Source organism: Papaver somniferum, chromosome 6 (genome assembly GCF_003573695.1).
Source record: "Papaver somniferum cultivar HN1 chromosome 6, ASM357369v1, whole genome shotgun sequence".
NCBI classification, from domain to species: domain Eukaryota; kingdom Viridiplantae; phylum Streptophyta; class Magnoliopsida; order Ranunculales; family Papaveraceae; genus Papaver; species Papaver somniferum.
The window spans coordinates 104,928,140-105,054,127 of record NC_039363.1 but is presented as its reverse complement, the minus strand read 5'-3'; the positions used below and the strand labels follow the sequence as shown (position 1 = coordinate 105,054,127).

At 38.6% G+C, this 125,988-nt stretch overlaps 6 protein-coding genes and 1 long non-coding RNA gene across 8 annotated transcripts; 3 read left to right on the top strand and 4 right to left on the bottom strand.

The window, feature by feature from the left end:
• Positions 1-50,573: 50,573 nt before the first annotated feature.
• Positions 50,574-51,556, bottom strand: LOC113288703. Of its 2 annotated transcripts, none has more exons than XM_026537822.1 (2): positions 51,313-51,556; positions 50,574-51,225 (listed from the first exon to the last, which is right to left on the bottom strand). In XM_026537822.1, exons 1-2 carry the CDS (start codon positions 51,405-51,407, stop codon positions 51,006-51,008), a joined length of 315 nt encoding a protein of 104 aa, XP_026393607.1. In that variant the 5' UTR covers positions 51,408-51,556; the 3' UTR covers positions 50,574-51,005. The 2 variants fall into 2 exon arrangements, with proteins under 2 accessions (XP_026393607.1, XP_026393606.1); XM_026537821.1 differs by having other exon boundaries at positions 50,595-51,228; positions 51,313-51,543.
• Positions 51,557-52,167: 611 nt separating this feature from the next.
• Positions 52,168-53,759, bottom strand: LOC113288702 (peroxidase 72-like). Its single transcript, XM_026537820.1, has 4 exons — positions 53,443-53,759; positions 53,138-53,329; positions 52,877-53,042; positions 52,168-52,773 (listed from the first exon to the last, which is right to left on the bottom strand). Exons 1-4 carry the CDS (start codon positions 53,674-53,676, stop codon positions 52,358-52,360), a joined length of 1,008 nt encoding a protein of 335 aa, XP_026393605.1. The 5' UTR covers positions 53,677-53,759; the 3' UTR covers positions 52,168-52,357.
• Positions 53,760-84,421: 30,662 nt separating this feature from the next.
• On the top strand, positions 84,422-86,636 carry LOC113288701 (60S ribosomal protein L18a-2-like). Its single transcript, XM_026537819.1, has 4 exons — positions 84,422-84,561; positions 84,663-84,778; positions 84,866-84,929; positions 85,987-86,636. Exons 1-4 carry the CDS (start codon positions 84,550-84,552, stop codon positions 86,326-86,328), a joined length of 534 nt encoding a protein of 177 aa, XP_026393604.1. The 5' UTR covers positions 84,422-84,549; the 3' UTR covers positions 86,329-86,636.
• Positions 86,637-103,859: 17,223 nt separating this feature from the next.
• LOC113288700 (60S ribosomal protein L18a-2-like) lies at positions 103,860-106,384 on the top strand. Its single transcript, XM_026537818.1, has 4 exons — positions 103,860-103,979; positions 104,064-104,179; positions 104,273-104,336; positions 105,772-106,384. The coding sequence occupies exons 1-4, from the start codon at positions 103,968-103,970 to the stop codon at positions 106,111-106,113; spliced, it is 534 nt and encodes a 177-aa protein (XP_026393603.1). The 5' UTR covers positions 103,860-103,967; the 3' UTR covers positions 106,114-106,384.
• Positions 106,385-106,486: 102 nt separating this feature from the next.
• On the top strand, positions 106,487-109,761 carry LOC113288698. The gene is made up of 7 exons (XM_026537817.1): positions 106,487-107,110; positions 107,332-107,474; positions 107,572-107,843; positions 107,950-108,104; positions 108,213-108,475; positions 108,854-108,916; positions 109,242-109,761. Exons 1-7 carry the CDS (start codon positions 106,849-106,851, stop codon positions 109,497-109,499), a joined length of 1,416 nt encoding a protein of 471 aa, XP_026393602.1. The 5' UTR covers positions 106,487-106,848; the 3' UTR covers positions 109,500-109,761.
• Positions 109,762-109,797: 36 nt separating this feature from the next.
• Positions 109,798-110,320, bottom strand: LOC113285999. Its single transcript, XR_003329051.1, has 2 exons — positions 110,235-110,320; positions 109,798-110,136 (listed from the first exon to the last, which is right to left on the bottom strand). It is a non-coding gene; the product is annotated as an uncharacterized LOC113285999 (long non-coding RNA).
• Positions 110,321-124,055: 13,735 nt separating this feature from the next.
• LOC113291242 lies at positions 124,056-124,627 on the bottom strand. The gene is made up of 2 exons (XM_026540799.1): positions 124,492-124,627; positions 124,056-124,408 (listed from the first exon to the last, which is right to left on the bottom strand). The coding sequence occupies exons 1-2, from the start codon at positions 124,625-124,627 to the stop codon at positions 124,056-124,058; spliced, it is 489 nt and encodes a 162-aa protein (XP_026396584.1).
• Positions 124,628-125,988: the final 1,361 nt, after the last annotated feature.

Here is a 125,988-nt window from a genome sequence, read left to right as displayed (position 1 = left end):
TGTTTCCTTCAACTCCTCCATTAATAGCTAAGATTTTGTAATATCCGATGGATACTTCCTTGATGATCACATAAGGTCCTTCCCATTTCTGAGAGAACTTGGGAGCGGACATGTCTCGTTGGATATGATTTGCTGTTTTCAAAACCAAATCTCCTACTTGAAATATTCGAGGTCTTACCAGTTTGTTGTAGGCCTTGGAAACCCTTTTTTTGTAGGTTTCTACATATTTTTCCACCTTGGATCTTCTTGAATCGAGCATGTCCAATTCAACAATTCTTGAATCTGAGACTTATGCTTCATCCCATTGTACTCCACTAGATGTTGCGATTCTTGCAGAGGGAACCTTGATTTCGGCTGGGAGAATGGCATCGGTGCCATAAACGAGAGAGTATGGTGAAGTCCCAATTGAGCTTCTTGGTGCGGTTCGGTAAGCCCACAAATCCATGGGAAATTCCTCATGCCACGTCTGTGGATTATCATGAACTGTTCGACTGAGAATCCGGATCAAGGTTTTGTTGGTACTCTACGCCTGTCCGTTTCCTTGGGGATAGTATGGTGTGGAGAAAATCTGTTTGATTCCGTATTCTTCGAGCAATTCTGCAACATATTTGTTGGCGAAAGGAGTTCCATTATCCGTGATGATATGTTTAGGAATTTCGAATCTGCATATGATGAACTCTTTGATGAAAGATGCAATTGTGACTCCAGTGGTGCTTCGAAGAGGAATATCCTCGACCCATTTGGTGAAATACTCTGTTGCTGTGATGATGTATTCATGCTGCTTTGAAAATGCCGGATTGATCTTTCCTATGATATCCAGTCCCCATCTATACAAGGGCCACGGACTGCTCATAGAATGTAATGGAAGACAAGAGGTGTGGATGAGGTTACCATGAACTTGGCATTGATGACATCTCCGAACGTAGGCAGCTGCGTCATCTTCCATGGTTGGCCAGTAATATTTCTCATGGATTTCGAGAAACAATTTCTTCTTCCCTTGGTGTTCACCTTCATGCATTTGTTTCAAAATTATGGCAATTTCATGCTCGGCCAAGCATCTCAGGAGATTCCCACTGAAGCTTTTGCGATACAAAATACCTTCCAAGTAGACAAAACGTTTGGCTCTCTGAATGAGTTTGATTGCACCTCTCTTCTCTGACGGAAGATCGTTGTCACGAAGATATTTTATGTAAGGTTCTCTCCAATCTCCAGTGTGATGAAGTGTTAGAACCTCCAAATGATGAGGTGGTGTCTGACAATTGGGACATAATCCTTACAACATCCTCGACTGGGCTTCCATGGAAGGCCAATAGTATCCGAGCCTTTGAAGCCTTCTGTAAAGTGTGACCACTAGAGTTTGCCCACATACTTCTTCATGTATACGTTTTAGTTCTTCACCGGCTTCTTCATCTCCGAGGCATCGAGACAGGGATCCATCAGGATTGCGATAATATAACGCTCCGTGCAGCAGGAAAAAGTTTTTCAACTCCTTGAGGCTAATTTTCCCCTCCGTAAGAGAATTGATCAATTTATGAATAATGGGCACTCGCCAGTCGCTTGAGTGAGCATATTAGACTTGAGTAAGCTAGGTGGATGATACAGCACGTCTTTGCACAGTGATGGATTTCTCAGACCCCTCAAATTGCAGTTTGGATGCTAGGGTCGCTAGACAAACAACATGTTTATTGTTGGTGCGTCCGGTATGGACAATTGTTGCATCGGAAAAATGAGCTAATAGTTGTTGTGGCTCAGTCCTGAATGGAGCAAGTGTTATTTCTTTGAAAGAGTATACGCCATTCATTTGATTGACCAGCAACTTTGAGTCTCCCCTGATCTTTAGATGTTTCGTTGCTGCTTTCTTGTCCAAAGATAGCCCTAGCATAAAAGCTTCATATTCTGCTGAATTGTTGGTGCAATGGAAATCCATCTTGAATGAATGTGAGAAGAATTCACTAGATGGAGATACCAGCACAATACCCTCTCCACCGGTATCATTGCTCGGAGTGGCGGACCCATCAAAATATAATAACCACGTTTCTTCCTGAATGATTGAAATTTCTCGAAACTCACCGGGCACTTCTTCATGAAACATCGTGATATATTCTCCAGGGAAAGTGACAAGTAAGTCTATAACTGCTTGTCCTTTGATTTCTTTTGGAGGGACACACGCTATGCCAAATTCTGACATTTGAAGTATCCATTTCACCGGTCTTCCGATCAGAGCAGGTTTCGACAGTAAGAACTTTATAGGATCAGCTTTGGCCATCAGCACGACCCTGTTTGATAGTAGACAATGTCTGAACCTCTGAAATTGCGCGAACTAACGCCAGACACGCTCTTTTAACCTTTGGGTACCGGAGTTGAGCATCCCTCATTGTGCGACTGAAGTAATAGATTGGGTGTTCGATACCTTCTTCATCCTCTTGAGCGAGGAGTGCTCCAATAGCTACGTCACTGGAACCTCTGTAAAGTATCAGAGGTCGTCCTTGCACTGGTGATTTCATGACAGCGGGCGATAATAATATCTGCTGTATTTTCTGGAATGCTTCTTGTTGAACGGTTGTCCATGCAAAATTTGCTCTTTTCTTCAACAGATGAGTGAATGAAGCAATGAGTTGAGCGAGTCCAGGAATGAAACGCCGGATGTAATTGACTTTGCCTATGAAACTCTGGAGCTCTTTCATAGTTCGTGGAGGCAGCATGGTAGTAATGGCTTTTGTTTTGTCTGGGTCGACCTTGATTCCTTCTGCAGTGACCAAGAATCCAAGAAACTTTCCGGAAGAAACACCAAAAACACATTTCAGGGGATTCATCTTCAGTTTGTATTCTCTGCATCTTTCGAAGACTTGTCTAAACCATCATAAATAATCTTTACGAGTTTCATCTTAGCAAATCCATGGTGAGGACACTGGAATAGGAGATCATTGAATCTCTCTAAAAACCTATAAAGAGACTCCCACTCCCTCTTGTTGCACACTAGCACTAATTTTCTGCCTAACAGATGCAGTTTTATGCTTAGGGTAGAATTTCATATAGAAAGCAGCAATAAGTTCCTGCCATGTTTCAATGGATTCAGATGGTAGGTTGTTCAGCCAGGTCTTGGATTTATCTCTTAAGGAAAAGGGAAACATCTTAAGTTTCAAGACTTCATCAGTAAGATCTTTTATTCTAATTTTCCCACAAATTTCCTCAAAGTCCCTAATATGAAAATAAGGGTTCTCATCATCTTTTCCTAAGAATATAGGGATCATCTGAAGAATACTAGGTTTTATCTTGAAATTATCCGTAGTGGCTGGCAATTTAATGCACGAAGCTCGGGTGGACCTAGTTGGGAACATGTAATCTTTCAAAGTTGTCATCGCTGGCACAGCTGAAGTACTAGGGGTATTTATCTCACGAATAGACAGATTCTCAAAACTGAAGTTTCCAAAAACAGGGATCTCAAAAGAAGAGTCTTCGAGCTCCCCGCCTTCACAGTGTTATCACTACTAGGCTTATCACTAATCAAACGACCTAGAGTGTTTCTTTTCCATGCCCGCTCTTTATTAACCTTGGGAATACACTAGAAAAACAAAAGAAAAAGAAAGAAATCCTAAAAGGAAGGGAAGTTCTATGAAAACACAAACAAGACTGACTCCACCACAACAAACCTACTGATTTCTAGCAAGCAAAAAGCATGATGGCTCCACTTAGATTGTTTCTAGACCAGCTTCTAATCCTTCGAAAGGAAATTCGTTGCAATTTAATCAAACCCATCTGGAATCAATCCTAGTTTAAGTAAGTTGAATCGAGACGAGGGAAGCTCAATGGAGCTTTGATACCCAAGGCCTCACCGGCGTTACAAGGCGGCGTATTCAACTCACCGAAACCATCATGAACTTTGAAGCATGCTTAAAAGAGTAACCAATATTTTTTCGAATGACTTTCCTATTAAGGTCGTTACCCTATAGGTCTCGTTCTAGTCAAACTTTAGTCTTAGGTTCGCGTTTGGTTTCGTTTTCCTAAGGCGGGCAAGAAGGGAATGGTGATGAAATCCGAACCCTTATCTTCTATGGCCAGTCCTTGCCCTTTACTAGGAAATTAAAGCAACCGTTTTCAAATCCTCAGCATATATGCAAACGAAGGAATACAGTAATTCGCTGACAGGATATTCGCGAGTATTTCGACAAACTTACCTCACGTACCAGACGGGGGATGAACCGTTGAAGTCGACTCGGGCCACGACTCCTATGTGATGTACGAACCGAGGGGCCGAGGTGATATCGTAATCGACGTCCTTCTCTGCAAACAATTGATATTTAAACTACCCTTCCGTAGATTTTTTTTTAAAAAAAAGTCTCAAAGTCCACAGTCCAAAGTCCAAAAATAAAGTGCAAAAGAAAAAGATAAACTACAAGAAATTCTAAAAAAATTGTCTCTCTCTCTTTTTTTTTAATTAGTTTTTATTCTCCTTTTTTCTTTAGCTCCTTTCGTTTTGCTTTTACTCTAAATCTTTAAGTATTCACCAAAAGCTTTGGCAAGTTTTTCTTTCGCTCCAAATTCCAAAATCTGTAAGGAAAAGACAAAAACCCAGAAACGTAAAGAAGAACAAATAAAATAAAAATGAAAAACAAATAAAAACCTTAAAAAAAAAAATTCTAAGAACTCTAGCCTAAAGACAAGTCCGCGTCGGCGGCGCCAAAAATTGATGTGATTTCAAATTGAGTTGTAGTAAAAAGTTTGTTGAGACTTGTGAAAGCAAAGATTTTAGATTTAATCAAATTTAAAAAGAAAAAAAAACTTAATTCAAGATTATTAGGAATAACCAAGACATTGATTCCACTATCACACATGAATAAATTATGGAAAATAATCCAAAACTCTAATTATCTTTTAAGTCCCTTATTTCTTAATTCACAATTAATCAAACATATTCTCAAATATTAATTGTATTCCCCAAGCATAGACTATCAATTGATTAAACAAAGTATAATCTATCAAATTGAATCATAAGTAATTAAGAAAATTATGTAAACATTTAAAAACTATGCAAGAGCAGTGATTGAGTGAATTATAATTAAAAATTAGAGACAATGACATAGTTACCCATTATTCATGCGTGAATAGCTTCCTCATTGCCTTGGTTGTGGGAGAATTAGCTCATCATCATGTTGGAAACACACTCAAAATTCATTTTTTATTGCTCAAAGGGTGTTTACAAAGATGAAATGGATAAAAACTATTAAAAACCGGGTTGCAACAGTTATAAGTGTTACAAACTGAAAAGAACGATAGAACAGTACTGTCGCTGATTCTCGACCCTCGCATGTGTGTCGTTTCCACTGTTGAGAAACGACTGCTGTTGCGCGCCTAATGTTCTTAGTGTTCTTCACAGCAGCAGAAATGGTGATTCTTCTGCAACTCGACTTTCACAGCTCTGTAATCTCCCCGAAACTCTCCATAACCCCTCTACTGACCCTCAACGACTTATATAACCTCACTAAGCCCAAATCTCCCATCATAACTGCATACAATCTTCCATTACTTGGCTTTGAAGAAAAATATTCTCGGGAATATTTTCTTCCCAGATTTAACTCCACATGTTGTTTTCTCGTGACATAAGACATCCAACACGTTGAGTCATTATCCATAAGTGGTATAGCATGGAGCAGGCACAATAAAATCTCTCGATCACACACACAGAACTCGAAATGGACTGACTAAAACCCTTGACACTCTGTTTATCAAACAAAATTCAACCGAACCAAAGGCCTTTGCCAAGCCTGATAAACCCAATCAAGTCTTCCCCTGTAGACCCAGCCATTGAGTCTCGCTAAATCATCCCAAAACTCGAACCAGAAATTTGTTCTTCTGCTGGCCATTATTTCCCGCAATTTTTCGAATTCAAATGAAGAAGAAGGGTGGCACCCTAACCAGAGTGGGGGTGCCGATAGAAAATGGGTGATGTGGATGAATTTGGGCTACACATAGCCATGGGTTCTCCTTAGACAAATCTGGGGTCCGTATAGCAAATGTCCTCCGGGGTGCCTCGAGCAACTTTTCGAGCCGCATTTTCCAAAAATGTTTATTTCCAAAAAATACCTACAAATACAAAAAACACCATAATAAGTACGAAATCGAGTACCAAGAATACAGAAAATTGAGGACAACTTAGACACAAAAAAATGTCTATCAACCAGAAAATTTTAGTCTCCCCTGATCTCTAGATGTTTCTCTCATGCTTTCTTGGCCAAAGATAGCTCTAGGAGAAAAGCTTCATATTCTGCTGAATTTTTGGTGCAATGGAAATCCAGATTGAATGAATGTGAGAAGACTTCACCGGATGGAGATACCAGCACAATACCCTCCCCACCGGTATCATTGCTCGGAGTGGCGGACCCATCAAAATATAATAGCCACGTTTCTTCCTGAATGATTGAAATTTCTGGAAACTCACCAGGCACTTCTTCATGCAACATCGTGATGTCTTCTCCAGGGAAAGCGGCAAGTAAGTTTGCAACTGCTTGTCCTTTATTTGCTTTTGTAGGGACACACGCTATGTCAAATTCTGACATTTGAAGTAGCCATTTTGCCGGTCTTCCGATCAGAGCAGGTTTCGACAGTAAGAACTTTATAGTATCAGCTTTGGCCATCAGCACGACCCTGTTTGATAGTAGATAATGTCTGAACCTCTGAATTGCGTGAACCAACGCCATACATGCTCTTTCATCCTTTGAGTACCGGAGTTGAGCATCCCTCATTGTGCGACCGAAGTAATAGATTGGGTGTTCGATACCTTCTTCATCCTCTTGAGAGAGGAGTTCTCCAATAGCTACGTCACTGGAAGCTGTTTAAAGTATCAGAGGCGGTCCTTGGACTGGAGATTTCATGACAGCAGGCGATAATAATATCTGTTGTATTTTCTGGAATGCTTCTTGTTGAACGGTTGTCCATGCAAAATTTGCTCCTTTCTTCAACAGAGGAGTGAATGAAGTAATGATTTGAGCAAGTCCAGGAATGAAACACCGGATGTAATTGACTTTTCCCAAGAAACTCTGGAGCTCTTTCACAGTTCGTGGAGGCGGCATGGTATTAATAGCTTTTGTTTTGTCTGGGTCGACCTTGATTCCTTCTGCAGTGACCAAGAATCCAAGAAACTTTCCGGAAGAAACACCAAAAGCACATTTCAGGGGATTAATCTTCAGTTTGTATTCTCTGCATCTTTCGAAGACTTGTCTCAGAATGTCTAAGTGGGACGCCCGGGTCTTTGATTTCACCACCACATCATCGACATAGTCTTCTACTTTCTTGTGCATCATATCATGAAATATTGCAGTCATGGCCCGCTGATAAGTGGCTCATGCATTCTTCAAGCCGAAAGGCATCACCGTATAGTGGAAGTTTCCAATGGGGGTTCTGAATGCAGTCTTCTTAGCATCATGTTCGTACATCTTGATTTGGTTATATCCACTGTGACCATCCATGAACGAGAACATGTCATGGCCACTGGTTGCATCGACGAGCATATCAATGTTTGGCAATGGAAAGTCATCCTTTGGGAAGCACTTTTTCAGGTTCTTGAAATCTACATAGCACCGGATCTGTCCATTTTTCTTCCTGACTAGGACAATGTTCGCCAGCCATGTTGGATATTGAATGGGTTTGATGAACCATGCTGTTAGTAGTTTCTGGATCTCCACCTTGATTAGTTCCTCAACTTCGTGTCTGAATTGCATGGGCGGTTGTTTGACGGGTTTGGAACCGGGAGTGATGTGCAGATGATGAGTAACCAATTTTTTGTCTAGGCCAGGCATCTCCTCGTACGTCCAGGCGAAGATATCTTGATACTCTTTCAACAGGTGTATCAATCCTTGTCGTTCCTCAGCTGAGAGAGCGGAACTGATTAGAATTGGCTTCATCCGTTCCAGTGTTGATAGTCTCGAGGCCGTCGGTTGTGGAATCTGTGTCATCTTGCAGTTGTCATGGTGCATCTCGAATTTCTTCATCGGGCGATTGCTCACTCTGGCATGATTCTTCAGGGCGGGGAGACTTTTCATCGACCTCCCATGTTAATTGCTAATCCTTACGACGGAGATAAATGACTCTCCTCTCCTCTCTGCATCATAATCAGTAATAAAATTGGACTTTTTCTGAGTCGTACCTTGACCTTGACGACGCTTGAGTGGTTTGTCGACTTTCTCAATAGATTTCCAACTTGGGAGTGGAATATTGCATATCTTTCTTGGAGGTTCGTGGATGCTCTTTGGATGTTCCAGGAACTCAGCATCGTAAACCGGAGCATAAGGAGACACTGAGGCTGGGATATGGACAATTATTTTTTTTTGAACAAAGCTTTCATACATTGATGGTACGTCGAAGGAACAACTTTATTGTCATGAAGCCATGGCCTTCCGAGTATCATGTGATAGTCAGGGTCTTTCTCGATCACGTGAAATTTGACAGTGGATTGAATCGTCCCTACTTTCAGATCCACATAGACATACCCGTATTTGTGACTCTAGCTTCCTTCAAACCCGTCATTAATATGGGATGATGAACGATCTTTCTTTGTGGAACTTTGGCCTCCTTGAGAGTCTTCATAGTGATAAGATTCGTGGAAGCACCTGTATCGATGAGAACTCTCTTGAATTCAGAGTCCTTAATGGAAGCAGTAACGAACAAGGCTCGGTTATGCCCTTCCTCCACCATTCGGTCTTCCTCAGTGAAGGTGATGTTGTTGATTGAGAGTTCAGATACCATGGACACTTGTTCAACCACCGGAGATGATAGAACTATTCGCACATCGGATGATATTTTGTTGAGAGCGACAAACGTGTTTGTGCGCTGATCTCTGGAGAAATACAGAAGTTCACATATATTCTCGATTAGATGTGTGACCTCTTGTTCCACCGGATTTTCATAAGTGGTGAAGTTGTTGGCTTGAGGGTTAGCGTCAGTGGTGTCAAGAGATGAGCGTTCCACAACTTGAGCTCCTAATATTCTTGTCAGGTCAATCATGCAGCTAAACAAATTATCAATTGCTATTTTCAATCGATTTATGTTCCTTTCCAAAATCTCTTGCTTTCGTGCCAGTTCAGTTAGTGACGGAATTTCTCCATCAAATGCACCAACAGATGAAAAGGGAGTACTAAAGTACGGATGATGAATGTTACCAGAATCATTCGGGTGAGTTAGAGAAGCGTCACCATTTGAAAGACTATGACTGGAGTTTTGAGAAACTGAATTAGATCTAAGACCAACCATCTTGCGAAAATGAAAGATTGCAACCGAGAGATTAATCTCCCACTGTGGTCGCCAATCTGTAGATGGGGAAAACGAGCCGCCGGTTTTTTGAGAAAGTGGAGAGTCGAGCATGCTGTTGAGACTCCTCAGTCGGGTAAAATGTTAATCCTCACACAGATGCACCGCTGCAAAGGGGGTGCTTAGATTCGGGAAATCAATCTGTATGACTCCGGCCTAAACCAAGACAATGGCCGTTCCAGAGTAAATTCAGTGGTAAAGAGGGAGATGGGTTGATCTGTAGGAGGGAAGTTAAGAATTGTGTGGGATTAGTGATGATCAAGGATTGTGGGTGTGTTGAAGGTTTCTGCAATATTGTTGAACTGCTGAAGTTGAGTTCTGTGAATAAGTTTATATCGAGTTGTTGACGTATAATGATGATAATCGATGATTGATGATATTCGATTGATCCTCTCTGATGTCCTCGATTTTGACTTATTTATATGACAAGAATGATGTACTACCGATCCCTGTAAGTGTGACGGTTTCTTGAGTGAAAGAGTGGGAAAGTGGGAGATCGTGGTAAGGTCAGTTCCATGTTGTGCGGAGACTTGACTGATCGTGCACCCACTACTTTGCTAACTCCTTCCACCGTTTATACGACTTACGCACATTTCTCATTGTGGATGAATCCACGTGTCGTAGACCGCCAGACCAAAACCCTGAGTGACATCCCCCCATTTGTGACGTGATTGAGATTTCACGAATCGTGGAGTCTACAAGGCAGACGTGTATTAGTTGGTCAGTTGTTGACTGATTTAGACTGTGAGTCTAATTTTGTTGAATCGAGCATAAGTGGTGAATGCTCGGCGATTCATGGATTGAACATTTAGTTCTTTGAGATGTCAATTAATTACTGACTAGAGACTGAGCAAGTATTTCTCAACTCAACGAATTGCCGAATATTGAGAGTTTGTCGAGCAACTGAGCAAGTATTGCTCAATTCGACGAATTTGATAATTTTGGTGTGCAACTGAGCAAGTGTTGCTCAATTCACCAAAACACTGAACATTGATAATTTGACGTGCAATTGAGCAAGTGTTTCTCAATTCGAAAAACTACTGATGGTCAAGTCTCCTGGTTGTTTCTCATCTGTTGGACACTATTAACTCCTGGATTCAGCAATTGAGCAAGGTTTCATCATTTATTTAAATATTGCTGGATTCAGCGTTAGGTGACAAACCTAGGTATAGGAGATGAGGACCGACCAAGAGAGCATGGGACCGGCTCTTGGTGGTCACGGGACCAGTTGTTGGTCATTTGAAGGGTTCTCCAGTTCGTTGGATAGAGTTCGGGCCCAGTATGAGCAATTGAACAAATTAGGTCAGAATTATGAAAACATGTGGGACCGGATTTGTGCAGGCCCTAGGAATGAATCTGGTCGGTCATGGAGGCATGCACGTGTTGTCTTGGTGTCCGTGTTTCATACTGAGAGTTTCAGTATTTTCTGATGCGCGTTCGAGCAACAAAGTGAATTTTCAGAAGAGTTTCATCTTGACTGAGAATTCTCGATTTTTTGTTGGAATGAGCATGTTTGCTCAATTCATCAATATTTTGAAAATATTAAAATAAAAGTGTTTTAATATTTAAAATTGTCGTGAGAGGATAGCCAGTCGTGCGACTATGTTGCCTTTTGGTTTTCGTTATTTGAGCAATATTTGAGAAAATATGGAGAAATCATGAATTTTACTCAAACCCAGGAGTTTCATGAATTGAGGAAAATAATAATTATGCAAGATTAGGGATTGCAAGGTGTGGGACCGACCATGGCTAGGGCATGGCCGGCCGGTTAGGTTTCCTGGTCCCGCACACCTTTCCCTATTTTATTATTTTTCATGAATCCTTTAAGTTATGGAGAATCCACGAGTTTTTGTTGAAACGGAGGAGTTTCATGAGATTAGGGAATAATAATTATAAAAGGCTAAGGATTGTGAGGTGTGGGACCGTCCACGGCTTAGGCATGGCCGGCCGGTTAGGTTGCCCGGTCCCGTACACCTCTCCTTACTTTATAATAATATTATTTCGTGAATCCACCAAGTTATGGAGAATTCACGAGTTTTGCAAACACAAGGAAAGTTGCTAAAACCAAGGAGTTTTCGTGAGTTCACGAAATAACAAAAAATAACGAAAATAATGGGAGAGGCACGGGCCGACCATGGCTAGGGAACGGCCGACCGACCGGATGGTGGGCTCGGCCTTGGGTGCCTCTTATTATTTTATTAATATTCATTGTTTTCTCTTGTTTTGGGAAGGATTCCTCATTATTTCATTTTTTTTGGACACTCGTTCGTGCATCCGGGTGCTCAGTCGTGCATTTTTGTCGAGTACGCTCGCACCATTTTTGTTGGGCTTACTCAGTGATGGTCCAGATGCCCGGTTGTTGGGTATTTATTACTGATTTATGAAATTCAGTGGAGAATAATTCATGAAACTGAGTAATAAGATGAGTAGTTATTTTATTATCAATCCATAAAATCAGCAACGGATTGGACTATGGATTCAGAATAATAAAATGATAATTTCATCACCATCTCATGGAATCACAGATTTTACCATGAAATCAGAGTAATAAAATAAGTGGTGATATTACCATTTCATGAGATCAGCCGTGGATTCGACCATGAAATCGGAGTAACATCTATTACCATTTCATGAGATCAGCCGTGGATTCGATCATGAAATAGGAGTAATGAAATAAGATAGATTATCTTCTAGGAATTCAGTGGTGAATATGACCTAGAATTTAATCTCTTGCGTATAGTCAGTAAATCAGCGAGTGTTGCTAATGTCCCGAAGACGTTTTTCCCTCTCAACATTTCATGTATGGAGGACCGCCTGAGTATATACACGGGTCTCTCTACATAGTTAGAAACAGTGAGTATCACCGTCCTGAAGACGTTATTGCTCTCAATCTTACGGAGAACCGCCCAATTGTTATTCTAGGTAGAGGCAAATTCCTCTATGTAGTCAGGGAACAATGAGTGTCACCGGTATCCTGAAGGCATTAAGCTCTCAATCTTATGGAGAACCGCCCAATTACGTTATTCTACATAGAGGCCTTTCGAGCGACATATGCATCATACTTCCTAAAACACGAATCGTCTCATGGATATCTGAAGCCGTGTCAGAAACACGAAGTATCATGATTTTACGGTTTTGACCTTTGTTGAAAATCCACCATCTACAATGAGCACACAGAAAATTCCTGTCAAAAAAGCGGTACCAAGGAAAAGACCAAGGTGTGACATTAGTGACTCTTCTACATCAACTAATCCTACTGAGCAGTCTGATTACCTAAAGAAATTGATTGCTAACAGTTCATCAATTGTTTCTTCTATTGAGTCAATGCGTGCTCTAATTTCGAAAGAGAAAGAAGACCGAAAAATTGAAAAGGAAATGCGCAGACTTGATAAGGATAAGAAAGATAACGAAGTATGGGATCTTTTTTATGGTATGAATGAAATTTCTTTGGAAGATAAGATGATAATAATTGAAATGCTGGACAACAATCACAAGATATGTTTCTATTGAAGAAATGCTTGGTACATTTTTACTCGTTGTTGGCCAAAGTTAACGATATTGCAGAATACGTGACACATTTGGTCGCTCTCGGTGGACAGTTAGTAAAAACTTCAACAAGATGTTGCGATCTTTAAATGCTATAGTCCCGAAGATGATGGATAAGCCAACAAGTGCAACTCCAACTAAAATTTGAGAGTACACGATTTTACCCTTACTTTAAGGATTGCATTGGAGCTATGGACGGTACACATATTCCAGTAATGGTGAAGAAAAGAGATGCAACTGTTTATCGGAATCGACATTGAATTACATCTCAAAATGTGTTAGCGGTTTGCAACTTCGACTTGGAGTTCATATACGTGCTCAGTGGATGGGAAGGGTCTGCTCATGATTCGAAAATACTTAACGACGCAATGACAAAAAGAAATGGACTGAAAATACCACAAGGTAATTTTACTTTTATCTAATGTGAAGTTTTTTGGTTAAGTTATATTTGGGTTCTACTTGACGAAGTTTTCTTTTTGTGTTTTAGTCAGGTAAATATTACTTGGAGGATGGTGGGTTTGCAAACCGGCGATATTGTTTAACACCATTTCGTGGCCAACGTTATCATTTGAAAGAATTTTTTGGTACGGGTAATCATGCGAAAAAGGCTGAAGAATTATTTAACCTGCGTCATGCTTCTTTGAGGACTGTAGTTGAAAGATTGTTTGGTGTTTTGAAGTCTCGTTTCTTGATCTTTAAGTCTCAACCTCCATTTTCGTATCAAGTGCAAGCGGAGATAGTGACAGCTTGTGCAGGCTTACATAACTTCTTGCGAAAAGAATGCCGTTCAGATGAGTTTCCAGTCGAGGAAGAGGAAGATATCCATCCATCAACGCTTGTAAATGATGACGAAGTTTTGACACAACAAACTCAAGAACAACAACGTCAAGAAGCTAATGCATGGAGAAAGAGTATAGCGGATGATATGTGGAAAAATGTTTGTGAACAAAGGGAGTTAGAATTGTATGGAGACCGTTAAAATGAAGGGAAAAAAAATTATCTCGTTGCACAACAATAACATACTATTAATACAGAGATATGATCATTTTTATTTATTTTTTTTCTTTTGATTAAAGATCATTTTTATTTGCAAATGAGGGTTTATTGTTTCTTAAAAGAGAAAGAGTTAGAAGTGAATTCCCCCAAACTCCTTCTAATAAACTCCCTCAAACTCCTCCCCTCCCCAAACTCCCTGAACTCAAAAACACCAAACTCTCTCTAACTCCCTACACTCTCTCAAATTCTCTCAAAATCCCCAAGATTTAAAATAAACTCAACTCCCCCAACTCATTCGAGGACTAACCCCCTGTCTGTCTCACACTCGTGCACTGAGGATTTTTCTCTCGAGGATGTTAAAGACCGAAAGAGAAGTGGTGCGGCTGGTGCCCACGGTAACGGGATGGAAACATTAAACACTTTCGGTACACTTGTTAGATGAGGGTGATGGACACGTTTTTGTGTCTAATTTGTCTTCAATGTTCCGTATTTTTAGTACTCGATTTCGCACTTATTATGGTGTTTTGTGTGTTTGTAGGTATTTTTTCGGAAATAAATATTGTTGGAAAAATCGGCTCGAAAAGTTTCTCAGAGCACCCCCGGAGGACAATTGTTATTCGGACTATCACTATTGGTTAAGGGGAACCTCAGTTGGACACCTGCTATTCGCACCCCAGTTCAGGATAGGGGGACACCCCTTCTTCTTCAGTTGAAAACGTGTTGTGGCGGGAAATATTGGCAGTGAAGAACATAATTTTGATTCGATTTCTGGACATCTTAGGAAGAGATTCAATGGTTGTTATTCATGGGGATGACTTTATGGAGCGTAACAGACATGGTATGATTGATATTTTCGGTTAAAATTGGCTACAATCTCGTGTGGAAGAAAACAGAGGAGTGAACAAAACACGGTTTTTCTGGTGGATGTGGCGTGAAGATATCATCCCTGCACGGGTATACAGCCTTGTAAACATATTTTAGAGCGTGTAAGGAGTGCGTTTGGATCAAATCAAGGCTCGGAAGTAAAAAAAAAAAAAGTAAGAAAATATTCCCGAGAATATTTTCTTAATGCCGAGTAATGAAGAATCATTCGCAGCTATGAAGGAGATTTATTGTGCATGACAGGATATAAAAGGTGTAGAGGATCAGTAGATCGGGAAAAGGGGAGTTTTGGAGAGTTTAGAGTAACAAGAGAGGAGATTGATCGTGTTGCAGAGAAAACTTTTCTGCTGCTGCACCAAGAACACGAAGAACATAAGACGCACACAGAGCAGTCTTATATGTTACAGTGACAACGATATCAGACGAGGGTCGCAGAGATACAACAACAACAGTTCTTTTTTATCGTTCTTTGTAACAGTGTTTTGCAACAATTATAAACGTTGCAAACACCCGATTTTCATTATTTTCTCTCCATTTCATCTTTGTAAACAAATTTTGAGCATGAATCAATATTTTGAGCAAGTTTACACTATGATGAGCTAAACCCATCCTCTGGGGCGACGGAGGAAGCTATTTCGCCAATGAAATGTGATAATCTCTATTTTATTTAATTTATGTCATTATTATATGATTATTTGCCTTGATAAATAAATAGATAAAATGGTTTTTGTTAAACAATTGTTATTTCAATTGATGGAGCATGCTAGCCTAGGGTTTTGATGCCCCATACTTTCGATTTACAATTGTTATTTCTAAAAAATCAACCTTTGCAATATTAAGAATCAATTTGAATGAAGGATTTGCATAATTATAATTAGAGAATATAAATCACTTTGATATTGGTAATTAGTGGAATCCATAGCCCCAGTCTTTTCCATATTTTTCATATCACTTTTATTTAAGTTTCCTATATTTTTTATTTAAAATTAAGTCTAAAATCTGCTTTCACAAGTCTTGAACGAACTTTTTTACTATAACAACATTGAAAATCACATCAATTTTTGGCGCCGCTGCCGGGGACTTGTCTTTAGGCTAGAGTTTTTATATTTTTCTTTTTTTTTTAGGTTTTTATTTTATTTGTTCTTCTTTACGTTTTTGGGTTTTTGTCTTTTCCTTTCAGATTTCGGAATTTGGAGCGAAAGAAAATTTTGCCAAAGCTTTTGGTGAAGACTTAAAGACTTGGAGTAAAAGGCAAAGCGAAAGGAGCGAAAGAAGAAGATTTTTTTTTTATTTTCAAAAAAAAAAAAGAGAGAAAATAAAAAAAAAAAGACATTTTTATTTTTGTAGATTTTTATTTTTTTTAGACTTTCTTTTTCTTTTGCACTTTATATTTTTGGACTTTGGACTTTAAATTTTGGGACATTATTTTTAAACCCTACGGAAGGGTAGTTTAAATATAAACTGTTTGCAGAGAAGGACGGTGATTACGATATCACCTCGGCCCCTCGGGTTCGTACATGACATAGGAGTCGTGGCCCGAGTCGACTACAAAGGTTCATCCCCCGTCTGGTACGGGAGGTAAGTTTGTCGAAACACTCGCGAATCCCTGTCAGCGAGTTACTGTCTTCCTTCGTATGCATATATGTTGAGGACTTGAAAACGGCTGCCTTAATTTCCTAGTAAAGGGCAAGGACTGGCCATACAAGATAAGGGTTCGGATTTCATCACCGTTCTCTTCTTGCCCGCCTTAGGAAAACGACACCAAACGCGAACCTAAGCCTAAAATTTTGACTAGAACGAGACCGATAGGGTAACGAGCTTAACAGGAAAGTCATTCGAAAAATATTGGTTACTCTTTTAAGCATACTTCGAAGTTCTTGACGGTTTCTGTAAGTTGAATGCGTGACTGCGCCGCCTTGTAATACCGGTGAGGCCTTGGGTATCAAAGCTCCACCGAGCTTCCCTCGCCTCTATTCAACTTACTTTAACTCGGATTGATTCCAGAGGGGTTTGCTTAAATTGTAACGAATTCCCGTTCGAAGGATTAGAAGCTGGTCTAGAAACAATCTAAGTGGAGCCATCATGCTTTTTGTTTGCTAGAAATCAGTAGGTTTGCTGTGGTGGAGTCAGCCTTGTTTGTGTTTGCATAGAACATCCCTTCCTTTTTAGGACTTTTCTTTTTGATTTTTTTTTCTAGTGTATGCCCGAAGTTTTTAAACGGGCTTGGAAAAGAAACACTCTAGGTCGTTTGATTAGTGACAAACCTAGTAGTTCTTCTTGTGAAGGCGGGGAGCTCGAAGACTCTTCTTTTGAGAGCCCGTTTTTGGAAACTTCAGTTTTGAGAATCTGTCTCTTCGTGAGGAAAGTACCCCTAGTACTCCTAGTCCTTTGGTAGTGCCAGAAATGGCAACTTTGAAAGCTTTGCTAAACCCAACTAGGACCTCTCGTCCGTCTTGTATCAAGTTAGCTGAAACCGAGGCAAATTATGAACTGAAACCTGGGACTTTACAGATGCTCCCAATGTTTTTAGGGAAGGAGAATGAGAACCCCTATTTTCATGTTAGGGAATTTGAGGAAGTTTGTAGTACTCTGAAAATTAAAAACCTAAGTGATGATGCGTTGAAACTTAGGTTATTCCCCTTTTCCTTAAAAGATAAAGCCAAATCTTGGCTGTATAGTTTGGACTCTGAGTCAATTGAAACCTATGACCAACTTACTTCTGCCTTTATACATAAGTTTTTCCCAAGGCATAAAACATCGTCTATTAGGACACAAATATGTACTTTTGCCCAACAAGAGGGAGAATTTATATAGGTACTTAGAAAGGTTCAATGACTTGATATCTCAATGTCCTCATCATGGTTTGGAGAAGGTTAGGTTAGTTCAGATCCTCTACGAGGGTTTAGATTATTCAACAACAACCATGGTTGAGTCCTTATGCACAGGTGGGTTTGAGAATAAAACTGTTGATGAAGCGATGACATTTTTGAATGAAATCGCCGATAAGACCCAACAATGGGAAAATAGTAGGGAACCCCAGAAAACAATTCTTCTAAGTAGAGGAAATGTTAATAGGGTAGAAGGATCTATGAGTCAGATGCCAAAATAGCAGCTATAGCCAAAAGGTTAGAAGCCTTAGAATTAGGTCATTCTAGTGGTAGTAGTGGAAGAAATGAGCCTTTTTGGGAAGGCCATGCTGTTGAAGAGCAAGCCAATGCTCTTTATAACAACACTAGGTTTGATAACCGACAGAAGTTTGACCCATATTCAGAAACCTATAACCCTGGCTGGAGAAACCATCCAAACCTTTCTTGGTCCAAGGGCCAGAATCAAGGTCAGTCTAGTAATGCTCAGGTTCCCCCAGGTTTTGGCTATACTAAGAATCCTTCAGCTGGCACAGTTTCAGAACCCTTCGGATAAGAAGATTATGAGTTTAGAAGAGTCTCTTGCTTTGTAACTCGTAACACTGTGCAGTTTCAGCAATCTGTTGCTCAAGGTTTAGAAGAAAATAAGAGAATAGGTCAGGCTAACTCTCAGGCTATTTCCGAGTTGAAAACCCAGGTTAGTCAGATAAATGAGTCTTTAAGAGAAAGAGGTAAGTTTCCTAGTCAGACTCAACCCAACCCTAGAGGAATTAATGAAATAGGTGAAAGACCATCTGATCATGTGAATGCTATTAAAACCCTTAGGAGTGGTAGAGTGATAGACAACAAGGTTTCCATGCCTGATAGTGAACATGTTGTAGTTCACCCTTCTGAACCAGAAACTGAGGAGACTGATAGAGTCTCTAAAGAGACCAATGAGGGTCATATTGAGCCCGCTTTGTCCCTAGACCCCATTCCCACAGCTGCTAGTTCCAACTAAGAGGGAGTCCAATTTTAATGATATATTGGAGGTTTTTAAGCAGGTAACTATCAACCTTCCACTACTAGATGCAATTAAGCAGATTCCCTCTTATGCCAAGTTTCTCAAGGATATGTGTACGCGAAAGCGAAAGCTTAATGTCCAAAGAAAGCCTTTCTAGCTAGTCAGGTGAGTTTTTATTCAGAATACCACTACTCCTAAGTATAAAGACCCAGGGTCCCTACCATTTCTTGCACAATAGGTAAATACCGTGTTGAGAAAGCGTTGCTTGACTTAGGAGCTAGTGTGAACTTACTACCATATCATGTGTACCTTAAGCTAGGACTTGGTGAGATGAAACCTACCCAGATGACACTTCAGTTAGCTGATAGGTCCGTTAAAATTCCTCGTGGTGTGATCGAGGATGTTCTCATAGAGGTTGACAAGTTTATTTATCCAGTGGATTTTGTTATCCTAGATACCCAACCTGTCCCTGACCCAGAGAACCAGATACCGGTAATTTTAGGTCGCCCGTTTTTAGCTACATCCAATGCGATCATTAACTGTCGAAATGGTATTATGAAATTGTCTTTTGGTAATATGACTATTGAGCTGAACATTTTTAATATTAGTAAGCTACCCTCTGAACTAGATGACTCGAACATAGAAGAGGTGAACATGATAGGAACATTAGTCGAGGAGTCATTACCAAACACTTTGTTAGAAGATCCATTAGAGAAATGCCTAGCTCACTTTGGGATTGATTTTGATGATGATAATGTGATTAATGAGGTGAATGCTTTGTTAGATTCAACCCCTTTGTTAGATACTAGTAATGGATGGAAACCTAAGTCGAACCACTACCAGTTTCTAAGTCTACCCTAGTTCCTTCATTAGAAGAGCCTCCTAAGTTGGACCTAAAACCATTGCCAGATTCCCTGAAATATAGTTTTTAGGCCCGTCTGAGACTTTACCTGTGATTATTTCTTCCGTCTTGGATAGTGACCAGGAAAGTAGGCTAGTAACCGTCCTTCAAAACAACAAGGAAGCTTTAGGGTGGACCATAGCTGACATTAAGGGTATAAGTCCCACTGTTTGTATGCATCAGATCTATTTAGAGAGTGATACCAAACCTTCTAGGGAGATGCAACGTCGACTAAACCCTAATATGAAAGAGGTAGTTCGAAACGAGGTCCTTAAGTTGTTAGATGCAGGCATTATCTACCCCATTTCAGACAGTAAGTGGGTCAGCCCCGTTCAGGTTGTACCCAAGAAATCCGGTATTACTGTAGTCCAGAATGATAACAATGAGTTAATCCCGACCCGAGTGACCACGGGTTGGCGTGTTTGTATTGACTATAGGAAATTGAACAAGGTCACTAGGAAGGACCACTTTCCCCTTCCCTTCATCGACCAGATGCTAGAGAGATTAGCTGGACATAGTCACTACTGCTTTTTAGATGGCTACTCTGGATATAATCAGATCGTTATTGCCCCAGAAGACCAGGAGAAAACCACTTTTACCTGTCCCTTTGGTACCTTTGCGTATAGACGCATGCCTTTCGGGCTTTGTAATGCCCCTGCGACTTTTCAGCGTTGCATGATGAGCATATTTTCTGACATGGTAGAACGGTTCTTAGAGGTCTTTATGGATGATTTTTCAGTGTTTGGTTCGTCTTTCGATGAGTGCTTGCATCATTTGTCACTAGTGTTGACTAGGTGTAAGGAAAAAAATTTAGTGCTTAATTGGGAGAAATGTCACTTCATGGTTCGTTCAGGAATTGTTTTAGGGCATATCGTATCTTCTAAGGGTATAGAGGTAGATAAAGCCAAAGTTGACCTTATTAAGACTTTACAGGTCCCAAAAACCGTAAGAGATATTAGGTCATTCTTAGGGCATGCAGGTTTTTATCGTCGATTCATTAAGGATTTTAGCCTAATTTCTAGACCTCTTTGCAATTTGCTTGCAAAAGATGTTAAGTTTGTCTTTGATGATGCTTGTTTAGAGGCTTTTGAGAAGCTTAAGAATTTACTCACTACCGCCCCCATAGTCCAGGCACCCAACTGGAATACCCTTTGAGATCATGTGTGATGCTTCAGATTATGCTATTGGTGTTGTGCTAGGTCAGCGAGAAAACAAATTACTTCATGTGATTTACTATGCTAGCAAAACTCTGAATGATGCCCAGTTGAACTATACCACTACCGAGAAGGAACTGTTAGCCATTGTGTTTGCCTTAGACAAGTTTAGACCCTATCTCTTAGGTTCTAAGATCATCATATATACTGATCATGCTGCTTTGAAATATCTTTTGTCTAAGAAGGATACAAAACCTAGATTGATTAGGTGGATCCTTTTGTTGCAAGAGTTTTCTCCAGACATTAGAGACAAAAAGGGTGCCGAAAATGTTGTAGCAGACCACTTGTCTAGGCTAGTTGTTAGTTCCCCTGATGATTCCCTTCCTATAAGGGATAGCTTTCCTGATGAACAATTGTTCTTTGTTACCCAATTACCTTGGTATGCGAATATAGTGAACTATCTTGTTACTGGTCGAATGCCCCAACATTGGGGTAAACAAGATCGTTCTAGGTTTTTAGCTGAGGTTAAGCACTTCTTTTGGGATGATCCTTATTTGTTTAAGTATTGTCCAGACCAGATTATTAGGAGATGTATACCTGAGAGTGACCAGTCCAGTATTATTTCCTTTTGTCATGATCATGCTTGTGGGGGTCACTTTAGTGCTAAGAAACTGCTGCTAAGATATTGCAGTGTGGATTCTATTGGCCTTCGTTGTTTAAAGACTCCCACAGTTACTGTGTGACTTGTGAACGTTGCCAGAAATTAGGAACCATTTCCCGTAGGAACATGATGCCCTTGAACCCTATTTTAGTTGTGGAGGTCTTTGACGTGTGGGGTATTGACTTTATGGGTCCGTTTCCTAATTCTTTTGGTAACTTATACATCCTTGTCGCTGTAGACTATGTCTCTAAGTGGATTGAGGCGGCTGCGTGTAAAACCAATGACCATAGGGTTGTGATTGAGTTCTTGAAAAATAATATACTTACACGTTTTGGTACACCGCGAGCTATAATTAGTGATGGAGGGTCGCACTTTTGTAATGGACCTTTTAGGCTTTTGATGAAAAATATGGTATTACACATAAGGTAGCTACCCCGTATCATCCACATACGAGTGGTCAGGTAGAAGTTTCCAATAGGGAGATAAAACGTATATTAGATAAAACAGTTAATCCTAATCGGAAAGACTGGTCGTCTAAGCTTACTGATTCCTTATGGACTTAACGTACTGCGTTTAAGACCCTCATTGGAATGTCGCCTTATCGGCTTGTTTATGGCAAGGCATGTCACTTACCTATTGAGTTAGAACATAGAGATTATTGGGCTGTTAAGCAGCTAAATTTTTCACTCGACTAGGCAGGAGCCCATAGGAAACTCCAGCTCAATGAGTTGGAAGAGATTCGTAGAGATGCATACGATAGTGCTAAGGAGTATAAGAACAAAATGGAACTTGTGCATGATAGAAATATCTTAAGAAAGTCATTTTTCTCCAGGTCAAAAAGTTCTTCTGTATGATACCCGCTTGCATCTTTTCCCTGAGAAGTTACGTTCTCGTTGGACGGGTCCTTTTATTGTTCGCACTGTCTTTCCTCATGGAGCTGTTGAAATCGAGACACCGGATGGTAGTAGTTCTTCGAAGGTTAACAGTCAGAGATTGAAACCCTTTTTAGAGCCCTTTCCTACAGGTGATATTGAGGAGGTCCCTCTGGAGGACCCTGTTTACCCTTGATTGATCAGCCAGGCAATTGTATGTTGTATATTAGTTTTTGATTTCTCTATTCACCCAGGTACTATCTTTCCGACTTCTCTCATGTTACTTTACTGTTTGGTATTGCTCTTTCATTAGAAACATTGAGGACAATGTTAGATTTAAGTTTGGGGGTGGGGAAGAAACTTTTTGTTAGCTTTAGTTGCAATAAATAAACTCCAGAGCCTAGAAATTTATGCTTATTAAGGTTGGCACTAACCAATCTAAGTGGATGGGAACATCTTGGTTGTAGGAGTTGAGGAACCAATCTGATTAGATGGAAACATCTAAAGAGTCTATTCATAAAAGCACAGAGCTCAGGTGTTAGAATTAAAAAAAAAACATGGGAGTTTCGCCATATCTCGTTGAATCCTAATCCTTCTGTTTTTATTTTTTAAGTGATTTGGTGGGGCACACGATTCAAGTTGTTACCTTTGCTAGGGCGGAATAGAGTGATTGAGATACCAAAAAAAAAAAAAAGAGACCAGACCATTAGACCAACCGGAATAAATTCAATAAAGTCGACCACAGGTGCCCTTGTATATGCCAGTTGTGTTGACCTAGAGTTAGGTTTATCGACCACTGGTCCCCTTGTATATGCCAGTTGTGTTGATATTAGTCAGACCGGTATCTCAGTTCATTAGGATAGGTTCACCTTGGCAGAGGCCTTCAGACAGATACGGGAAACACCGTTCACTTTTAACCATCTCTTTATCCATCCTCTTAATCTTTCCATGTGATTGGTTGACTCCGGTTATGATGTACAGAAACTATCTGAGTAGAGCTCTGTCACTTGTATATGAATTTTAGAATGTTGAGTGCAAACTCGTGTACAGCAATTGGAATTTCGCATCAGGGTACTTCCTCCTGTAGTCAATGAGAGTATGCCAACCAAGGAGATTCTTTAGTTCTTTCCAAGGTTCTGCGTAGATAGCTAGGGTCTGGAGTAAAGATTTTGTGGGTACACCTCTGGTAAACCCTCCGGAGACAACATTCCGCCACTAGGGCCACCTAGTGGTTTAACGGCTTGTTGCACGTGATAAGTGTAGTCATTTTTATTTTCTAGATTAGATTTGCTCGAGGACTAGCAAATAATAAGTTTGGGGGTATTTGATGGAAAGGTTTTTGTGTCTAATTTGTCTTCAATGTTCTGTATTTTTAGTACTCGATTTCGCACTTATTATGGTGTTTTGTGTGTTTGTAGGTATTTTTTCAGAAATAAATATTGTTGGAAAATTCGGCTCGAAAAGTTGCTCAGAGCACCCCCGGAGGACAATTGTTATTCGGACTCTCACTATTGGTTAAGGGGCACATCAGTTGGACACCTGCTATTCGCACCCCAGTTCAGGATAGGGGGACACCCCTTCTTCTTCAGTTGAAAACGTGTTGTGGCGGGAAATATTGGTAGTGAAGAACATAATTTTGATTCGATTTCTAGACATCTTAGGAAGAGATTCAATAGCTGTTATTCATGGGGATGACTTTATGGAGCGTAACAGGCGTGGCATGATTGATATTTTTGGTTAACATTGGCTACAATCTCGCGTAGAAGAAAACAGAGGAGTGGAAAAAACACGGTTTTTCTGGTGGATGTGGCGTGAAGATATCAGCCCTACACGGGTATACAGCCTTGTAAACATATTTTGGAGCGTGTAAGGAGTGCGTTTGGATCAAATCAAGGCTCGGAAGTAAAAAAAAAAAGTAAAAAAATATTCCCGAGAATATTTTCCTTAATGCCGAGTAATGAAGAATCATTCGCAGTTATGAAGGAGATTTCTTGTGCATGACAGGCTATAAAAGGTGTAGAGGATCAGTAGAGCGGAAAAATGGGAGTTTTTGAGAGTTTAGAGTAACAAGAGAGGAGATTGATCGTGTTGCAGAGAAAAATTTTCTGCTGCTGCACCAAGAACAGGAAGAACATAAGACGTGCACAGAGCAGTCTTATATGCCACAGTGACAACGATATCAGACGAGGGTCGCAGAGATACAACAACAACAGTTCTTTTTTATCGTTCTTTGTAACAGTGTTTTCCAACAATTATAAATGTTGCAAACACCCTATTTTCATTATTTTCTCTCCATTTCATCTTTGTAAACAAATTTTGAGCATGAATCAATATTTTGAGCAAGTTTACACAATGATGAGATAAACCCATTTTCTGGGGCGACAGAGGAAGCTATTTCGCCAATGAAATGTGGTAATCTCTATTTTATTTTATCTATGTAATTATTATATGATTATTTGCCTTGATAAATAAATAGATAAAATGGTTTTTGTTAAACAATTGTTATTTCAATTGATGGAGCATGCTAGCCTAGGGTTTTGATGTCCCATACTTTCGATTTACAATTGTTATTTCTAAAAAATCAACTTTTGCAATATTAAGAATCAATTTGAATGAAGGATTTGCATAATTATAATTAGAGAATATAAATCACTTTGATATTGGTAATTAGTGGAATACATAGCCCCAGTCTTTTCCATATTTTTCATATCACTTTTATTTAAGTTTCCTATATTTTTTATTTAAAATTAAGTCTAAAATCTGCTTTCACAAGTCTTGAACGAACTTTTTACTACAACAACATTGAAAATCACATCAGGGGGACTAATTATTCTTGAGCAAAGAGCTTTTAAGTGATTTTTATTTGACCATTAAAGGTTTCTCTAGGGCCTCGGCGGGGATATGTCTCCAATGTCAACTCAAATCACCCGCTTTATAAGAAATACGTAGGCAATAAGGTTGAAAATTTAGAAAAAACTAGGACTCGCTTTTGTTACCTCGTTAAAAACCTTGTCAAGGAAAAATCATTGTGCTAAACCCTTGTCTAAGGAAAAGAGTGCAACGCCGAAAGTCCATAAAGCTACAACAAGATTACCTAAAAATAAAAAATTACATTTGTAATTCCTCAAATTCATTGAATTTTTTTGTTCTCGATGGGTACCCAATAAGATGTCTTCTAATGTTGGTTGTATGTATGTCACCACAAGCAAGTTGTGGAAGATGAGCGTTTTCACTCGTGATAAAACTATCCATGTATGGTCCTGAGCGATTCTATCAATAGCAAGACTAATAGAAGTGTCACGATGGCTTGTACAGGATAAAGTATTCGTCTTCTTGGCGATTGGAGATACCATTTTAGGCTTTTCTGTAATCAATAACTTATAAAATGAGAAATGTATCTCCGAAGAAATATAAGTAGAACAGTCACGGTTTATAAAACCGAACCAAAACATTACATAACCAACATTGATTGCAACATCATGTTTTTGTTGGAGAAAATACTAATAATGTAACATAGGTGAGTCCATTAAGAGTGTCCTGCCACACTCCGCTTTAAGCAAAGCCATGGAACTCATTAAGATCTTGACAGATCATCCTAAAACATGCAGGCAGCATTATCATACGGTTACACCATAGGGAGGGACAAAGATAGTGCTTTCTCTCGACATCACCAAAAATTAGGTATCTCATTGAACCTTGATCTTGGAGCTCCATTCACAAGGTTGAGTGTCCTTCATGGCGATTTATTCTATGAGCTTGAGTCCCATCCCCTTCGATGTGGATCTAACTACCTCTCTAGATAACCCTTTCGTCAAAGGATCTGCAATATTCTCTTTAGACCTTACAAAGTCTATAGAGATGATGCCAGTAGAGAGTAGTTGTTTCACTGTCTTGTGTCTTCTTCGAAGATGTATAGACTTTCCGTTGTATACACTATTCTTTGCGCATCCAATAGCAGCTTGACTGTCACAGTGGATTGCGATCGAAGACACAGGCTTGGGCCAGAGTGGAATTCCACCCAGGAAACCTCGAATCCATTCAGCTTCCTCTCCAGCTTTCTCCAAGGCTATAAAATCAGACTCCATGGTGGATCGGGCTATACATGTCTGTTTGGTAGACTTCCATGACACAGACGCACCACCAAGTGTGAAGATGTACCCACTAGTGGATTTGCACTCATATGAGTCTGATATCCAGTTAGCATCACAATACCCTTCTAGCACAGCAGGATACTTCCCAAAACTTAGGAAATAGTTTGAAGTTCCTCTCAGGTACCGTAGAACTCTGTAGAGAGCATTCTAGTGATCCTGCCCAGGGTTACAAGTGTACCTGCTTAATCTACTCACAGTATAGGCAATATCAGGTCTTGTACAGTTCATTAAATACATAAGACTGCCAATAACACGAGAATACTCAAGTTGATAAATACCCTCACCCTTGTTCTTTTTCAATTTGCAATTGGGATCATAAGGAGTAGTTGCAGGTTTAGCATTTTCATGATTAAATCTCTTAAGCACAGTTTCAACATAATGAGATTGACTAAGACTATATCCATCAGACATCTTTCTGATTTTCATCCCTAAGATTACATCAGCAGGGCCTAAGTCTTTCATGTCAAAGTTTTCGTTAAGCATGCTTTTAGTGGTATTGATACTATCAAGGTTACTACCTAATATGAGCATATCATCAACATATAGGCACACAATAACATGAGAATCATCCACAGATTTAATGTAAACACATTTATCAGATTCATTAACCTTGAAGCCATTAGATATCATTACACGATTAATTTTTCATGCTACTGTTTAGGTGCTTGTTTTAAACCATACAAAGATTTTTTCAGTTTGCATACTTTATCTTCAAAACCTTTCACAACAAAACCTTCAGGTTGGTCCATATAAATTTCTTCATTCAATTCACCATATAAAAAAGCAGTTTTAACATCCATCTGATGTATATGCAAATCATAAATAGAAGCAATAGCAATCAGCATCCGGATAAAAGTGATTCTAGTGACCGGTGAATAGGTATCAAAGAAATCTAATCCTTCCTGTTGTCTGTACCCTTAGCTACCAACCTAGCTTTGTGTTTTTCTATAGTTCCATCTGTTCTAAGTTTCCTTTTGAAGACCCACTTGCAACCTATGGTTTTACTAACAGGAGGTAAGTCTACAAGCTCCCAAGTTTCATTTTGTTGAATGGAATCCCACTCATTATTTGAAGCTTCTTCCCAGAAGAGAGCTTCCGGAGAAGTCATAGCTTCCTTATAGGTTTGGGGTTCAGACTCTACCATAAGAGTCACAAAATCTGGACCGAAACCTTTCTCGGTTCTGACCCTCTTACTTCTTCTAGGTTGGGTTTCAGCATCTAGAGACGGGGGTTGACTAGTCGAAGGAACATCTGAGAGATCATCGCGGACCCTTTTATGAGGTCCAGACCCTAAAGGGAAAATGTGTTCGAAAAACACTGCATCTCTGGATTCCATTATGGTGTTCTCACCAATTACCATGAACCTATAAGCACTAGTGTGCTCAGGATATCCTAGGAAAACACAATCTACAGTTTTAGGTCCTATTTTGGTTTTCTTGGAACGAGGAGTGGCCACCTTGGCCAAACACCCCCACACTTTAAAGTATGCATAGGACGGTTGTCTTCCTTTCCATAACTCATATGGAGTTTTGTCGGATTTCTTAAATGGAACTCGGTTCAAGATATAGCAAGCAGAGAGAATTGCTTCCCCCCACAGGTTCGAAGGTAGCCCTGAACTAGCTAACATAGCGTTCACCATATCTATGAGTATTCGGTTTTTCCTTTCAGCTACTCCATTCGACTCAGGTGAAGAAGGTGCAGTAGTTTCATGAATGATGCCATTAAGTTTGCAGAATTCTCCTATAGGTATCACATACTCACCGCCTCGGTCCGACCTAAGAGTTTTAATAGTAACACCTCTTTGGTTTTCTACTTCAAGTTTATATAATTTGAAAGCGTCTAAGGCTTCATCTTTACTTCTAAGAAGATAAACCTGACAGTATCTTGAGTGATCATCTATAAAAGTGATGTACCATTTTTTCCCACCTCTAGTTGGTGTTGATTTCAAATCTCCCAAATCGGAGTGGATTAGTTCTAGGGGAGTTGTACTACGTTCAACCTTTTTGTTAAAGGGTTTTCTAGCATATTTAGATTCAACACAAATTTCACATTTATGACCTTTGTCAAAGTTTATTTTAGGAATGCAGCCTAATTTAGCAAGTCTTTCAATAGATTTGAAATTAACATGTCCTAGTCTATCATGCCAAACATGTGAGGAGTCACAAACATAAGCAGAAGAAGATGCATTATCATTCAAGTTCAAAGAAAGTACACTAAGATTAATCATGTTATCAGTGACATATCCTTTTCCTACGAAATCACCACCTTTAGAGATTACAACCTTGTTAGACTCAGCTACAAATTTAAAACCTTTCCCAAGTAAGATGGTTTCTGAGATAAGATTCTTGCATATGTCCGGGACGTGATACACGTCATTCAATGCGAGATTTTTTCCTGAAGTGAGTTTTAATTCAACCTTGCCTTTTCCCACCACTTTAGAGGTAGACGAGTTTCCCATAAACAATTTCTCATCGTCTCCTACTTTGTTATAGGAGGAGAAAGCATTTCTGAACTTACAAACATGCCTAGTGGCTCCAGAATCAAGCCACCAGTCTCTCACATTGGTCACATTAGAGACAAGGTTGACTTCAGACACCATGCCAGTAAAATATCCAGAATCATCTACTACGTTTGCCTTATTTTTCTGTTTAGGATCATTTTTGGTCTTTTTAGGTGCCCTGCAATCTTTGGCCATATGACCAGTTTTCCCACAGTTATAGCAGTCGCCTTTGATGGTGTTTTTGGAGACACCACCCTTTGGCTTAAGATGGTTACCTTTGGAGTTACGTTGTTTGTTACGTTTACCATTTTTGCTGGATTCTCCGTGCCTTTTCTTTGACGCAGCATTATCGTCCAGGACATGAGCTTTGTTTGACATGTCTTTGCTCAGCATCAGGCTCTTTTCCTTGCAGCATAGAAGTTCCTCCACCTGGATCTTTTTCCCCAGCTCCACCATGGTGATTTCACGATTCTTTTGTCGCAGCCTCCTCTTGTACTCGTTCCATGAGGGTCGTAGCTTTTCAATCACTGCAGATACTTGTAGAGATTCATCAATATGCATGCCTTCAGCAGGAATTTCGTTGATGAGTAGCTGGAGTTCGACGAATTGTTCTACAACAGGCTTTTCATCAGTCATCTTATATTCCAGGAACCTAGCCACCAAGAACTTCTTGCTTCCAGCAGCTTCAGCAAGATATTTTTCTTCTAGGGCTTCCCATAAATCAAAAGAAGTAAAATTCTGTTTTGCATTATAAAAGTCGTACAAGGAGTCATCCAGACAGTTAAGAATATGCTTTTTGCACATTGAATTTTTCCTAGTCCACCTATCCAGTCTATCTTCATAACCACGGTCATGAAGCCTTCTTGAGGGTCTTTCTAAGGCAACTTCATCTAGCCTTTGGTCTTTTAAGAAGAATAACATTTTGGACTGCCATCGTTTAAAGTCTTTGCCACTAAACTTTGGGGGTTTGTCTACAGTTTTCTTTCCCATGTTGTTACAAAATATAGTAAAGAGGCTATTGCCTTTAGATTGTTGGAGAAAATACTAATAATGTAACTGAGAAGAAGATACTTAGCTCAAAATAATGTTGCTGATGTTGTTGCACAGAAAATGTAGAGGAACGTAAACTACGCTGTCCTAAAGGCAATATCGCCTGCCACTCCTCTGAGATGCTACAGCAGTTGGCGATTCACCTCAAGGATACAACTACAGTTAGTACCCCTCAATGTAGCATACAATGAGGGTACCCTTAGAGCTTGGCAGAACTTAAAACAGTAGAAGAAATGTTTACAGAAAAACAGAGGGAGAGTAGAAGGGATGTTTCTCCGTGGTGTGTCAAATGAGCTCAAGACTCCTCCCTTATATAGTGTTTAAGACGTTACAAACGAGAGGAAAAATGCATGCAACCAAACCATGCGTATGACAGAAATACTGGTAATGTTGGGTTAAAAACAGTGTTGCTTTTGTCAGGCTTAGAGAAGTGTGTTGTCAAGAAGCCAAGCCAAACATGTACGGACAAGAAACCCAAAACATGTGCAGACAAGGAAAGCAAGACAAACACGTACAGACAAGAAATCCAAGACAAACATGTGCAGACAAAGAAGAAGATTCTTCTACATGTGTGTAAAACACGTACCAAAAGTTTCAGCAAAAAGTTAGGATCTAATGAACCCACACCCACACCCACACCCGAACCCGAGCCCGACCGACCGACCGACCGGACGGACGGACGGCGGCGGCGTGCGTGCTTCTGTGCGAAGCACCGCGCGTACGGGAAAATCAACCTTGCCCTAATCTAAGCCTTCCCTCCAAGCACAAAAGTCTAATGACCCAAGGGCCATGCCCTTATAGCCAATTCTATGGTATTTATGTCTAAAACTCTTTAGATTTTAGTCAATGTGGGACTATTGTTTTATCTATTCAAAAGAAAAAACAATTAATGGGCAATAGGTCTAGGGATCAAAACATAGTCCATGGAAAATTGGTAATTTTAAAGCGTTTTTTCTAACAATCCCCCACATGAATGATAAAACATATCGACGAAATACGAGAAAACATAATACATCAATATTAGGCTAAGGTGTCCCAGAGATTTAACCTTAACATAGTGAGAGGTACCGGAACTGCTTGTTGTTTCGGTGAACACAATGTCTTGAACCGTCAAGAGTGAGTGCAATTCAGAAATAACAACCACACTCTGATGTCTTAATGAAAAAGAAAGCTGCCAAGCTCTTGTCGTTGTGCCCGTTTTGGCCGTGGGCTAAATCCCGGACTTAATGAATGTCTCTAGAGAAAAATCTCAAATTCTCATAGGAAGCGGCCCCACTTCCAACATCCACATAGGTGAGTCCATTAAGAGTGTCCTTCCACACTCCGCTTTAAGCAAAGCCATGGAACTCATTAAGATCTTGACAGATCATCCTAAAACATGCAGGCAGCATTATCATACGGTTACACCATAGAGAGGGACAAAGATAGTGCTTTCTCTCGACATCACCAAAAATTAGTTATCTCATTGAACCTTGATCTTGGAGCTCCATTCACAAGGTTGAGTGTCCTTCATGGAGATTTATTCTATGAGCTTGAGTCCCATCCCCTTCGATGTGGATCTAACTACCTCTCTAGATAACCCTTTCGTCAAAGGATCTGCAATATTCTCTTTAGACCTTACAAAGTCTATAGAGATGATGCCAGCAGAGAGTAGTTGTTTCACTGTCTTGTGTCTTCTTCGAAGATGTATAGACTTTCCATTGTATACACTATTCTTTGCGCATCCAATAGCAGCTTGACTGTCACAGTGGATTGCGATCGAAGACACAGGCTTGGGCCAGAGTGGAATTCCACCCAGGAAACCTCGTATCCATTCAGCTTCCTCTCCATCTTTCTCCAAGGCTATAAACTCAGACTTCATGGTGGATCGGGCTATACATGTCTGTTTGGTAGACTTCCATGACACAGACGCACCACCAAGTGTGAAGATGTACCCACTAGTGGATTTGCACTCATCTGAGTCTGATATCCAGTTAGCATCACAATACCCTTCTAGCACAGCAGGATACTTCCCAAAACTTAGGCAATAGTTTGAAGTTCCTCTCAGGTACCGTAGAACTCTGTAGAGAGCATTCCAGTGATCCTGCCCAGGGTTGCAAGTGTACCTGCTTAATCTACTCACAGTATAGGCAATATCAGGTCTTGTACAGTTCATTAAATACATAAGACTGCCAATAACACGAGAATACTCAAGTTGATAAATACCCTCACCCTTGTTCTTTTTCAATTTGCAATTGGGATCATAAGGAGTAGTTGCAGGTTTAGCATTTTCATGATTAAATCTCTTAAGCACAGTTTCAACATAATGAGATTGACTAAGACTATATCCATCAGACATCTTTCTGATTTTCATCCCTAAGATTACATCAGCAGGGCCTAAGTCTTTCATGTCAAAGTTTTCGTTAAGCATGCTTTTAGTGGTATTAATACTATCAAGGTTACTACCTAATATGAGCATATCATCAACATATAGGCACACAATAACATGAGAATCATCCACAGATTTAATGTAAACACATTTATCAGATTCATTAACCTTGAAGCCATTAGATATCATTACATGATTAAATTTTTCATGCCACTGTTTAGGTGCTTGTTTTAAACCATACAAAGATTTTTTCAGTTTGCATACTTTATCTTCAAAACCTTTCACAACAAAACCTTCAGGTTGGTCCATATAAATTTCTTCATTCAATTCACCATATAAAAAAGCAGTTTTAACATCCATCTGATGTATATGCAAATCATAAATAGAAGCAATAGCAATCAGCATCCGGATAGAAGTGATTCTAGTGACCGGTGAATAGGTATCAAAGAAATCTAATCCTTCCTGTTGTCTGTACCCCTTAGCTACCAACCTAGCTTTGTGTTTTTCTATAGTTCCATCTGTTCTAAGTTTCCTTTTGAAGACCCACTTGCAACCTATGGTTTTACTACCAGGAGGTAAGTCTACAAGCTCCCAAGTTTCATTTTGTTGAATGGAATCCCACTCATTATTTGAAGCTTCTTCCCAGAAGGGAGCTTCCGGAGAAGTCATAGCTTCCTTATAGGTTTGGGGTTCAGACTCTACCGTAAGAGTCACAAAATCTGGACCGAAACCTTTCTCGGTTCTGACCCTCTTACTTCTTCTAGGTTCGGTTTCAGCATCTAGAGACGGGGGTTGACTAGTCGAAGGAACATCTGAGAGATCATCGCGGACCCTTTTATGAGGTCCAGACCCTAAAGGGAAAATGTGTTCGAAAAACACTGCATCTCTGGATTCCATTATGGTGTTCTCACCAATTACCATGAACCTATAAGCACTAGTGTGCTCAGGATATCCTAGGAAAACACAATCTACAGTTTTAGGTCCTAGTTTGGTTTTCTTGGAACGAGGAGTGGCCACCTTGGCCAAACACCCCCACACTTTAAAGTATGCATAGGACGGTTGTCTTCCTTTCCATAACTCATATGGAGTTTTGTCGGATTTCTTAAATGGAACTCGGTTCAAGATATAGCAAGCAGAGAGAATTGCTTCCCCCCACAGGTTCGAAGGTAGCCCTGAACTAGCTAACATAGCGTTCACCATATCTATGAGTGTTCGGTTTTTCCTTTCAGCTACTCCATTCGACTCAGGTGAAGAAGGTGCAGTAGTTTCATGAATGATGCCATTAAGTTTGCAGAATTCTCCTATAGGTATCACATACTCACCGCCTCGGTCCGACCTAAGAGTTTTAATAGTAACACCTCTTTGGTTTTCTACTTCAAGTTTATATAATTTGAAAGCGTCTAAGGCTTCATCTTTACTTCTAAGAAGATAAACCTGACAGTATCTTGAGTGATCATCTATAAAAGTGATGTACCATTTTTTACCACCTCTAGTTGGTGTTGATTTCAAATCTCCCAAATCGAGTGGATTAGTTCTAGGGGAGTTGTACTACGTTCAACCTTTTTGTTAAAGGGTTTTCTAGCATATTTAGATTCAACACAAATTTCACATTTATGACCTCTGTCAAAGTTTATTTTAGGAATGCAGCCTAATTTAGCAAGTCTTTCAATAGATTTGAAATTAACATGTCCTAGTCTATCATGCCAAACATGTGAGGAGTCACAAACATAAGCAGAAGAAGATGCATTATCATTCAAGTTCAAAGAAAGTACACTAAGCTTAATCATGTTATCAGTGACATATCCTTTTCCTACGAAATCACCACCTTTAGAGATTACAACCTTGTTAGACTCAGCTACAAATTTAAAACCTTTCCCAAGTAAGATGGTTTCTGAGATAAGATTCTTGCATATGTCCGGGACGTGATACACGTCATTCAATGCGAGAGTTTTTCCTGAAGTGAGTTTCAATTCAACCTTGCCTTTTCCACCACTTTAGAGGTAGAAGAGTTTCCCATAAACAATTTCTCATCGTCTCCTACTTTGTTATAGGAGGAGAAAGCATTTCTGAACTTACAGACATGCCTAGTGGCTCCAGAATCAAGCCACCAGTCTCTCACATTGGTCACATTAGAGACAAGGTTGACTTCAGACACCATGCCAGTAAAATATCCAGAATCATCTACTACGTTTGCCTTATTTTTCTGTTTAGGATCATTTTTGGTCTTTTTAGGTGCCCTGCAATCTTTGGCCATATGACCAGTTTTCCCACAGTTATAGCAGTCGCCTTTGATGGTGTTTTTGGAGACACCACCCTTTGGCTTAAGATGGTTACCTTTGGAGTTACGTTGTTTGTTACGTTTACCATTTTTGCTGGATTCTCCGTGCCTTTTCTTTGACGCAGCATTATCGTCCAGGACATGAGCTTTGTTTGACATGTCTTTGCTCAGCATCAGGCTCTTGTCCTTGCAGCACAGAAGTTCCTCCACCTGGATCTTTTTCCCCAGCTCCACCATGGTGATTTCACGATTCTTGTGTCGCAGCCTCCTCTTGTACTCGTTCCATGAGGGTGGTAGCTTTTCAATCACTGCAGATACTTGTAGAGATTCATCAATATGCATGCCTTCAGCAAGAATTTCGTTGATGAGTAGCTGGAGTTCGACGAATTGTTCTACAACAGGCTTTTCATCAGTCATCTTATATTCCAGGAACCTAGCCACCAAGAACTTCTTGCTTCCAGCAGCTTCAGCAAGATTTTTCTTCTAGGGCTTCCCATAAATCAAAAGCAGTAAAATTCTCTTTTGCATTATAAAAGTCGTACAAGGAGTCATCCAGACAGTTAAGAATATGGTTTTTGCACATGTAATTTTTCCTAGTCCACCTATCCAGTCTATCTTCATAACCACGGTCATGAAGCCTTCTTGAGGGTCTTTCTAAGGCAACTTCATCTAGCCTTTGGTCTTTTAAGAAGAATAACATTTTGGACTGCCATCGTTTAAAGTCTTTGCCACTAAACTTTGGGGGTTTGTCTACAGTACTCTTTCCCATGTTGTTACAAAATATAGTAAAGAGGATATTGCCTTTAGATTGTTGGAGAAATAATAATGTAACTGAGAAGAAGACTTAGCTCAAAATAATGTTGCTGATGTTGCTGCACAGAAATGTAGAGGCACGTAAACTACGCTGTCCTAAAGGCAATATCGCCTGCCACTCCTCTGAGATGCTACAGCAGTTGGCGAGTCACCTCCAGGATACAACTACAGTTAGTACCCCTCAATGTAGCATACAATGAGGGTACCCTTAGAGCTTGGCAGAACTTAAAAACAGTAGAAGAATGTTTACAGAAAAACAGAGGGAGAGTAGAAGAGATTTCTCTGTGGTGTGTCAAATGAGCTCAAGACTCCTCCCTTATATAGTGTTTAAGACGTTACAAACGAGAGGAAAAATGCATGCAACCAAACCATGCGTATGACAGAAATACTGGTAATGTTGGGTTAAAAACAGTGTTGCTTTTGTCAGGCTTAGAGCAGTGTGTTGTCAAGAAGCCAAGCCAAACATGTACGGACAAGAAACCCAACAAATACGTACAGACAAGAAAGCCAGGACAAACATGTGCAGACAAGGAAGCAAGACAAACACGTACAGACAAGAAAGCCAAGACAAACATGTGCAGACAAAGAAGAAGATTCTTCTACATGTGTGTAAAACACGTACCAAAAGTTTCAGCAAAAAGATAGGATCTAATGAACCCACACCCACACCACCCACACCCGAACCCGACCCGACCCGACCGACCCGACCGGACGGACGGCGGCGGCGTGCGTGCTTCTGTGCGAAGCACCGCGCGTACGGGAAAGGCAACCTTGCCCTAGTCTAAGCCTTCCCTCCAAGCACAAAAGTCTAATGACCCAAGGGCCATGCCCTTATAGCCAATTCTATGGTATTTATGTCTAAAACTCTTTAGATTTTAGTCAATGTGGGACTATTGTTTTATCTATTCAAAGAAAAAAAAACAATTAATGGGCAATAGGTCTAGGGATCAAAACATAGTCCATGGAAAAATTGGTAATTTTAAAGCGTTTTTTCTAACAATCCCCCACATGAATGATAAAACATATCGACGAAATACGAGAAAACATAATACATCAATATTAGGCTAAGGTGTCCCAGAGATTGAACCTTAACATAGTGAGAGGTTACCGGAACTGCTTGTTGTTTCGGTGAACACAATGTCTTGAACCGTCAACAGTGAGTGCAATTCAGAAATAACAACCACACTTTGATGTCTCAAAGAAAAAGAAAGCTGCCAAGCTCTTGCCGTTGTGCCCGTTTTGGCCGTGGGCTAAATCCCGGACTTAATGAATGTCTCTAGAGAAAAAGCTCAAATTCTCATAGGAAGCGGCCCCACTTCCAACATCCACATAGGTGAGTCCATTAAGAGTGTCCTGCCACACTCCGCTTTAAGCAAAGCCATGGAACTCATTAAGATCTTGACAGATCATCCTAAAACATGCAGGCAGCACTATCATACGGTTACACCATAGGGAGGGACAAAGATAGTGCTTTCTCTCGACATCACCAAAAATTAGTTATCTCATTGAACCTTGATCTTGGAGCTCCATTCACAAGGTTGAGTGTCCTTCATGGCGATTTATTCTATGAGCTTGAGTCCCATCCCCTTCGATGTGGATCTAACTACCTCTCTAGATAACCCTTTCGTCAAAGGATCTGCAATATTCTCTTTAGACCTTACAAAGTCTATAGAGATGATGCCAGTAGAGAGTAGTTGTTTCACTGTCTTGTGTCTTCTTCGAAGATGTATAGACTTTCCGTTGTATACACTATTCTTTGCGCATCCAATAGCAGCTTGACTGTCACAGTGGATTGCGATCGAAGACACAGGCTTGGGCCAGAGTGGAATTCCACCCAGGAAACCTCGTATCCATTCAGCTTCCTCTCCAGCTTTCTCCAAGGCTATAAACTCAGACTCCATGGTGGATCGGGCTATACATGTCTGTTTGGTAGACTTCCATGACACAGACGCACCACCAAGTGTGAAGATGTACCCACTAGTGGATTTGCACTCATCTGAGTCTGATATCCAGTTAGCATCACAATACCCTTCTAGCACAGCAGGATACTTCCCAAAACTAAGCAATAGTTTGAAGTTCCTCTCAGGTACCGTAGAACTCTGTAGAGAGCATTCCAGTGATCCTGCCCAGGGTTGCAAGTGTACCTGCTTAATCTACTCACAGTATAGGCAATATCAGGTCTTGTACAGTTCATTAAATACATAAGACTGCCAATAACACGAGAATACTCAAGTTGATAAATACCCTCACCCTTGTTCTTTTTCAATTTGCAATTGGGATCATAAGGAGTAGTTGCAGGTTTAGCATTTTCATGATTAAATCTCTTAAGCACAGTTTCAACATAATGAGATTGACTAAGACTATATCCATCAGACATCTTTCTGATTTTCATCCCTAAGATTACATCAGCAGGGCCTAAGTCTTTCATGTCAAAGTTTTCGTTAAGCATGCTTTTAGTGGTATTAATACTATCAAGGTTACTACCTAATATGAGCATATCATCAACATATAGGCACACAATAACATGAGAATCATCCACAGATTTAATGTAAACACATTTATCAGATTCATTAACCTTGAAGCCATTAGATATCATTACATGATTAAATTTTTCATGCCACTGTTTAGGTGCTTGTTTTAAACCATACAAAGATTTTTTCAGTTTGCATACTTTATCTTCAAAACCTTTCACAACAAAACCTTCAGGTTGGTCCATATAAATTTCTTCATTCAATTCACCATATAAAAAAGCAGTTTTAACATCCATCTGATGTATATGCAAATCATAAATAGAAGCAATAGCAATCAGCATCCGGATAGAAGTGATTCTAGTGACCGGTGAATAGGTATCAAAGAAATCTAATCCTTCCTGTTGTCTGTACCCCTTAGCTACCAACCTAGCTTTGTGTTTTTCTATAGTTCCATCTGTTCTAAGTTTCCTTTTGAAGACCCACTTGCAACCTATGGTTTTACTACCAGGAGGTAAGTCTACAAGCTCCCAAGTTTCATTTTGTTGAATGGAATCCCACTCATTATTTGAAGCTTCTTCCCAGAAGGGAGCTTCCGGAGAAGTCATAGCTTCCTTATAGGTTTGGGGTTCAGACTCTACCGTAAGAGTCACAAAATCTGGACCGAAACCTTTCTCGGTTCTGACCCTCTTACTTCTTCTAGGTTCGGTTTCAGCATCTAGAGACGGGGGTTGACTAGTCGAAGGAACATCTGAGAGATCATCGCGGACCCTTTTATGAGGTCCAGACCCTAAAGGGAAAATGTGTTCGAAAAACACTGCATCTCTGGATTCCATTATGGTGTTCTCACCAATTACCATGAACCTATAAGCACTAGTGTGCTCAGGATATCCTAGGAAAACACAATCTACAGTTTTAGGTCCTAGTTTGGTTTTCTTGGAACGAGGAGTGGCCACCTTGGCCAAACACCCCCACACTTTAAAGTATGCATAGGACGGTTGTCTTCCTTTCCATAACTCATATGGAGTTTTGTCGGATTTCTTAAATGGAACTCGGTTCAAGATATAGCAAGCAGAGAGAATTGCTTCCCCCCACAGGTTCGAAGGTAGCCCTGAACTAGCTAACATAGCGTTCACCATATCTATGAGTGTTCGGTTTTTCCTTTCAGCTACTCCATTCGACTCAGGTGAAGAAGGTGCAGTAGTTTCATGAATGATGCCATTAAGTTTGCAGAATTCTCCTATAGGTATCACATACTCACCGCCTCGGTCCGACCTAAGAGTTTTAATAGTAACACCTCTTTGGTTTTCTACTTCAAGTTTATATAATTTGAAAGCGTCTAAGGCTTCATCTTTACTTCTAAGAAGATAAACCTGACAGTATCTTGAGTGATCATCTATAAAAGTGATGTACCATTTTTTCCCTCCTCTAGTTGGTGTTGATTTCAAATCTCCCAAATCGAGTGGATTAGTTCTAGGGGAGTTGTACTACGTTCAACCTTTTTGTTAAAGGGTTTTCTAGCATATTTAGATTCAACACAAATTTCACATTTATGACCTCTGTCAAAGTTTATTTTAGGAATGCAGCCTAATTTAGCAAGTCTTTCAATAGATTTGAAATTAACATGTCCTAGTCTATCATGCCAAACATGTGAGGAGTCACAAACATAAGCAGAAGAAGATGCATTATCATTCAAGTTCAAAGAAAGTACACTAAGCTTAATCATGTTATCAGTGACATATCCTTTTCCTACGAATCACCACCTTTAGAGATTACAACTTGTTAGACTCAGCTACAAATTTAAAACCTTTCCCAAGTAAGATGGTTTCTGAGATAAGATTCTTGCATATGTCCGGGACGTGATACACGTCATTCAATGCGAGAGTTTTTCCTGAAGTGAGTTTCAATTCAACCTTGCCTTTTCCACCACTTTAGAGGTAGAAGAGTTTCCCATAAACAATTTCTCATCGTCTCCTACTTTGTTATAGGAGGAGAAAGCATTTCTGAACTTACAGACATGCCTAGTGGCTCCAGAATCAAGCCACCAGTCTCTCACATTGGTCACATTAGAGACAAGGTTGACTTCAGACACCATGCCAGTAAAATATCCAGAATCATCTACTACGTTTGCCTTATTTTTCTGTTTAGGATCATTTTTGGTCTTTTTAGGTGCCCTGCAATCTTTGGCCATATGACCAGTTTTCCCACAGTTATAGCAGTCGCCTTTGATGGTGTTTTTGGAGACACCACCCTTTGGCTTAAGATGGTTACCTTTGGAGTTACGTTGTTTGTTACGTTTACCATTTTTGCTGGATTCTCCGTGCCTTTTCTTTGACGCAGCATTATCGTCCAGGACATGAGCTTTGTTTGACATGTCTTTGCTCAGCATCAGGCTCTTGTCCTTGCAGCACAGAAGTTCCTCCACCTGGATCTTTTTCCCCAGCTCCACCATGGTGATTTCACGATTCTTGTGTCGCAGCCTCCTCTTGTACTCGTTCCATGAGGGTGGTAGCTTTTCAATCACTGCAGATACTTGTAGAGATTCATCAATATGCATGCCTTCAGCAAGAATTTCGTTGATGAGTAGCTGGAGTTCGACGAATTGTTCTACAACAGGCTTTTCATCAGTCATCTTATATTCCAGGAACCTAGCCACCAAGAACTTCTTGCTTCCAGCAGCTTCAGCAAGATATTTTTCTTCTAGGGCTTCCCATAAATCAAAAGCAGTAAAATTCTCTTTTGCATTATAAAAGTCGTACAAGGAGTCATCCAGACAGTTAAGAATATGGTTTTTGCACATGTAATTTTTCCTAGTCCACCTATCCAGTCTATCTTCATAACCACGGTCATGAAGCCTTCTTGAGGGTCTTTCTAAGGCAACTTCATCTAGCCTTTGGTATTTTAAGAAGAATAACATTTTGGACTGCCATCGTTTAAAGTCTTTGCCACTAAACTTTGGGGGTTTGTCTACAGTACTCTTTCCCATGCTGTTACAAAATATAGTAAAGAGGCTATTGCCTTTAGATTGTTGGAGAAAATACTAATAATGTAACTGATAAGAAGATACTTGGCTCAAAATAATGTTGCTGATGTTGTTGCACAGAAAATGTAGAGGCACGTAAACTACGATGTCCTAAAGGCAATATCGCCTGCCACTCCTCTGAGATGCTACAGCAGTTGGCGAGTCACCTCCAGGATACAACTACAGTTAGTACCCCTCAATGTAGCATACAATGAGGGTACCCTTAGAACTTGGCAGAACTTAAAACAGTAGAATAAATGTTTACAGAAAAACAGAGGGAGAGTAGAAGGGATGTTTCTCTGTGGTGTGTCAAATGAGCTCAAGACTCCTCCCTTATATAGTGTTTAAGACGTTACAAACGAGAGGAAAAATGCATGCAACCAAACCATGCGTATGACAGAAATACTGGTAATGTTGGGTTAAAAACAGTGTTGCTTTTGTCAGGCTTAGAGCAGTGTGTTGTCAAGAAGCCAAGCCAAACATGTACGGACAAGAAACCCAAAACAAATACGTACAGACAAGAAAGCCAGGACAAACATGTGCAGACAAGGAAAGCAAGACAAACACGTACAGACAAGAAAGCCAAGACAAACATGTGCAGACAAAGAAGAAGATTCTTCTACATGTGTGTAAAACACGTACCAAAAGTTTCAGCAAAAAGATAGGATCTAATGAACCCACACCCGAGCCCGTACGCCCGCCCGCCCGCCCGGACGGCAGCGTGCGTGCTTCTGTGCGAAGCACCTCGCGTACGGGAAAATCAACCTTGCCCTAGTCTAAGCCTTTCCTCCAAGCACAAAAGTCTAATGACCCAAGGGCCATGCCCTTATAGCCAATTCTATGGTATTTATGTCTAAAACTCTTTTGATTTTAGTCAATGTGGGACTATTGTTTTATCTATTCAAAAGAAAAAACAATTAATGGGCAATAGGTCTAGGGATCAAAACATAGTCCATGGAAAAATTGGTAATTTTAAAGCGTTTTTTCTAACAGTTGTTTCACAAGAACATTCATATTTTCATGAAAGGAAGAATTACCCATGTCTACACTAAGTACTGTAATACTAGAATAAGAACGGCCAACTTTAAACCACTGTACAAGAGAACAACAAAAGAAGAGAACCGAATTTTTCTAGGGTCCTAAACAGATCAAAGATCATTATACTAAACACCAACTTAAAAAATACTCCTTAGCTAGATATAAGTATGGATTCAGAGCCTATTAAATGAAATTTCTAAAACTAGTAATAAAAACAGAAATAGGCTTCGGGATACAACCAAAAAAGAGAATTAAATTCTAAGTAGAGACAAGAATCAGACTTCAAAATTATGAACAAAGATTTGAGACAAGTTTAAAGAAAACGGTCCCTAGATAGCCCAGACCAAATTCTTCCCAACACTCTTTGTCTAGTGAACTTGAATAGTCATCATCTTAACAGATTTAACCATGACTGCTCTTTTGATAACAGCCTTAGAAAAACAAACTGCTTTAGCTCTGATAACTCTTTGATCCAAGATTAAGCAAAAAAGAGATACCCAACGATTAAAAACTAGAATCAAGACAATAAGAAAAATAAATTTTAGACTAATCACAAAAACAAAAATGAGAAAGATAGAAAAAAACAAAGGTTTTTATGAGCAAAACTTTGGGGTATTTTTAGAGTCAGCGGAACAGGGTCTAAATCTGAGACTCTTTAGGCCAAGATGTGACGAAGAAAATCTAAAAAATGATTTGTCGGAAATTTTCTACCATCTATTTAAAAGACTCAGTTACCGAAGATGCGCAGATAAGAGACATTGCTGTCATGGTTAAGGCAAAAGCAAAAACATGGAATTCAGACCTATCTATCTAAGGGGATTAAGACCAAATCCAGGATACACTAACAAACACAATAACACATCATAAGCGAATCAGATGAAACTATATCTTGATATGTTGTTACAAACCAAACACTTCACTACTATTTGAAGACTTGAAAAGAGAAAGGGGGATAAGATGCAAACATGGTAAGGGACTTTCATAATTCAAATTCCAAACATAAACCACCTTTTTATCAATATGATCAGAATCGGTATCGAGATTTTAGTCAAATGACGGACCTACAGCTGGGCTAAAGGGGGCTTTAGCCCGGGTAGGCTTCCCAGTCCACAAGCCAATTTTTTTCTTTTTTGCTCGACCAAGGCTTCTAGCCCGGATTTTGAAAGGAAATTTATCTTTCTTGGGTCCGTCCCTGTTTTAGTCAAAACATTTTTAAGATTTTAAGAAACAATATTTGTATTTCAAAACAATCTTGCATCAGAAAGGGAAGAGGGGAAGAGGGGAAACATACTAAACAGTAAATGGTCTTACCCCATAACATTTTAGACAATTTAAAATCAAAACTTTTTAGACAAACAATTAATAACCAAATTCGAAACAACAATACGATCAACATCTATATTGTGACCTTAAAAGGATTCTGTTAAAACATTTTTGAAAGATTTTTATATGATGGTCCATACTAGCTAGAGCAAACCATTTTGGTTCTCCAGAAGACCCAAAGAAAAACAACATTTTAGAAGATTGAAAACCAATTAGATTTTAAAAGTCACTTTCCTTAATCTATGTCTGATACGTCAAGTTATCCCCACCCAAAACAAGATTTTCTCAAAAAAAATAGACAACTGAAGCAAGTAGAAGAATTAAAACAAAGAACAAATGTTTTTTTGAAAAATATAATTTCAAAATCAAAACAGCATATTTGAGAATCAACATAAACCTTGGTAAAATATATCATCATTATGGGAATAAAAATCAGTCTAGATCAATGATAGAAATAAAGAAACCTGATTTAGAAAGACCCCATCGCAAAAATAAGTAAAAAACTAAAGAAGATGAACCAAAACTCATATCTAGAGAAAATCTTGTGCTAGAAGAACCACATCATCTTTCCCTCTCAATCTGAAGCAGAAACACAGCAAGAACTCATCTCAAATAAAAGAGGCAACAAACGAGATCCAGAGAAGGTCCTGTGTTGTGAAAACCACAACAAATTTCTCCCAAAAACCTGAAAAGGAATCATAAACAAAATAGAAAAGGCAACAATCAGGATCCAGAGAAGGTCCCGTGTTAATGAAAACCATAGCAACCTCCTCCCTCAATCCAATCAGAAAATAAAAATTCATCACATCTAGACTAAAAAGAAGCTAAAGATCCGTTCCTTGTAGCTCATGACCCATTAATAACTCAAAGATTTTCTTAAAGATCACTCATCCATGAAGAGCTGATTGCCTTTAGATACACCTTAAAATTTCCCATTTCTAGAAGCGAGTAAAAACACCACTGTTAGGCTTAAGCTAAGCCTTGTGGGCTAGATTTTGCTTCTAGATTAAACAAAAAGCATTGCAGATTACATAAAAAGCGTTGTTTATTCTTCAATATTTCGGATTCCAACTAGTAGCTAGATAGTTGCGTTATTCTATTCAGCGAAACCAAAATTCTACTTTTCACGGAATGATTCAGCAAGACTGATTTATTTATTTTATCTGATGGTTGAGATGGTTGCGCCGTTCCGCACAGCCACGGGAAATGGTTCAGCGCATCTAGATGCTAGATTACTAAGTCTTATGGTCTTTTAATCTAGCATCTATACTGGAAGCTAGAATAACCTCCTAAGTCTTATGGAAATTCTAATGTAGTATCTAAATGCGCTAAACCATTCCATGTGGCCGCGCTGAACGGAACAGTGCAACCATCTCAGATACCGGATCAAAAAATAAACCAATCTGCGCCGAACCAAACAACGTAAAGTATCGAGATGCTGGATTCTCTCCTCTAACTCTAAAAAATAATATTTTTTCTCTGAAACTCAATTTCATATGAAATTTTTTAGATTTGAATCCAGATTTGATCTAAAATCATCAGATCTATTGACAGGTTTGGTAATAAATATTAGTATTTCTTAGTATTGAATAAAACTATCGTTATTAAGCGATCCTAAGGTTTGTATATAACGTTTTCGATTTATTTTCAATTGATCTCATCTCTGATGGCTTATGTAAGCCAATTGGATTTTTCTGATAACTGATACAGCGTTTCCATTGGATGGATCATTCATATCAATAATATCATCGACGGCGATTTACCATAAGTCGTCGAAAATTCTACATTTATGTGAAGATCAATGGCCAATAGTGGTGATTGTCATAAAGACGCACTGTGCAAACTACTCCTCTACGGGACATGTTAATCTTAACGAATAAAAAAATTCGAATAGCAGAGTATTATTTCATATGCCATCTTTCAAATATATAATTCAAATATGAAACATGACATATGTATTTTATCATTGTTTTCATCTTTGATACACATGAACAAGATGTATTCATTGTTGTTATATTCATGAAATCAGGATATTTCATTCAAAAAAGAAATAAAAAAAAACTGATGTGGCGGACAAGTGATGAACTTACTTTTGATTTTTTATTAAGAAAAATAGGAGGGAGGATCCCCTTACATGTTTATTCTCACACTATCTCACACATTATACGTCATTCTTGTTAATAAAAACCAAATAATAACATATTAGAAACTAATATTTCGGGGATATGTTCTTTCGCGAAATTCTACGTTCCTTATAAGATTTAGAAACCTATATGAATAATAGCCACAATCGCATATCATCTATAATGTAGATAATGGAAAGTGCGGGTCGAACCTACAGGGAGCAATGAAAATACTGTAATCAATATCTCTGATAAAACTAACTGTTAGAGCACTGCTCGGTCGAAATCGCAAGCGTTGCTATCTCAAGCTTGTTTATCAAGTTTAGTTGCCAAAACTATAAGTCTTTCTACTATAGCTATATGTCTAGGATTAGGATAGAATAATTAGTTGAGTTTTGGAATTCACGGCGTTCATCGATTGAAAACGAAGAACTACTAAGAGGAGCTTGTGGAACTTCATCAACAAAAGGTATGTGGAGACTTGAACTCATCTATCACTCAAAAGTCTATTTCTATCTCCTATTGAGACCAAAGTCGTATAGCTATATAGACTTTATACACATTTGATATTTCGAGCTTAGTTCTCGAAATATGTGTTGGTAAGCTTTCACTTTAACCAAGTTCATCTTTATTCTTGACGAAAGTCAAAAGATGATCATGTGAAAATCGCTTGGTAACATCTTTCATGATTTGTGTTAGATAGTCATTTGATTTAGACTCGGAATGTTTCGTATTGATCTATTGATCACTTGAAAATTGCTTTGAAGCTAATACTTGCCAAACCAAAAATCATTGTACACGGTTCCAGAACCGGTTCCAAGTGTATATTCTTATATTATATTTTCAAGACCTAAAAGTGATTACTTGGTTCTCAAGTTATCTTAGTTTAAATTCTAAGCAACCCATGGTCTTTGGAAAATACAAATAGAGGTGTTGTTTCAACTGGGAAAATCAATTCATGACACTTTATTTCCTAGTTGATTCTAGAGTCGTCCTCTATAGACCTAGGTTTCCTCTGAGAAACATAATTAGGTCTACGACTAAAAGGCTTTGGTTTTGGGACTCGTGAATCCTTATTTTGCTTTTCTGTTATCGAGGTTTTTGAAATCCATTTCAGGCAAGATAGATAGCAATTGCAAAGTTCTCTTCGTCTCAGAATTTGTGATTCCTCAAGATATGTATCTGAAAACTGATCCTAGTTGATCTTTTGAAGATTGTTCTTGAGATGTGGTTAAGAATCTAGGCTGCTACTCGGGAGTCGAAAGTTCCGGATTTGTGAGGTTCACTAGCTTTGTCTGTTGCAAATAGATTTCCTCACCATGATCTTTGATATAAACGAAAATCAAATAGGCTTATCTGTTAGAGGGAGATTGGTATCAAATGTATTTACTTAGGTTGAAGAAACTCTTAGGCTGTAAAGGACGTCAACTAAGGGAATCAATTGCATAGAGTCTTGCGAGGTTCAAAAGACATAAGGAGCGCGACCGTAACTGAATCACGTGGAGGTTGGGTTCAGTCTCAACTACACTCCAGCATGAAGTCTGATAGTAGGCTAGTGTTAGTAGCCGCTTAATACAGTTTAGTGTACAAATGTGGACGAGGTCCTGGGGTTTTCTGCAGTTGGGGTTTCCTTGTCAACAAAACTTCTGGTATTTTGTGTTTTTCCTTTCAAGGATCAAATTATTGTTGGATTTTTTCTCAAATGTTTTCCAGAAATTTCTACAGACGTGTCTCTTCCCATTAATGGGTGTCGTTTGAAAGCGTCTGTTAGAGATGAACGGACATCTCCAATAGACATGAAATCAAGTGTTTATTCTCACACTATCTCACATATTATACGTCATTCTTGTGAATAAAAACCAAATAATAACATATTAGAAACTAATATTTCGGGGATATGTTCTTTCGAGAAGCTCTACGTTCCTGATAGGATTTAGAAACCTATTGAATAATAGCCACAATCGCATAGCGTCTATAACATAGACAAAGGAAAGTGCGGGTCGAACCTACAGGGAGCAGTGAAAATACTGTAATCAATATCTCTGATGAAACTAACTGTTAGAGCATTGCTCGGTCGAACTCGCAAGCGTTGCTATCTCAAGCTTGTTTGTCAAGTTTAGTTGCCAAAACTATATGTCTTTCTACTTATAGCTACGTCTCGGATTAGGATAGAATGTGTAGTCGAGTTTTAGAATTCACGGCATTCATCGATTGAAAACGAAGAACTACTAAGGGGATCTTGTGGAACTTCATCAACGAAAGGTATGTGGAGACTTGAACTCATCTATCACTCAAAATTCTATTTCTATTCTATCTCCTATTGAGACAAAAGTCGTATAGCTATATATACTTTATACACATTTGATATTTCGAGCTGAGTTTAACTCGCTTACATATTTCTCGAAACATGTGTTGGTATGCTTTCACTTTAACCAAGTTTATCTTTATTCTTGACGAAAGTCAAAAGATTCATGTGAAAATCGCCTGGTAACATCTTATATGATTTGTGTGAGACAGTCATTTGATGTAGACTCAGAATGTTTTGTACTGATCTATTGATCACTTGAAAATTGATTTGAAGCTAATATTTGCCAAACCGAACAATCATTATACACGGTTCCAGAACCGGTTCCAAGTGTATATTCTTCTATTATATTTCAAGACCTAAAAGTGATTACTTGGTTCTCAAGCTATCTTAGTTTAAATTCTAAGCAACCCATGGTCTTTGAAAAATACAAATAGAGATGTTATTTCAACTGGGAAAATCAATCATGGTACTTTGTGTCCTGGTTGATTCTAGAGTCGTCCTCTATAGACTTAGGTTTCCTCTAAAAAACATAATTAGGTCTACGACTAAAAGACTTTTCTTTTGGGATTCGTGAATCCTTATTTTGCTTTTCTGTTATCGAGGGTTTTGTAATCCATTTCAGGAAAGATAGACAGTAATTGCAAAGGTAAAATCAATTGTTTATTCTCACACCATCTCACGCATTATACGTCATTCTTGTCAATAAAAAACAAATAATAACATATTAGAAACTAATATTTCGGGGATATGTTCTTTCTCGAAGTTCTACGTTCCTGATAGGATTTGGAAACCTATATGCATAATAGCCACAATCGCATGGCGTCTATAACGTAGACAATGTCGAGTGCGGGTCGAACCTACAGGGAGCAGTAAAAATATTGTAATCAATATCTCTAATAAAACTAACTGTTAGAGCACTGCTCGGTCGAACTCACAAGCGTTGCTATCTCAAGCTTGTTTGTCAAGTTTAGTTGCCAAAACTATAAGTCTTTCTACTTATAGCTATGTCTCGGATTAGGATAGAATGTTTAATTGAGTTTTAGAATTCTCGGCGTCCATCGATTGAAAACGAAGAACTACTAAGGGGATCTTGTATAACTTCATCAACAAAAGTTATGTGGAGACTTGAGCTCATCTATCACTCAAAATTCTATTTCTATTTTATCTCCTATTAAGACAAAAGTCGTATAACTATCTAGACTTTATACACATTTGATATTTCGAGCTGAGTTTAAATCGCTTACATATTTCTCGAAATATGTGTTGGTAATCTTTCACTTTAACCAAGTTCATCTTTATTCTTGACGAAAGTCAAAAGATGATCATGTGAAAATCGCCTGGTAACATCTTACATGATTTGTGTGAGACAGTCATTTGATGTAGACTCAGAATGTTTCGTATTGATATATTGATCACTTGAAAATTGCTTTGGAGCTAACACTTGCCAAACCGAACAATCATTATACACGGTTCCAGAACCGGTTCCTAGTGTATATTCTTCTATTATATTTTCAAGACCTAAAACTGATTACTTGGTTCTCAAGTTATCTTAGTTTAAATTCTAAGCAACCCCTGGTATTTAAAAAATACAAATAGAGGTGTTGTTTCAACTGGGAAAATCAATTCACGACACTTTGTGTCCTAGTTGATTTTAGAGTCGTCCTTTATAGACCTAGGTTTCCTCTGAGAAACATAATTAGGTCTATGAGTTAAAGGCTTTGCTTTTGGGGTTCGTGAATCCTTATTTTGCTTTTTTGTTATCGAGGTTTTTGTAATCCATTTCAAGCAAGATAGATAGTAATTGCAAAGTTCTCTTCGTCTCAGACATTATGATTCCTCAAGATATGTATCTGAAAACTGATCCTAGTTGATCTTTTGAAGATTGTTTTTGAGAGGTGGTCAAGAATCTAGGCTGCTATTCGGAGTCGCAAGTTCTGTATTTGTGAGGTTCACTAGATTTTTCTACTGCAAATAGATTTCCTCACCTTGATCTTTGATATAAAAGAAACTCAAATAGGCTTATCTGTTAGAGGAAGATTGGTATCAAATGTATTTACTTAAGTTGAAGCAACTCTTAGGATGTACAGGATGTCAACTAAGGGAATCAATTTCATAGAGTCTGCGAGGTTCAAAAGACATAAGGAGTGCGACTGTAACTGAATCACGTGGAGGTTGGGTTCGGTCCCAACTACATTCCAGTATGAAGTCTGATAGTAGGCTAGTGATTGTATCCTCTTAATACAGTTTGGTGTACAAATCTGGACGAGGTCCCGGGGTTTTTCCTGCAGTTGCGGTTTCCTTGTCAACAAAACTTCTGGTATCTTGTCTTTTTCCTTTTAAGGATCAAATTATTGTTGGATATTTTCTCAAATGTTTTCCAAAAATTTCTACAGACGCGTCTCTTCCCATTAATGGATGTCGTTTGAAAGCGTCTGTTGGAGATGAACAGACATCTCCAATAGACATGAAATCCTCTTTAATTAGCAAAGGCTTTCTCCCATTTCAGACATCAAGATTGTCTGATTTCTTTTCTCTCTAAGCATCATCAGAATTCATAAACTGTGTGTTTTTTGTTGGGTCAAGGGGTACAACTCTTGAATCCAACAAGTTGTTAAAGCTTCATTGTATTCTGAAAGCTCCATTGATCAATTATACTCGCCAATCTGTTTTGGGAAGGGTCGAAATAATTGCCGAAAAGAATCGCAAGGCCTTGAAGTCGGTGATAATTACTTCTTTTTTTCTGATCGACAAAGAATTTGGTGATAGCGAGTTTTGAACTTACGTCACTGGTATCATCACCCGATGACTTTACCACTATATTACAGTGACACCGACATAACAACATTCTTTTCTGTTCTTTGTTTTCATCCTCTGGTACCCAAATTTCGAACAATTGTAAACATTGATCCAACTACTGCTAATATCAAAATTCAAAAATCGATATGTAAACAGTGAATCATAATGCAACATCCATTGAACTTTATAATGGGGGTAAGGAAATTCAGTTGTTCCTTATTCCATTACATTGTTAACATTCTGAAAATAGTTGTCCGTTACAAATTACAATCATCCAAAACTCTCCCTCCTTACCTTTGGACAAAATTGATCATAATTAAGAAATCCAACAAAACAAAAACAAAAAGTTTATTTTAATATACAAAAGATTTCAACAAAATCCCAAAATTAATTTTAATTTGTACAAAATTTTAAAGATCCTTGTTCGGGACATTTCTCTTCTTAACATCTTTTCGATCTGCCTGGGTTTGTTTAGCTAATCAAACACCAATAGCAAGTTCAGCACAATGGTTAAAGCATGAAACTCGACAGCAAGGAATTAAAATCGAGGGAAGGAACCATTGATGCTGCGTGGGTTTGTATAGCTAATCAAATACCTATAACAAGCTGAGCACAATGGTTAGAACTCGCAACTCTTCGACAAGGAAATCGAGGAACCATTGATGCTGCTGAAGCTCCCCCTGGGTATTTCTTCCTTTTCTTTGCCTGATCAGGTGCTTGTTGTTTCTTCAAATCTTCAATACTTTGCACGTCTGATAAACATGTAAATGATTGAGATTTCCCCGAATAATACCTTGATAATCCTCTTCTGCTGAAAAATAATAATCAAAACACAAATATAAATCAATAGTTCAAACAATCTCATTCACATTAAAAAAAATAATACTGTACTTACTTTTGAGGGAGATTGGTTCTTAATTCATTCATGTTGAATGAAGTCATCATCTCATCAAATCCTTTTGTTGGACTTTTCATTACAACAGCAGCCATGATGGGTTTTTCTTAATTTTGGTTTTAAGGTTAATGGAGATTAAAGATAAGAGAAAATATTGAAATTAGTTAGAGCTGGTTGAGAAAATGAAAGTGGATAAAGAATGAGTATAAATAAGAAACAGTTGAGAATATAACGGTCGAATTTAAAGATGGATAATATTGAGAGGATAAGAACATATAGCTAGAGAGTTTCTCACACGTCATAAGAGGAAGATTAAATTAGAGTTTTTATAATATAGTAAAGAAGAAGAAACAAAGGAGAGCATGTGATGGGTTAGAATTTTTGGTCAGAAATCACTCGGTTTTGGTGGATTGGATGGATAGGAACATTTCCATGCACTTTGTTCGTTCTACCTAAAAAAACCTTGCCACCTTTTTTAACATTTCCATTATATCTTTGTTTTTTTAGAGCTCTTCTCCTTGCCATATGGTGACATTATATGTGTTTCGATTGAAAACGTAGAATATTCTTGTATTGCAGCATTGTTTATTGATGAATAGAAAAACACGTCGCCGTTTACTCGTCTCACATGCAGACGGCAGATTCCATTGGAAATTTGGACTTATCCGATGGGCATATGCTAAGGGTATATAACTTGCATCCTTGATCTTGCTGATCTCGAACTCTTTTCCAACATGTTAAACATAGTGGTCCCGGATGGAATAGCAATTCAAAGTTGCTTATTATCTAATGACACAATTGCGTCCCTTGAACACTAAACAATTTACGATTGCAAAACAGAAAGAGGGACAATCATTTTAGAAATGGATGCAACACACAAATTTCAAATTTTATAGAAGAGAATTATTGTTTACAAGCATAACCCATATACTAAAGAACTGTAATGCTAACAAGAAAGGAAAATGCAAATCACACTTATATCGTACTATATGTATGGAAACATGGCACAGCCAGCAGTAGCATAATGGAAACCTCTTATAATCACTTAAAAGTGATTAACCCTCCTGCAAACCCTTCGAATCTCTCCTCTCGAGCCGGTCAATGGAGAAATATTTCCCATCTTAACCATGGATTTAGCAAAATGATCGAAGAAGAGTCCCATATCTTCAGCGTATTGCTCCACTAACTTCTTTGAAGCTTCATTCTTTGTCCACATAACTTGGTCAGAATTCAATAACCCCTTTGAAGCTACAATGTTCTTGTAGTAATTGTTATCGAATTTTCTTGGGGTTATGATGTCCATGATGAATAAGTTTTGATCACCACCGGATCTTGGGCATCGAGTTCTCAATTCAGCAGCGTAAGATTGATCGAGTGTCGTGTCAATTCTGCCGTTACCATTTTGGCCGTATAGTCTTTGTCTAAAACTGGTGCATCTAGCATCCCCAATTGTATGACTTCCTGTAGAGTTAATATACTTTGCTTGATTAGGACAGGTAAAGAAAGACATGCATTTTCTTGTAAAAATAAAAGGTAAATCGATCAGTTTGTTTTTATTTTTTACCAGAGAGTGCAACCATGTCAACAAGGTCGAGTCCAACAACTTTGAACTTAGTCAAGATGGTTTGGAATGTGTTGTTTGGTGCAGGAATGTTGTTGTTTGAACCACTTAAACTTGCATCCCTTGAATCTCTTCTTCCCAATGGAACTTCCCAGTTTGGACCACCAGCCTGTTGATTTACGCAATAAAAAACGATTAAACATATTGATTAACTAGTGAAGGGTTTCATTTTGAGCAGAGTTCGACTAGGATTTATATATGTACCAAGACAGTAGAATCTCTAGCAGCAAGAGCTAAGATATCAGCGCAAGAGACGGTTTTTGGGCATTCATGCTCTAAAGCCTTTTTTATATCGTCGATGACTTCAAATCCTCGTGCAGATTTCCTGTTAGGGTTTGATCGCTTCTCACTGGTTATAGAACCACTGCTATCCAACAACAATGATGCATCACAACCCTGCAATAATGTGTTAAATGAGAGCTTAGTTAGTTACATGCATGTATGCAAAAGAAAATATGATATGTAAAAAATACCAACTTATAATTTACATGCATGCTTATTAAACAAACCTTAACGAAACAGTCATGGAAATGGAGCCTCAACAGCGAAGCAGCCATTCGAGCTTCTTTTGCAACAGCTCGTTCAACAACAGACTTAACAATTTCTTGAGCTCTTGGACATGAATGGTCGTAAAATTGTGGGTATAAGTTACCTTCATTATCGTCTATCTTGTGAGATAAACAGATTGGAGCTAAAGCAATGAGTGAAAGAACCATGACACACCACATTGATGAGATACCCATTTTTCTAAACTAAGTGATGATCAAAGTTTATATGAAGGATAAATTTGTAGACAGATAGATGTAGAGAGGAAGTTAAGGTATTTGTTTGTGATGAATGACAAGAGATGGGTTCATGTATTTATAGAGAAGGAAATTGAAACGAAAAAGAAAAGAAGCGGATGAAGAGTAAGGGGGATCATAGAGTAGGTAATTTTTCAACTTTTAGTTAGAGAAAAATTAGTTTAAATTCCCTTATAAGTCAATTGCTTATAAATTATGCAACCAACTTCTCTGAGATATCTCCAATCTTAATTAGTATCCGAATGTTGGTTTTTGATAATCTTAATTCATTCCTACTATGTGAATTCCATGACCCTTTTTATTGTTAATGTTGTCTTATCTTGTTTGTTTTTGAAGAAAAATCTTTTAATCTATAAACAACAACTATGTCTATCAAGTTGAAGAATGGTAGAATAGGTAAGAGTTGGAGAACTGCTCCTCTACTAGCTAATTAGTTTGAAAAACATTTCAACCTATTTTCTTAGAATACCATAAACTGATAATGAGAGAATATATTAGTTAATCTTGTCTTTTTGACTCCATGAAAATTTTCGACTGTTTTCTGATTTGATATGAAGGCATGTGACACTTGGGTTTGGAACACCAACCTCGATTAATGGTTTGGTGACGTCAAATTTTTCCTTGATTTGTATTTGAAACATTTGCAAAATCTTCTTGTACCTAAATGACTAACTAGATGACCGTTGCCATGGTGGGGAGGACCGACCGAAGGAAAAAGGAAACACTGCTATAATTGGACGGTAAAAGAAAATTTGTGTCTAAAGGGAAAGTATCATTTTTCTTGAAACGTAGAGAGTACATCGTTTTATTAGTTGCAAAGGAAAATTACATGGAGGTAGTCAAATGAGATTTCTATAGATTTTTATAGATTTTTTATTTGAGTGACTTCCAAAGGCTTTCTGAGAATCTAGAGATTTCTAGTCATTCGCAGAGAGTATTTAGAGAGTCTTCATAACTTGCGGAGACAAAAAAAATGAGATTTGTAAAGAGTCTGTGATTTATAGAGACAAAAAATGTATAATATCTAACTAAAAATAAAAAAACATCTACCAAATTTTTTATTATGCACGTTAAAATGTTAATAAAAGTACCATGAATACCTAGTAAAATAATTGTTCGTTGTCAGAAAAAATCTCAGTGTTGTCCTATGCATAAGTTTTCTGTCATCCCACATTTTGTTAATTGTTATATTCTGTCTCATCACTTATTAGCATCTTTTCGTTGTTACATCTGAGGAAATGTCCTTTGAAGTGGCAAAGAGAATCTCATTGGGTATACACGATGGAAAAGAAGAAGAAATATGAGGTGTCCAATATATTCAGATGAGGTCGGTTGTATTATTATGCAAATGGCTCGTCCCTTGGTCATCGGCTCAAACAAAAGAAGAAAAAAAAATGGTCCTACTCTTAAAAATAAATATTCCTTAAATTTCCAAGTCTCCCAAAATCTCACCTCTTGAGGAGAGATTTCTACCATGCCTATTTTCATAAAAAAAAAGTCTCCCTAAATCTCTACAAATTACAAATCAATGACTTTTAGTTCTCCTTCGAATAACAGGGGTGTTGGAGTGACTCTCATGAAATCCTAATCCAATAACATGGAGTTTCAGAGAATTTAAATGACTTGAAAAAAGTCTTTAACCAATAACAAAAGACATTAGGAGACTCTCCAAAATTCTCTATGGACTAACAGTAGATTTGGAAACTCTCCGAAAGTTATTTAAAATCTCAATTGACTACCTCCCTGTTAGTTGATGCATAAAACCAAAATATGGTTACATAAAGTATTATATATATCCTTTGTGGTAGTTTGCATAATGGGATATACATTTATTTTCAAAATTGTGCCTAAAATGATAAATACCTTCGAATTTTTCGTAAACACTCTAAATTTGATATTGTTGTTTGTACTCATTGCATAGATTTTTTTAAAACCTTTCCAACGAGATAAAATTTATAAAATTCCAAGACACGTATTTTTAGATATGTTGTATTAAAGTTTGGTTGCCAATTATATCCCTAAAGAAATAGGTTACATTAGAAATTATAATAAAACTTGGCTCTTACATCTGGTTGCCCTTCTTCTTTGATTTATTTACGAAGAAATCTAATGCCTTATTACCCTTTCTTTTTGGTTTATTTACGAAAATGTCTAATACATATTTGCCCTTCCTCTTCGGTTTATTTACGAAAATGTCTAAAGGAAAAAAAAGAAACTTTTGATTTAGAGGGGCAGTGTTGTCCTTTCATCGTTGAACCAAATCCAATCTTTTGTGTCTAATTGGAAAAAAAATTCACGTTTCACATTGACACAAAGTCACCATATATAGGATCCTCCCTCGCTTCGCTCGGTCGGCCCAAATATATGGCGCCTAGATTTTTACTCGACAAAATAATAGTGGAGAAATAATGCCTAACAAAAATGTAGCTTTTTACTCTACAAAGATTATCGGGAAGCCCAGTTTTGTAAAAGCTCGCTTGATGAGACCCCAGTCCAAAGAATCATAAGCTTTTTGTATTTTTAATGTGAGTGCCACTTTGGGTCCCTGGTTTGGTTTGAGGATTTGATGTAATGAAAAAGCTCTCCGGTGATTGTTACGTCGTCATGAAAAGATCTTTGGGGTACAAATGCATTTTGATATGGGCATATTAGGAATGGAAGAGAAGTCTTATGAGATTGACCAAGAATTTTGGGATGATTTTATATGTGACAATGCATAGTCCTATCGGTATATATTGCGATGATTTAGAAGGTTGTCTTATTTTTAAGATCAGGGTGAAGTTAGTGTGGTTCATGAGTGTTAAGTGATCTAAAAAAAATGCGCACCATAAGTTGCGGTCGGGTTGTTTCCCACAAAACTTTGAAGAACTTGCTGGTGTATCCATCAAGTCATGGTGCACGATCTGAGCCAATGGAGAAAAAACACTTGTTTGATCTCCTCAGGGGTTAACTCAACTGTAAGAAGAGTACATTCTTGTGGGGTTAGTCTTAGGTTGATGTCTACAAATAGTTTTACATCAATCGTCGTACTTGGTGTCGTATATTGATCTGTGAAGTGATCAAGCATAAGTTTGATGATATTGTCTTTATCGTTGATTCATATGCTTTGTTGATCCTGGAGTTATTATATATTGTTACAGATTCGATGGATTTTTGCTTTGGTATGAAAGAAGGTTGTATTGCGATCTCCCGATTGAAGCTATTGTATTATTAATCTTTGTTTCCAATAGGTTGTGTGGCAGTCTAACAAGATGAGATGATTTATATGGAGTTATTTTTCTTGAAGAATCCAATGGTGTAGTGCAATACCGCTTTGGGTAGCACACTGATGTTATGCCTGATTGGTTCTGGCCATCGATTTTTTTATTAGAGTGGGTAAGCGGCAAAAGTTTACCTTATTATAATCTGTCAGGGTTTCGTCGGTGGGTATGAGCTTTAGCTAGAGGTTTAGGGGAGGGCCTGAGTCATATAATCTATTTCATGATGAGTTTACCACTTGCTGTAGTTGAGAGTGAGATAGTCATAAATGCTCAAACTTGTAATTCTTACTTCCTTGCCAATCTATTATCTTTTTATCCTGCATGATCTGAGGCTATTTGCAGTAAATGTATAATTATTGCACGGGGTTGGCAGTTCTCCAATGTTGGTTTTTTATACCTCTATCGAGGCGCTCTTGGATGTTGTCTTGGACTTGATGATTGTTTGTCCAAGTGAACGGGTCTCCTCGGAAGTCGAGGTCTATGAATCTCATCTGATCAATTGAATTTAGGAAAGGTTGAGTATGTGCATAAGTGATTTATCTACCACACCCTTCTTTCTGAATGATCTAGAACTTCATTAAAATCTCCGATCAATATCTATGGAGTTGTGGTGCTAGGAAATAATGTTGGGAAATCATTTCATAGATCTTTCCTAGCGTCTGGGTATAGTGGACCATACATACCTGTGCATAGACAAGGCCAAGCTGTGGCAAGAGGGGTGACGATGGCAGTATATAACTTTGGTATTTCTTGATAATTTATAGATTTATATAGCTTTTTCACATTAGGCAAAGACCTCATTTTTCTTCCTATTTTAGGGACGGAGCGATGGTTCTGGAATTATAGTGTTTGAGCGATACGCAAACTTTGGTTGTCGTTGGCTAAGGTTTCGGATATGAATAAAATGGTTAGTTTAGACATTGAAATTAATCCTCGCATGTGTTGTATTGTTGTCGGATGGTTTATTCCCTAGCAATTCAATGCTAGGATAGACACGTCTAGAAAGGTGGTTTTGCTAAAAGGTGATAGTGGTTGTGATCCGTTTTAGAGAAGTATACTTATAGTTTGGATAACATTGGGGTGGTTGATAGGTTTCAGGGTATGGAATTATATAGAATGTGGTAGTGGGTTTTGGTTTGGTAAGTCATTGTGGTTACGGACAAGAAGTAAAAGGTTTTGTGGGAGTCTGATGCAGACTATTTTGGATTTGTAAGATTTAAAGTGGTTTGATACACAGAAAGAGAGTAACTAAAGTGCAGCAAAGCTCACAATGCAATGACCAATGAAACAATAGTAGATTAAGAAGCAAATATTCAAAGTAAGACTAAAATTCAGAGGGATAGAATCCAAAGTGGCGAATTATGTTCAAATACAGTGAACCAGAATGATGCAACACAGTTAATAATAGAAAGTTAGGGGTAAGTTGTTAAAGTAAGTATTAACGACTACTGGAAGTGCAATTCTAATAGATGTAATACAGATAGGTATAAGGATCAGATCAAGACCAGGGTTAGCGGTTGGGTATTAAGTTCTTTTGGAATAAGAACAAAGTCTTAGGATTTATGTAGTATTTAAAGAAGTAGCAGAAACTAGGAGCACTACAAACTAATGCAACTAATGGGAGCTTATAGGAGAGTATCCAGTTCCAGAGAATAGAAGATGAAAAAGACTAATTTATAAACAAAAGGCTAAACATTGTTAAAGGGATAAAAAACAAGTAGGCACCAGAAAATGAACAAAAAGCAATTACAAGAGAGATGATTATAATTTAATAAGGGGAATGAGAATGAAATTTTTAGATCACTGCTCGGTTGAACCCACCAAGCGTTGGTATGTCAAGGTTGGTTGTCATATTTTAGTATCAAAACTCATTAATCGCTTGATTAAATTACTAGAGTCAACTTCGTGAGATTAGACTAGGAAGTCTATAAATGTTGAGACAAACAAGTATTACTCTAAAGACCTGAAGAATCAGAAGACATAATCGACATCAACGAAGACATCATACTTCCACTTGAGGTTAGTAATACATGACATGACTTGTTTACATTTCTATATCGTAAGTTTTCAACTCGTTTTAGATTGAAAACATAACATGCAGAGTTATATACATGAAAATCTAGTATTAGAGACTTGATCATCTTATTTTGATCAAAGTGTCAAGGAGGAATATATCAATAATTGTGAATGCTTTATATTGGTATATTATATTATGAAGTATACGGCTTATATTTTGAACTTCTTAACTGCGACATCAACATAATATTTGTAACTCATTACTGGATTGTGGAGTGACCATGGGTTTGATTTCATGCCTACAAAACTAGGTTTACTTACATGAGTTTAAGTAAGTAGACTTACGAACTTGTTTCGTAGTTGAAAGAAATCAATGGGATTGAAGGTCTGATTTTTATTGAAGATGTAAGGTAAGACCGACCCTAAACTATATAAATAATCAAGGTAAAACCAATCATAACTTATGTTGGGAGTCGAGGTAGAACCGATCCTAACATATATCGGGAGTCAAGGTAGAACCTATCCAAATAAGCAAAACCAACTTCCTTAGTCACGTACATTTTATGGTTTATGTTGTTTGGAATTTGGGTTTGAAAAATACTAAAGTTCAAGATATTGACATAATAAGTAATTTGAACATGAGATGAAATATTATTTATTAATTGTTTAAATATATTCCTTGATACTCAAGGTGAGATCCCAAACCGAAATGTTTGAGAATCTTTTGAGATTTTCGAATGTATATGTTTTTGTTTTACCAACAACCAAAACATATCTCCAGAAAGATATATTAGTAAAGTGATAACTATATTGAGTTGTTCGAGAGGTATTTCGGTTATACAGTTGTATATGGGTTGCAACTAGACAAAACCGAATTTCAGTGCTTTATTGCATATTTTGAGAATATTTTCGGTTATGGAAATTCCTTGGTGTCTAAACAACCTTGGTATATAAATAATGAAGTTTTTTATTCTTACAAACTTATCCTGAGGCAGGAACTTGGTTTCGTAGTCACTGATGTAGACAACTAATAGTATTACTTGTAATACTATCTTAGAGTGGAAAATAACCTAATTAGGAGAAATATCTTACGACCGTTAGTTGTCGTTGTGGGAAATTAGAATCTGCATTATTATTTTAGTTTTTGATTATTGATTTGATTGACTAACAGTTGTTAACTCTTGATTACACCTAGTTTGGTTATTCTTGAGAGTCTTCTCTTGTGATATAACGTCACTCAAACTATATCAAAAGATTATCGGTAGTTCAGATCTGATTTTAGATCTAACGTTGACTTGCGATCATCCGTTGTTAACAGACTCCATTTTATGCGGGATCGATCATAAGTTGAAATCAAGTTTCTTATTGTGCAGGTACAAAAGACCATTGAAGATTTGAAGACAAAATGAATTTCTTATCCATTTCGTGTCTTTGTGATTTGTTTCGTGCAAAAACTTGATCGGCTAGGATCCGACTAGATCTGGTTTATCTTTGATAGACTTGTATCGCTAATCTTATTTAGATCAACAACTTATCATTTGGTGGTACTCTTAAGTATCCGAATCTGATAGTTTTGTTTGACTTGATATGGTTAACTTGTTAATCCAGATCTTGGATGAGCTAACCCGACAATGGAGTTTATTGATTTAAAAAAAAAAAAAAAATTCAAGATCAACAATCATATCTCTGATATACTTCTTGAGATAGAAGTGTGGTTACCAAATAGATTTGTCATTTTTACTGTTTGAAAGACGATCAAAAGGGTTGAGTGCTTGAAGTTTTCAGAGAGGCTGAAGCAACTTAAGATAGTGGACTCTATCTTAGGATTCACGTGCATTGGCCATATTGGTTGTAGGCGCAGGAATACTGAGGAAACTAGGTATCTAGGGGTAGTTTACTTGGTCTCAACTATACGAAGTTGGTAGTGGTCTTTGTATAACGACTTAATTCTGAGAGTATTTAAAACTGGACTAGGTCATGGGGTTTTTCTGCATTTGTGGTTTCATCGTTAACAAAATCTTATTGTGTACATTTACTTTAATTTCCACATTATAATTTTCTTAAGTTATTGTTAAAGTAATTGCACTTGTACTTTAATCCCAAACACTTGGGTTTATCCCTATATTATAAGGTTCGGTTTCACACTTATACTATATACCAAGTATATACCATGTGGTTTGCTATCTTCTTGACAGTTTTTGTTTATATTAGATCACGCAAGGTATCTGAAGCTTATAGGTTGTTATAAAAAAGATTGTGGTATACTTAATACCCTTGTCATTTCAAAACAACAATGCAGCAATATTTATTCAATGAATTAGTCAGTACACCAATAAGAACAAGATGAACTAGATAGTGAATTAAAAAAAACAGACAGGGAACTAATAAGGATATGACTGAAACGAGTAGTGGAAGAAGTAAAACACTCTACAGATAGCTAAGAGTAAAACTATAATCACGTAGGTCTATTATCTGGGGTCAACTAATGTGAAACTACTAAAATCAGTTATAGTTTTATCGCAAAAAAAAAAGTCAGTAGGAAACACCAAAAAGATGAGGCAAAGTAGATAAAGGAAAATGATTTTGCTGAAAAGCCAAAACAGGGAAGAGATAGAGTACAGGTGCTAAGATGCAATGGAAAAGTTAAATATACCTACGACATGAGACGACTAGGACCTTGTTTCAATGCAGAGTGCAAGATAATGTAGATGATTATAATTTATTAAGTAGACTGGAGTGTCGTAAAAATATGCAATGTGATATAACGAGTGTATGCAAATTTAGTTATCCGATACAGAGTCCAGGTTAGATGAATACGGGAGAAGGAGTATTACTACTAGCAGAGCTTAATAAACTATAAGCATAAGTTGAATACAAAATAAAACTAGTACTTAGGAAGTTCTGCAAGAGAAGAACTATGGTAATATTATATGCATACAAAATAGACTTACTACGGTGTACACGCATAAATATCACAACTATCCTATGCTAGTAACCTACCAAAAAATGTTTTATAGCTTATAACTGAATTATTATAAAATGAAAAACATCTAAAAATTCATACAAAGCTTTTGGTTGGCAACCTAGCAACAAGCTGGGCGCCAACACCTTTTTGAATAGCAATTCCTAGTGTATGAAAAATAAATCTACCAAAACCACTACTAGCGTCATTACTAATTAAACAATTCTTTAGACGTTTGAAAAAACACAAAGTATCCTCACCAAGTTCCCCTAAAGTAGAGAAAGCTAAGACCCCCAAACCATGTCCATGAGAAATACATTTGTCCAAATATTTGGTGTGTTTACGTGAAACCGCACTGAATATAACTTTTCCCGGGACAAATGAACGAACTCCTTCACCAGTAAAAGGCGAGACACCTGTGATATCCATACAAACATCCTGTCCATTTTCCCAATTGAGCAAAAGAATATCAGAAGGTTTCAAATCTTTGTCATCATCCATCAGAAAACCGAGACAAACTTCTTTACGCGCAGGCACACCAGCTTTTTAACAAATGTCAAAGACTATATCACGAACAAAATCATGAAGAAACTTAGGGCCTATATCCTTAGCAAAATGAAGCGCGTGATCCCCAAACATATCCATGGATTTGTTACAACTTGGGCAAAAACTATTCTCAACAAAAATTGGGATGCCAAGACAATAACAAAGCACAACTCTGAACTATCTGGGTCCAATGCACTAATTGAGCCCACTAATGGGAACAACCAATAAATATTCTTGAGCATGCTTAACACGGTTGCACATCCACAAGATGGAATCTCTTGTATACATAGAAAATTGGTTTGGGATTTTCTTCTTAACCACATCAAAATAAGTAACTGCCATGGAGTGCATGGAGGGGGGGGGGGCAGTATCATTGACACAGTGAGTAAAAGGCAATCCACATACCTGGATGAATCGCTGAAGTGCAAAACGATAAGCAGAACCTCTGTCCGTTGAGAATGAGTTTCCAAGGATCACCTTCTGTACCGAAGTATTCTGACTCTGAGAAGCAAAGTAACAGTGGGTGTTGGTGTCAGCCATGGTGTAAATGCCAAGTGCACCATCCTTGATAGGAAAGGCAGCTAATCCTTGATAGGAAAGGCTGCTGTAAAGGACCAAACCCCGCACCATCACCCGTGATTAGTAGTCTCAAATACTTAAGTAAATAATCATGAAAAAGGTCAGTGGCTGGTTGCAGGGCCGCATGATTGGTAGTACGCATTGCAAAATATAATCTAGACACACCGGTGCAATTGCGAAGTAATAGCATCTCACTTTGGGGGTCTTTGAGTTTCTTGATTGTAGTCATTAATTGAACAGTTTTATGCACTCTGCTCAACATCATATCACTGATAAAGTTCAAATCCAAACTCACCGATCCACTCAAAAGTTTGACGCCTTTAGAAGGTCTACCAATATCAGCCGGGAAAACACTGTCAGTTGTGCTTCTGGGATCAATAGAAGGCCAAAAAACTTCTGTTTTCTTTACATTGAGATGTAAACCTCTGCATGGTCCTTCTATTTCAATAATACTCAACGCTTTAGCAACCTCCAAAGTATCACCAATAATAGTACCATCATCCAGGTACCAGGCATGCAAATCAAGTTTGCATTGAGAAGCAATAATCTTCACCAGTGGGTGAACTATCAAAGAGAATAACAAGGGACCGGGAGGGTCACCTTGCTGAACTCCAAGGGAAGAGGACAAAATATAATGGTCGTAATGGAGTTTAGCATGCCTCGATTAACAAAATTCTACCCAGCGAGAAATACCTGGAAAATGGAGACGAACTTCCTTGATGAGTTGAGATCTGCTCACCATGTTGAAAGCATTAGAAAATTCAATGAGAAACATTGAAATTTTGTCTGAATGACCTTGCATCTCAAGTAAGCGATTTACAGCATGTAAAATACTTTCTCCACCTGCAGGCACACCAACCCCGAATTGGTAATCACCAAAGTAAGATGACATGTCCTTTCCAACAGAAACAATTAAAACTATTTAGCTTATAACTAGTTAAGTCTTAAAGCAAAAACAATTAAAACTATAATAAACCGGAAATATCGGCAAGAAACAAAATCGTTGGGGTATCCACCAGCCCCAAAATGTATAATTGTGAATTGTGTTTGGGTGTGGCATTGCGTAGGATATTAATCTTGGTTTGTAGATAAACAAAGTTCAGAATACAAGTTTTAGTGCTGAGATTGTCGTTGTTGCTGATGGTTTTGGTCTACTGATTGGTCTTGATCTGATAACGCTAAAGGAACTGAGTCTGTTACATCTTCTATTCTAAGCCACTTGTAAGGTTCAAACTGTTCAATCCATTGATCATAATCTTACTGAATTTCTTTTTTATAGTTGTTTGTTGAAGATGACGACCCTTGCTCAATGATTAGTAGGTAAAATGGTTTCTCACGGTTTTGTCTCTTCTAACCAGCTCCATTTAGTGTACTAGTAGCGCTTGACGTAACTGAATCAGAGACCATGTCAAAAGAAAATGGGACAGTTGAGATTTACTTAACAGTAAGAATATCAGCTTTTGTATCTTCATTTTCAATTACTTCCCATTATAAAATAGTTCTTTCAGAATATGATGACATGTCAGAATTAAATCCACATTGAAAATAACCTTCACCAAGTCATTGTCCATCAGTGTAGGAAACTACAGATTGTTCACGGCTAGTATTGACTGGAGGAGATTAATTAGTTTTTAGACTCCAATCACTATCAGGACCATCTATATCTATATTGAATAAAGCTTCTTGATCTTATGGTGCTTACAAACGGGAAATATGAGATGAAGGATCAAGGTGAATGAACCGATAAGATAGGCGCACTGAATAATGAAGGTTTGATTTCTATCTATAAGTAAATGGGTACCAATAGAAAACATAAAGGGAGCATCATCAATGACTTTAAATAAAGGGGTTATAGGATTTAAACTAGACATTCTCAGTAAAAAAAACATGGATTTGTCATCGTGTACTGTTCTTGAGCTAAATAAAACCGCTAGAGAGAAGCAGGTGATGAGTTGTGATAGGGAGATTGAACCATCTATTGAAACTGAATCTTCAAGGAAATGAAACGAATTTTTTTTCTTAGTGTTTGTGGGTGAAAACGGTTTCTGCTGATTTTGGTAAATTCGTGTGTGTGAATGAGAAACGAGTCTAAACCCCAAACAATGTACTGCACGGGAGTACTTTTGATTCGAGAGGTCAATCTGTAAAAATCTGGCCTAAACCAAGAAATGGACGTTCCAGACTTGCTTCGGTCACAAAGTGAAGGAGAAGGGTTGGTCTTAGGGAGGGAAGCGAAGAAAGTGTTGAGACTAGATGATGCCTGGCGTAATGTTGTTGTACCATGTGTATGCTCTTCAATTAAGTGATTTCGAAAATTCTCACAAACGGAGAACGTGATTGTATTCGTGCTCTCCCAGGGACTCCAAGAATCGAGAAACATGTTCACACGCATTACCGGTGCCGTCATACAGAGAGAATTGAGGGGAGGAGTACCCCTTTGTTAGAGGGATTCTTTGTACTTCCGGGGAACACGGGGGTTGATGCTGATGCATGTCCATGGAATATCTTTTGTCCCGGTTTCGGAGAATTCGTTCCAAATCTTCTCGCATGACAAAATTGGACGGTTGATTTCTCTCTGCTGGAGTTCCTGGGCGAGTCTCTTCGTCTACAAAGGTATACCATGTTGAAGTGTTGGCGCCAGTGGTATTGGAGGTGTTCCTCATTCGCTCTGGCTGGTGTGATTCTTGTGGTATCCGTTCTGTTAGCGTCTTGAGAAAAACAAGTACCTCCTTCTGCGTTGAGGCCATGTCCGTTTTGTGACTAGCGAGAACCTCCTGTATTTTCATCAAATCAACAATAGTAATACAGGATCGGCTTCCTCTGGCTCCTCCATTTTCTCTTCCTGACGGCGGAGTAGCTGCGGCTCTGGTGACGGTTGGAGGTGTCATACTTGACGAAACATTGGGAGCGGCGGCAGCGGCTCTGGCTCTGATGATTGGAGATGTAACACCTGAAGGAGCATTTTTCGCGGCTGAGGCTCTGACTCTGGTAATCTAAGGCGCAACGCCTGAAGGAACATTCTCCATGTTGTTGGTGTTGACAGGTGGCGTATTAACACTACTGGAAGAAACGTTAACACCGAGAATAATTTCAGCGCCAGTGTTCTCAAGGTTTGTTGCTGATCCGGACCAGAGTTCTACCATCTTGAGATCGGAGTTGAAAGATAGAATCGGGAACTGAGAAATTGATATTGCAACCGAGAGATTAATCTCCCACCGTGGTCGCCAATTGTTTGCGGGTGAAAATGGTTTCTGCTGATTTTTGTAAATTCGTGTGTGTGAATGAGAAATGAGTCTAAACCCTAAACAATGTACTGCACGGGAGTACTTTTGATTCGAGAGATCAATCTGTACAAATCTGGCCTAAACCAAGAAATGGCCGTTCCAGACTTGCTTCGGTCACAAAGTGAAGGAGAAGGGTTGGTCTTATGGAGGGAAGCGAAGAAAGTGTTGAGAACAGAATCGTCGTTCTGGAAGTGTGGGTGTTTTGTGACTTGTATCAGAAAATTGGACTGCGTAGCTGAATGAAAAAGCTATCAGGTGATTTCTGAATGTTGTATTGTTCTCCTGACCAAAAAAAGCTATCAGGTGAGACCTATTTATACAAGTAGCAACAACACGTACCCTGGTCTCGTAGGAAGTGGAAACGATTGAGTGGTGGAAGAAGGGAATAACTGATGTAGATTTTATATAACCAAATATAATGATTAAATGAAACCTAGTTTTATCTACAAGCGCACAGGTCAAGTGTAATATAGATAGAAAATGTGGTTCGTTCCCACGAGGAGTGTGAAATACTCTACCAACTAATACCAAAACTAAATAATCAACAATATGATGTTTTTGAGAGTTTTCAGAAATTCAGACAAAATGAAATAATAAATAACAAAGACGTAACCAAGAATGCGAGAGTCGGTAACCAGGGTTATATGATATTCACTACTACTTCCAATTAATTACTGAAATGAAACATAATTATGAATATATGTTTATCCTTTATTCTATTGACATCACCTATTATAAGCATAGATCGCAAATATCGCTAGTATATTAAAAGCAAAGCGCATCAAAAGAATAAACCTAAGCATGCACTATCAAATTATATTAGCGAGATAATATACGAAGCTAATTACTAGTTCACAAATATTACACGGCTATTCTAAGCATAACCCATCAAAGAATTTAACCAAAGCATGGACTATCAAATAATGAGACAAGCATATTTGTAAAGCTATCGATTACGCATAAAGGTTCTTAAACCGGCAATGCAACAACTCGTTTTTCAATCTATCAATAAACAATATTCAAGAATTAATTTATTCAAATCATAACGGTCTATTGCTTCATACTTCAATTTAATCAAAAATGGCCTAATACCCATGTAGTTTCAATCATAAAAACCCTAATTACAAAATAATTAGCAAGATATGGCTTTCTGAAAAGCCATAAATAAGTATAAGTATAAAGAACACAAGCTAATCAAAAATGACAAATGAAAACGAAAACGAAAACTTCAAACCCTAGTTTCTCTACGATGCGGCTCTGTAGCCGCACCTCCCTTTCTTCTATTCTCTGTCTGCGTTCTCTTTTATAGGTCTTCTGCCAATCGAACCAAATAATTCCAAGGCCCAGTCCAATGATCATCACCTGGCTTCCAAGACTCGTGAACCACTATGCCAATTCTCCCACTAGTTGCCTTGGTCCGTGCATTCTTCTTTACTGCGAGCAATCCCATTATCCTCATTACAAATCAATCAACAAACAGAACCCTTAACTATCTCCGGCCACAGCTTCTCTTATTTCTCCATTCGACTAAAGCAGTGACTAAGCCAACAGGCATCACCCCCTGTCGAGGCCAAGAATGGGTAAAAACCCATTGATATTGCTGTCGAAAATGCCAAGACTTTTTCCTGAAATCAAACCTGAGCACCTAACTCCATCTGTTGTCCGTCAATTGCTTCTCTTCATGTTTCAGCTCAATCCACTTTCATCTCTGCCGATTGCAATCGATATGCTTCTTCCATTCTCGTACACAGTCCAATACCGTGCAGTCGATCACCAGCACCAACTTCTTATTTTCTGTCTGCAATCACCATCTTCGCTACTGCAACATGAATCGACTACAGCCCAGCCATACCTAAGCACAACTCCCATTTCGCTCCATTGCTGCTGTTAAATCCTTGGAATCCATGTCAGTCACGTCCAAGCTATCAACCAATAATCCCTTACCATTTAACACCTTCTTTAACTCCTACGATCACAATGGCACTGCACTGATTTCATCCCTTTTCGATTGAGAATCGAAACCTCAGATCCATATCATTGTCCATTATCTCCTCAATCTCTTCTCCCTTATTTCTTTCGTTGCCAGACGGACCACCTTCCTTCACCGTCCACCAGTTACAATCAGTTCTTCTCCGGACTTCTAGAATTCGTCTTCAATTAGTTCCGTCGTTCATGCCTGCTGTCTCAAGTCTCGGCCATCACCACCGGAAGCTACTGTTTACGGCAGCTTCCTCCGTCTTTAAACTGATGTAGCTCTGAACTTTGCCAGTAATTATCAACCTCTCGGCCAAAACCCACAGCAGCATGTCCTGTTGCTGCCAATCATTCTCCATCTTCTAATTCTCCGCAGTTACAATGGCTCTTTCCGTTCAAACAGCTCATAGAAATAACCACTGCCCAAGTTAGCTGCTCCAACAACGTTGCTGCTTAAAGAAATAGAGAGACTTTCTCTCGTTTGGTAAAGAACATAAATGTTGCTGATGCTTAGACGTGAAACAGTTTACTCAGACTTTTGTGACGAGAGGCTGGTGAGGTAGCTTGACACGTCGTTCATTTATATGTTCATGACACCTAGTGGCGTTCCAAGTGTTTGTACCAAAGTAAACATAATTCTTTGTTTAACTTCGTCATTTTGTGGCTCTGACTCATGAAATTCATTTAAGCTTCGACTCGTTTCTGTTGTCATGATAATTAGACTGGTTGCTGATATATGTAAATATCAGGCCAACCCCATTTCATCATTGTGGTTGCTGATACATGGAAATACCAGATCAACCCCATTTTATCATCGTGATTGCTGTTATATGGAAATACCAGGCCAATCTCATTTTATTATTGTGGTTGCTGATACATGGAAATACCAGGACAATCTCATTTTATCATTGTGGTTGCTGATATATGGAAATACCAGGCCAATCCCATTTCATCATTGTGGTTGCTGATACATGGAAATACCAGGCCAACCAGAATATATTACATTTAGCCGTTATTTTTGCCAGACATCGAATTCACTTGTACTTTCTACAAAAGCATCAAATAGAGTTGTTAGCCAAAATATCGAGTCCTATCTGATATAAATACGGGTATAAAATGTAGCAACATGCTTATCAACACCCCCACACTTAGATTTTGCTAGTCCTCGAGCAAAACAGAGAATAGATTCGTTCAATAGCTGGTCATATTATGCAATAGAATTTTTTTTTTTTTTTTTTTTTGTTTTTTTTTAGAAAATTCCTAATAAAAGCACCACTCCCCCACACTTAAACATTACATTGTCCTCAATGTAATTGAGTCATCCAACATAGAAATTAAGATGGGAGATTTAAAAACAAAGTAAAATAAAAGATAGAGTAAAGGGAACAAATTTGATGGGTTGACTCCCATGAAGCGAAATGTATTTGTTTCCCTGCTTTCAGTAGCAAGCAATCTCAAACAAGATGAGGATGACACCAAAAGTAAACTGCCAATCATATATATACAGTCTGAAAAGTTGAGGATCAACCCAACTAATCCGGTCAGTTGAAAAGATGATCCTGTAGCAAGAACGATTAGTATCCAGAGAGCTAAAACTTGATTCAATCTCATTCAAAATATAATTCGAACCTTGAGTATGAAATAAATAAGGTTCGTAGATAATTAATAAAGATTGTTTAAAGAATTGAACAGTTGTTGTACTCCCTAAATCTGGTTCTAAGTCCGAGAAAATAATTTGCTCGACACATATTGGTTTAAATTCACTCGCTGAACAAGGGCTCAGTGGAGCAATAATATTACGACTCGTAGATCCACTATCATCTATAACAGTTTCATTATTAATATCATCAAGATGAAAAAAATTAGACAATGGCTTAAGGGTCAAGGTCGGAGCTTTCTCGACTGATGAAACTAGTCGAGACTCGGGCATAACTAGAGGTTCTAGTTTGGGCTTCCATTTATTATGTCTAACAGCGATATGGAGTCTAACAAGGCATTGACTTCACAAATAACACTATCATCATCAAAATCATACCCAAAATGAGCCAAGCAAACCTCTAATGGATTTTCCGAGTGGCTCTTGCAAAAGCCTTGCGAGTGCATACTTTCTTTTCTCCCACAACACTTCAGGTAAGGTACCTAAAAAAAATCAAATAAAACGCGTAAAAAGAACCAAAAGAAATCTAAAAGAGAAACAAAATAAAATTATGTACAAAAAGATATCGATCAGAGAGTATTTTGCAACCACTCCCCGGTAGCGGCGCCAAAAACTTGATGTAGATTTTATATAACCAAAAATAATGATTAAATGAAACCTAGTTTTATCCGCAAGCGCACCGGTCAAGTGTAATATAGATAACAAATGCGATTCGTTCCCACGAGGACTGTGAAATACTCTTCCAACTAATACCAAAACTAAATAATCAACAATATGATGTTTTTGAGAGTTTTCAGGAATTCAGACATAATGAAATAATAAATAACAAAGACGTAACCAAGAATGCGAGAGTCGGTAACCAGGGTTATATGATATTCACTACTACTTCCAATTAATTACTGAAATGAAACATAATTATGAATATATGTTTATCCTATGTTATATTGACATCACCTATTATAAGCATAGATCATAAATATCGCTAGTATACCAAAAGCAAAGCGCATCAAAAGAATAAACCTAAGCATGCACTATCAAATTATATTAGCGAAAAAATTATACGAAGCTAATTACTAGTTCACAAATACTACTCAGCTATTCTAAGCATAACCCATCAAAGAATTTAACCAAAGCATGGACTATCAAATAATGAGACAAGCATGTTTGTAAAGCTATCGATTACGCATAAAGGTTCTTAAACCGGCAATGCAACAACTCGTTTTTCAATCTATCAATAAACAATATTCATGAATTAATTTATTCAAATCATAACGGTCTATTGCTTCATACTTCAATTCAATCAAAAATGGCTTAATACCCATGTAGTTTCAATCATAAAAACCCTAGTTACAAAATAATTAGCAAGACATGGCTTTCTCAAAAGCCACGAATAAGTATAAGTATAAAGAACACAAGCTAATCAAAAATGACAAATGAAAACCAAAACTTCAAACCCTAGTTTCTCTAAGCTGCGGCTCTGTAGCCGCACCTCCCTTTCTTCTATTCTCTGTCTGCGTTCTCTTTTATAGGTCTTCTGCCAATCGAACCAAATAATTCCAAGGCCCAGTCTAATGATCATCACCTGGCTTCCAAGACTCGTGAACCACTATGCCAATTCTCCCACTAGTTGCCTTGGTCCGTGCATTCTTCTTTACTGCGAGCAATCCCATTATCCTCATTACAAATCAATCAACAAACAGAACCCTTAACTATCTCCGGCCACAGCTCCTCTTATTTCTCCATTCGACTAAAGCAGTGACTAAGCGAAAAGGCATCACCCCCTGTCGAGGCCAAGAATGGGTAAAAACCCATTGATATTGTTGTCGGAAATGCCAAGACTTTTTCCTGAAATCAAACCTGAGCACCTAACTCCATCTGTTGTCCGTCAATTGCATCTCTTCATGTTTCAGCTCAATCTACTTTCATCTCTGCCGATTGCAATCGATATGCTTCTTCCATTCTCGTACACAGTCCAATACCGTGCAGTCGATCACCGGCACCAACTTCTTATTTTCTGTCTGCAATCACCATCTTCGCTACTGCAACATGAATCGACTACAGCCCAGCCATACCTAAGCACAGCTCCCATTTCGCTACATTGCTGCTGTTAAATCCTTGGAATCCATGTCAGTCACGTCCAAGCTATCAACCAATAATCCCTGGACATTTAACACCTTCTTTAACTCCTACGATCACAATGGCACTGCACTGATTTCATCCCCTTTCTATTGAGAATCGAAACCTCATATCCATTTCATTATCCATTATCTCCTCAATCTCTGCTCCCTTAATTCTTTCGTTGCTAGACGGACCACCTTCCTTCACCGTCCACCAGCTACAATCAGTTCTTCTCTGGACTTCTAGAATTCGTCTTTCAATTAGTTCCGTCGTTCATGCCTGCTGTCTCAAGTCTCGGCCATCACCACCGGCAGCTACTGTTTGCGGAAGCTTCCTCCGTCTTCAAACTGATGTAGCTCTGAACTTTGTCAGTAATTATCAACCTCTCGGCCAAAACCCACAGCACCATGTCCTGTTGCTGCCAATTATTCTCCATCTTCTAATTCTCCGCAGTTACAATGGCTCTTCCGGTTCAAACAGCTCATAGAAATAACCACTGCCCAAGTTAGCTGCTCCAACGACGTTGCTGCTTAAAGAAACAGAGAGACTTTCTCTGGTTTGGTAAAGAACATAAATGTTGCTGATGCTTAGATATGAAACAACTTACTCAGACTTTTGTGACGAGAGGCTGGTGAGGTAGCTTGACACGTCGTTCATTTATATGTTCATAACACCTGGTGGCGTTCCAAATGTTTGTACCAAACACACAATTCTTTGTTTAACTTCGTCATTTTTTGGCTCTGACTCATGAAATTCATTTAAGCTTCGACTCGTTTCTGTTGTCATGGTAACTAGACTGGTTGCTGATATATGGAAATATCAGGCCAATCCCATTTCATCATTGTGGTTGCTGATACATGGAAATACCAGGCCAATGCCATTTTATTATTGTGATTGCTGATATATGGAAATACCAGGCCAACCCCATTTCATCATTGTGGTTGCTGATACATGGAATACCAGGCCAACCATGATATATTACATTTAGCCGTTATTTTTGCCGGACATCGAATTCACTTGTACTTTCTACAAAAACATCAAAATAGAGTTGTTAGCCAAAATATCGAGTCCTAGATGATATAAATATGGGTATAAAATGTAGCATTTACATGCTTATCAGTAACGGATAACGCCTGGAATTGATGTTCCCGTAATGAAGGATAGGTTTCACCATTACTTCTTGCCATTACTAACCGCCCTGCTTTATGACACTTTCTTGTAACGGGCGAATTGTACACCGCACGCTGTAAACCGCCATACCAATACCCTGATGAGTATCCCCCAGTTTGTGACATGTTTTGATGTCTCGAGTGTTTTCGTGGAAAGCATGTAGCACTTTGCTACATGTGGTAAGTTGAAATTGAGAGGCTTGCCACAGGTAAATAGCATGTGATGCTATTAGGCTCGTTTTGGCTGGTCGCCTAAAACTTGACACAAGATCGCCGGCTTGGTGGCGAACTTCGATGGCTGAGATCGCATCTTACGAAATAAGGGTAGCCGTTGATTGTGTTGGCGCTTGAAGATGGCGCAGTGACATTTTTGGTGCGCGCCAGTAGCAATGCGGCATGGCTGGCATGACTCTTGCATGCCAGTGGCATGGTGTTGCAAGTGGCGCTTGGCGTAGCCATGGCCATTAATTTTAGGTGGTTGGTCGCCTGAAAGTTTCCACAAGTCTGTCAGCTCGGTGGCGAACTTGGATGGCTGAGATTGCATCTCATGAGGAAGGATAGTCGTTGATTATGGCTACCTTCTGCCGGCTCTTGGCAACTTTGTCTAATTTTAGGTTTAGCATGCCGAAACCCTAATTAGCGTATATGTCATGCCGTTTAGCATGTGCGCCTGGCATGCGTGTTTTGGCAAGTTAGGCATGTCGATTGGCATGTGCGCCTGTCATGCGCGTTTAGTGAGTTTGGCATGCTGCTTGCCATCTTTGGCATGCCGATTGGCATGTACGTCTGCCATGCGCGTTTGGCGGGTTTGGCATGCTTCTTCGCATGTTTAGCATGCCGATTGGCATGTGCATCTGGCACGCGCGTTTGGCGGGTTTGGCATGCTGCTTGGCATGTGCGCCCGGCATGCGCGTTTGGCGAGTTTGGCATGATGCTTGGCATGATGCTTGGCATGTGCGTCTGGCATGCGCGTTTGGCGGGTTTGGCGTGCTGCTTGGCATGTTTGGAATGCCGATTGGCATGTGTGTCTGGCACGCGCATTCGGCGGGTTTGACATGTTGCTCGGCATATTTGGCATGCCGATTGGCATGTGCACCTGGCACGCGCGTTTGGCGTGTTTGGCATGCTGTTTGGCATGTGCGTCTGGCATGCGTGTTTGGGCACGGTTTTTGGGAAGCCAATTGGCTTTGTGACCATCTGGCGTGGTTTCCTCCTTTTTAACGCTGTGGCGAGTTTGAAGCAACCTGATTGGTTAATGTAAGAGGGTCGATCAAGCATGGGCGTGGCTATACTTCTGTGTGAGTGTGGCGGATTTAAAAGCGACCTGATTGGTCGATGGGAAGTGGGGACGGCAAGCTAGGGCGTGGCCACACTTCCAGCGTGCTGTGGCGGATTTAATCGCCTAGTTTGGATAAACATAGTTTTCCGACCAACGGGGTCTAGTGTACTGCGCGGGGCGCGAAACCCTAGTTTTGCAAATTAGTCGGGTTTATGAGTTTTTATGAGTTATCACAATAATTGGCTGGATTTTGTATGCTGCCATACAAATCCTTATCTACAGAATGCAGTGTGCTTTCCGTCTGAGCATTTCATGCAATGGCCTTAACTTTGGTACTTGGAGGTTCATGCTACTCCGTTACGAGTGAACACAAATTTGTCATTCCATACCGATATTAAGGGTTCTGCCGGGGAACATAGCACAGGAAAGTATTCAGTGAGTCTTGTATTGGCGAGGTGCCGAAATTTACAGCGTGTTTGGGATGGTTTCTACATTAGCCAGTCTGGATAAATTTCATGTAAATATATTGAATGGCTCAATAAATATGTTGGTGGCGAAGTTAGCACTCACGGCACCGTTTCCTTGCAGAGTGACGTCAGGTTCAAGGTTTTACGATTTTAACCCTAAGATAAAAACCACCATCAACATTAAGTCCCCTGTTTATCACGTAAAAATGGCATTGTTGCGGGGTAAGCATGAGATGGTGACAGACGAGAGTAAAATCTAAAGAGCAAGACGTGAAGAAATTTCCACGGAAATTTAACTAACCTTTGGCGGAAGGCATGAGGAATCTGTGCTCCTTGCATAGGCAGCTTTCCATAAATTCATCTTGGCCATAGGGTTTTGGCATCAGCGCTTCAACTTGGCTACTGATTGGCAGAGGTGGCACTGCGACTTGGTCCGCGGGACGGGCGCTGGTCGGCTACAAAAAGGTGGATGACGCTGCTTTGGCTGACTAGGTCAATGGAGCTGCCAACCATGGAAAGGTGAATGGCGCTACTTTGGCTGGCTAGGAGCGGAGACGATGGCGTTGGTTTAGCGTTGGCTGGGACGCATACTGATGGCGTTGGATGTGGAGCGGAGAAGATGGCGCTGGTTTGGCATTGGCTGGGACGCGGAGAATATGGCGCTGTCTAGGACGTGGAGCAGTTGGCATTGCTCAGGATGCGCGCTTGGGATGGAAGGATGGCGCGGGCTAAGTCATAGAACGGTAGGGACGGCTGCTGACATGGATGCCAAACCCTAATTATCCCGTATTAGAAATATCTAATCCGGCTGGTATCACGCGTTTGAAGCCTTAATTCACGGCTGGTAAAAGGGTTTTCCTTCTCAGGCTTCATCGATCCGCTGGATATAAGAGGTGATCTTGAACCCTTCGTCCATACAAATTATCGCAAAATCGTTTCCACCCTCTTCGCTGGTACTATCTTGTGTTTCTTCTCCTAGTTCCCATTTTGTCTTCTTCATCATGTAGGTTGCCGGTGCAGATATGTTAAAACCCTTTTTTTTTGTAGCATATAATGGGATCTTCCAGTGACGTTGTCCCTCTGACCCTTCAGAGAGAAATTTTGAAGTCGACAAAACCCAGTTTTCTTCTCATGAGGAGGCATTAGACAGAATTGATTCTCTGTTCTGTGAGGCTGACGAGATTATGCAAGGCATGTCTCTCACCCATCTATGCAGAGTGCGGATGTGTGTTCAGACTCTCATGGCTTCGATGGATATGGAGGGAAAATGGAGACATGATGAAGCATTTCAGCGTGTTGGGGGATCTCAGAATAATGAAGTTTCTCTACAACCCAGTGTTAGGGCTGGACGATTTGCCTCTCGATTGAAACGGCGGAAGACTGAGTCCATGAAAATTTTAGGTGAGAGCCAGTTTAATTACCTTTTCCATGATGGCATCGTAATCCTTGACTTTGATGCGGACGAACTGGGACATCCTCAAGAAGTTGCTGGAAAAGCTCTTGAGGAAGATGTCGACACGATTCGCGAAACTGGAGCAGCTTCTGGAGTTGATGCCGAAACTGCTGTCAGGGACGTTGAAGCGACTGCTGAGGATACCGTCGAGGTGGACGAGGAGGCGGAGGCAACATATGTTGGAGCCATTGGAGAAGTCATGGAAACATACGCTGGGACTGCTGTTGAAACAAACGCTGGACAGGATGTGGAAGCTTCTACCGAGGCGGCTTCTGGATGGGATGCTGAGGTCGCTGCTGCTGAGGCGGCTTCTGGATAGGATGCTGAAATTGTTGCTGCCGAGGCGGCGTCTGGATGGAACGTTTGCTGCCATAGAGGGTGCTGGGGAAAGTGCTTGGAAAAGCGTTATTGATCCAGGCGTCTACCATTGATGACCAATTTTATTTTATTTTTCACTTTTGCTATTTCTTCTCGGCGTGTAGCCACTTCTGATATTTCAAAGATTTACTTTCGCTTTCTTGTTTTCATGGCGGAGTTAGGGCTTCGCCAAGTAACATTCCGTTGTTCAGCTTTTATGGTTTCACATCTCTGAATGAATCAATAAGACCTTCATACTGAAAAGATCCAAAAAACCCTATATGCGAAAATAAGTCGCTCGACCCTCCTGGCCATCCAGTAGACGGATAGACGTGGTACACAAGTAATGTGGATGGAATTTTCTACAGGTACTAGCCTGCCTGCTGCTTTCATAGCCAATGCCTCTGAACGCTGACATCACCCATAGTAACTCAAAACAGGGGAAATAACAACAATGATTAAAGGTTCGACCGACCTGTTTCTTGGCTCTCCCTTGTATCAGCATCGTTGTCACACATCCCGAAAACCAGAGGAGCGTTAGGTGAGATTTGAAACCGGATATTTTTGAAGAAGATATATGTTCTGCCGCCTGATGATCATCTTCCTTGCATATTCCCTTCTTCAGTATTTTTGAATAGGTATTTTTGTGGTGGTTTGGTTTCTCTGGCTTTCAATAGACGGGTAACGACTCTGAGAGAGTTTGGTTTTGATTGGTATTTTTCTTTTAAGATGGTTTGGGAAAACCTTTTAAGAAAATGCGTCCTTTAATTGAAATCGAAAACTCTACTCATGAATGTAAGCAGTACAATCATTTTAGAGAAGTTACAAATATTGCATGAAAAGGGAAAATGCCGAAAGAAATGCTGAAAGGAGAACGTTGGAGGTGAAGGTAGCACAGCGTTTAGGTATCGAAGGGTTTGAGCCATCGTGAGTGAATCGTCACACCTTCCAATTTTTCGGCATTGATGAGCTTGTAGTAACCACCCAAGATAACATCTACCACCAGATATGGCTCATCTTCCTTTTCTTTAGGCGGACCGGGTCGACTGGCTATCTTCACTGTTATGTTTCCAACTTAAAACGAGGTCGTCTTGACTACTACATCTCCAATTCGAAACGTGTTTGAGCGTTGCGCAACCACTTGATTTTTGAACTCGTCATCTTTGACTGTGACAGCTTCCAAATTTTTGACAAAACACTTGAAAGGCCCAACGTCCCATTCACATCTCCTAATGACGCCTGGGTTGATAATCGGACCGAGTCCCCATGCCTGGCCGAGAGGATAGGTGACTGGGTGAATAAAGGGTTGTTTAACCAGACTTACTTGTGTTTGGAATTCGCGGATGAACGTCGACGAGCTTTCTTCGGGCAATTGAGTTACATTGGTAAGTTGTTGATACGGCGACATGAAATCTTCAAAGTTGGACGGCTTTTTGGAAATTCTTTCGGGTATCGACATCGGCAGAGGGGATACTCTTAACTTCGCTTTGTTGCCGTGTACCCATGCGCGCCCCAGAATCATGTCGTAATCCAAATTTTTGACAAAGCACTTGAAAGGACCAACGTCCCATTCACATCTCCTAATGACGCCTGGGTTGATAATTGAACCGAGTCCCCATGCCTGGTCGAGAGGAGAGGTGACTGGGTGCAGAAAGGGTTGTTTAACCAGACTTACTTGTGTTTGGAATTTGCGGATGAACGTCGACTGGCTTTCTCCAGGCAATTGAGTTACATTGGTAAGTTTTTGATACGGCGACATGCAATCTTCAAAGTTGGACGGCTTGTTGGAAATTCTTTCGGGTATCGACATCGGCAGAGGGGATACTCTTAACTTCGCCTTGTTGTCGGGTACCCATGCGCGCCCCAGAATCATGTCGTAATTTTAGAGTTCTTTGACAATGTGGAATTTTCCATGTGTTAGAGTGTCTCCCACCTTGATTTCAAGGATGATGTAGCCATATGCGTCCATCGCCTCTCCTTCGAGGTTTTTGACTACAGTTGGGGAACGGGTAGCCTCCTGCATCGAAACTCCCGTAGCTCTCAGAGTTTTGATGGTAACGATGTTGAAGTCGGAGGCCGCGTCGATTAATGTGTTGTCGAGCTCGGCGTCCCTCAGATAAACCGTGGTCAGCAGTCCCCAGTTGTATTTTCCAGCACCGCTTCCCGAGAGAGTTTGGGGTTCTGGCATGGTTTCTTCAGTAGGAAAGAGTCGCTTTCCCGATACAACACGATTAAGGGCTGTGAAGATATCTTGACGTCGTGTCTTGGAGAGATAGAGAATTTCGCACACATGTTGCGTCATGGATTGCACAGTTTCATGTACAGAGTCCCCAGATACCATGCAACTCCTGACTGTAAGTGGATCTCTGTGAACTCTTTCATTGTCCAGCCGAAGCTCCCCTCCTTCTATCCTTTCTTTGAAGATATGCTTTATATTATTGCAGTCACTGGTTGGGTGGTGGAAAAATCTATGGTAGCGGAAATATTTAGGGTTTGTCATTTCCGCTTCGGTTGGTGGGCGCCTGGTAGGAGGTAGCCTGATGGCGTCGTCTTGGATCCACACTTCCAAGAGTTCAATCACTTCCTCGATTGGGAACGGGATATCCAAGACATTTTCTCCAGCTTCTTGATGTCGCATGATAGCTTTAGCGGTGGTCTTCCGCGGAGGAACTGCCTGTCGTGCTGACGCTTGGATTGTTGTCCTGCCGCTGGAGCCTTCCTTTTTCCTCCTTCGTCTACCACACTCACAGAGGAGGGACCACTGTTGTATTGCTTATTGATGAGGCATCTATTTACTCGAGTTTCGCGTGTGTCCTCTCCTCTGGTTGGTCTGGTTCTTTCCAACAACGCTGGTGCTGTTATGGCCGACCGTTTCGCAGCTTCATGAAGTTCAGAGAATGTCTGGAATTGCATATTCTCTAGTAAGGCGCGGTAAATGAGAATCTTGCCATTGATGCAAGAATCCACCAATTATTGTTCGGTCACGTTTGGGTCATGACAGTCCAGTGCTTGAATTCTGAGTCTTTTGACAAAATCGTTCGGATGTTCGTTGTTTCGTTGGAACATCCTTCTTAGATCTGAGAAGGTAAATTGCTCAGATACAAAGAAGTACTTCTTGTAGAAAGCCTTAACCATATCAGACCAGTTGGAGATGCTTCCTGGTGTAATGCTGTTGTACCATGTGTATGCTCTTCCAGTAAGTGATTTCGAAAATTCCCTCAAACGGAGAACGTGATTGTATTCGTGCTCTCCCAGGGACTCCAAGAATCGAGAAACATGTTCACGCGCATTACCGGTGCCGTCATACAGAAAGAATTGAGGGAAGGAGTACCCCTTTGGGAGAGGAATTCTTTGTACTTCCGAGGAATACGGGGATTGATGCTGATGCATGTCCATGGAATCGCTTTTGTCCCGGTTTCGGAGAAATCGTTCCAAATATTCTCGCGTGACAAAATTGGACGGTTAATTTCTCTCCGCTGGAGTTCTTGGGCGAGTCTCTTCGTCTACAAAGGTGTGTCATGTTTAGGTGTTAGAGCCAGGGGTATTGGAGGTGTTCCTCATTGGCTCTGGCTGGCGTGATTCTTGTGGTAGTCGTTCTGTTAGCGTCTTGAGAAAAACAAGTACCTCCTTCTGCGTTGAGTCCATGTCCGTTTGGGCTCTAGCGAGAACCTCCTGTCTTTCCATCAAATCAGCAATAGTAATACAGGATCGGCTTCCTCTGGCTCCTCCATTTTCTCTTCCTGATGGCGGAGTAGCTGCGGCTCTGGTGACGGTTAGAGTTGTCATACTTGACGAAACATTGGGAGCGGCGGTAGCGGCTCTGGATATGGTGATTGGAGGTGTAACACCTGAAAGAGCATTTTCCGCGACAGAGGCTCTGACTCTGGTAATCAAAGGCGCAACGCCTGAAGGAACATTATCCATGTTGTTGGTGTTGACAGGTGGCGTATTAACACCACCGGAAGGAACGTTAACACCGAGAATAATTTCAGCGCCAGTGTTCTCAGGGTTTGTTGCTGATCCGGACCTGAGTTCTACCATCTTGAGATCGGGGTTGAAGGATATAATCGGGAATTGAGAAATTGATATTGCAACCGAGAGATTAATCTCCCACTGTGGTCTCCAATTGTTTGTGGATGAAAATGGTTTCTGTTGATTATGGTAAATTCGTGTGTGTGAATGAGAAACGAGTCTAAACCCTAAACAATGTACTACACGGGAGTACTTTTGATTCGAGCGATCAATCTGTACAAATCTGGCCTAAACCAAGAAATGGTTGTTCCAGACTTGCTTCGGTCACAAAGTGAAGGAGAAGGTTGGTCTTAGGGAGGGAAGCGAAGAAAGTGTTGAGACCAGAATCGTCATTCTGGAAGTGTGGGTGTTTTGTGACTTATATCAGAAAATTGGACTGCCTAGCTGAATGAAAAAGCTATCAGGTGATTTCTGAATGTTGTATTGTTCTCCTGACCAAAAAACTTTTTTTTGGTGGAAATATGTGAGACCTATTTATACAGGTCGCAACAAAACGTACCCTGGTCTCGTAGGAAGTGGAAACGATTGAGTGGTGGAAGAAGGGAGTAACGGATAACGCCTGGAATTGATGTTTCCATAATGAAGGATGCGTTTCACCATTACTTCTTGCCATTAATATAACCGCCCCGCTTTATGACACTTTCTTGTAACGGGTGTATTGCACGCCGCACGCTGTAAACCGCCAGACCAATATCCTGATGAGTATCCCCCAGTTTGTGACATGTTTTGATGTCTCGAGTGTTTTCACGGAAAACATGTAGCACTTTGCTATGTGTGGCAAGTTGAAATTGAGAGGCTTGCCGCAGGTAAATAACATGTGATGTTATTAGGCTCGTCTTGGTTGGTCGCCTAAAACTTGCCACAAGCTCGCCGGCTTGGTGGCGAACTTCGATGGCTGAGATTGCATCTTATGAAATAAGGATAGCCGTTGATTGTGGATACCTTGTGTTGGATCCTGAAGATGGCGCAATGGCGTTTTTGGTGCACGCCAGTAGCAATGCGGCATGGCTCGTGCATGCCAGTGGCACGGTGTTGGAAGTGGCGCTTGGCGTAGCCATGACCATTAATTTTAGGCGGTTGGTCGCCTGAAAGTTGCCACAAGTCTGTCAGCTCGGTGGCGAACTTGGATGGCTGAGATTGTATCTCATGAGGAAGGATAGTTGTTGATTATGGCTACCTTCTGTCGGCGCTTGGCAACTTTGTCTAAATTAGGGTTTAGCATGCCGAAACCCTAATTAGCGTATATAGCGTGCCGTTTGGCATGTGCGCCTGGCATGCGCCTTTTTGCAAGTTAGGCATGCCGATTGGGATGTGCGCCTGGCATGCGCGTTTGGCGAGTTTGTCATGTTGTTTGGCATGCCGATTGGCATGCACGTTTGGCGGGTTTGGCATTATGCTCGGCATGTACGCCTGGCATGCGCGTTTGGCGAGTTTCGCATGCTACTTGGCATGTTTGGCATGCCGATTGGCATGTGCGTCTGGCATGTTTGACATGCCGATTAGCATGCGCGTTTGGCGGGTTTGGCATGCTGCTTGGCATGTTTGGCATACTGTTTGGCATGTTGCTCGGCATCTGCGCCTGGCATGCGCGTTCGGCGGGTTTGGCATGTTGCTCGGCATGTGCGCCTGGCATGCGCGTTTGGCGAGTTTGGCATGCTGCTTGACATGTTTGGCATGCCGATTGGCATGTGCGTCTGGCATGCGTGTTTGGGCGCGGGTTTTGGGAAGCCAATTGGTTTTGTGACCATCTGGCGTGGTTTCCTCATTTTCAACGCTGTGGCGAGTTTGAAGCAGCCTGATTGGTTAATGTAAGAGGGTCGGCCAAGCATGGGCGTGGATGCACTTCTGTGTGAGTGTGGCGGATTTAAAGAGACTTGATTGATCGATGGGAAGTGGGGCCGGCAAGCTAGGGCTTGGCCACCCTTTCAGTGTGTTGTAGCGGATTTAATCGCCTAGTTTGGCTAGGCATAGTTTTTCGACCAACGGGGTATAGTGTACTGCGCGGGGCGTGAAACCCTAATTTTGCAAATTAGTCGGGTTTATGAGTTTATTATGAGTTATCACAATAATTGGCTGGATTTAATCGTCTGATCATTTCGTGCAATGACCTTAACTTTGGTACTTGGAGGTTCATGCTACTCCGCTGCGAGTGAACACAAATCCGTCATGCCATACCGATATTAAGGGTTCTGCCGGGGAGTATAACACAGGAAAGTACTCAGTGAGTCTTATATTGGCGAGGTGCCGAAATTTACAGATTGTTTGGTATGGTTGCTATATTCGCCAATATGGATAAATTTCATGTAAATATATGGAATGGATCAATAAATATGATGGTGAAGAGGTTATCACTCACGGCACTATTTCCTTACAGAGTGACGTCAGGTGCAAGGTTTTACGATTTTAACCCTAAGCTAAAAATCACCATCAACACTTAGTTCCAGTAGTGGGAGATGAGATTATTCTAAATAATAAATAGTATTACCTCAGAAAAGGATGGCAAAAAATGACCGGAGAAAACATTAATATTACGCTTTGGGTTGGTTTGGGTTGGGTGGATGTCTTTAGACGTTGCCTCCGCGTCCAATCCACGGACGGGTGGATTTTGGTAGGAGTGTAAATTCGGGCAAGCCAGGCCGCCCGGCCCAAAAACTAAGACAGACCGGGCATGCCCGATTTAATATTTATGAGCCCGTAAACAAATTCAGGCCGGGCAGACCGGGTAAAAGTGGATAATTTGCTATCCAAAGCCTGCTTTTTATACGGGCAGGCCATATCGGGCCGGACAAGCCACTATTTTGAATTTTTTTTCTTTTTTATTTTAAGTTTAAATTTTTAAATAAATGATATTAAATTTATTTATTTTTAATACAACATCCTTTCCTTTCTAACACTGTATACCGTAAGTGATAGTATTATTTTATATTTAAATTACAATGATAAAATTTTAATTTTAGCCTATAAAAAATAATTAATTAGGGTACAATAAACTTTCTAATAAGAAAATATATTACCATTAATGTTTTGAAAAGGTTAATTATAAGTAAAAGCAACTACATATTTTATTTTTCTTGACACAAAATTGACAATTATAAAATGGTAACTTTTAAGTCTTTTTAAGAGGATATTAAATGATTAATGGCACATGAAAAGCTTTCAGGTCGGGCACCAGACCGGGTATCAGACCGGGCATCATAATTAATTGCAAAGTCCGAGACTGCCCAATAAATTAATCAAAGCCAGGCCGGATGGCTCATGACGGGCCGTAACAGGCCTTAGACTACTTCGGATATAGGCGGGCTCATACAGGTACAGGCAGGTCGAGTATTTTTGGGTATTATTTACACCCCTAGATTTTGGCATGCTTATGATCACCATTTTTCTCCGGTGTCCATTCGCCAAATACGGATCGGGCAGCGTCTGCTCAGTCCAAGGCCCACTATAATTGGACTAACCTATCGAGTGATGCTGTATGGACCTAACTAAATTACTTAAAAGGCCCGATACGCCCTCTTATCATCTAGGGTTTCCGTATATCTCCAGAGAAAACGATATATAAAGAAGAGAAGACACATTGTAGCCTTTTTTTCTTCACTACCGAGAGGAGCAGCAGGGAGAACTAGAGAGAGAGGTAGCTAGGATTTCAAATCAGACGAAAAAATGACATTCAAGGTTAGTTACCTTCTCTCGATTGTTCTTGATATCTCCTACGAATCTCTTTTCAGTTTTGAGCATTTATCGATTTTGATTTTGTTGTTGTTTTTTCTGTGTAGTATCATCAATATCAGGTTGTGGGAAGAGCACTACCCACTGAAAAGGAGGACACTCCTAAGATTTACAGGATGAAGCTTTGGGCAACCAACGAAGTTCGTGCCAAATCTAAGTTTTGGTGAGCAAAAATCCTAATTCCTATGAAACCCTAGTTGTTTCTTGATCTCTTGAGATGATTTTAATGGTCTGTTTGATGTATCTTTAGGTACTTTTTGAGGAAGCTTAAGAAAGTTAAGAAGAGCAATGGACAGGTTTTGGCTATCAATGAGGTATGTACAATTTTGATTCCTTCTCCACTTGATTATTACTTAGATTGAACTGATTCAAGAGTTGCTGTGATTTGATTTTGGCGTTTTAATGTGTTCAACATGATTAGTAAGTTAGATCTGGTTTCTTTAGGGACTTTATTTTTTAGTGAAGTAATATGTCTAGCGAAAAAACAGTTTTAAGTGTGCAACATGTTGCCCATTTGATAGTTTATTCAAGTAATTTGATAATTGTGGGCAATTGGTTACCTAGTTGAATTTACAGTTCTGGTGAACCTCGTCACCTTGTCATTAGACAACGGTTTTGAGTATTAGCTTCTCTAACAGTATTTGGATGAGAGATTTACTTTATGATTGTCCCAGTGCAATGGTCAAGCTGTTATATTCCTAGTGAACTGATAATGGATAGTTGATACTAAGGAGTTGAGAACTTGGGTTTATGTTATCCGCAGGTCCTTTATGTACATCTTTAACTCTGATTTCATTTCTCCCCAGGGTATCTGAGTTGTTGCGTTTAAATATTTTGGTTGCTTATTTCTGAACCTTTGAAAGAGCCATGCTTTATTGTCATCTGGAGATGAAACAATGATTTATTTATACTGCAATTTCCAGTTTAAGAATTTGGCTTTACATTGTTTGTATAACATTTTGGATATTGAATTTGGTTGATTAGTTAGTCCAGAGATACCCTAGGTGGTGTCATGCTTACCCTGTTTGTCAGCAGTGCTTCTGATGGAGGCTTATGTCGTACAGACAACAGTCTCTTGGTGTTTATCTGATGCTACCAAGTAAAACAGAGGCCATAGAACCTCCAGTTCGAGGAATTGTCTCGTGTAGGAATGTCTAGAGAGCTAGTTATGCACAATACTTAGTTAATTTTGTATTGTTTTCTAATTTTGTTATGTCCAGAGATACCCTAGGTGGTGTCATGCTTACCCTGTTTGTCACAAGTGCTTCTGAAGGAGGCTTAATTTTGTTTTAGTTTTTATAACATTATGTTATTTCTCACTTTCCTAGGGAGTCTTTTAGTGGCCTTTGCTAATTTAGCATTCACTTGCAGATTTATGAGAAGAGCCCAACCAAGATCAAGAACTATGGTATCTGGTTGCGTTATCAGAGCAGAACCGGTTACCACAACATGTACAAGGAGTACCGTGACACTACTCTTAATGGAGGTGTGGAACAGATGTACACCGAGATGGCTTCCCGTCACAGAGTTAGGTCTCCATGCATCCAGATCATCAAAACTGCCACCATCCCTGCTAAGCTTTGCAAGAGAGAGAGCACAAAGCAATTCCACAAGAAGGACATCAAGTTCCCATTGGTATTCCAGAAGGTCAGACCACCAACCAGGAGATTGAAGACCACATACAAGGCAACAAGACCCAACTTGTTCAAGTAAGCACTTCGTTAGGCCTCGCGAGTGTCTGAAGTAGTAGATTATTAGACTCAGCTGGTGAACTTGCAAAAGAGAGTTAGTTTGGGCTAAGAACATCTTTTTTGTGGGTAGAACCTTGTTTACTTTTGTTTCAGTTTTGTTGGAGGCTTGGAATTCAGTGGATGATTAAAAGTTCTTACATGGATGTTAATTTTGACTACAAGACTTCAGTTCCATTGGGTTTCACTAGTATTCTGTTATAGATCTTATTTTATAGATTTCATGTTTGCTGTTTATTCATGTTGTGTTATTATAAATTCAGAGTTGGTGCATGCACATTTTATACCTGCTTTGAAGTTCAGTTTGACGAAGTGAACATGAAAATGGGTAACTTCCAGAAGTTTACGCCTGCTAGAGAATTTTAAGGGGAACCTGTACTCCAAGTGCAACAATATGATCCTTCACTGCAAGTCTATGTGAAAATTTTGTATTGCCCTGATGAAACCAAAGAGCACTATGTGAGAAATTTGTATTGCGATGGCCAAGAGGCATGAGGAAACCAGAGAGCTCTAGACTTTAGCCACATCAGACTTCTGGATTCAAAGATTTAGAGCCCGTAACCGCACCGAACCAATAGCCGCACAAACCGAACCGATAATCCAATGGTAACCGCACAAACCGAACCAACAACTGCACAAACTGAACCGTACCGAACCGATAATCCAACCGTCGGTCACGGTTTTAATTTTAATAACCGTCAGATCTTTGGTTCGGCCAACAGTTCCACCAATAACCGCAACCTAACCGAACCGATTAATCGATTAATGTACGACGTTGATTTATTTCTACTTTGATCAATCCTAGCCGTCAAAATTCGAGTAACCCTAGAGTATATATAGTAGAAACCCTAAACTGTTAAGCAACTTCTTCATTTCTTCTTCATTTCCTCTCTGAGACTTGGTCTCTCTCCAGTCGCCTCTTTCACCACCAGTAGCATATAGTCGCCTCCTCCACCTCCATCAAGATTCAAGACTCAAGAGCACCACCACCTCTATGATCTAGTGAGTAGTAAGTGTTTTCTCCTTGATTGATTTTTTTTTAAATCAATTTCTGGTTTTTTTTTATTTTTTTTATTTTTAGGGTTTCTTTTGACTCTCGAGATGGTTTGATTTCTATTTATCAATCGATTTCTGTTGTCAATCGATTAGTGTTTATCAATCGATTTAGGGTTATAATTTTTTTGTTTTTTGTTTTTTTGTTTTTATGTTCTCAGATCTTGAATAGCAGGACCAACAGCTGGAGTTCTTCATTAAAAGATAGGGAGTTCTTCTAGAGAGTATTGTCAGCTCAAACAGGTAACTAGTGTTTCAGTTTGACTTGTTCTGTTTGATTTGAGTTCAATCTTCAGTGTTTATGAGGGTTTGTTGATTATGAAATGTCTTGAAAAAGGTTTTTTGATTAATGAAGGGTTTATGATCTGTGACAATGAGCAAAAGGGTTTTAAACTTTTAATGGGTGTTGATTGATATGAGGTATTGTTGTTATATGAATTACTCTTTGAGAATTTATTTACTCTTTTCAATCTCCGTTAAATTCTTCATATCACATATAAAAGTTGGAACTATTTGTGTAATACTTATGTTGTGAAGTGAGATATTGGTAACTGAGTTGTTAGAGTTACAAATTATACCCGACCAATTAGAATAGTGGCTAGGGTTTGATAATGAAATCCATGATTGTGATGCTGATTGGTTCCCAAATTGTTGCTTGAGCTTAAGTAGAATCATTTGTTCTTTCCTATCTTCTTGAGTAGTGATATATGTGCTTGTATTAAGAACTAAATGTTGGAAATGATGTTTGTTGTAGAGATATGTGTGCTTGTATTAAGAACTTGCTAGCCATTTCCAACTCAACTAACTTGTTTACATTTCGCAGGGGCTGTAAGTGTTAATACTTGGATCAAGTTCAGTTTCTTTATCGAGCTGCAAGATGGCAGGTGCGTCTCCAGCCTCTCAATCCCCTGCAGCTGAGTCTACTGAAGTGAAACCTTCTGTAACACCTCAAGTTGATGCTACACAAGAAACACAGCAGGCTACACAGGACCCTGCACCTGAAAGTGAACCAAAGAAGAAGGGAAAAGTGAGATATAAAGTATGGAATGATTTTGTAAGGCTCAATAAAAAACAAGCACAATGTAAGCACTGCAAGAAGAAGTTTCAAGCTGATAGTCGAGGAAATGACACCTCCAGCATGAAGACACATTTAGGCACATGTCCTGAGAATCCCAACAAGAAGCTGAAGGGACAACAGAGTTTAGGGTTTCCACCACCAAGACCAGGACAGTCATCGCAACTGGTTGCTGTTAGTTATGACAAGGATATGTGTAGAAGGAGATTGGCTGAGTTTGTCATAATAGAACTGCCATTTAGAATTGTAGAAGGACAAGGGCTTAGAAGATAAAGTGAACAGTTGGAACCTAGATTCAAGGTGCCAAGCAGGATTACCATTTACAGAGATCTTTTAACAATCTACAAAGATGAGAAAGAAAAGTTGAAGAAATATTTTAAGGAAAGTAAACAAAGAGTCTCTCTCACAACTGATACATGGACCTCTCCAAACAACTTCAAGTATATGTGCGTGACAGTGCACTTTATTAATATTCATTGGAAGCTTCAAAAGAGGGTCATCATGTTTTTCCAGATCAAGGGTCATACTGGAGTGGAAATTGGAAAAATGCTTGAGAAATGCTTGCTGGATTGGGGGCTAGAAGATCTTTTCGCCGTGACTTTGGACAATGTCAGTGCAAATACTGTGGCGATTGAGTATCTTCAAACCAGTGTCATCAATTGGACAGGAGCAACAGTTAGAGCTCAATACATGCAGGTTGGATTTTTTTTTATGCTTAAATCTCTTCTTCAGTAGTTTAATTGTTTCATTTAGACTTAGCTTTTGAGATTGTAATGGACCTCCATGTTTTACATTGACTAATTTTAAATGTGCTAAAATATGCTTAAAAGATTAAATAGCTTTTGAGATTGTAATGATGTTTTCATTTAGACTTAACTTAAATATGCTTAAACGATGTTTCTACGGACTAAGTTTGAGCATACAAGCATCTATTTTTAGTGATTCATTTCTCCCTACCTCTCTCTCAGTCCATTCTTTTGCGGAGTTGTTTATTTACAAAGAATTTGTTTCTTATCTTTCATTTTGTTCCATCTTGTCATTACACTTTGTAACCTAGTATTTTCTCTTTCAGTTTCATAGCATCATCTGCATTTTAGCCTGTAAATATAACTTAGCATACCTTTTATGTTTTCCTGCCATCCTTAGGGTTCTGCAGTTCTGATTTCATTTACTTTACATCTGTAGGATTGTTGTAACTCTAAAACGAGTAGCATTTCTTGTACACTTTGTAAATATGTTTGCTTGTACACTCTGAAACCATAGCATAATACCACTTGTAGTTTCTCATCAGTTTGTTGTAACTAGGTTTCTTCCATTTAAATGACGACACTATGTAAACTATGTTAAATGCCTTGTCCTCTGTGTATGCTTGTGTATCTTTACCGATTCTTTCATGCTTTGTCATTACTCAGTTTAGAACAAGTACATTTCTTATTACTCAGTTTAGAACAATTTACTGATATTTCCTTGTTTCATTCTTTTATCAGGTAAGGTGTGTTGCGCATGTTCTTGCGCTTGTTGTTAAAGATGCGGTGTTGTTGTATCACAAGTCAATTAGCAGGATCAGATCAGTTATTAAGTATGTTAGCGGTTCTCCCTCTAGGTTAGCCAAATTCAAAGAATGTGCTGCTCTTGAGAAGATTAATTGCAAGAAGATGGTTTTCTTAGATGTGAAGACTAGGTGGAATGCTACATATCTAATGCTTGAAGTTGCCATTCCATATGAGAAGGTCTTTAAGAGGTTAGAAAGAGAAGATAAGAGCTTTCGATATAAGTATATTTTCAAAGAATCTGAATGTGAAGCTTTACCTAATAGTGATGATGACACTGTTGTAATTGATGGTGAAGATTCTTAGTTCTAGTGAATCTGAATGTGAAGGAGATGTAACTAAAAAGAGGAATACGAAGAAAAAGAACAAGCCCCGTTATCATGCTCCATATGCTGCAGACTGGTCATATGCTATGAGTCTTGTGAAATGTTTAAAAATATTCTTTGATTCTGCTGTTAAGTTCTACTTCAATACATGTTACTACACATGAGTTTTTATGGCAGTTGGCTTTGATTCATGAAAAATTGGTTCGTCTTAGAGCTATAGGAAACCGAGATTATCATATTTCTAGGATGACAGAAGTAATGTTTAAAAAGTACAACACATATTAGGGGGATTATGAAGATATGAACTTTGTTCTGTTTTTTGCTAAGTTGCTTGATCCTCGAGAGAAAGAGTCTGGTTTGAAGTTTGATCTTGAATGTGTGTATGAGCAAGATGATTTCAGGGTTGGAACTGTTTTGAAAGATGTGAAACAAGATATGGGAAAAGTTTATGAAGAGTACAACACCATGTATTCAAATTCCAATGCAGATGAAGGTGACATCAGCTTTTGAACTTTAGTTATCTTCTTTTGTTCTATTGTTAAAGATTATAAATATTGTTATCATCATCATTTACTAATATTGATTGTGCTGATGTCTTAGGCACTGGGTTAACAACTGCTGCAGGTGTAGATGACATGGTAGTTTGTGTGCAAGAAGAGAACATTGAGGATATGCTTGAGTCGAGGAAGAAAAGGCGAAGAATGAATGCTCACTCTACTCATCCAAAGTCAGAACTTGAAAGGTATTTTCTTGATGACTGTGAAACATCTACCAGGGATTTTGATATTCTGGCTTGGTGGCAGGCTAATAGTACCAAGTATAAGGTACTATCACTTATGGCGAAGGATATTTTGGAAATATCAGTGTCCTCAGTTGCTTCAGAGTCTGCATTCAGTACCGAAGGCGCATTCTTACTCCATGGAGAATCTCGCTATCTGACAGGACACTTGAAGCACTTCTCTGTATTCAAAGCTGGTTGCAGAAACCTATCTCTCTTGATTTCATATGTGACTATGTACCAGATGGCAATGCCAGTATTGAAGATGGTAATGAAATCTCTTCTCTTCTTTTTGACTTAAAATTTGAATGAATGTAGTAACTAACTGTGGATGATACACTAAGCATGATGAATGTCATAATATGGTATTGCTTATAAATGATATTTTTCCCAGTTGAAACTGTAGCCTTTGCCATAATTATCAAACTGAAACTATAACTTTCATTTTTTATATTTTATTTACTGAATGTGGTTTTGAAACATATTCATCTGAAAGAAAGATAATAGAAATTAGGAATTTGCTATTGCAATGCCATGTTAACATTCCACTAGTCATTCTCTTATCTTATTTGTTTCTTTTCTTCTTGGCATTCTTGTTGCAGACATTTTGGGAAAGGATGAAGATTAAGAGGATGATTGGCTTGAGAAATGGATGGACTGCATTCTTTTACTGGTCTGCTACTTGAGAAATCAAGATTAAGGGGATGACTGCAGTCTTTTACTGGCAACTCTTCATGCTACTTGCTTTTTAACTTCGATTATCTACTTGTTAAGACATCGGCTCTGTTTAACTTTGGCTATCTTTAGACTTTGGTTAATCTTTAGACTTAAAACTGTGGTTACCTTGTTTTTGAACTTCAACTCAGTTTTTAATCTTTAGACTTTGGTTATCTTGTTAAGACTTAAGTATGGAATGTATCCGTTTTTTAATAATTTCAGAATGTACATGTACAAGTGCAGGTATAGGTACAAAACTGAACCGAACCGTAAAATAACCGAATACTGTCAGTAAGGTTAAAACCGAACAGAATACTAAACAGTTTGGCTATGCTTTCAATTTTGATAACCGCACTATATACGGTTAGGTCAACGGTTTTACCAATAACCGCACCGAACCGAACCGTGTGCAGGCCTAGTGCATTTCTCTATTTTTGCCATGGATATGCATAAAATGAACCCCATAGTACTTGTCATTTGAGCATCAACAGTGCTCTGGATTGGAAATTATTTCCCTTTAGTGTGGTTGACAATCATTTGGACTTTCCAAGTTTACCATTCGAGCGTGCCATAGATCGAAACGTGCGTACGGGGTCTGGGATATGTTTCAGGAATCATTACCATTATTAGCTGGATATACTCAAAGGAGTGAGCATGGGCCGGTATGGACCGGTTTTCACTCCATCCGCATCCAATCCAATACACTACGGATTTCAAATTTAGCATTCACATCCAATGGATGCACGTATGGATGGATTGGATACGGATAATCCAATGGATTTGTTTTAGTTAAAATTTTAATTAAAAAATAAAGCCAACATAAGTAACTTCTTATAGAACCTACATATCCTATATATGTATACAGATATATAAGTGCCATGGACAACACCCCAAGCAACCACGTTGAAAATTCTCAATTTATCAATAGTATTTTCTAAAACTATATAAATTCCCTTAACTTAACGGATACTGATGTCCAACGGATTTTCAAGGTTGCATCCGGACCCAATCCATCATCCGTTGGATATCGAAAATTCCATTCGCGTCTAACCCATTAGTGAACGGTCAGGGCATCCATCCGCAAAAATATGGTTGGTCCCAGTTAAATCCACGAATTATGGGCCAAATGCTCACCCCTAATACTCAATCGGGACGTGCATACGGGGTCTGGGATATGTTCCAAGAATTATACTCTGGTTTCAAAAACCATATTGAGTGATGGTCGATTTGAAAATGAGCATACTCATTTTTCCCTACTCCCATTTTCAAACCATTTTTTGGTTAAATAACCCTTGGATTTGGTTTCCTGGGTGTATAAGAAAAGCAAAATATCACTATTAAATAAGAATTTAAATTCTATGGTCCTAGTATTCTATTTAGGCATTCTGCCTAGACGTAATCTACTATCTAAATTAGGGTTGTCAATTGATCCAAATCCTCCCAAGTACCACTGGATCCAGACCTGATCCCTACTTATAAAACTCGAGTCTGGTTCTTAAATTTGTGGACCCAGAATCGAATCCGTTTAAAATTTCGGGTACCCGCTGGATATTAATAAAACTATAAAGAAAATCTTAAAAAACTTAATTTCTTTCTTTTTTTGGCTTTATTCTAAATTATTATTATAAAAAGTTATTAATTACTCCCTCCGTCCCACTATTAGATGACCTACTTAGTTTAAAATTTTGTCCCATCATTAGTTGACCTATTTCATTAAACAAGTAATATTTCTAAAATTATCCTTTTGATTGATTATCGTTAGTATACGAAATGTATATAATTTGATATCCATGTTTATACTCGTTATGTAGGTGTTTTAAAATGTTTTCCACTGATACAAAGTTTACGAAAATCCATGGTATAGTTTGAGAGATAAATCATTTCTAAATTTTACAAATTATTATCCATAAGGGTATAATTGTAAAAAAAAACTTAAAAATACTCCTTCCCACTCCTTGCCTTAAGAATTGTGCAAACTTCATCTAGGTCATCTAATAGTGGGACGAAGGGAGTATTTCTTTATTAATGTACTAAATAAAGATTAAATGTAAGAAAAAAGTAAAAAATGGAAAAAGATCAAAACCAAAACTAGCAAAACACTTATAAATTTGCCAAAAAGGTTAACAAAAGGATGAATAATCGGGTACCCAATACCTGCGAGTATACGATGGGTATTACCTGTTTGGACCTGTTAAGACCAGGTCCGATTCCGGGTACCCATTGACAGCCCTAAATAACTGAGTTTTTATCATACTCCTGAAGATGAATTATAAAAGAAAAATAATTTCTTCTGTTGAAATAGAATCAAAACTTCGATCACAGGGAACACGAGCTCCTATTAAATTAAGTGCGTAAGATTGAATTCTACGGTTTGAATTTGGAATATTTTGATTTTGGGTCACGAAAAAGTGACCAGCGTTGTGTTTGGATCACAATTTTTTTTTAAATTAGAGTTTGGACTACATAATCGTGGTTGACCGTCTTGACAGTTGGGAAATTCAGTTAAAAAAGGAAATAACCAACATAATATTTGAATTAGATTTATTTACTAATGTAATCATTGTACCTCTTCACGGTGCCTTTAAGTTTTTCTTCCTTTGTTCCTTAACCTTTCCACTTCGAGACTCCCTATTTTTTTTCTCTTCAATTCCAAAAAAAACCACGCCCTACCCATTTTATTTTTTTGGATTTGATTATCACATTCGCATGAATTGCATCAGTTTCCTGTTTTACGAGAAGATTCATGAGATGTTTTTACATTGGAAGTAGCAATGAAACCTCAACCAACAACAAATAATGGAAACCCTAATTAGAAAATCAATTAAAAAACGTAGTTCTTCTATCTATTCACATGTATTTAACACAATCAACATGCATTCATCGTAAAAACACTATCCCATAACTACCAATTTGATCAAATCTCACCAACTCTTTGCGGGCTAGAAATAGTTGATAATTTTGAAATCACACAGTTATTTTAATGGTGAAAGTTGAATAAAGTTTTATTGAGAAGTACTAAATCGATGAGTATTCGATTAGTTTCCGTAAATTGATTACTTCTTTATGCTGAATTAAAAAAATCTGGTTATGAAATTGAATTGGTGATTTGTTTGCTTCACTTCTATATCTTCAGTTTCCCGCACAACGCGTTTCAAGTCCACAACCGGTTGAGTTTTCTCTCCACCACCACAATGTTGAACGTGTTTTAGTAGATTAATTCAGATCTTTAGATGCGTTTCAATAGACTTCTGGTTACATCTGCGGTTCACGTGCAAACGATCACTGACGGCGTTAACTAAATATAAATTAATTAAAAGATTTATCCTTTGGGTAACGGTCAAGATGGTCAACAACGCTCATGTGACCCAAACTCTAATTAAAAAAAATAATCATGACTCAACCGCAACTGCGGTCACTTTTTTATGACCCAAACTCAAAATAACCCTTTGAATTTGAGATAGGTTTAATAGTTATCACTTCATTCGATTCAAAAAGGTGAGATTGAATTCTGAGTTTTCAATTTTTGATTTTGATTCAAAATTAGGTTTTCGTCCTGATAAAAATATGATTTTTTTTCCAAAAAAGAGGCAAGCCTCATATATTAATAATTATACCAGATCCGTTACAGAGTTAATAAGGAAATTTTCAGAAGACTCAAAATCATCATACAGACAACAGACACCATCATCAGACAATATTACAATATCAATACATAAAATAAATTGCAGAAGAACTCTAACCATCCCATGTTGATTCGTCAATAACAGAACTAGTTTAAATGGCCTAGTTGAAATGAATACTATCACATTCAAACCACTTAGCAAATCTACAGATAATAGAGATGCAAGGATCCATAAATCCAACCATTTTTCAAAGGTTTTCTTAAATGTATTATAACTCAGATGACAGTGGTATAATGAGATCCATAGATCCCACCAATTATCGACTATTTTCCCAAGGATACAGTAACATGGGTAACTAAGATAACCAAAATTGATCATCTTTGGGTTGAATCGGTCTGGATTGGTCTGAGGCTTCGTCGAAATCGGTCTTCTGAATCTGTAAGTTGCTTGTGTCTTGAGTGTCATTGTTGCTGCTGGAGTCCTTGGTGATGTTTTTACTGCTGATATTGGAGTTGTATTGATGCTCTTGCTGTTGTTCTTGATCATCTTCATCAAAGGAAAAAACCCAACAGAAAATCTCTAGTATAGATCAAAACAGAAAAGGAAATAAAAGGAAACCTGAGATAATATTTGAACTAAAAAGAAAAATCATTCAAACCCTAACTAAAGTTTTAGCTGCCGAACACAAGTAATTCAGAATACAAGCTGGATGAGTAAAGATCGCAAAGAGATGACTTGCTCAGATCCTCTCGGAGGAGCATATCTGAGCAGGAAAAGGTTCAGTTGGATTAGGTTTCTCTGATTGGAATTTTCTCTGATAGAAATAGGATCTGATGTTGGTATTACATAAACAATTATTTTTGATGTATTACAATTTTAAGATCGATTTGCTACAAGTTCAATCTACACAATAATATGGTAACAAAAGAAGTTGGGGTTTGAGTGCTAATTGATTTTGGCATGTAGTGCTATGATTTCTTTAAGATTTGATTTTTATTAAATTGTTTAGGTAGATAATTACTGAAGTCCGAATTAGGATTCTCTCTCCTTGACATTGGCCAGGGGGTTTTGACCACTGGCCATGGGGATTTTTTAAAAAGTTTTTCTAGGGTTTTCGTGTTGTTTTCTTCTCCGCCATGGATGAAGATGGTGGTTCTGGTGTGTATCCTGGTGGTTTCTCTCTACCATATTCTTCCTAAAGGGTAGAGAGATCAAGTGTGGAAGGATCTGAAGAGAAGATAGTTTTCTTTCTAAAACTTGTTTGCATAAGAAGTTTTTTCAGGGTTATCAAGGTAAGAGTTCTGGTGGTTTTAGGGTTTGTCCTAATATGGTTTCATCAGATTTGTTCGTGAAGATAAAGGAGGCTGCTTCTAATGGTAATCTAGGATTTGCATCACATGGTTCGATTGATGGTAATAGAGTTGCAGATATTTATTTTGAGGATGTTTCTGAAGATCTCACTAATTGTGAGGATTTGGTGATTGGGGTCTGTTTACATAGGAATTTACCTTATTTGATGGTTCAGAATTCTGTGTCTCGTGCCTGGAAGATAAAGGGTGAGATAAAGATGAAAATCCATGGAGATTCTATTTATGTTTTGGAATTTGATTATGATGCTGATCGTTTTAGTGCTATTGAATTTGGTCCGAATTTTGTTGCTAATCAATTTTTTTAGTCAGGTCATGGCATAAGTTGATTGAGCATGAATTGATGAAGCTTAAGTCAGTTCCTGCTTGGGTAAATCTTCAAAAAGTACCTTTACATATGTGAAATGACGAGGGTACCCAAATACACCACATTTTTTGTTTCAACCTATAAGTCTGATACCAAGTGCGATCGTCTATGGACAAAGTCGAGACAATACAACAACAAGGTATTCACTTGACAATAGTTACGGTACAAGGCCGATTGACTGTAAGATCAATGTCAAGTGAATAGGATTTAACGTACAATTGTTATTTACTTTATTATAATAAACAATTATAATGCAGAAGTAAGGTGTTATTTTATCCTCCACCACCACCCTTTATCCAAATTCTTCTCCAGTTTTGAAAACAATTATAATGAGGTGTTGGATGCATTATATGATGATTTTTTTTCTAAGATAGAAATATCACCAAATTAGCTCGTACGAACCTGACATTCCAAAAATAACCTTTAGGACTCATCTTGGCATTTATGAATTTAAGGTCATGTCGTTTGCTCATATCAATGCTCCTGTCACTTTTCAATCTCTTATGAACGAAGTTTTTCAACCATTTCTTAGAAAATTCATTCTTTTTTTCTTTGATGATATTTTAGTGTATAATGCAACTCTTGAAGACCATCTACTTTACCTTGAATATATATACTTTCTCCATTCCCAAGAAATATTCTCTTTATGGCAAAAGAACAAAATGCTCAGTTCCTAAATTTCAGTTGGAATATTTGCGACATTTAATCACTGCTGAAGAAGTAGCTGCAGTTATTGAGAAGATTGATGCAATGCAAACTTGGCTTAGGTATGACAACATATTTCAGACTAACCAAATATAACCGCTTTATCTCCTTAAGGCCACCACTTCACAGCCATTTCAGTTGCTAAAGAGTTCTTATCTCATATATTCAACCCGCATGATCTTTCAAGCTCCATAATTTTGATGAGACAATATTTTTCTTCGCTAGATTTCGCAAGTATTGTTCAAATCATTGAGTATTGAATTGAAGATCAACATTTCCTACCATTCCCAAACAGATGGGAAGACTGAAAGAAAAATTCTTGTATGGAGTCAGATGTATGAATAGCTCTCAACCAAATATGGGTTCAGTGGTTAGCATTGGCAGAATGGTGGTTCAACACAAATTATCATATTAGTTTAAGGATTTCTCTATTTAGGCCCTCTATGGTAATCAACCACCTCATTTGATATTTCATGATTCTCACCATATACTTTTGTAACTACAATGAAGTCTTACTTATAAGAGAGGGATACTATAATTCAATTTCTTAAGAATTATTTATCTAGAGAACATTATCATATGAAGTTTTTTTGTTGGCAAAAAGAGCTCCAACAGAAATTTGAAGTGGGTAGTCTGGTTTTTATGAAACTGCATACATTTATACAGACTTTTGTAGTTATCGGGAGAAATTAAGCTTTCGTTAAAATATTTGAATTCCTTTGAGGTATTACAAAAAAAAGGTGTTGTAGCCTATAAATTGAAACTTCCAGCAGGGTCTAGAACTCATCATGTTTTTTATGTGTCCCAATTGAAGAAAAAAATTGGTTTACAGGCGTCCAAGACACCTCAGCTACCAGTTCTGGACCATAATTATCAATATGTAGTGGAGCCTGTTGTAGTTTTGGGTACGCGCAATATTGTTCGAGCTGACTTATCTGTACCACATATTTTGATATAATAGTCTCACTCAGGACCTGAAGATACAATATAGGAGGATACTGCACACAATCACACATATTTTTCTTCTATAATCCTTGACAATTGTTTTTTGGATCGGTAAAGAATATGGTGCTGACGAGTTTCGAATTCAGGCCACTAGTATCATCACCCAATGACTTTACTACTGTACTACAGTGACATCGGCGAGGAAAAGAATTTTTAACGAGGGAGGTATTGTCATATGCCTTTCAAGTCCAGGATCCTATGAGCCACGTGGTTAGTCTTTGTTCTTATGCTTTGTTGAGGGTAGTTTCTGGATTGTCAGAGAATAAATAGTTACTAAGGATAGTTTCTCGAGTTTCCAATTTAGTGGATGATATAATTGGGACTGTCGATTAATAGTTTGGGGCGAAATCATTTAAGTCAAATGACTGTAGGCTTCAGGCATAAAAAAATATATATTTGGTAATAGTAATTGAAGCTCTTGTTTTTCAGAGAGAAATCATCTTATTTTCATATAAGAATTTAACCATGTCCTTGAATATGACACAAGCATCACAAATGATAAATTTCGAAAAACATATTTTCTCGGGATCTTTTTACTTCTATATCAATGTTCTGGAGCTCAAGCAATTTTTTATGTGTGAAATTGTATAATAGCGCTGGTGATCATCTCTCATCGTCTGAATTTTCATCCATTTAATCCAACTGATGTATAAATGTTTGTCGTTGGAGAAAGATTAATCCATTGTTATGCGTTTCCTCATTTTCCAAATTAGGATCCATAAAAAATAAATAAAAAAATCTTGATTAAAAAGACCGAAAGCAACTAATATATAAACTAAATATTTTCTTCGTAAAATAAGGAAATAAATAGTTGTGTATGTTATTGTTGGATGATAGGTTATTTATACAGGTAGAAGGGAGACATAACCGTTGGATCAACAATTAAAAAGATAGTCGTTGTCGACCAACCTTAGCTTCCGCATGGCTCTATTTGAACCAATGCACAACTCCAATTACACCGAGCCTGGACTCAATTTGAGTTTGGGCGATCGACACAACAAACTTCTCCGAGAAATTTTTTCCGGTCTCCACTAGGGGTGGGCAAAAAATCCGGAACTGCGGATTTTACTCGTATCCGTCGATAAAATTGTGGGTGAAACCCAATCCGCAAGATCTATGGGCCTGATATGGGTGGGATCTCAAATCCGCACTTTTAACGGTTTGGTTGCAGTTGGACTTTGAAATCTGCGGATTCACCCGCACCGTATGATAATATTCTAAGTCAAGTTTAGAAAGATTTTTTGGGCACTACCCAAAAAAGGTGGGGGACTACTTTGTGATACAAATGTCCACCCTACATTATAATGGGTGTCCTAAAAGATTAGGGAAGACTAATCTTCCCTTATTATTCTAATTAAGATTATAACTATCCCTAATAACCCACTAATCTAACCCACTACCCACTAATCTAGCTCACTAATTAAAACCTAATTAAAACCTAAATTAAAAGAAACAAAATCAGTTTCATTTTGTTTTCTTTTCTTCTTCATCTTCTTCTTCTTCTCCTCTTTTCCTCTTCTTCGTCAACATCGACGTTAATCGTCGATTCGGAAAAATTTCATCGTCGATTAATCAATCTTCATAAGAAATGCGTGCCAAGCAAACACCTATACTTCCAGGATTGAGTCCAGGTCTCCCACATATAGTGAATATCCCAAAAGAATTGCTAAAATTTAAAGAACTTGAAGCACCATTGATATGCAAAATCAATCATCCAACCGCAACAAAGAAGTCTGATTCAAGTGAAATGAAAATCCGCGAGTAATTTCCTTCATACCCATTCTTTTCAATTCGTTATTTGTTGAAGAAATCGATTAGAAATCATCAAAACCCATTGAAAATGGTAGTTGCAGTAGATAGTTCGACTAGGAGAAATTTGTGTGGTAACCCTAGAATTGCTAACCGAACTCCTAAAAATAAGAACAGTTCGGTGTGCTCGTAAAAAATAGACTAATATCTGTTTACCGAACTATATAGTTCGGTATGCTTGCAAAAAAATCTCTCGTAACTGAAGTCAATTTTTCCTTTGAAAGAATGAGTTCGGTTTTGTCGATAATTGCTCTTGGTAACCGAACTTTTGAAATAGTTAGTTCGGTGTGCTCGCAAAAAATCTCTCGTAACCGAACTCAATTTTTCTTTTGAAAGAATGAGTTCGGTTTTGTCGATAATTTCTCTTGGTAACCGAACTTTTGAAATAGTTAGTTCGGTGTGCTCGCATAAAAAACCCTCGTAATCGAACTCAATTTTTCAAAAGTTAAGAATGAGTTCGGTTTTCTCGTTAATGTTTTTGGCTAACCGAACTTTTGAAATATTTAGTTCGGTTTCCTCGCAGTTTTTTTCCAGGTAACCGAACTATGGTCTGTTAACTTCGAGTGTTGTGTTAACTTTATTCTTTAGTTCTATTTCATTTGATAACACAATATTCTCTTATGTTTATCTAATACTTTGGTTTTTGTTCTTTAGGAACAAAGGAAAAAGATTGAGACAACAACTAGATGAGGATTTGAAAACTCCCACCCCTCGTGGATCAAAATATTTAGATTTACGAAAGCGTGGTGCTACATATGCTAAACATGGAGGGGGCTTGTTACCGGAAGTGAACCAAGAGAATGTTCGTGATGTAATTCAAGATGTCAATGAAGAGGTGATGGAGAATGCAATTGAGAATGATGATGAAGAAGAGAATGATGATGAAGAGGTTGAGCAAAGAGAATACGTTGAAAATGTAGAGGAAGAAGAACTAGGATCTGACAGAGAAGGAGAAGGACAAGAGGAGGAACCGCATAGTTTTTCTCTTGGGCCAAAAAAAAAAATTGTTGCATTACTTGTCTATCTCTCCATTCCTTCCTTCTAATTGTCTCAATTGCATTGTAAATTGTGGACAAAGATGAGTGGTTATCCTTGTTATCCTCCTTTAGTATTTGGAGCATTTGAACCGGTGAAATACCCATTGTCCTCATTTTATCTACCTTGTCCATCTCTTTAGGAGTTAGCTTTGCCGCCATGAAATGTCCTTCAAGATGCTCCGGACGAGGATGATTACGACAACCTTGTATAACCCTGTAGAGAACCGATCCACCCTTATCTTCGTTTAAATTAAATGCAAGCCTGAATGGGCAATTAATCTTCTTTGAAAAAGTTTTGTTCTTCCTATTTGTATTTCCTTTATAAACATAACCCTTCCTCTTGTGGCTTTTCTCGGGATCACCGTTTCTCTCACAAACCATTTCAAAGCGAGTTTTGCTTTCTCTCTCATTCAATACTAATACGCACATGTCTTTTTGTGCATGTTGTCTAGCCCAACTCTTTGCATCTTCCGGAGTTGTGAATACCAAGTCATTCATGTAGTGATGGGATGTGTCATCATACAAAATACTAATCGGGAAAGGTTGGTTTTCCATTGGTTCAATTGGATCACATGGAACCTACAAGTAATATCACAACGTCAATACCATAAACATTTAACACTTAAAGTTCGGTAATCTAATTTTTTTATCGACCATACCGAACTAAAAGTTCGGTTATGTAGTTTCCAGAAATATATTTGGGCCTTACCGAACTCTGTATTTAGATTTTCTATGTGAAAGTTCGGCCATGAAACTGAAAAACTCGACTAAACCGAACTCATGGATTCGTTTAGAAACGAATATACATATGTTCTGCGACATTACCGAACAAAAAGTTCGGTAAAAAAGGTATTGATATCGACTAAACCGAACTATGCACTATAAACTCTATAAAAATAGTTCGGTTACATGTTCTGGGGTTTACATAACCGAACTCTAAAAAACCACCATTAACATGTAGTTCGGTTACCTGCGTGTGCTAAATTTAGTAACCGAACTACACAATAAGAACAGTTCGGTTACCTCGCAAGCTAACTTTGGTAACCGAACTAGGTTGACCTAACCGAATTTTTTCCTGAAATTTTGAGTTTGGCCAACATTAACTAAATATGAGGCATACCTGAGTACCCATAGCTTCATCTTCAGGTTGTGGATGATAAAATCTATTATATGTTTGGTTAGGTTGAGTTTGGGGCAAAAAGATTTCATCATCTAACAAATAACTCATTTCCGGATCACTAGAAGTATTGACAAATACACTATGAGGTGAAGGGGGTTCTGATTCAAAGGATGAGGTATCATCACATGAATCACTCAAATCATAATTACTAAACTCAAAGATTTTTTGGGATCACCCTCTTCACCACCCTCCTCCTCCTCCTCCTCTCTCAATAATAATGTTATAACAAAACAATCTCACTAATATAACTCACTAATCACTATTAATCATTACACCAACACTAATCAATCATCACACTAACTAAGTTTATCATCAAGGGTAAAGTAGGTATTTTAAAAAAATTCAGATAAGGGGTGACTGAAAAATACTTCCAATATCCACCCCAAAAACTTGAGAGTAGTCCCCCACCTTTTTTGAGTAGTCCCCGAAAAATCGTTCCAAGTTACCAACTATGAGCAATCCAACACTCTTTTGACATGAAAATGATTTGGCTATGGACTCAGCTCTAAGTTCCAACTCCCAAAGCCCAACACGTTAACTCCCGTCACAATAATTTGACCTGATAAAAGTGTGTGGGCTTCCAACTCAAAACCAATCGGCAATGAGTGGAGTGGCTCCACACCGTGTATATTAAGATCTCACCACCTTATATATTAAGATCTAGGCTAAGGAGTTAGCTATGTGGGACTATCTTATAGTTTCTCCACCATACTTCCCCTCCACGTGTAGGGCGGAGATTAAACCACTACAATGTGGACCTCTGTACGGGTGAACGGGCAGCCCTTTGGGTATACTTCTCATTCCAGTCTCATACGGACCTACCTATGACACCACGACTGGCTTTGGGTCGGAAGCCCACTCACTGCTATCATAACCCAAAAAATACCCGATTTACGTTAAAAGAGAACCCGCATTTTGCCTTTCTTCCTTCAGGAGCAGGAGCAGCCGAGCAGCTGCACAGAAGAACCTAGAGAAAGAGGTAGCTAGCTAGGGTTTCAAACCAGACGAAGAAATGACATTCAAGGTTAGTTACCTCCTCTCTACTGTCTTTTCAGTTTGATCCTTTATCTATTTGGATTTTGATTTTGTGGTTGTTTTTTCTCTGTAGTATCATCAATATCAGGTTGTGGGAAGAGCACTACCCACTGAGAAGGAGGATACTCCTAAGATTTATAGGATGAAGCTTTGGGCAACCAATGAAGTTCGTGCCAAATCTAAGTTTTGGTGAGCAAAAAACCTAATTCCTGATGAAACCCCTAGTTGTTGTTTCTTGATGTCTTTGAGATGATTTTAAGTGTGTGTTTGATGTATGCTTAGGTACTTTTTGAGGAAGCTTAAGAAAGTGAAGAAGAGCAATGGACAGGTGTTGGCTATTAATGAGGTATATGTGAATTTAATTCCTTGATTACTTAGATTTAACTGATTTGTGTCTCTATGTGAGTTTAGATCAGGTTTGGCTGGGCTTTAGTCTGTTTCCCCCTTAACAGTAATGATTGTGCAGGCATAATATTGGCTAAAATTAGTAATATTCAATGCTATTGTTTGATAGTTTATTCAAGTAATTTGACTTGTATGCTTCTGGAGGAGAAGTGATGCGTAGTACACTGTCGTCTCTAGTCTCAAGAATTCGATTTTGCATGTTTTGTGTAGTAGGACTTCCACTTCTGGTATACCCCCATCATTAACTAATGTAGTTTAGAGTATTAGCTTCTCTTTGTGGCCTATAGGATTTGTAAGAGCGCTTTACTTTATGATTGTGTTAGTGCAATGGTCAAGCTTATAGAGTGTTATTGAATTGCTCAATGAGCGAGGAGGGTTTTTTGCACTCGTCACTCTTCAAATGGCTTTACCCCTTGCAGGGTGACAGCGCATTAACTACTGGTTTTACAATTATAGCCTTGAACTAAAAACCACCATCAACAAAGGTTTACCCTTCCTATCAAAAAAACCAAAGCATCAATGACAACAGCAATTTAAACTCAGATGAAAACGCATTTAATTGTTTTTCTTACTAATAAGGAAGTATTATTTTCTTCCAGTGTATTGTTTTTCGGGGTATGCTAACTTACTTGGCCCTTCAGTGTCCAACTTAATTGATATCTCCACAACATGATAATGGATAGTTGATATTGATGAGTTGAGAACTTGGGTTTGATCACCTACCTGCTAGCTACTAATACATTATTTTTTTTACTATGTAAGATTGTCTTGTGTTTTATGCCTTCTCATGTCCTTTATGTACAACTGCAAAAATTTGATTCTATTTGCTTCATAGGATATCCGAGTAGTCTCCCTTAAATCCTATTTTTGCTTATTTCCGAGCCTTTAACAGGGGAATGCTTTATTTTGTCATCTGCAGTACACCGTCATCTCTAGTTTCAAGAATTCAATTTTACATGTTTTCTGTAGCATTTGGTTAGTTAGTCCAGGGATACCCTAGTAGTAGATGTTATGTGTACCCTGTTTGTCAAGCAGCACAACTAGATAGCCCTCATGTTATAAGGAGGTCAGACTCTTCTGGTTGTTTGTCTAATGGAACCAAGAAACAGAAGCCATGTTACTTTCGGATCAATAGAAGCCATGTTACTTTCAGATCAATAGAAGCCATGTTACTTTCAGTTCAATAAATAGTGGCGTGTGGAATGTATTGATTGCTAGTTATGCACAATAGTTATTTAAGTTCTATGCCTTCTCGTTACTTATTTTTCATGTTCTCTGCTTGAATGCTATTTTGGTTGTTGTGTAGTGAACAATTTGTTCATTATAAACCTCCTAAGTCTTTTAGTGGCCTGTTCTAATTTAGTTTTCACTTGCAGATTTATGAGAAGAGCCCAACCAAGATCAAGAACTATGGTATCTGGTTGCGTTATCAGAGCAGAACCGGTTACCACAACATGTACAAGGAGTACCGTGACACTACTCTTAATGGAGGTGTGGAACAGATGTACACCGAGATGGCTTCCCGTCACAGAGTTAGGTCTCCATGCATCCAGATCATCAAAACTGCCACCATCCCTGCCAAGCTTTGCAAGAGAGAGAGCACAAAGCAATTCCACAAGAAGGACATCAAGTTCCCATTGGTATTCCAGAAGGTCAGACCACCAACCAGGAGATTGAAGACAACATACAAGGCAACAAGACCCAACTTGTTCAAGTAAGCACTTCGTTAGGCCTCGCGAGTGTCTGAAGTAGTAGATTATTAGGGCAGTGTCTGCAAAAGGTTTATTGTGGGATAAAGCATCTTTGTTGTCGGTAGAACCTTACTTATTTTTGTTTCAATTTTGTTGGAGACTCGATGCTTTGGATTATCAAAGCTGTTACAGGATGTTTTGTTGACAATGCGACTTTACTTCTATAGGTTTTATTCTCTAGTAGTAGTCTGTGATGGACGTAGTTTATTGATTTCAGTGCTGTTTAAATTTTCTGTGCTGCTGTGTGTGTGGATCATTTACTTGCTTTGAATTTCAGATTCTTACTTAGACGTCTTGGGCTCTTGCCTTTGAAAATCCTAACATGTTTTGAGCAAAGATAACAGAAGTATCCCTTGAAAATGAATCTATATCCCGTATCTTACATTATTCCCTGAAAAATGATTCGAAATCCGTATCTTAGACTTTTGTTTTGTATGAAATTTTTTCACTTGGGATATCATCCAACCGATTCGATGTTGCGCAGTTGTTCCTAGTTCCTACTGCTCACACTTCATTATACGGTCTACCATTATCAGTGATTGCCTTTCAGTTCTTCAGCTCAAATATTCAATATTCAATATTCAATTTGTATCTCTTCCATCGTAGATTAAAGAAATGAAACCCGAAATTCAAATCAGAAAAGAACCCTCCAGCTAATGCACATCTCCACCAAGTTCATAATTTTACTTAGGGTTTCGAAGTATGGCCAGACAGTCTATGGGGTGGAACCCGTTTAATCAGAAGAGATGGCTATTGATGTTTCTCCTCCTCATATTCTCAATCTCCACTGTTATAGTATTCATTATAAGGCCGGCGTTCAATTGTGATTGGCAAAAGCAGTATTACCAGGGAACTGATGATACTCAGATCCATTTAACTTCACCAACTGGAAAGAATCAAAATCCACTGGAATTCATGAATTCGAAGCTCGTTTTATTGGTTTCTCATGAGCTCTCTCTTTCAGGTACCTTTATCTTGTTCCCATCCCATTCTGAGATTTAAGATCAAAATTGTGATTTTTATAGGTCATTTCATTGGCTGTATAACCATTTAATTACATGATCTAGGGCAAAAGACAATGCAAGTCGATTTTAGATTAGTTATCTGTAATAATTCAGATCAAATTTCTTTCAAATCTGATGTTGGTACTCGACAATCCGTTTCAAAATTTACATTTTGATGTAGGCGGACCATTGTTATTGATGGAGCTAGCATTTTTGTTGAGAAGTGCTGGTGCCAAAGTTGTATGGATCACCAACAGAATTCAAACAGAACAAGATGATGTGATACACAGTTTGGAACATAAGATGCTGAGCCGAGGAGTGCAGGTAAGATGAGAGGAAATTTCAGTTGAGGATCGAATTGATATTTATTTGGTTACTTTCAGTTGTAGTGTACTTGTTATTAATTTGATTGCTTAGTTAGGTCCTTCCAGCAAATGGCCGTGAAGCTGTGGAGACAGCTATAAAGGCTGATTTGGTTGTTCTAAACACTGCTGTTGCTGGGAAGTGGCTTGATGCTGAACTTAAAGAACATGTGCCTCTTGTTCATCCAAAGGTTTTGTGGTGGATACATGAAATGCGAGGGCATTATTTTAAACTAGAGTACGTTAAGCACCTCCCTTTTGTTGCAGGTGCTATGATTGATTCACATACAACGGCAGAATACTGGAACAACAGGACCCGGGAGCGTTTAGGGTATTATTGTTATTCTTTAAATTTTCCCCATGAGATGTTTTGTGCGTAAATTTGTAGTACTGCTTATCTTTCCTATGGTCATTGGTTTCTATCATATGCGCTGCAGGATTAAGATGCCCCACACTTATGTTGTTCATCTTGGGAATAGCAAAGAACTAATGGATGTAGCTGAAGATAGTGTGGCTAAAAGGGTTTTACGAGAGCATGTTCGGGAGACTCTTGGTGTGCAGAATGAAGACATACTTATTGCTATTATTAACAGTAAGATTAAGTCTCTTTGTTAATTTTAAACTCATCTTGTTTCACTGTTAAAATAACAATATAGACTGCATGCATTCCTTCCACACGTTGATCATTAGATAATTGCAGGTGTTTCACGTGGGAAAGGTCAGGATTTATTTCTCCGCTCCTTCCATGAAAGTTTGCAAATGATCCAGGAGAAGAAGTTACATGTGCCAATGATGCATGCTGCAGTAATCGGGAGTGATATGAATGCCCATACTAAATTAGAAATGGATCTTAGGAAGTTCGTAATAGAAAAGGGAATTCAGGACCGTGTTCATTTTGTCAATAAAACCCTGACTGTTGCTCCTTACTTATCTGCGATTGATGTGCTTGTTCAGAACTCTCAGGTACTTGCTAGCACTAGTTTAACTGTTCTTAGGAATTCGTTAACTATATCTCTTGATTCGCTACTGCTTATAGTTTTTCCTGGTAGAGTTGTTTTTTTCACTTCAAAGCCACTGAACACTCCCATTGACATATCCTTCGATTATAACTTCTTCAAATATGGCCGTCAGAATTGTATTCTGTTTCGAAATTAGTCTGAATTTGTATTAGAAGTGCTTTTGGCTTCCGCAGTTGCCATATAATTTCCAGTTACACTAGTTTTCCCTTCCCATTTTTTTGACCCATTTCCTCAGTCTGTGGACCTGGATTATATCCTTGTGTGCTGTTCATGCAGTACTGAAGTTTGATTTCAGAACTAAACCTTCACTCTTTTGTTGTAGGGCAGGGGTGAATGCTTTGGCAGGATAACTATTGAAGCTATGGCATTTCAGCTGCCAGTATTGGTAGACTATTTTCAGCTTTCATACTTTCTTTATCTCCCTTGTTTAGTTAATAAATCCAGAGTTCTCTTTATCTTGCTGAACTAAGCACTGGTTATTTAGGCCGAATCATGCTTAATTTCCGTTTGAATGTGTCAGATTCATTTTAGGACGTTCATTCATCTATCCAATGAATAAGATCCAGGACCATTCAATCTGGGACCCTAAAACTGCGATGTGTTCTTAGCCAGTTAGACCTTCTGTCAACTGCATTTTAATATCTGTATATCTACTTTCTAGGTCTTTTCTTCTTAAGCTGCCATGAAAATAATAAAATGTTCTTTCACAGGGAACTGCAGCAGGAGGCACTACCGAAATTGTGGTAGATGGATCAACAGGTTTGTTGCATAGTGTTGGGAAAGAAGGTGTCACACCTCTTGCAAAGAACATCGTCCAACTTGCAACCAATCCCGAGAAGAGGATGAGTTTTGGAAAGAAAGGTTACGAGAGGGTTAAAAGTAGGTTTATGGAAAGACACATGACAGACAGAATTGCTTCAGTTCTTAAAGAAGTGCTGCAGAAAGCGAAGAAGGATCTACTTTCTTGATACAAGATCACTGTAGAGAAAAAAAATACTCAGGACTCAGACTCACAAAGATCTGCTCCGTAATCCAATTAGATTTTTACGTATCTTAGGATTGCTCTGAGTGATCAATTAGGGTCTGATTAACGCAATCTATGTACCAGCGGGATGATCATTTGAAATGTGTAGATTAGTTTCGAGTCAGCTGAAAATTTTGTGCTGTGGTTGCTGGTTATATTAGAATGTTCGATATTTTCCAGGTTATATATAAAGTAAGAGCTTGTTATCATTTTTGGGGGTTTCTAGTTTTTGTTGTTAAGAGTTGAAAATTAAACTGCCATGGATAATCAAATTCAAAATCACTCAAAAATAACATCACTGCAAGCAAATTAAAAACAGAAAAGAATCGCTTCACCATGATGCTAATTGAGGAAAGAGTTAACACTGTTGTTATCATTTTTCTAGCTCTTCATGATCCACGCCGACTCGTGATTTTTATCATGGTGGAGGACAACAGACGCAAGTATGACCAGCCTTAAATCTGTCTCCGCAATCGTAAATCACAGCTCCTTCTCCGTACATTTCTGTACATAAGGTATCACAATGCTCGCAAGAGCTAATGTTGTCCCCCCACAGTTCTTGACATTGGCCATTCACTCCGCTGAACCGTAGAAAAATAAATAAAAGAGATGGAAATGTTACGATAAAAAAACAATACTCAGAAAGAAACAGGAAAAACTGATAGATTAAACAGCTTACCTAGAACTCAGAACAATCAGAACGAAAAGGAATCCAAGAAAACACAGAGAACTTGTTTTCGCCATGGTTTCACTTGCTTTATGTTGATAAGTTACAGTGGTTTCATTATGAAACAGCAACTGTACTTATAGAAGAATATAAAATTATAGTTCCATCATCCCACATTTTCTGCTCACATGCTCACATGGGGTTTCCATCTCTAGCCGTAACAGTTGCGGAAGCCTCACAGAAACTTACCACCCACTGGCACCAGAAGCAATAATACTAATTTTAAGCGGCTCTGTGCAAGCATCAAGTCAACTGCTGACAATCATGTGCTGAATTCATGTAAAACTGCAATATTACAGGAGTAGTGATACGCTCACCGCTCTTATCTCCCGCGTTTCATCCCGAGACGGGAATGGACGGTCCCTGCATCGTTCTTAGCATCGAAACCCAGAATCTTTTAGAGTCGGGATTTATGAGCGGGATAGCTAACATTTCCGATATTACAGTGCCGACCTGCAGTTAAAATACTGAAAATGACAAGATAGGGTCGAGGGTCAAGATGCATTACTTGGACAAAACCAGACACGACACATCAAATATACCCAAATTCATTATATGGAAAATCTTCATTCACACATTTACCTAGGTGTTTTTTTTGTTTGTTTTGATACATTCAACTGGACTAAAACCCCAAAATCAAAACAACAAAAACAAGTCAAGGCCTAAGCCTTACAAAGAGAAAAGAAGAACCATAATATTGGGCATACCAAAATCTTCCAAGGCATACTGAATGAAGATAAAAAAGGTTGTGAAATAACAAAATCAGATAACCCCTTAACTCACATTGTTTTTAATGGCAAATCTGCCCTTTACGTATTAGTGTTAATAATCTTGATTAGTGATTAAATATTTTGTTTAGTGATTAAAATAATTTTCAGAATTATAAGAGTTGTTTAGATTAAAAATTTGAGGAAAAAAAAATCAAAGTTTTGGTTTGGTTAAGAAGGAGAGAAAGAGAAGGAGAAAGTGAGAAAATTCTAATTCTTGATTCAATGGAGGATGAGGAGGGTCATCATTCATCTAAAAAACCTAGGAAAATACATATCAACTACAACAATGATCCATAAATGGCTGATTTCTTAGATTATGAGAATGATTTTACACCCACTCAAACTCAAGCTCAAACTCAAACACAAACTCAAGATGATGATTTTTATGAGCCAAATCCTGATGATGAAGACATTGATGAGGAACCCAATGCTTCTAATACACAGGTACACTTATATCCAATACTTAATCTCACTTTTATAGCTCTCAATTATCAAAAGTTAGGTTTTTTGAATCATGGTTCGGCGAAACAGGTTGAGGTTCGGCTCACATCTATGAGCCGAATCTACCAATTGATGAATGGTTCGGCTTACTGAATCTGTTTACTGCATGTGCCGAACCTATAATTTCCAATTCCAACCCTTTTGCTAGACACTAGTTCGTCTTATATGAAAGTTTCATAGTAAGTCGAACAACATCCTGAATAGCCCGGAATAGAATCATTACTAATTCGGCTTACATATCCAAAATCGTATGTGCCGAACATAATTTTTTAATTTCTGGGTTGAAATATTGTTACTGGTTCGGCACATATGGAGAATATCGTATCATCCGAAACCTCTTATGTTCAAGGTTCGACACATAATATGATTATCGTCTGAGCCGAACATGAATTTGTTAATTTTTGGGTTAAAATATTGTTCTTGGTTCGGCACATATTGAGGACATCGTATAAGCCGAAACCTGTAAATGTTTATAGTTCGGCACATAATGTGATTATCGAATGCGCCGAACCTTGTTATCATATTCCCTTTCTAGTGTTTAACCTTGTGATATTCTTTGTAGATCGTGCTTGGACCCATGGAAAATCAACCTGATCCAGTAGACATAATTCACGAGGATACCAAGGATCACTAAAACATGAAATTGAGGAACATCAACCTGATCGTGCTTGAGGAACACCAATACTGGATTACACCAATAATGATTTTTAAGGCTCGGCTTATAACTCAAATTATAGAAAAAGCCGAACCTGAAGGACAAATGATTCGGCGCGTAACTAACATTAGAGGATAAGCCGAACTCTATAAATTCGGCGCATAAATGTTAAGCTATTCATTAAAACATGAAATTGAAGGTGTCCATAACCCAATCCCAGCACCATTAAAAACAAAGTTCAGCACCTAAAATCAAAGGTGTTTGCAACACCATAAAAGTGTACTTAAAACTTAAGAAAAAGTGTACCATAAAAGTGTACATAAAAGGGAATTTAACCACGACCCCTCTTCTTAGTTGCACGACCACCTCTTCTTCCACCTTGGTCTTCATCTTCCGACGCATCATTACCGGGTTGGACGGTAGCACCACCTTGGCTTGTACCTTCACCAACTTGTCGAGACCTCTTAGTGGTAGGCCTTTGTTCGGGTTCCTCGGGTCCTTGTCCTTTTTTGATGATTGCATCCCACTTGTTGATGAGGTATTTTTGTTCTTCCACGGTCATTGGTGTTTTGCAACCAAGTTTGGCCTTCATTTTTTTCAACATCTCCCTACCCGCGGCAACCTATTTTTTCATTTGTCAACAACTTATAACCATGAGGTTGAAGACATTTTTACCATAACTAATGTATGAAAATAGTATAAAGTGAAGTCATTCTTACCATAATCTTGAAAGCCTTGACTACATCTTCGGAAGTAGACTTGTTGGTGATCTTGATTGGCTTCGCCTTCCCCTTATCAGCTATCTTTTGCCTTTTCTTATTGATAATGAAGGGATGAGAAATTTGGTTATACCAATCCATATAACCCGGATCCTCTTCACATGGATCATCAAGTAAAGGTGTTAACTTGGACGCATCTAATGTGTGATTGTCTAAATTATTCCAAAACTCAACGGTGGGATCAGGATCATACTTTGGTTCCCAAGATGAAGTGGTGCTTTTAGTTCCCTTACCACTCTTTGGTAACAACCTGAATTTCTCGTCAAACAAAGGAACCTTTTGGACGCATCCTAATTGACGGAGTACTCGCCTAGGATCGTATATAACATAACCACCGGGATACCACAATGGACCATGATACATACCTACCGGCATATCCTCATCTTCAACAACTTCATCTTCTTCATCTTCCTTCTCATATGGTTGAAAAGTGACATCATCAACACCAAGACGGTCTAACGTCTCTCTCAAACTTTCCACCAACTTCTTTTTGTTCCTTTTCTTGGAGTCCTCGTACGCGTACCTTGCTGCAGTTGGCTCAGTATCAACATAATCGACATCTTTCTCAAATACTTTGGCCAAGTTCAAAATTGGGAAATGGTCATATATCCACACCTACATCCAAAACCACATTAAAAAATCAAAGGAATTGAATTGATAGAAACAAGTTTTACTTGGAAACATCAAAGTAAGAATAAAGTTTGCAAACTCAGAGAACTGTTCGGCTTATATGGATCAAGTATTATAAGCCGAACCAAGTAAGTAAAAACTTTGGCTTAAAAGATTTTATGGTTATAAGCCGAACCATACTCTGAACTCCCAAAAGTTACCTGGAGCAAAGTGAAGTTCCCTCCGATGTTTGTACTTGTCAACCTAGACGCGGTGGCAAGTTGGTCCAGCAGGTAAGTGAGCGTAGCCGTTCCCCAAGCAAACTTTTTATAAGTTTCAAGATTCTTTACCAATTGGAGACAATTAGCATTTACCTTGTTTCCGGTAGTGTCGGGAAAGATGTCTCTACCAAGAGTATAAAGCAAGTAGGAAGTTCCGGTTTGCTTCACTTTGACGGGATCCATTATCAACAAACCTTGTGTGACTCTTTCCTTCGTGTTCTCAAACTCCTTTTTTCAAGTTAGTCAACTTGATCTTCTTATTCTTCTTATTTCTGCCACCTGGTATGCAAACGGTATCGACATCTTTAACTGATCGACAAAACTCCAACCCAGTTTTCTATGAACCCCAACCAAGGCATTCCAGGTACAAATTGTATAGCTCATCCCAACTCATGTCATAAAAACCAGCATCCACACTTACCCCCCTTTCTGTAAGGCCTCTAATCTTACTAGCCTCATCAGGAGTGATTGCCATCTCTCCAAAAGGTAATTGAAATGTGTAAGTTTCTGGACAAAAGTGCTCGGTAAATGCAGAGGCCGACACACTATCATATTCCTTATGTCCATAATTGATGATGGGCCATAAAGCACTGCGTTGTACGTAAGCAATCACCTCAGAAACCTCTTCATCAAGACTCCATTCCGCTGCCCTCTGGTGTCTCAATACTCGGACTGCACGGTTGTGATCAGGAGTCTCATAAATTTTCTTCTCCCAAGAATCGGCATAACCAATCAACACATTTCCTCCATCTTCCGGAAGACCATGAGGCAAACCATCTGATCGAGGTGTAATTACGTCATCTTCATCAGGAATGTGTAAACCAGTGATCCGTCGATCATCATCGTTCTTCCCTTTCTCGGGTTCTGCCACCTTCTTACCTTTCTTGTCTTTCTTGGGTTTTCCTTGGGGTTGTGTTTCTTGATGTACTTCTTGATTATCATCAACTTCTCCATCTTCATCTATTCCTTCTTCTTGTCTTTCAATTCTTACTTGTTCAGCTTCTTCTTCTAAAATTCCTCCTCTACCTCCCGCTCCCAATTTTTTCTTACCTCCTCTTATAGGATCGGGAGTTTTAGAAGTAGAAGTTGTTAACTCCATCTTCTTCCTCTTTGTAGATGCATTGGTCCTGACACAAGTATGAAAGTTATAAGACTAATTCGAACAACAAAGAGATTTGGAAATCCAAAAACTTGTAAGAAAATAAGAAGGCTCGGCTTACCCGAAATAACACATATGAGCCGAATCATGTCTTGAAATTTTTATTAGCTTACACAGAGAGTGGATCGGCTCATACCACAAAACAATTATAAGTCGATCCTATATATTCGGCTCACAACCGATACCGTCGAATAAGCCGAGTCTATGGTTATGAACTCAAACATGTATTCGGCGCAACATGATATCATATAAATAAGCCGATCCTATACACTTGTAAAACTTATGAAATTTTAACAATGATATTCGGCGCAACCCTAATACTATCGAATAAGCCGAATCTAGACTTATGAATTGAAACCTTTATTCGGCGCAAAACTAATACAACCATACAAGCCGATCCTAAGCACATGCAAAATTCTGAAATTCAAACAACAATTATTCGGCACAAAACTAATACTACCATACAAGCCGATCCTACGCACATGCAAAATTTCTGAAATTCACAAAACATATTCGGCACAAAACTAACACCATCGAATAAGCCGATCCTAAATATAAGTCTTTGTGTCACTAAGTTCGGCTCAAAACGGATTTCAGATATACGCCGAGCCGTTCATATGCACTTTCAGGGTTCAGTTTCAAGAACACCTCGGCGCACATCTAAGATTTTTTTTGCGACGAACCATACCCTGTAATCGCCGCAGAAACATGATTTTGACGAATTAAATCAATCAAACCAATCAAAAACATCAAATACGAGTTGGGTTTGTAAAACTAACCTTCTTATTCTCATTTATGGAGTTGGTTCTTCTTCAATCTCTTCTTCCGGTTGATTTTTTGGTTGATTGTGAGTTTCTTCTTCACTCTCTAAATCTTCTTCTTCTTCAATGGGTTGTTCAATCGCTCGATTAGAACGAGATACTGGCTTATGACGAACCATTATATAGATGAGTTTAATCGTCGACTAAATTTTCACGAATCGACGATTAAATTTCGGCGATGATACGATGAAAAAAAAGAGGAGAAGGTGGGTTCGGCTGTGGAGGATGAGGAGGAAGAAGAAGGGGTTGAAACTGATTTTAGGTTTATGATTATTGATTTTTGTATTAAGGTTAGAGATAGATTAGTAATTTATAGGATTTAAGGGCATATAGGTAATTAAACAACCCATAGGGTACCCCTTATAAGGTCACCCAAGTTAGGACTAGTCCTTTGTATGCCTTGAAAGTTTTTGGTATGCCCAATATCATGGTTCGAAAAGAAAAAGAAAAAACAAACAACTACCTCCAGTAGATTTTTCTACTACCGTCTTCTAACAAAACAAGGCTAAACTCTGAACTATACTTCCCTGGTAATAGTCTAACAAAGTTACTTCTGGTTCTGGGATGCAGGCTAGCTAGCCAATTTGCAGCACGATTAGTTTCTCTATAGCAGTGACTAACTCTGACTCTTTGAGATTTTTACCAAGAAGAGTACAAATTCTTTTCTACAGATGAATAAGGTTCCAAAGTGGCTTTGGCTCAATCTTGTTTAGAAGAAGAAAAATAGTCATAGAGTCAACATAGATATGCACTTGAGGCAACTGTATTGCAACTTCTAATGTAAGACCCAGCTCAACACCCTGCAACTCATGAGCAGCAACAGACAAGGGCTCAATCAATAACTTCACCTTTATGGTCGAACCCTGATTTTGGGCACACCAAAATCTTCTTAGGCATACAAAGCACTAGTCCTAACTTGGGTGACCTTATAAGGGGTACCCTATGGGGTGGTTCAATTACCTATATGACCTTAAATCCTTTAAATTACTACTAATCTATCCCTAACCCTAATACAAAACCTATAATAAACTACACCTAAAATCAGTTTCATTCACCTTCTTCTTCTTCCTCTCCACAGCCGAACTCATTCACCCTTCCCTTTCTTTTTTTTTTCATCGCGTAAATTTAATTGTCGATTCGTGAAACTTTAATCGACGATTAAACTCATCTATATAATGGGTCTCGTAAGGCAGTATCTCGTTCAAATCGATCGATTGAACAACCTATTGATGAAGAAGAAGATTTAGAGAGTGAAGAACAAACTCAAAATCAACCACAAAATCAACCGGAATAAGAGATTGAAGAAGAACCAACTCCGGAAATGAGAATAAGAAGGTTAGTTCTACAAAAACCCATCTCATATTTGATGTTTTTGATTGTTTTGGTCGATTTAATTCGTCAAAATCATGTGTTCTGCGGAGGTTACAGGGTATGGTTCGACGTAATACAAATGTTAGATGTGCGCCGAGCTGTTCTTGGAACTGAACCCTGAAAGTGCATATGAACGGCTCGGCGTAGATCTGAAATCCGTTTTGAGCCGAACTTAGTGACACAAAGACTTATATTTAGAATCGGCTTATTCGATGGTGTTAGTTTTGTGCCGAATATGTTTTGTGAATTTCAGAAATTTTGCATGTGCGTAGGATCGGCTTGTATGGTAGTATTAGTTTTGTGCCGAATAAATGTTGTTTGAATTTCAGAATTTTTGCATGTGCTTAGGATCGACTTGTATGGTTGTATTAGTTTTGTGCCGAATAAATGTTGTTTGAATTTCAGAATTTTTGCATGTGCTTAGGATCGGCTTGTATGGTTGTATTAGTTTTGCGCCGAATAAATGTTTCAATTCATAAGTCTAGATTCGGCTTATTCGATAGTATTAGGGTTGCGCCGAATATCATTGTTAAAATTTCAAAAATTTTACAAGTGTATAGGATCGGCTTATTTATATGATATCATGTTGCGCCGAATACATGTTTGAGTTCATAATCATAGATTCGGCTTATTTGACGGTATCGGTTGTGAGCCGAATATATAGGATCGGATTATAATTGTTTTGTGGTATGAGACGATCCACTCTCTGTGTAAGCTAATAAAAATTTCAATACATGATTCATACTTGCGCCGAATTAGTCTTATAACTTTCATACTTGTGTCAGGACCAATGCCGCGGGTAGGGAGATGTTGAAAAAAATGAAGGCCAAACTTGGTTGCAAAACACCAATGATCGTGGAAGAACAAAAATACCTCATCAACAAGTGGCATGCAATCATCAACAAAGGACAAGGACCCGAGGAACCCGAACAAAGGCCTACCACTAAGAAGAGGGGTCGTGGTTAAATGCCCTTTTATGTTTCCAACTTACTTTTAATGTTTTTCTTAAGTTTTAAGTACACTTTTATGGTGTTGCAAAGACCTTTGCTTTTAGGTGCTCAACTTTATTTTTAATGGTGCTGGGATTGGGTTATGGACACCTTCAATTTCATGTTTTAATGAATAGCTTAACAGTTATGCGCCGAATGTATAGAGTTCGACTTATCCTCTAATGTTAGTTACGCGCCGAATCATTTGTCCTTCAGGTTCGGCTTTTTCTATAATTTGAGTTATAAGCCGAGCCTTAAAAATCATTATTGGTGTAATCTAGTATATAGTTAGGCTTAAATCTCACCAATATGGTGAGCCGAACCTGTAAAAATTTTCAAACTTTTTTTAAAAAATAGCCGTTACTTATATAGGTTCGGCTTATGTTCTAAAATTTCTATAAGCCGAACCTGTACTTTTTTTTCACGAAAATCTAGGAACGACTCTTTTTTTGAAAGATATAGCCATTGTAAAACTATATTATATATATATACCTACATGTTTTTTCATATTCTTAACCACATATGCTCAACAAATGGCACCCCCAACTCCTAAGTTTACTCTATAAGAAGATTTATCTCTTTGCACTAATTATGTAGCATACTATCCAAAGAAGGGTGAAGAACGACAAGTAAATGGTCTGATGAGTATGTACTATTTGGTTAGAATTCATGAAGCCTTCAGCACGGAAACAGGTAATCCTCACAACCGTAATAATGCGTCCTTGTTTTGCCGAATTATAAGTATTAAGAAAAAAGTCACAGACTTCATAGCTTTAGTTCGGATTGTGAGTCGATATCGACTCAAAGGTGAAACGAACTCTGAGATTGAAGTTCGAGCTCTAGAGGAATGGCGACGATGGAAGGGAAAGAATTTCAAATACAAAGATCACTACCACATTCTTAGAAGGTTTCTCATTACCCGTTTAGGATATTAGAAATTAATTGCAAGCCTACTATGTAGCAGGGATGTAATCTACAATTTCTATGAATTTGAAAAGTCTATTTGGAATGATATAATAATACAGAGATCCTAAACGAATCTCATCCTCTTCACTGACCTCTTTCTCATCATCTTCACTGACCTCATTCTCATCATCTTCACTGACCTCTTGCTTAACATCTTCATCCTCATCACTTGAAAACGTAATTACTTGTCCACTTGGAGGCTGCACATGCAAAGATTTCCAAAGATCCATTTCTGTCGCATAATTTTCACACCAATCCATCGCAAAATTATTTTCAAATCTAGGCCAAAAGGCTGCACTCATAAAGGGTGGTAATGGGCAACCGGGTCTAAGTTTGAGGCCGATAAAATAACAATTTTGAACAAATCCAAGAACAAGTCTTCTATCCTTTACACCATCATTGCAAGGTTTTGTTGGAGGCGCGTAAGTAAAGCTACTACCCGTCCATGCGAAACAATGTACGACGCAATTGAATGTCTCCGCTATTAAAAACCCACAAATGGGCATTGCCATCCAATGTTCTTCGGTAATGATAAAATACCCATGCAAACGACGTTCGAATGCAACGTACTCCGCTGCCACCCCTACATCTTTTCTTGGACCTGTTCTCATCATTGTCTTATAGAATTCTTTGTTTTTACGTAGGGTTTGTAACAATCGTTGCCGTATAGTTCACTTCATTTTCAGGGGGCACCGGATTATTCCCTTCCATAAAAGGACCAAGTTGTTCCGCCGTGACGTAATAACCACAATTTTCATCGCCTTGCACGTCTTCCATTGCTATAATATGTTCATGAATTATTGGCGATAGATCTTCCAAGTAGTTATCGTATATAAAATTGATAGGCCTCATATACCTACCGTACTTATCTCTTTTGGGTCCTCTCATCCTACCAATTTCATGTACGGTCCTTTTCTCCTTGATCTTAGTTTGTGAAGGATACATCTTAGCCTTCCCCTTGACATACTCTTTACTATCCTTAGCTTGTGACGGACAATCATTATCATTCACCTCTTTGTTACTTGTTTCCGATTTTTGAATACTCGGGCGACCTCGTTTTTTTGGAACTTTGACTTCTTCCTCCTTCATCAACTTCTCAATTTCTTTCTTTGCCTTTTCAAACCTTGCATCATGGTACTCAACACCGGATGGATTCCTTTTATTAGCCAATAGTTCCTTGTTGGCTTGTCTAGTTTGAAAATTATTCATTTTCTTACTCTTCCTACCTTTCGGGTCACTCTTCTCCGGTTCCAAAATATTTTCTTGGGTGAAAGGATACATGAACGTCATCATGTTTTCCCATAGGAATTTCTTTTAAGGTCGGGACATATTCCTATACATCTCCGCCAATTTTTTCCCATTTGTCGTGTCCCATATCTCTAGATCATCCTCATCGTCTTCGGTTGGGAGAGGATCGAAGCTTAATTGTTTCCAAAAATGACCAATATCCTCAAATGGTATGATACCATCCACGTACCGAAGTAGGTCATGGCGGCATGGAAGTCCCATAGATTTCTTCATTGTACAAACACACTCTTCCTCCAAGGTGGCGCCTAATGTCTTAATCAAATCCACTTCTTTCATCAACAAGTCGATGCATAGATGGGAAACTCTATAAGTTAATTCCCGTAGACAATTAGTACCATAATTCTTGTGTCGAAACATAAGGTCATGCTCGAACGCGGTTTTAATTCTCACAACATCACTTTTGAAATATTCATCAATTGCATCAAAAACCGTGACAAAAGTGTCAACACAACCAAAAAGGTTCTTCTTCAACCGATAATGAGCCGACTCTACCATACTTGTGGTTTGGTTGTCGAAGTGTTTGTGCCGATTTGTGAAACAACTCACGAACCTTTCTTTATTAGGTTCCAACACATCTTTGACCAAGTAAGTAATGACATCGGGGTAGGCGGTCTTCCAATGCTTAATAAGAATTTTAAAATTTTCTTCATAGACATCCTCGGTGATTGACCATATCAAAGCTTCCCATTCGCCTTGGAAAGAAGCCCACAACATCTCATTATGTTCATATGCTTTCAAGAATTCCTTATTTTTCTTTACTCGTGTCTCCAACGGTATCTTAGCAATATTCTCTAATTCTTTCAACTTAAGTGGTTGAATTATCGGTTGACATTTTTTCCTCACATTGCACCATATGTGAAACGTACAAAGAAAATTGAATGCATCCGGAAATACCTTCTTAATAGCATACATCAACGATGAATCTTGATCGGAAACGAACACTTTAGGAAGAGCACCCTCCCGGAAGATTAACTTCAATTGTTCTAACCCCAAAACATAACTCTCTTTCTTCTCGTTTTTCATGAAACAAAAAGCCACGGTGAACGGTGCTTTTGTCGAAGTATGCCCCACAATGTTCATCAATAGCATCTCATATTTATTAGTCTTGCACGTGCAATCCAATATAATAACTTGTAGGAAGCATAGAGCCAATTGGGCGCATTCCGGGTGGGCAAGGAAAAGGTGTGTGACTTGACCGAAGTCATCCAACTTCTTTTGGCAAGCGTAGTTATTCTTCACCCCTAACCACATTACTTGTTGCATCACCATCCTACCTTGCAAATTGAGTATTCTAATCTTTTGTCTTGCATTATAGATAGTTTTCATAGTCGACTTGTTATTCTTGTTGTCCGCCTTCAATTTGCTAAGAATCCTAGAAGGTGGCAAACGTGCTCGTGTCATTTTATCCATTTCTAGCATCTCGTCGGGTTTGAGTCACGCTACTTTCGCATGTCCATGAAGGTCTTTGGGACGTGGGTGGTTATGACGATAATCCATATCTTTATTCATTATCCAATATTGATCTTCTTTGTTCATGGACTTATTCTTGAGGTTGAAAACGATCTTGAAAGGGAAATTTCTTTTCTTCGTCTTCGTCCTATTATTTCTCCCGGTCTTCCCAACGTATACAATACCCTTTTTACCTTGCTAGCGCCGGTTCCACTACGCTCACAAATCATTTCAAACCGATCCCATCGTCTTTGTTGTCCTTTAACTAGTACACAATTTATCTTCATCGCGTGTTCCTCAAGCCAATCCAGAACTTCTGGTTTAGTTTTCCATATCTTCGTTCATTCCAAAACAAGTAATTTGTAAGAAAAACTTTGGAATATTCCGACAACATTAAGGTAAACAAAAGGTTCTTACATACCAAATCATTTTGGAAGTGATCCTTGGTATCCTCGTGAATTATGTCTACTGGATCAGGTTGATTTTCCATGGGTCCAAGCACGATCTACAAAGAATATCACAAGGTTAAACACTAGAAAGGGAATATAATAACAAGGTTCGGCGCATTCGATAATCACATTATGTGCCGAACTATAAACATTTACAGGTTTCGGCTTATACGATATCCTCAATATGTGCCGAACCACGAACAATATTTTAACCCAAAAATTAACAAATTCATGTTCGGCTCAGACGATAATCATATTATGTGCCGAACCTTGAACATAAGAGGTTTCGGCTGATACGATATTCTCCATATGTGCCTAACCAGTAACAATATTTCAACCCAGAAATTAAAAAATTATGTTCGGCACATACGATTTTGGATATATATGCCGAATTAGTAATGATTCTATTCCGGGATATTCAGGATGTTGTTCGGCTTACTATGAAACTTTCATATAAGCCGAACTAGTGTTTAGAAAAAGGGTTGGAATTGGAAATTATAGGTTCGGCGCATGCAGTAAACAGATTCAGTAAGCCGAACCGTTCATCAATTGGTAGATTCGGCTCATAGATGTGAGCCGAACCTCAACCTGTTTCGCCGAACCATGATTCAAAAAACCTAACTTTTGATAATTGAGAGCTATAGAAGTGAGATTAAGTACAGGATATAAGTGTACCTGTGTATTAGAAGCATTGGGTTCCTCATCAATGTCTTCATCATCAGGATTTGGCTCATAAAAATCATCATCTTGAGTTTGTGTTTGAGTTTGAGCTTGAGTTTGAGTAGGTGTAAAATCATTCTCATAATCTAAGAAATCAGCCATTTCTGGATCATTGTTGTAGTTGATATGTATTTTCCTAGGTTTTTAGATGAATGATGACCCTCCTCATCCTCCATTGAATCAAGAATTATAATTTTCTCACTTTCTCCTTCTCTTTTTCTCCTTCTTAGCCAAACCAAAACTTTGATTTTTTTTCCTCAAATTTTTCATCTAAACAACTCTTATAATTCTGAAAATTATTTTAATCACCAAACAAAATATTTAATCACTAATCAAGATTATTAACACTAATACGTAAAGGGCAGATTTTCCATTAAAAAAATGTGGGTTAAGGGATTATATGATTTTGCTATTTCACAACCTTTTTTTGTCTTCATTAAGTATGCCTTGGAAGATTTTGGTATGCCCAAAATTATAGTTCTTATGGTCTCTCAGAATAGCACCAAAACCAGCAGTAGTTTCCTTGAGAGATACATCTGTGTTAATCATAACTTCATCCTCCTCAGGCCCCAACCAAATACACTGCTTCCATATTTTGACAGTAAAAGTGCATTCAACATTCCAGTTCTGCAAAAATCTTCTGTTTTCAGGAGTATCACTAATACTTCTAAGATGAGCATTCAATTTCAGTTGAATATCTTTTACAATGAGAAGACTGACCTGATGGGAAGATTGCTTTTTAGCAGAAAAAATCATGTTATTCCTCTCCCTCCAGATCTGGTAGATGAATTCAATAAACACAACCTTTTTAATTGAGCTAATCAGATCATTTCCTTCAAAGAAAGTAATGCACCATTGAATTTCAACCTCCCAAGAAGAAGAAGGACCTCTGTTATAACCCATTTTAAGAAGCAATCCAGACCAGATAATAGCAGAAAAAGGGCATTCATGGACGAGCTTCAGATTCTCTACCAGTGTCACACAGAACACAGTTTTCATTTTCACTAACTCCCCGTTTAATAAGTTTATCTCTTGTCTTCAGTCGTCCATAAAGAGCCACCCAAGCAATCAAGGAATGTCTAGGAATATGTAGCTTGAACCAGACAATATAGTGCCAAAAGATAGGGTCACCATGAGGAAAAATAGCCTTATAAGTGTCTTTCATAGTAAACTTCTCTGAAGTACTAGGTCTCCACACAACAAGATCTTTTTCATTTACATTTATATCCACTATTGAGATTTGGTGGAAAGAAGTTAGTGCATTATCAGAGCAAGGGGAAGGGAAAATCCAAGTACCATCTACCAAATAATCAGACACAAGGCATTAATGTTAGGGAAGTACTGAGAGATAATATCAGGTTCAAGCCACTCTGAAAGTTTGCCTTTGGGATGCCAATTATCTTGAAGAAATGAAGTACTAGCCCCATCACCAATCATAGAACCAAGAAGCTTCCTAGCAATAGGTCTATTTTCAATAACCCTCCTCCATAACCAAGTAGAATCATGAGGAGTCTTCATCTCCCAAAATTCTTGTGTTTAATCAGATTTTCCTTAACCCAATTTGTCCATATAGAATTCTTACCAGATACAAGATCCCAAATATGTCTCAAGTTACAAGCAATTTTAGAAGCAGCAAGGTCCTTAATACCAAGACCTCAAGAGGTAAAAAAATAGTAATCTAGATTATAGGGTTATGCTTCTTACCTAAGTCAGATCCAGACCATAGAAATATTTTAAAAATGCTAGCTAATTCAAGCAGATCTCTTTGAGGTAGGATGAAGCAGGACATCCAAAAATGAACCACACCAGTAAGCACAACTTTTATAAGTCTCACTCTACCAGGAAAATCTAAGTGCTTAGCTTTCCAAGACTTAATTCTATCTTAAGCAATCAGCATAGGAGAGTCTAGTAGAAAGTAAAGGCAGTCCAAGGTACCTGACAGGAAGCTCACTAGACTTACAATTGAGACAAGCAGTGATATCAGAGAACAAAGAAGAATCTATAGCAGAAGCATATAAAGAAGTCTTCTGATAATTCACTTGAAGCCCAGAGCATCTACTGAAATCATCTAAACAAGTTTTAAGAACTGTGGCAGCTTCAATATTTCCTTTGAAAAATACCAGAACATCATCAACAAAACATAAATGATTAAGCTTAGTTAAAGCACACCTAGGATGAAATCCATATTTTCCTTGATTCACATAATGAAGAAGAATGTTGTTGAAGACTTCCATAACAATGACAAATAAATAAGGAGATAAAGTACATCCTTGTTTTAAGCCTCTCGAAGCACCAAAGAAGCCATGAGGAGGCCAATTAATAAGAATATAGTATTTAGTAGTAGACATACAAAGAAATATCCACTGTAAAAATTGATCAGGAAACTCCATCTTCTTCATAATGTCAATGACTCCTTTCCAGCTCACAGTATCAAAAGCCTTCTTAAGATCAATCTTCAAAGCACATCTAGGGGTACCAGAAGTCCTATGATAGTTTCTCACTACTTCATGAGCCACCAAAATATTGTCTTGAATTGCTCTACCAGGGACAAAAGAAGATTGATTTGCACTTATTAAGTCCTCTAAGATTCTCTTCATTCTGATAGAGATAATTTTAGCTATGCATTTATATGTAATATTACAACAGGCAATATGTCTAAAATCTGTAGCACTAGAAGGATTATCACATTTTAGAAACCAAAGTTAAGAAAGTGATGTGATCTCCTTTAACATTTTAGAATTGGCAAAGAAGTTTTGAATAGCATCAGCAAAGTCATCCCCAACAATAGACCAACAATGTTTGAAAAATGACTTGAAAAGCCATCAGGACCTGGAGCTTTGTTAGAACCAATAGAAGAAAGAGCAATAACAATTTCATCT

Excerpts from the sequence above, each read along its gene's own strand:
- LOC113288703 (XM_026537821.1), bottom strand. The coding sequence starts at position 51,407 with ATGGCTGCTGTTGTAATGAAAAGTCCAACAAAAGGATTTGATGAGATG. Across the intron at positions 51,229-51,312 it reads AGAACCAATCTCCCTCAAAA|CAGAAGAGGATTATCAAGGT; the intron begins GTAAGTACAGTA and ends ATTATTTTTCAG.
- LOC113288702 (XM_026537820.1), bottom strand. The coding sequence starts at position 53,676 with ATGGGTATCTCATCAATGTGGTGTGTCATGGTTCTTTCACTCATTGCT. Across the intron at positions 53,043-53,137 it reads CTAGAGATTCTACTGTCTTG|GCTGGTGGTCCAAACTGGGA; the intron begins GTACATATATAA and ends GTAAATCAACAG. Across the intron at positions 52,774-52,876 it reads TGACATGGTTGCACTCTCTG|GAAGTCATACAATTGGGGAT; the intron begins GTAAAAAATAAA and ends TTAACTCTACAG.
- LOC113288701 (XM_026537819.1), top strand. Across the intron at positions 84,779-84,865 it reads CGTGCCAAATCTAAGTTTTG|GTACTTTTTGAGGAAGCTTA; the intron begins GTGAGCAAAAAT and ends ATGTATCTTTAG. Across the intron at positions 84,930-85,986 it reads AGGTTTTGGCTATCAATGAG|ATTTATGAGAAGAGCCCAAC; the intron begins GTATGTACAATT and ends ATTCACTTGCAG.
- LOC113288700 (XM_026537818.1), top strand. Across the intron at positions 104,180-104,272 it reads CGTGCCAAATCTAAGTTTTG|GTACTTTTTGAGGAAGCTTA; the intron begins GTGAGCAAAAAA and ends ATGTATGCTTAG. Across the intron at positions 104,337-105,771 it reads AGGTGTTGGCTATTAATGAG|ATTTATGAGAAGAGCCCAAC; the intron begins GTATATGTGAAT and ends TTTCACTTGCAG.
- LOC113288698 (XM_026537817.1), top strand. The coding sequence starts at position 106,849 with ATGGCCAGACAGTCTATGGGGTGGAACCCGTTTAATCAGAAGAGATGG. Across the intron at positions 107,111-107,331 it reads TCATGAGCTCTCTCTTTCAG|GCGGACCATTGTTATTGATG; the intron begins GTACCTTTATCT and ends ATTTTGATGTAG. Across the intron at positions 107,475-107,571 it reads TGCTGAGCCGAGGAGTGCAG|GTCCTTCCAGCAAATGGCCG; the intron begins GTAAGATGAGAG and ends TTGCTTAGTTAG.
- LOC113291242 (XM_026540799.1), bottom strand. The coding sequence starts at position 124,627 with ATGAAGACTCCTCATGATTCTACTTGGTTATGGAGGAGGGTTATTGAA. Across the intron at positions 124,409-124,491 it reads AGATAATTGGCATCCCAAAG|ATGGTACTTGGATTTTCCCT; the intron begins GCAAACTTTCAG and ends ATTATTTGGTAG.